Source organism: Pelmatolapia mariae, linkage group LG12 (genome assembly GCF_036321145.2).
Source record: "Pelmatolapia mariae isolate MD_Pm_ZW linkage group LG12, Pm_UMD_F_2, whole genome shotgun sequence".
In the NCBI taxonomy this organism is placed as follows: domain Eukaryota; kingdom Metazoa; phylum Chordata; class Actinopteri; order Cichliformes; family Cichlidae; genus Pelmatolapia; species Pelmatolapia mariae.
In genome coordinates this window covers 35,663,813-35,807,991 of record NC_086237.1, presented here as the reverse complement: position 1 = coordinate 35,807,991, position 144,179 = coordinate 35,663,813, and the positions used below count along the sequence as shown (strand labels likewise).

The following is a 144,179-nucleotide window of genomic DNA, read 5'->3' as shown; positions in this document are numbered from 1 at the left end:
ACATAAATGGTCAGGAAGTTGATTTTAACCACAAGTGCAAAACCATTTAATCTTGTTCTTAAACATAATAACAGCTGAGGTGGCTGCACAGCAACAGAGCACTGTAACTCCATATATTAACGCCTCCAAAAGGGGTGTTTTCAGGTTATCATGAGGTTCCTGCAAGATCGTCTTCTTCTGTATCTGAACATTACTGTGTTGTTACTGGCAAAAGTGTTGTTGTTGTCGTCTGTCTGGCAGTACAATGAGACCAGAGTAAATGTGGCCCATCAAACAAAAAGAGCGCTATGTCAGCCTCTGTACTAACAAAGCATGGCTTATCTGGGTGAACAAAGTGCTCCCAGAGACTCTAAGACAATTATAGGGCAACGAGGTTACATGCTGGATTTAGGAAAAATGATAGAAGATGCATTCAGTTTTACTGTTTCCTGTGATATCTCCTAATTCTTCAATGCAAAAAACCCCAACTTGTGATGCATCAAAGAGAAACATGGTTTCTTTGAACCAAAGGTGAGGCCATGTGTGCACTGCTCAAAACTGGTAGTGTCCCTCTAGTCTTAACTGTCACATATGCAAAGTCTTATAAGCCTTATCTGTGGACAGGCCAGCAAATAGGTACGTGAACTCAGATGCACAACCACCTGTTAGTAACTTTACTGTCTCAAAGGACTGAATGAGCTGCTGGATGATGTGTTAGCGCAGCATTAGTGTAGAAGCGGAATAACCCTGCAGTGAGTCAACAGTTCTGCATTAGCAGAGTTGCAAAAGCTTTCTCGCCAACACAGACCTAAGTGTTGTGAAAAGATGAAGTTAAAATAACACCTCGATGTAAAAAGATATGAAAAAAATGCATGCTAAATAAATATTTAGCATCCTGTTTATTTAAGAAGAGAAACAGACAGGAGAAAAAACACAGAGAAAGAGGAGATGAGAGCAAGAGGTGGAGGGTGTGGGAAACCTCCAGGCCAGACAAACACCCTGGTGGGTGTGGACAGGGAGCGAGATGTGCAGTGGGAAGGAGGTATTTGCAGACACATTGACCCACCTCCCTCTGCAGCTGGCTGTGGTCCCAGGGTGTAACCCCACTCACCCCTATTGTTCACCTCGGCTTTGCCCCATACCACCACCATTTACAAGAGCGGCCGCCCTGATGAGCACACATGGGTGTTGCTGTTTACTCTGCATGCTTAGCCTTCACTGTACAGACCAGGCCTTTCCTTCAAAAGAAAAACAACTGATGCTAAGTTGATAACGGCCTCTAATTAAACACGTATTAGTATTTTGTTCTTAATTGAATCATGAGTGCTGACACATGCTTTAATCTAGTAATATTGTTTTTAATTAAGATTGTAATGAAGAAAAAACGATGCGGAGTGCAGGGTAGGATAGAACTGGTGCAGCTGACAGCAAACGAAGCCACGAGCAGTAGTTATTTAAAGCTGGCATGCACATTTCTTCATCTTGCTTGTCTTCAGAGTCAACAATACAGATCGCCAGACTAGCCATCAAATCTAACTTATAAAGTTATTTCAATAGTGATCAATTCCGGTCATTTTGGAGAGCATAATGGCCCACCTTGGTGCTAAATTCACATTCATGGAAACACACAAAATATTTAACTGCACACGTAGATGAAATGTAGGCGGCATAAAATTTAATTACTTTAATTACCTCTTTACTAGCATAAGAGTTACATAACCAGTATCAAATCCATGGGTAGGTTATAAAAGGAAGAACATATTTGCTTCACTTTAAACTTATTATTTCAGTAGTAATTCAAATCAAGCTTATTCATTGTCATTTTCTTTCTTCTTTCTTGGAAGAGATTTGGCCAAGTGAAGAGCACAGAGGCAAACATGCAAGTTGTGGGTGGTTGACATACCACAGTGTACTCAAACAGAATAGTAAGTATGTCCTCCTTTGGCACAACAGTGTGGATACAGCAGGCTGCAGCTTTAATCTAAAAGGCCTGATTATATCTTGCGTCACAGTTACAGTATGTCTCCATCTGGAAGAAATAGATGTGATTCATACACCCTGAGAGGCTTTTTGATGATTTTGGGATTCTTTCATTTTAAACTGTGGTTTTGTGGATCCGCCCACCTTAATCACAGACTCCAACACTGAACTCCAGGGAGGATCCCCACTTCTGAGTTTGTGAGTCTATCACTGTTTGCATTTGTGTTTGTGTTTAAGTACTGGCTGAGCCGAGTCTAGCGACAAGGCGGACTATACATAGGTTTAACTCTGCACACGGTCCCTCTCCGGGCCTCCAAGGAAGATTATCTGAATCCTGGTTGTGTAACCAATGATTTAAAGCAGCCAATAATGTCAGTCAGTTAGAGTTGTGCTAACACTTAGAATATAGTTTCTCAACAGTTTAACAAATTATTGGAACCTAAAACAATGGAACGTTTCACTTAACAAACCTGACATTTCTTCACAAGCTTGCGCGCTCTGCAGCAGATTCAGACAATTCTTCTTCTTTCCAATGAAGATTAATTTCTCTCAGAAAACTAAAGTAGGTCAGGGCTATAATACAACTTTAATACTCAGTCCTACAATAAAACGTTTTTTATGAGTAAATAAACACAGTATATAAACTAACATTAAATATGTTGTTAACACTGTTTTAAAAAACCAGATGACATATTTCCACCATTGGTGAACAAGAATAAAAAAAAATCAGAAAATACTACCATTTCTAAGCATTGACAAGTTTGGCATCAGCACTTGAAGGGTTAATAGTAAATCACACCCAAAGCAACTGCAGCACACGTATAGTGGGGTCATTTGTGTCTAATAAAGCATTATTTATGCAAGGCTTATTTAGTGAGCAATACAACAGACATAAGACAGTTGCGGAACCAAAACTCGTGAATGAACTGCACTGAGGGAGGGTGTCTTTTATTGCTTAGGATATTTACTTCTTATTTTTAAGAGGAGGAATGTGTTTGTCAGATGTTATAGCCTTGCTGACAGCGGTGCTGCCTTCTTATGCTAATACAATGTAAATGCAGACTCCATGTGATGGTGTGCTGATGTATAGAGCCTACTATTGTTACTCTAACAGTGAATCTCAGGTGGCGACGCATTAAAGCCAGGTGCAAACAATCACGCATTCATATCAGAGAGGGCTTTTGTTTGGCTCATAACTCCTTCTTGAAACTTTACAGATCTCAGAAATACTTCCACAGGCTCTGTGATGTAACTTGAACCCTGAAATACTAACATCTTGGAAAAATGAGGATTTAGGAAATTATAATACTTTACAAATATGTCCAGACTTCAAAATTCTGAACTATATATTAAATCAATAGACAAACCCTGCCTAGTGTTCCCATTTTAAACAATGTACAGAGCTATTCCAGTGGCCTAATAAAAAAGAAAACAGGGAGATTTCACTGGGTTTTTGTGTGAGTGGTTTATCACTGATTTAAAGCAGTTGTTTTTTAATGACATAAGAATTCAGGACGCTCTTCAGGACCCCTTTTCCTGCATTCTCGAAGTACACTTTACATTCTTTTTATCCACTTGGTCAGCAGTGACCTTCACATTTTAAGACTCTTTAATCTCCTCGTCTCAAATTGTGTTTTTTGAGTCTTAATTGTTTGTGCTTGGATTATGTTGTTACACCCATGTAAGCAAATCATATATTAAGAGGATTTTCATGAGGTACTTACCACACTCTGTTGTCTAAATCTGTGGTGGGATTCACTGGGACATTCTACTGTGAAATGCAGGGAAATACTGCAGACTGAAGGTATCATTTGCATTTAAAATGCTCAGCAGAACAATTTCAAGTGGCATTTGAATGTTAACTGACACGCTGGACATTTTCTTACACTTACTGATGACAGATATCCAACGAGAACAGAATGTAGTGAGAGTAAAGTACGACACACAGTAAGGAAACTCCCTCAGCAGTTATTAAACCTCCCTTCCCCTCCAGCATTAACTTGACAGCTACATGCTACAAATATAGAAGGTCGTTTCACTGATGGCCAATGCGACACTTGTATATAAGTGTGATGGGACATCCCCAAGTCAGAAATAACAGTTTCATTCTAGAGCTAAAGGCTAGTGTATAATATGAACTGCTGTATTACTGCCTACTTTCTTGACACATAGAAACCTACATTTGGGGAATTTAGAGGAACGCTCTCACATTTTTTCCTGTTTGCTTTGACCTATTATGTTTATATCTGGAAATACAGCACATCCTGTTTTTAAATCCTGTTTCCTTTCTTCAATTAATCATAAACCGAGGCTCTCACTTTCTCACATGCTGATTCTGTAGCGCCTGCAAAGCTTTGCAAACAGGCCACTGTTTGCTCTAGCTGTTGCAGTTACTCCTGCTGAAGTGACAAACTGTAGGGGCAAAGGGCTACAAGCTGTAAACAATAATGGTGGCCAGTTACTGCAAAAATGTGAATTCCCGTTTGAGGACAAATAGAAGTTTGAGGAAGAGTGCGTACTTGTGAAGTCGATTGATGTCTTTTCTCTTTCTGACTGTGGCCTGTTTACTTTTGGGTGGCAGCTTCATTTGAAACCGTGCATGAGTATTTGTTAGCACTAAGCCATCTCAGACATTTTACTGTGGTTGAACGCACGTAGACAAAGTCTACCAGGTTATAAGCTACGCCTGGTCCTATAGATTATTATCTTTCACTGCTGCCTCACCCGTTAACACCTCTTGTTTTGTTTTGTTTTCAAAAAGCGTTGGCTTTTTGGCACTGGATCAAGATTTATGTTGCCTGACTAATTCAGTTTTAAATTCTGCAAGACATCACATGCAGGTAATAAAATATAGCTAAAAAAAATACTATTTAAATGAATTTCTAAAAGATATACAAATGTCTGTTGACAGGAACTATTTCACAGACAAAATAATAAGCTAATCAGTCCACCAGTACAGAAAAAAGGAAATGTATTTCAGGGAAGGCCTTGTAAAGCTTGTTGCTTCATTAGAATCCTTTAGAAAAGAAAAGAATGAGGAAACTTTTCTATCCAGCACAATTTACCCAGATAGCTGGAAGGTAAAATAAATGTTTAATTTTAAAAAAAAAAAGAAACGAATTGAGGTAAAAAAGAAAAAAAGGTGAAGTTAGCATAAAGGCCTTTTGCCTTTCAGACTAATATAGTAGCTGGTAACTTTTAGACTTTGCTGAACAGAAAGCTTGTAAATGCTGCACACACAATGGAAATAAGGCTGGGTCCATCTATGCCAAATTAAGCCTTGGAGATCCACGAGTTAAACTACTATATGTTTAAAATATATTAATGTGGACTTGATAAAAAAAAAAAAGTCCCATGCAAGCAGGCAAAAATAAGGGACTGAAAACTCAGACATTATGTGACAACAAGGCTTGACTGGAAATTACAGGGAACTCGATTTTACTTTGCAAACAGAGTGAAACACTTTATGTGCAAAATTACATCAGCATTGCGACCAATCACAAGCTTCAAGCTGATTGCGTCAGAGCAGCTGAAAGCCTATCAGGTTTCACCACGATGGTAGAAAAGATCGCAGACACAGCCCATTTTCTTTAGGCATTTGAGAATTGTCGGGGATCGGGTCAACAGGGAAACCCAAAGGTTTCTACTGACTTTAATACGGACACCCGGTAATTTCTGAGTTCAGACAGCAACACAACAGGATACATCAACATGGTGGTTGTAGCAGCTGGGGCTGGAGGAGCCCACAAAGTCCTTCTCATATCAGGGAAGCAATCCGGCTCACAGACGGCCCTCAGCCGGCCCATCTCTGTCGTTTTACCGTCAACGGCCAGCCAAGTGTCGTCGGATTCAGACTCCAACACTTCTGCAGGGCCGCCGGTGCGAAAAAGACAGAGACTCACACATTTGAGTCCTGAAGAGAAAGCGCTTCGCAGGTTTGTTCAAAAATAAGCTCTTCTCTATCATTATGTCTGTGTGTAATTACTTATTTCTAAAGCGTAAATGGGACCATTGTTCCAGGAATTAAGACAGAGACACACCCAAAGATATCGATCCCCTGGCAAGACAATAGGTGCTATGTTTACGGTTTAGTTCAAATGCCAAGAAAATATAAATACAAGCTCAAATGCTGTGTGACTAGCGGTGTAAATTGGTTATCTAAGCACTATAATAACCGTCATGTGAAGCTGTTAAATATCATAAACGTTATCGTATCTGCGCTGCACTTTAAGCTAGCTGGTCAAAAGTATGTGAGGGATTTAAATGTTGGTGGACCCGCCCGGCTCTGCTGTTACAGAGCAGGACATTGATATCCTGGTTTGCCTGCGTGGCAGGAACATGGCCGGTGATTGCGCAGTACTGTGAACTCAAAGTCATGTCAGAGGGCTTAGTCAGCATCGTGGAAACTAATTTTTCCTTTTTTTCCCCCAGGAAACTCAAGAACAGAGTGGCAGCTCAGACAGCCAGAGACAGAAAAAAGGCAAAAATGGGGGAACTGGAGCAACAAGTCCTAGAGCTGGAGCTGGAGGTATACACTGTTATACATTATAGCCATAGCATTAATTTGTAATTGCATCAAATGTATGTCTTAGTATGAAGAAATGCAAAGCAATTTTTTTTTTTTTTTTTTTTTTTTTTTACCGTTTGTGCCATTTCATGTGATACTTCACGCTTTAGTTCCTGAAACTGTTGCAAGTTTCATTGACAGACATCTGTTTCCTTCTGCAGAATCAGAAACTTCACATTGAAAACAGGCTACTTCGGGAAAAAACAAATGGCCTGCTCACAGAAAATGAGGAACTGAGACAAAGACTTGGATTGGACACTCTTGACTCAAAAGAGAAGGTAAAAATAATGGAGAGCTGAGAGGGGAAGTGGTGTGGGCTGGATTGCAGGGATTGGAAAATTGTATTAATTCTTTTTAAATCTTTTTTCTCAAAGGTTCAGGTTATGTTGTCCACCGGGAACGATGCAGATTTGGGGATCGGGTCTTCTGAGTCCGCAGCACTCAGGCTACGTGTGCCTCCGCAGCAGGTGCAGGCCCAGCAGTCCCTAAATCTGAAGACTTCCCAATGGATACAGATAGTCCTGACTCTTCAGACAATGAGGTGAGTCCCTGCTAAAGTGTGGGTCTTAAGATTTCCACCAAAGCTCCACAACAATTCAGAACGAATACTTATACCCCCTTTCTTTCTCTCCCTAGTCTGATTTGCTACTGGGCATTCTGGACATCCTTGACCCAGAGTTATTTCTCAAGTCTTGTGAACCAGACTGCCAGGAGCCGCAGGTCCTGTTGCTCGGAGGGGGTGAGCCAGTACCTACCACCCCATCTCCAACTATGGGGCCCACATCAGTTAAGCTGGAGACCCTTAATGAACTGATTCACTTTGACCACATCTATACAAAGCCCGTGGAGGAGGTGAGCAGTGGGCAGCACACCGACTTGGAGAGCGGCACAAATGAGAAGAATGACGAGGTAGCCTTCCCCGTTACTGAGGTCGTGGTGGAGGAGGAGACCATCTGCGTCAAAGATGAACCACAGGAAGTGGTCATCCCTGCATGTAATGGTCAGAGTCAGGCAGTTGAGCTTTTCTCTGGACCCTCCTCTCCTTCCCTCAACAGCCTGGAGAAAGAAGCCTGCCTGGTGGACACCTACAGCGACTCCGGATATGAAGGTTCCCCTTCCCCTTTCAGCGACATGTCGTCCCCCCTGTGTGCTGAGAGCACCTGGGATGACATGTTTGCTAATGAACTATTCCCCCAGCTTATCAGTGTCTGAATCAACCCCTCTACCCAATAATACAGATGTATTTCCATAATGTATATACACATGTAAGAGTTAATGTGTAGCCTAATAAATTACAGAAGCACCCTATTTCTCATTAACAGAACATCTGAACAGGCTAATATTCAGTCTCCTTTTATTACAGCCGGTCTGTATCCATCTGTGATAGATGGAGTTCTAAATAGTTTATATTAGCATGACCTAATTTTGCAGATGATTTAATAGTTCATAAAATCGTTCACTGGTAGGTGAATCCATTATTTCTGTAAAAAAAGTAAAATTTTTAAGGGGGAAATGGAACCGATCATTTAAATATAAATTATTTATCTGTTCTGCTTTGGAGTCGTATGTATGCTTGTTTAAAAAACGTCTTCTTATTTTTGACTGCTCTCCTTGTAGTATAATTGCCGCATTAAAAAAACTTTTTGCATCGCATCTTGTCTCTGTATTGTGCCATTTTATGAAATTTATATTTTTTGCAGGATGCTAATACTCACATTTTGTCTTATTTTCCACCCCCTGTGCTGGGGACCAAATTAAACTTTCAGCCTTTCATCACATTATCTATATACTAGTTTAATAGACATTTTGCAGATAAGGCATGAGTCACATTTGAAGAGCTGATGGCAGTCAACATGAGAAATCTAACTCATCCATACCTAGCTTTTATGGTTTCTACATGAAATTTTACACAGGTCTTCCTCCATTAGGTTTACACATAATCAAGAAGGGGAAAAAAAGGCAAGATGTAAGATTGCTGGTAAATACATAAAAAAAATAAATTATCAAGCATAAACTTGTGCTTTTAAAAAAATTTAATATGTATATATTGGCCTTTTCTAAGCTTTATTAGATAGATGCAGTGAAGACTGATGTGAAAGAGAGGGGTAGACATACAGCAGAGGGCCGCAGGTCGGACTCGAACCCGGGCCGGCCGCTCTCAGCAATGCAGCATATGGTTGCCTGCTGAAATTTAACAAATAGTTGAGGCAATTTATGGCAACTTCTTGGCTTTATATCATGTCTGTAATATCTTGGATTGTTTAAAACTTAAACTCAGACTACAAATCTGAACAAAATCAACGAAAAATGTTTACCTTTCACAGTGTAGTTTTTGTGACCGGTGTATTTTCTCGCTTTGGAAATTACTTTCTCATAATTTGGTTGTTGATGTTACTCTACCTGAAGATGAAAAAGAAAAGCCGAAATGGATCAGACTATAAGACCTGTAATCAGCACTGAAAATAACTGTTACAGACACACAAAGTTCAGAATTCTATAGATGATTACTAAGATCCAGATCATTTTTAGAAGACGTGTCATCTTTTGAATCACTTTATTATCTTACTTCAACTCATCAGCCTGTTTTTCCCTTCTGGTTTTTCTTTAGTCGAATGATGGTTTATTCAGTTGTAGAATGCTTACGGTTATCTTGGTGTAGTATGTATGAGCAAAGGTTAGGGTACTTTTTAAAGATATCTGGTCAACCTTCCTGTCCTTGTTTGTTAAATACCCTTACATGTGCAAACACAGTGTTTATAGGCCCTCTTTCTCCTGTGCAGCACAACGTTGCTGACCCAGGAGGAAGGCCCCGCATTACATAACACTTCTAATGTTACTGGGAGTTTCCTGGGCCTCTAACCTGAGAGAATTTTTGTCAAACCTTTCCATGAAAAAGAGGTCAGCAGGTATAATTAGTGTTTTGGCTTAGTGTGAAGAGGATAAGCAGAAGAAGGGGAAAACACCCTGGCCCTCAGTCATTTATTTAAATCACAATGAGGCTTCCTTGTATGCTAGAGGAGACAGTTTCCCTCTTTTTTGGTCCCTGAAGCTATGATTGGTATGACCCAATCATTAAGTAACAACCTTAGGAGTCTCTGTCCTTGTGAGCTGATTAGATCAGGTTTTTAGATGGAGAACTGATGTAATTGATCTTAAAACTACAGGATCAAAGTGCCCATCTCCATCAGCTTTAGCTCCTTTATATGATTACAAAGCGCTGTGAAAATATTTGCATGTCCTTTGTTTTATAGCATCTGTGCTGTATGGAGTAGGTGTCAGCAATAGCAAATTATCTGCAACAGCAAAGACAAACAATAAAATTATAAAATCAGCAATTTCATTGATCTCTACTGACATTTTATGTTCTTGCGGCAGGATTAAAAAAACCACAACATCCTTTGACGTAGCTATGTGTCAGCTACTTTGAAATAGTGAGGTGAAAAATTGAATTTCCTGTCTTGAAAGCCACAGCAAAGACTAAATCAGCCTTACAGCTGTTGAGCTGAAACTAAAACCTATCTGCTGCTCCAGCAGGTCTTTCGATTTCAGGTTGTAGATTCTGATTTATTTAGAGAAAACAGGCTAATTTCTGTTTCGACATGGTGTGTATCCGTGTGTGGAGTCTTTACCCTGCCAGATCCTCATTGCAAAATCAGTATGATGTCCATTTGCACCCTTGTAAAAACAGAGTAGGCAATTGTGCAATAATTAACAATGACTCAGTGTACATCATGCTTCCTGCCTCCTGTTTATTCTACACAGGCAGCATCCTCATGTAAACCAAACTAAAGACTTTCCATTATGAGAAAATGTTAAAGTGGGCACTCTACTGACGTCTAACATGTGGGAAACAACACTTTAAAAAATCTCAACCTTTCTGATTCTTTTCTTGAAAATATACTTCATGTTTAGAAAAACAACCTGGTACTTGATTGGTCTTCTGCTTCTGTAGCCCATCTGCTTCAGGGTTTGACTTGCTGTCTTTTCAGAGATGCTCTTCTGCATACCTTGGTGGTAAAGAGTGGTTATTTGATTTACTGTTGCATTTCTGTCATCTTGAAGAAGGCCAAACATTCTTATCTGATCTTAAGCATCAACAAGGAAATTATAACACAGAAAAAAAGGTGGACACTGAATATTTTCTCTATTTTTGGAGAAAAAAATAGCTCCAGATCAGCTCTTTCCCTGTAAACCAAAGATGCTGTGCAGGAAAATTACAGTAAATCACAAGTTCCTGAAATACTCAGACCACACACTATTTTGAGCTTCTCTGGCATCAACAACTCGCCCCAAAGTACAAAAGTTGCTTTAAAAGCAACACTTAAAAAATGATGTTTAAATAATTAATAAAAAATTAAAAAAACATTTAAAAACCTCATCGAGCACTGTAAAAATAAATTCTATTATATTTTTAATACACATACAGGGCTGATGCTGGTCAATACTGATGTTGGGCAGATATACTGGTGCATATTTAGGAGAAAACATCTTTAGGCAGTGAAATCCATTTAACAAACAGCAACAGTACATAAAGGATTCTAAAAGCAGGTCAATAAACTCCAGATTACTTATTTAGATTTGTCTATCTTACAAATTCATATAAATAACAATATAAATAATATAATAACAATATAAAGTGATGTAGATTTTTCAGGTGTACAATGAAATCTACATCACTTTATAAAATATTAATAACATCTTTCTGTAAAAATCATGTAAAGTGAAAAAAAAGGCACCACAACTCGGAGAGCAATATGAAGAAACGGGAACAATTCCTTCCTGAAATATGATCAAATAGCTGTACACCCTTCCCTTTTTTGTCACGTCAATCCTGGTAGTTACAGAAGTCTTTCTCTACAGAGGTTAACAGAATCATGTTATTCTTGTGTGAATAACACAAGTCAAATTATTGCTTAATCAGCAGATTACTGTTTGTAAATATAAACATTTGCTTTAGAAGAATACAAGACAGTCGGTAGTTTAAAAGGCGTCACTATTGATATTTATGACTGGGAGGTTATCTTTGTAAGCCACTTGTGATTCTGCTCTCCTCTGCACATTTATCACAACTTTTTTCTTTCTTAAGGTTCTTACAGTATTTTAAAACCCCAATTTATGATCATATCAACATGTCATAGTTCACCATAAGTGAAAAAATCATTAGGATGCAGTTTGATTGATGTTCATTATATGGCATTAAGTTATTACATAGGTTGGATTCTCGATCTGCCCTAACTTTTAAACCCTTTTAAAATATTTTTCTATGGTATTCTACAGGAAAAATAAGTCTAACCTGTTTGTTTACATGCTTTTATGAACTCTGTGAAGCCTGCATGGCCTGTTGGAAAAATCCACTGCAGTCACCTTGCCGTATCAGCAGGTGTATTATGTTAATGTTGATACTGAACATATATGCATAATGTTTTCCCTCAAAATACAATACTTTGGTGACTGCAAATTCTGATTACCTTCTTCATTTAGGCTTGTTTTCATTTTCCGAAAGGGTCCTAAATGTGCACTTCTACACCATCTTGGTTCATAGTGTCAAAGTTCATACTTAAATTAAAGCCAGATTTGTCATGCTAATATGACACTGTTGTCACCTGTGCATGGATTTGGATAAACCTTAGAGCATGTCTCGAGTTACTTCACTCAGCAGGATTATAAAGAGGATTGCTAAACCTACACTGGCAGCTGCCCTCTTCAATGTCAGTGCAGATCCACAGATAGAACTTTAAAGCTCTTTATAATGAACATTAAAAATATCTCTTAGATGATATCTTTATAGCCTGACATTTGACACAAGGACAGAAACCTGTTCCAGTACTTTTCTCTTTTTTTTTTCATTGTTATCTTTAAGAAAATTTACCAGCTGATCAAACAGAATTTAGAGACAAAGTGAATCGTGTGCAAAGCAAACAAGAAGTCAAGGCAGCTAGAAGGCCATAACATGCCTCATGTGACAGTTTTCTCATGTGAGGATAAGTAGAGTTGCTGGCTGGGGGTAAAAGGTCCACCAGACCCAAATGAAGAATAAAAATGGCTCAAACACTCACTCTGGTCTCATTGTTAGGATTACACCCTGAAGTGGTGAATGGGACACAGGATTGGTACTGAGAGAATTTTACGAATGACTTTATGAATGAGCTGGAGATAAGTGAGTCATTGTGTAGGTAACTGCCAACAAACGTCATGTGTCCATCTCTGTGTGTGAACAGGGAGAAACACAATGTACCCCCATCTTTAAAAATGACAGTGCTGTCACAGTACAATAACAGTCTTCCAGTTTCTAAAGGTGTGGTTCTATTCCCATAATAGAAACAAACCACGGTATTTAAGCCTGGCTTGTTTTACTGGATCTTAGTGAGGTCGAACATACCATACGATTATTAAGCATTCAGTAAATGATTACACAGTTTAAAAGCCATCAATCAATCTTTTCACACTGCTCGAGCTGCTCTTTTTGCTTGGAAGAAAAAAACACCAAAGGAAATGATAACACGACTATCCCAAACCTCATGTCAGCCGTTCTTAGTTGCTTCACAGCTTCAAGGTATCTGCAAACAAGAGACACGTGATCAGTGACGTGCACATACCATCATAAGCTCGCACACACAGACACATTCAAACCTTGTGCTCAGTGCTCAGTCGACTCTCAAGCTGTGACAGAGATCTTTATCCTCAGTTACCACTGGCAACAAAAGATGGTCAGTCGAGTGTGTTAATGAACGTCTGATCCACAGCACTGAGCCAGAACCCACCGAGGGAGCAGTAACGCTACTTATGGCAGTGCTCCAGAAAGTCAAGAATATGCAGTTCTACAGTTAATGTTATACAGTAGAGTTTTACAGCAATTTAGTTAATATCTGCTTCATCTTTCTCACTGAAAAACACCTTAAACAGTCGTATATTTTCTTCTCATTTTGAGACCAAGAACTCCAGACTTGTTGTGTGGAACAAAATCCTGCTTCTTCAGTTAAATCCAGAAATATTGGACCATTTTTAATACACAGTTATTTATTTTTATGGACCAAAATGTAGTTGAACGTCAATCAAAAAAGTTTCAATAGACAGCTGTTATTTCTTCTTTTATTAAGCAGGTAAACAGATTTAAAGTGTTTTTAAATGCTGAATATTATGCAATAACCAAGTCAGACATCTAATTTTTACCTGAATGAGCTTCCATCTCAACTGCTGAGGACACAATTAATGGCAGAAAACCCACCAACAATAGACAGAATTACAGCAAAAGACTGGCAAAGCATCACAAATGGAAATTTATTCATGTTAATGAATGTCCTTACAAATATAGCTAAACGAGCGTGCCTGTGTTTATAGCCCTTCCCTCACAGCGAGGCAGCAGTCACTCGAGTGGAAACACTGAGATAAGAGCGACTACAAAGAGAATGAGTTCTATCCGAAAAATTAAAACTGCTAAATCAAAAAACTTCAGTACTGCACTTATTCTGGTGAAAAATATCCAGCTAGACTGAAGATAATCAGATGTTTAACTGTATAGACAGGCAAACAGCAGATGGACAGGCAGGGATTTGTCTAATAATAAGTGCGATTACATCACTATTCACAATTTCCGTACCTAACCGTATGTACCCATTAAATCCAAATTTGTACATCATTCTGCACACTCAAGAGCAAATAAACATTAATAAAATATATAACAATAGTAACAAAAACATCACATAAACATTTACACAGAGAAAAACATGCTGTTTGGAACAAAATGTAATGAAAAAAAAAAGATGATGAGTCAATCTGTACCATAAATGACATCACGTAAGCAGAAAGCTTCCTGGAGTGATGCTTAATAGGCACAAGCTAATACATGCTATGGGAGAACTGGCGTCACACATTACACAAGCCGTCATTGCCATGGTTTCACTTCCTGTACATGTGGCAAGTGTGCAAGAAGCAGCCTGTTAACAAAAAGACAACATCAATCTGCTGGATTCCTCCTACACTGCGTGTCAGGTTCTCCCTTTGAAGCTCTCTCAGAGGCAGCAAACCCACGTAATGGAGATTCAGAGCAGATCAAGGGAATTTAAACTGCAAATCACGAATTCATCTAAATGACTCCAGCTCTCATTACCTTGACACAGTTTTGCCTTTTATTTGATCTTCAAATGTAATTTGAATTCTACACCCTGAACTGTCTGAGACTGTTTACAACTTTAAGTTAACCAGATCTTTTAGATGGCCTTTCACAGTCTTTTCAAACCAGGGCTCTGGGCCTAAAGGCTCATCTGTCAGCTCTTATTTGGCAATAACAGTCTACTTAAACATGATCACAGAGCTCAGACAGACTGGCATGCATACTCGTATGCAAGCTAAGTATGGTAATTCCTGTTTGGAATTTCAGCTTCCATGTGTTTTCACCAGGACCAACTGAGACAATAAACAAAGCTCAGCTGTCACAGGCTGTACTGTGTCTGTTGTAATATTAAATACTCCCACAGAGATGAGGTCTAAGAGATCAATAGAATTGATGTCAGGTGTAAACTTTGTACTGTATGTCAGCTTAACAAGGAAACAACTTCAGCTTTATTTAATGACTCACCTTATTATACAAGACTATGGACCCAGACATGGATTAAGGCTAGCACTAGACTAAAAACCTTACTCTAAGGCTGGAGCCTATCCCACCTGCCAAAGGACGAAAGACGAAGTTTATAAGTCTTTCCCTGGGCTAACAAAGAGTTATAGATAACCATTCGCATTCGTGGTTAACATAACATGGTGACACAGAGTCACCAGTTAACCTAACCCCACGCATGTCTTTGGACTGTGGGAGGAAGCCAGACTATCCATGCAAACACAGGGAATACATGTAACATGCAAACCCCACATAGAAAGGCCCCAGCTGGTAGATGGATTCTGACTCAGGAGCTTGTTGCTGTGAGGCAGCAGCCACTGCACCATCATACTGCTCCATATTAACCTTAGTATATTAGTATGCGATCTGGAGCACAGACAGCTTGGTGGACATTGAATTAAATTAAAAGCAATCCTTAATAAACTTCCCCAAAAAATTGAAGGAATTCTTTCTCTGTCAGTGCGCCCCAGGGCAGCTGTGGCTACAATGTAGCTTGCCATCACCAGTGTGTGAATGTGTGTGTGAATGGGTGAATGACTGAATGTAATGTAAAGCGCTTTGGGGTCCTTAGGGACTAAGTAAAGCGCTATACAAATGCAGGGCATTTACCATTTACCATTTTTAATCAGAGTATAGCATCAAGTCGGTTAAACTTCCGGGATATTGATGTAGTCACTTAAGTAGCAGAGGGGGTTGTTAATCATTTTCAGCTGCTTTGGTGTTAACGAAATTACCAACAGGTGCCCTAGAGGAGAAAGAATGAGATAAGCCCCAAATCAGGAATGGTTTTAAATGTGGAGGCCACAGACATTTTTCCGTCTTCATCTTTTCATGTTTTCACTCTTTTTGCATTTGGCTAAGACAAGTGCCACTATCAGTAGCATGAAAATGGCACTTCAATATGCGCCTTTGCTATAAGGTTTGCTGTGTCTCCCAGCACAGTCTCAAGAGCATAGAGAAAATTCCGGGAGATAAGCAGCTAGTCTAGGATAGCTGGACAGGGCCACAGAAGGTCCTTAACCCATCAGCAGGACTGGTATCTGCTCCTCTCAGCCTGTTTCTACGACCAAACAATTAGAAACAGACTTCGTGAGGGTGGCCCGACATCCTGTAGTGAGCACTTCGGTCAGTGATTGTGTAGATTGGCATTTGGTGTAGAATACCAGAATTGGCAGGTACAACACTGGCACCGTGTGACAAACATGAAGGGCCCCCACGTTGGGCCTCACACTGTGAATTGAATGGTAAGGTCCTGCAAATATTTAACCACAAATCATAGTGCACAAAAGAATAAAGTATCACCAAACAAATTTATTGTCTGGGAACAACTAAAGGATCAAAGTCAGAATCTAGACATAGAGCACAGTATATTTAAAATAATCAGCCATGACAGCAGGGCTGAATTCTTACCACTACAACAGGTGGTTTCCCTCTGTACTTTAGTCTAACGTGACACAGCTACTTTAGTAAAGACAGCCTTTAACCAGCTATACCAGACATGACTTTGATCTTGGGAAAAGTGTCATTTGTCACAATGACATAGAAGTCCAGTTAATCACTAGCTCTTGCCCTGATAGATCTCTGGAAAAACTATGGTGTAGAAAATTCCAGTGTGTTTGTGGCTTCGAGAACTATGCAGTTACCCTTAACTATCTGAGCTGAGATAAGAGTGACTACATGTGCAAAGAGCAGACTACAGGGAAGTTTATCAGTATATGATAAAGTGCTAACCAAGGATACATGCAGTAGCAGGAAGATAGAAAAGGGGAAATGATGAAAGTGTGTTATGTGCCCATTAATAGATTTTATAAATGATCTGAATATAACTTAAACACAAGATTACTTTGTTTTCAAGTAACAAGAATTACAAAGAGGATATAATACAAAAATTAATAGATTGAATCTGAAATTGCAAAACATGCTTAAGCTGCTTTATTTCACAATGCAAAATGTCGTTATTTAAAGTTGATTTCACTACAACTCAGTCTTTAAGCAGCTATTTCAAGACCCAACTTCAGGTTGCACAATTTTTCACCACTAATCAAACATTGCATGCAGACAAATTCACTTTCACAACTACAGGAGCACGGAGGGCCCGTCACTGGAGAAGAGCAAATATTGAATTTTCCTGTAGGTGGCTTTGGTCACTTTGCCTTTGATATCATGTAGCGGAAAGAATGCATTTTAAGATCAGGATGCCTACATGACTTCATCATTCACATTCTGCATGTTCTATCATATTTAGTTCAAAATTTCAGGTACATTTTCAAAGACATGATTATTGTTACTGTTCTCATTTCTGACCGCTTGTAGTGGTGATGATTAGACTTGTATTCCTAAGAAATGTTTTCATCAAAAGGCTTAAAATCCTCAAAAAATGCAAATGTAAATGTCTAAGTCTGTTGTCTTTTTTCCTCCTCTGTCACTACATTAAACTTCACTCTTTTTTAAATATGTTTTTTGTTGCTTGCACTTGAGCAATTTTATGATTAGCTGAACTTTATTGAAGACAGCTTTCGTCCTTGGTTCTTTGCTCTCTACTTTAAGAACACTGCTCATGTTTATAACACTAAATCCAAGACCATTACTTTCACTTTCAGTTGCTTGACTCCACAGAAAACAGACATCAGACTGTGTACACTAATTCCCACTTATGTCCACACTTTAAACCAGCAAGTCAGTCTTGCAGCTGTTGCAGCTGTTAAAAACAGTTTGAATCACAAAATCTGCATATATTCAAGATGAAGAAAACATGTATCCTGATCTTTAGTCCTTTTGTGAGTTATGTCGTAAAACCCTCGATCTTGCATTTGCCAAAATGCAAGATCCAGGCATTTTTTGGCATCTTTTACTGGACCTGCATTATAACTGCACAATGGTAACTTTGTTATATTTTGAAATTTCAAGTCAAAACTGAGAAAACCTTGAAGACACTACAATATCTTCAGGGTTCTCAGACAAGAAAGCTTCTTCCAGAGCCACAGAGGACAGGCTGATTGATCTTTGAAAAAATCTGCTAAATTGGAATAAGTATGAAATGTATGAAATGTAAATTGTAGATATACAAACATTTCAGCTGGCTAAATTGAGGATATTATTGTAACCAATAATTTATTTGCAATCAATTAAAATCAGTTCATACATTTAGCTCATGTGCACAATTATTTAGTGCCTTCATCTCCATTTAGTCTAGACTAAACGCCCCGAGACATGAATCCTAAAAGCCAAGTGAGACCTTCAAATGAAGAATTCTTGTCCCTCCTCCCTCATGTTTTGGTTTGCCACTCTGCACACCACCTTCCATCTCTCCAGGGCCCAGTGAAGGCAGTGGGGGTGGGTTCAGCTCAGCTCTGAGACTGTAACATTCTTGAAATATGTGCAGGCTTGCTGCTGTCTCTATTCCCAGTCCCACCCCTCCCCTTCCACTCAACTTTTAACAACATACATACACAGACTATCTTATCATAAATGATAAGAAGGATTAGAAGGTGCCAGAAGTTTTTTTTTTAATTGAAAACAGAATTTAAATAACACATAGTAATTTTTATTAATTAGACAAACATGATTTTCCTTACTTAAAAAGGAATATCAAAGAAAACTAAAACATCTCTAGGTAAAATGAGTCTCTTTCAGTTCCTCCAAAATCCTACCTGACACTATAAAAAGATGGACCAGAGTTTATTATTGTTATCTAACAGAAAGAAAGTCACAAACACACTGAAAGGCAGTGTGGGGTCAAAGGTCAATATGAGTTTAACTGGGTTCAGTGGTGTAACTAACTTTTAGTATATTCTGTTAGTTATCCATTAACTTTGTGTTTACATTAATGTGCCTTTTTAAATAATTTATTAAATATATATTTTGAATCTCTTTACAGCACTTTTTGTGATATCGATTCATCCTTGCCTGTTCTGACAGGTTTTGATAGTCAAAGCACAGGCGCAAGTAGGCCTGTAAAGGACAAGTTGTTCTTGCAAATAGGAAGTGGTTTTACAATGAGTTTCACATTTGGCAACAGCTACAGCGGTTTCCTTAGAATAAATAAAAGAAGAAGGAGTAAGTTAGCAAGAATAGCAAAACTAACCACAAAATACAAACAAAGAAAAAGAAAAAAGAAAGAAAGGTTCTGGGAAGTTTGGGCCAGATGTACCCACACAAAACTTCAGCACACAGCACTAAAGATCTGAACGTTTTTTACAATGTTTGAAGGTGTAATTCTGGGAGGCATTGCCAATGACGTACAGAAAGATGAGTATGGTCTTGTCTTAGTTACAGTATCTAAGCCTGAGTTTGGGTCACCGGTTGTTTGAGGGAGCATGATAGTATAATGGGGCAGAGTGACCCTTAAACACAGCCGGGCATGATGCCCTTCCCTGGGCATTTGGACCTGACGCTTAAGTGTAATTTGATAGATCAAAGGGAATCAGACTACAAACAGAAACAGATACATAAAGTAAGCACGTCATCTATATTCCAAAGCAAGATAGAACACTAATATACAACTTAAATAAACACTCATCAGGCGCTTTACTAGGTACACCAGTTCAAATAGCTAATCAGCCAATCATGTGGCAGTAACCCAATGCATCCAGGCATGTAGACATGGTCAAGATGACCTGCTGAAGTTCAAGCCGAGCATCAGAATAGAGAAGAAAGGTGATTTACGTGACTTTGAATGTGGCTTGGTTATTTATACCAGACAAACTGGTTTATTTCAGAAACTGCTACTTCTACTGGGATTTTCCCACACCACCATCTTTACACACTGTTTAGAGAGAAAGGTCCAAAAAAGAGAGAAAAGAGACCAGTCTAAAGATTGTTGCTGACCATGTCCATTTCTTTAGTGACACAGTGCACCAATCTTCTGATGGCTGCTTTCAGCAGGGTAACACACCATGTCACAAAACTCAAATCATTTGACTACTTGAACATGGAAAACAGTTTAGTGCAGTGTCCACAGTCACTAGACCTCAGTCCAATACAGGCCCTTCGGGATTTGGTGGAATGGCAGATTTGCATCATCTATGCACAATTGACAAAATCTGCACCAACTGTGTGATGCTATCATGTTAATATGAACCAAAATCTCTGAGGAATGTTTCCTGCACCTCGTGAAATCTATGCCATGAAAAATTAAGGCAGATCCGAAAGGAGGTCTAACCAGATATGTAAGAAAGTGACCAGTGAGTATATATGTTGGCTTTGTAACAATCAAAAATAGACTAATATAACTTTCTCCAAAACACATTCACACATAAGAAGTTCTACATTTCCCAGTCCCCCATGTTGTCCTCCTTCTGAGCCAGAAATGAGACCTGAAACTAAACTTTGATGATCTGTTCAGGTAGCTTCCTGTCATTAAACCATCAACTACTACAAGTCAGCGAAGAATGTATTGCTCCTCATTCCTAGCTAGCAGAGACGTGTTCAGGACACTGTTAGTGTTGGTCCAGTTAAAATGATGAATGCATTTGTGTTAGTCTGTTCTGTTAGTCTCGCAATTTTTTGAATTGACAGAAGTTAGAATTTTATTAGTCAGCTAAAGATTGGAGCAAGGTCAGGGAGCACTTTTGAAATGATGAGACTTTTTCAGAATTCATGATGAGAAGAAATAACTTCTTCTTTGCACTGTTTTAATACTGTACATATTTTGATGTCTTGAGCATTGGTAGCCATGCCATTTGCTGCGCCAATGTATTACCTTCACCTGTTCTGAAAATATAAGTCATTTGCAGATCCGTATGGACCGTTAAGAAGGGAAATTAGTGAGCTAGGTCTATATGATATTCTAATTAAATTAAATCAAATTAAATAAAAAAACTAAATATGTTCAGTCAGTGAGTGTCACATTTTTGGTAGACAAATTCACCTTTTTTTCTACCCCAACAACTACAGATGATAATGTTTATTAGTATTTAAAATTAGTGCATCATGCATTTGGTCAATTTCAGTGCATTCAGAGCTTAAATTTCTTAACTGTGCCCTTACTATTATTTCTATTAGCCAAATAATAATTGGAAAAAATAAATTCAACGTTCTTCCATCATCTTTGGGATGATTAAACTTTCATTTGACTAGTGTGAGGTGCAGACCAATACGTCAAACAAGGTCTTTATTATATTTTGAAAAAACTTTTAAAATAAGTTTACATTACAAATGCAAAATATGATGTCTCGTGCACATCGGGCAGGGTTCTAGCACCTTCACAAAAACTGTTTGGATTCCACCAATCTGTAAAACTTCTTCAGAACTCCTAGCATCCTGGAAACTTTCCCAGGTGGGCTGTACAGCAGAGAATGATACATATGATAAACGTGTCATCAGAGCTACATGGTGTTTATTATCCACACATATGTATACCACATGTACAGACTTGTGGATGTGCATTCATAAATCTGGCATGAGTCCAAGCCAACGAACCACATTCCACACTAATTCATGCATGCGACAGGCTGCATACCACATACATTGTTGCTGTGGGTTTATTGCTTCTTGTCAAAGCCTTTGGAGCTGACTGGTCACATGATGAGGGAGGGGGTAGTAGTCCGTCATGTGGCAAAAGGTTCAATAACCATATTTAACCTCACTCTGTGGGGGGAGAAGAAAAAAAGGTCCTGTGAGAACTGATAAGCGCTAACATTCATTAACATTCAGCACACAGCTTTTACCGTAATGGCACACTTCCTGCAAGTTATTTCCTAATGTGAAATAAGCACACCCACACAGCTAACTTGGAAAACAACTTTTACATAAGTTCCACTCTCTGGTTTACTTTAATAGTTAAAGTTAACCAAAGAGTGAGTGGGTCAAAGTTTATACATGATAAAATAGGAAATTAGGAACTAGAGAAATTTAGGCGCCATGAGCCGTGATAAGGCTCAAGAAGCGATGATAGTGAGAAGAACTACTTGTGTGAGCACAGAAATGCTGGTTCCTTGAAGCAATCATGAACTGACAAAAGCAAACATAAGCACTATACAAATCTCTTTCAGCTAGTTATGCCATTCGAGAAAATAATTTGTAACACATGATGCTATTTTAGGTATGTCAGCAAAAATACTGGGATTAGATGATTACCAAAAACGGCTTTAAGCTTTAGAAAGTCTCCATAGTTCGGAGGAATCTTCTGAGCTCACACAGATAGGTAGACTTTTATCTTATGCAGCATGGAGGCCTCCGTGTTGATTACAGGGCAATGATAATGGCGACTTGGCAATAAATGTTTGCTATTTCACTACACAATGTGGCTTTAACTTCCAAACACATAATAAGTCACTCCCACAAAAAGGCAAATTATATATATAAATATATATACATTTATTGTGTTTTGTTCTGCAGTGACAATAAGATCAAGGCATTGACATCCACACCAAACAGTGAACTATATTTAGCTTAAACCCCTCTGTAGTCAACTGCAGTCTTCAGTATATAAGCACTTATTTTCTACAATCCCTGTAAGAATGGACCTGCACCATGACTATCTTTACGTTTTTGTAATTTTGTGGAATTGTACTTTTAGCCTGCTCTTAAGCAAACATGCTGTATGATTTTTTGAATAGAGGTAACGTTGCACACTTGGTCACTTGTTTATTGCTTTATCTGTATGTTCAGAGTATTTAATATAAATAATATTTAAAACTTAATAGTTATTACTATTAACGCATTACTCGCTCCTTAAGTCCTGACCTTATATCTGACATTTCTTTAATTTCTATCCTCAACAAAGAAAAGAACAGATACTAAAGTAGTTCAGTTTAATATTAATGCCACAGTCTGCTCATCAGACCAGCTATTATCTCTGCATATTTGATGGCATATGTATAAACTGCATACATATATGCTATTAATTTGCCTTGTTTACGGTTAGAGTGCCTGGGTCGTCGACCCAGTGTTTTGTGTTTTTGGTTCTTTGATTTTGTTATTTCATTATATTCTAGCTTTGCTTTATGGGTTATAGGATTATTCTTAGTTTAGGTTCTCTGGGTGGGTTTTGTTAGAGTTTTAGTGTTCTGGTTTTCTGTCTGTGATCTCTAGTTGCTCTGTCTCCCCTGTCAGCCGTATCCCCTTGTCAAGTTCGCGTCTCTGTGTTATGTTTCCTGTTTTACTTTAAAAGTCCGTGTCTCATGTAAATGCGTCTGGTTTTGCTTCCTTTGTCTCGTTAGGCCTGATTTGCCCCAGCTGTGTTTCCCTCCTGTTACCCATTCCCTGATTGCTCCCTCTGTGTATTTAAACCCTGTGTTTCTCTGTGTCCGTGTCGTGATCTACCCTTATCTAGTTGTGTGTTCTGTCTGTATAAGTTTACCTTGAAGTCTCAGTTTTGTTACGTTTTGGAGTTCAGCATTAAAGCTGTATTTAAGTTCACCTTTTGTCTCCGACTGTCTGCACTTTGGGTCCTCCTACTACCACTCCTGCCTGCGCACAGCCTCCACATAACAGTTCACCATACACGTTCCATCACTGATAAACACGGTATAATACATGCATGTTACATTAATTTAATGAATTTAATGACATATATATTTGTAACATAGAATTACATTTTCATGCAAATCCATGTAAGCATTCTGACTAATCCTACTAACATGCAGACAAACCTAATCAGATATTTTCCTTGACAAAGGTAACAATAGATTGCATAATTTTTGCTACTGGTAATTATTGTTGCTATTGTTTTCACAAAAGCAGTTCATTATGGGCGAGCCGGTTTGACCTCCCACATTCTAAAGTGAAGAATGAGGTTTGGACTAAGGTGTTGAAAAACTGGAAAAAGTGACGGTTACAACAAGTAAGACCTGCTAAAATAGGGATTGGTCAAATGGGGTAAAGGTTTAATGGTGTGCAAAACTGAAACTAATAACTACATGATATCACATTCATTTCTTAGAAAATACTAAAATTTGGTAAGTTGGCTAAGTAGGGCTTAGTTCCATTGAAAGATTGGTCCTAATAGCATTTTCTTTATAGGATTTGTATTTTTAAATATAAATATGAACAGACAAAACCATCAAATAAGTACGTGTTCTGATTATTATGTTTTCTTAATTTATTTTTTATGTGAATTTGAAGCTATATTTGCTGTGTAATTCCGTGTCCATTTATGCACATGTTTTCTATGCTTTTTAATTTATATAGACTTAAAATCACATTTATATAATAACATTCACATACGTTTACGTTTTTATGTTAACATTTAGTTAACTTAAGTTACGATTTTAAACTCTTTGCTCTAAAATTATTTTCATTTTGGATATTCCTAAAACAATTGACAATGTTTAGCTACTGATGATCCACACACCCCCCAAGAGTTCGTTCTTACACCTTGATGGTCTTTCATTTCAGGAGTAATACAAAAAACCTTGACGTTTTTTGCACCCAAGGTTTTCCTCCAGGCACGTGAAAGGGTACTTTTCCTTTGTGATAATCAAAGGTTTTTCCATCCTCCTGAGGATAGTACTATAGGTTGATGATTACAGTATTATTTTGGCTTCACTTTCCCATTTGTCTTTAATATGTTGGGTGTTCATTTCTTAGGACTCTTGGAAGCCCTTTAAAGTGTGGATATTATTTTATATCTGCTTTCTTGTTTGTATGTTGATAGGAAGACATTCAATACTTTGACGGAGGTGTGGTCCCTGGCTCAAGGGGGTGGTGTCGGGGAGGCAGGTGAGAACACAGCTGGTGGTTTGGACTGATGATGGTCTTTTTCCCCTTTTAGTGAGGCGAGAGAGGAGAGAGGAGGAAAAGCTGAGACCAGCGCTGACCAGACTGTGGGTCGTTGTATAAACACCAAAATAAACCTGACATCTGTGAGCACAACCATTGTGTGTGTGGAGTGCATTCTACAAATACATAATTTCCCCCCCTTTGCCCAGCCTCGTTTACTCTTCAGCTGTTAATTGATGAGTCATAAAGATTAATGCATCATCTGCAAATAATGATAATTTATGTTGCCCTGTCAATATTCTTATACCCTTAATCTCACCATTTTCTATTATGAATTGGCGAAAGAGACCTGTAAACAGAATAAACAGAAATGGGAAACAAGGGAAGCCTTGCTTGCACTAAAAAAGATTTTGAGAGGCTACCATCAATTTTAATTCTTGCTGCTGGTTTCACTTGGGTAACTTTAATGAACATCTTATGAAATCCATTTTATGTGGTACTCTGTAACAGAAGGATCACTTAACTGAGTCAAAGACCCTCTCTTCTGTCCCATTAGCATAGGTTTTGTCTTATTTTGCTGTATGTGCCAGATAATGTGTAGTGCTTTTCCTGTGCATACTTAGGTCTGTCCTTGGTAAATCCTGTAGGTTACTGATTGATATTGTTTATCTTTATGTTCTTTTGGTATAATAGAGATTAAGGCCTCTCTCTATGGGGGGAAGAGGGTTATGCAATTGGGCACTCAAAGGACACTCAAAGTTTTATTTTGGGCTTATTGATACTAGGTAGGTTCAGATAGCTTAGGAACCACTCATTTTGACTTTATCTAATCACAGCTGTGAGTAAAGATCTTTGTAGTGCTTGTCAGAACTTTATTGGATCTCGTCTAGTTTAAATATTGGTGTATCCTGGTTCGAGACAATCACATTGTGACATTGTATGCTTGTTGTCGACTCAATTTATATGCTAGTAATTCCACAGCTTTATTTATCACCTTGCATTTTTCCTGTTTCAGAAATTATTTCTTCTGTGTATATCTTGTTGATCTCATTTTATAGTTTTTTTTAACTGCTGTTGTTTTGTGTTAATCAGTCCTTTTTTTGTTTTTTCTTCTTCTTTTTTTCTTCCCTATCATTAATTCAGCTGATTGGATAATAATTTTACACCATGGGAGGTGGTACTTCTCCAATTTTGTTCTTTGAAATAGGTTCCTATTTCAGTTGCCATTCACCTTTTCACCAGGGGTTATTCAGGATATTCAAGTTCAGTTTCCGTGAAGTAAAATCTGGAATTCTGTTAATGCAAATTGTCAACTATATCCCACATAGCAAAATTGGTATGGGCTGGATCTGGCCCACACAATGTGCTTACACATGGCCCACATACAGCAAAGAATGATGGCCCTTTGGTGGCCCAAATCTGGTTTGCCAAAGGTGGCCCACACATGAGCCGGCACAAGGCCAGTTGCAGACACAATGGTGGTCCTTTGCTGGCCCAGAACAGTTTCAGCTCTGGCCCCAGATGTCAGCCTAATGTATACCTTAATTAAGCCATGTAATAACAACATGTGCATAATAGTGCAAAAGTAACATGACAAAACTCTGTTCAGGCAGTGAACAGACTTCTTATATAGTGTTTTTCAACTTTGTTACTCAAAGCGCTTTATACAACATGCCACATTCACCCAGTCACACACTTTCTCTTAAATGAGTGCTTCCTAACTACATTCATACACATTTACACTCTTGACATGCAGACTGGAGGAGCCAGGGATCGAACCACTAACCTTCTGATGAATAAGTGACCTGCTCTACCGCCTGAGCTACAACCACCCACTGGCAAAGATGAGTAGACCCTCACTAGGTTTTGGATAAAGTGTACACTCACAAACCTGTCAAACCTGCATTTGAAGTGTTGGCTACCATAGCACTATAGTATTGCAACATGGCATTTGGGTCTTCATTGCCAGCTTGATGCCAGATCCGGGCCAGGCCTGTTTTCTATGAGCCTGGGCCACATGAACCAAACCACAATCGAGCCAGATGTGGCATGCCATCACATAGACAGTGCCATCTATGCCAGGCCTGGCCCATATCTGGATGACATACATCTTATCATGCCAGAAGTGAGCCAGCAGTGCCGGCTTGATACCAGATCCGGGCCAGACCTGCTTGCTATGTGGGATAGATAACGGATCTGAATGATCAATTGATCACATATCTGGATTTTAAGCCTCTCTCTCTTAAAGGCAAGAAAGTAATCAGCTCTAGAGTAGATGGACGGTGGTGCAGGGAACACAGTCTCAACCCAACGCTGCCATGATATTCACCATTATGGTGGTTTTGTTTTTTTTCTTTTTTGAAATTATAGGCTTATTATAGGCAGTGCTCTGTGTCTATATTGGAGTCCATCTTTGATAGCCTTATTTTCAGGTCCCCTCCACATCCCTGGGAACCATTTATCATCATATCAAACAGTCTTTTATATAAAGAGCATTCACTCCTCTGGGGAGTCAGAGCATAGCCTTTCAGATTAGTGCCTTTAAAACTGTAAAAAGGCATGAAGAAGGAGTGGAGATAAAGGGAATTACAAAGAAAATCACAAGCTGAAGGGATATCTCCTAGGAGCACATGAGAAGAGTACATACTGAGCTGCCACTGTAGCTTTGTTTTCTCAGCACTTCTTTACTTCACACATTCATTACAAAGTCATGGGAGTCTTGCCCAGGCCACTGTGCCTTGGACTTTTGTTCTCTTTACAACTTGCTGGTGTTGATGTACAAAATAAAGCCTTTGCTACTGTTAGAAACAAGAATCAACAGCAGTCAAGGGTGTAATTTAAGGATTTATGGCAATAGGCTGATAATAGAGGGTCATTACTTTTATGCCACGTTTATCAGTTTTGACAGTGTTGCTACTCAAGCTACTAACAGTGGAATAGACAGCCAGAGACAGAGGGCTCTGTGCAAGGGAATTTTTTCTGTTTTTATTTCTCATTTTCATGGGACACTGTACGAAGATATAAATAAAACAGTTCTTTCACCAGGTGCCTATTTGTGTCAATCTCTTGTCAGCTATTACATCAGTGTGTTTTGTTTTAGATCTGTAACTCTCCCTGGCTCTAACGTTGTACTTGTTTGTGTTTACAAGGGTTTGCACAAAAACAAGCAGGGTTGCATCAAGTCATTTCAGACCTGATTTATATGCCTATTCTGAAAAACAAAATCTGAAATATAATTGGTTGCAGACATTTAAGTAACATAAATGTACTTATGTCTGATTATGCTAAATCAGACTGTGCAATTCATGTCATCGCAATGGCGTTACTGTGGCTGTAGGTGGCTTTCATTCACAATCTCATAGCGCCCCTTGGTGTTCATATTTGGTTACTACACCGTCAAAATAAAACATTTTCTCTAATATGTAATCCCTTTGAATCAGCATCCAGCACTAGTTTATTCATAGATGTCATATGCAGTGATGCTACAATAAATCTCCCAGAGTATAAAGCACTCATTAAAATGTTAAATACTGGCCTGGATGATTCAACTTCTGTATGAGCTGTGACAAAATTAATCACAGTGTGGAAAATGTGGGATATTTGGCTCTTATTAAAATGTACAGCACAATTCCTCATGAGGAATAGCTATAAAAACCTGCAGCTAAAATTGTAATAGCCAGTAATTTTTGCAAACTGGTTGGCTTTAGATTGAACAAATAGAGTTCTTATTTTAATTACCCCAAATGAATGTGATGGATTAAGTCTGCACAGCTAAAAAAAAATTAAATAAATAAATGAAAAAAAGTTACTGGGGGAGGCATTGAAATGCAAAGATAAACCTCCTAATTATTCAAAGTTTTACAAATCCTTCTTTTTCATCAAAGAGCTTGAAAAACTACTTATTTTGTCACAAAGTATATGTAAAAAAAAAAGAAAAAAAAAAGGAAACAACTTCTCTTTCAACTTCATTCACCAGGCAAAACAATGTAGTGTGGGCAGAGCTGCACATCTCCAGTGGCCAATTTCTGGATTTGAGACATAACTCTGGGGATTAGCTGGAACAGCAGTTAATTGCTTTAAACCAATGACGCTGAATTAATCCTTTTGATTTTTGGACTCCTTTTATGATTAGAGTGAGAGCAGAGAGAGAGGGAAAGGGAGGAAAGAGGAAAAAATGTGTGAGAGTAATGGAGAGGAAAACAGAAGAAACAACAACCTGAGGATGACTCAGGGAGTGAAGGCTAGCTGAACAGTCTTTCATCAGGGGGTAATGATATGAAACCTGTAATCTGCAGTGGGCGGGGGTGGTGGTGATGAGGAGATCAGATGACTAATTATATTCTTCTCCGGAGGCTGAAAAAGTGCACTTTGGAAAGCAGTGCAGGGCAAAGCAGAGCTGAATCCTGACAGAAAGCCTGTGATCACCCAGCTAAAGAGTTTAGTAAACAGACCCAACTCTTATTTAAACTTCCATTTCTGACTCAGCAGGAGGTGCACAAGTGTGTGTGTGCGTGTACATGTGTTGGATGGGGAATATAAATGTGATTTGTTTTTTACTTTTTATTTAATTTACTGTCTTTATCCTTCCTTGAATTTTGTTCCTCTTATCCGGTTGTGCAAAGGATTAAGGGTTGGATCCTATCCCAGCCGACATAGGGCAAGAGGCAGGCTACACCCAGGGCAGGTCTTTATTTTCCGATTTTGCTCATCTAAGTTATTGTGATTGTTGCATAATTGCAACATTTTTAAAAATTAACTGGTTAAAAATTGGTTAAAAAAAATTAATGATGCATTTTTGCATTCATCGCCTTGCAGTGATAGCACACCTCTGGTCCTCTGCCACAATAGGTAGTTATAGTGAACTAAAACGAAATTAAACCATAAAATTAAGCAAAAAACACTAATGATGAGGGATTTGGTGTATTTTCCTGTCTAGAGTTTTTGGTGTGAGGTGTCCAAATTCAGAAGATATTAACTATAACATACACTTTTCTTGTATGGAACCAGATTTCCATGCTTTGTATTTCCCAAGGCACCAAAAAGATGAAAAAGTGAGCAGTCACCTCTTTCCAGAAATTGCGACCTGGTTGCTGACAAAAAGCCACAAATCTTGCTTCATGTAGGAAATGCTATGACCTCATCAAAGGTAGATACATGAAACTGTGTTGGTGCAGTTCAACAGAAAGAAATTACATAAAGGTTAGGTTCCAAATTAAGGCTAGTTTAGCCTGAGGAAAGTTACAGATGGCCTGTAGAGGTGGGGTTTACAAGTCTGGTGTAAAACTGCCAAATCAAACATTCAGAGATACCGTGGCAACCCTTGTGACAAGTAAGCAACTAAAAGTAGACACAGATGTCCTTCCTGACACAATCACAGGGAAATTTCTGTCTCCAGTTGGAAACAAACCAGTGACTTTTTACTTGTCAAGCAAGTGTATAACCTGCTACACTCTGGACCAGGGGGAAGACACGGATTTGAACCACAACCTCTGCCTTAGCCTTTCAGCATTTGAGCAAGGTCCCCTTCTCACATGTAGCACATGTAGTTTTAATGTACAAAACTCTTGATTTAGTGAAACAAGCAAACATGATGACAATAAAGGACTATTTTATTAAATTCTATTCTAATTTATTTTTCTCCATTCTAGTCTATGTTGATGTCTTGGGCTCTGGGGAGGCCAATCCATGACTGGTGGTGTTGTGTTGTGTGTTTTTCATTCCAGACATGTTTTTACTGCATTGGAAGTATATTTTGGTATTACTGTCATGCAAATAAAGCTGGTGCAAACCAGCTGCATTGCAGATGGTGGATCACACAGTAATTTTCTGCATTCCTAATTCCATCAGTTTTGACAAGATGCCAAACACCACTTGCTAAAATTTCAAATGTGACTTTAACACTGAATAAGACCTGTTGCTAAAGAGTTTCAGTCCAGTTCTTCTATAAATTGACATACCTCAGCATTTTCTCCGTGTTTCCTTTCCTTAATTAAGAATAGCTTTTTGAAAGCCACCCTTCCACTGAGACCATTTCTGGTGAGGCTTTGGTAAACAGTAGAAGCTAAAGAAATTGTGACAAATTGTGACGGGCTGCTAGCAACTAAATGCCCAAAGATAAAATTTCAAATGGGTTCTTTATGAATTTGTCTGTTATGTGCAGACAATGCTAGTTCAACACTTGAGTTAGGTACCTTCTTTTCTACTTGAATGATTAAAAATTCAGTGCTAAGCAGCTTAATAAACACATAAAAACAACAAATTCCTCTTAAAAGGGTCAGGCACAAAGGATGGTATATAAAAGAGGGAAAAAGCAGCCAATGCCCAAAGAAGAACTTCAAACCTTCAAAAAGCCTCAAGCACTAGTGTGCAAGACCACTTAAAAAAATTACACAACAGTCTGACTCCTTGTAAGCAAAATATAAAGAAATGAGGGGTGGCTCAAGATTTTTGCACAGTGCTGTATACTCATTATATTTATTTAAGTGAGGCTATAGAGGCCCACATAAACACATACACTCAGAAATGTAATGCACACACAGTCTAGCCTTTAAATGCCACCTTCCCGAGCACACAGGGCAGACCCTACAATGTGATCATGTAATCTAGTCTATATCTTCTTATGTCTTATCATTCATAATCCAACCTTACTCAGAAATTCACACACACAAACATGCAGCAACCAACAGAAAACAATAAAGCTTCTCCTCAATGAAAGATTTAACACTTCATTTATGTTACTTACTCCTAACCTGAACATGATTTCAATATCAAAATGGGGCTAAAACCTTTTTATTCAACACCTTTACATTCAAATGTATTTCCATGTATTATTCACATTATTCGTCTGTTTTATGATCAGTTTGTGATGTGAAATTGTGAAGTGCCTGACTATGCCTCAAAATTCAGAATCCTTTTTTATTTTATATTTTTATCCCATTTTTCCATATGAGAGTGGTCATGAAAAAGGTTTCAATCAATGGCAGTTAACTGTGTCAAAAAAAGTGTAGCTAGGCTCAATGGCAACTACAGCCATTACTCAAAACAACCCATCTCAGTGCCTGCATTAAATTTCTATAAATTGAAGCAACTCTCAGAATAGAAATTAGGCCATAACTGTCTGTTTTCTTCCCTTGTTGTTGTTGAATGTCAGCACACAATGGAGGCTCTTGGTTTTCGTTCTGAGGGACTGACCAAAACCTGGCATTAAGCAGCGATGACTAACTGCTTCAGAGTTCTGTTTTTGAATCAGACTTCACTGTTGTCATGCTAGAAAGATCCCAGTGTGATATCCAGCCATCTGTGTTTGGACAGTTATAAGAAAAAGTAAAGCAGACAAAACAAACAAAAAAGTCTAGAGATGGTGAGACATAAAATAAAAGCTGTCTCTTCAAACAATAATCTGTTTACCTTAAAGTCTGAAGCTTAAATCTTTAATGTGTACCTAGCTCCTGGAGAGATCCAATTCTCATGTGTGTAGAAATATGCAGACACACAACATGAATACAAAGAAAAGCTTCAGCTCGACCAATCTCACAATTAAAGATGACATATGAGCAACAGAAAGGAGCCAGACATATTTCTCCCTCCCCTCCAACCCCATGCCCTTCCCTCCCTTCTGCCTGCCTGTCAAAGAAGACCCGGGCCTTAAGTGTGTGTGACACTCCCATCAGCCTAATTATCAGAGTGGAAGGAGGAACAACACTTCAGCAACAGCAGCAACAGCTCTTCAAATGTCCTTTACTGCCATACACTGCCATCCCCTAAGGAGTAAATGGGAATATGTGTGTGTGTGAGAGATAGATAGAGAGGTGTTGTTTTGCTTTTATTCAGTAAATGGAAGAATTCATTTTAGTATTATAAGTACACCATGATTCAGTGTTTATGTATTTACTATTTACTGTGGGTTAAAGTGAAAGCACGAGTTAATGCATGAAAGTTTTCTTTTGCTGTGTGTGCGTGTGCTCGTGTGTGTTTGTGTGTGCACACTTGTCACAGCAGAGGATTTCTCTCTTTTTGCAGAGCTTGGCAGGTAGAGGACTTTCACAGATAAGTTGTGGGCCAACTCTGACCTCCTGCTGAGATCAGAGTTTCTCCAGATCTCAGAAGACTTTGGGGTGGCAGACAGAGAAAATTAAAACCTCTGTGGACGAGAGTATGTGAACACCTGAAGATTACACCCATATGGGATTGCAGGATGTCATAGGTCAGTATAAATATGTACCTGTGACAACTTACACTCTAAAGAGAAAGGTTTAGGGCTGCAGGGATTTGTTTTATTCAGCATTAGTATCCATCCATCCATTCATGGATCAGCAAACAATCACATTATCAGACAATCACACTTTAAAAGGTCAGCCTGAAAGTTTCTCACAGTTTTTTCTGTTAAATTATGCATAATGTCAATCACAACAGTTATCCCTATATGGTCATCCCAGGCACATGGGTCTGGCTGAGCTAACAAAAGCTCCGCCCACCTGTCTCTCCATCCTTCAGTTTACGCTGGACAACCAATTTAAAAAAAAAAGCTGGCTTAAAGGAAGGAGGAAGAGAGCTAAAATGGCTTATTTTAGAGAAAGAACTGAGAGGGAGAGAGGGAGAATAACAATGAAATAGGATTCCTTTTAAACACTGAGGATTTGTTTGTTTTTGTCTGACAATAAAATGCTATTTAAACAAGAGTCCAAAGTGTATTTGTTCTGGAATATTTTTAGTTGCGAGTTAATGCTCATGTGGTAAGTGAGTATTTAGAGCCAAAGGATGGTCTGACTAAAAATAGACTACAGCACCTGTGTTTGTGGTAACATAGAAACATGTTACCAAGTTCAACAGACTGCAGTTAAATAAGGTAAATCAGACTTTTCATTGTGTGTTTGGTATTGCTAAAAAAATAGAGTTTTGCTATAATTCTGTAATCACCAAACACAAAGTATAGAAAAATACATAGAAAAAGGATGTATTGATAAAATAAATGCAGTGCTAAGAGTTAGGGATACCTTCATTGAAAAACTTGTCTTGTTTGTCTTCAGTGTCGCTGCTTTTTTTTCTGCATCTTTATCGTAGTCTTGCCTCGGCCAGGGTCTCTGTGAATAGAAAATAATAGCGCTGCTGTGATACATTCATAACTCTGCCGACCTTCTGTGGTTCAACACTAGTCGAAACCGGCCTTCAAGGCAAAGACAGCTCGGGAGTCGCTCCGGCCATTATCAAAATCATAATTCACTTTATCGTAAAAACTGCACAGTATTTTAGATTGATGCCCAACATCACGGCTGCTCGCCTGTTAGAGGGCCCAGCAGTGTTGTAACCTTGTGATAATGTTTCATTTCATCCTCTCCTTGTCTTGCTGTACAGTAATACCTCAGCTGGATCATTTGGCCCATAAAGCTTAAGACTTTCTGGGAAATTGGATTTGAAGCTGAATGAAGGCCCTCAGGGATGTAACATGATGATGTTTGGGTGCCAAAAAATCCTTTTGTAGCATTTTTGCTCCCCTTTGATGCATTTTTCCCCTCTGTTTTCCCCCCACGTTACTATCAATTATTCAAGGCTCACCGTGATGTGCAATATTATTCCTATACTACGTTCTACAGGGAGCCATTGTCGCAGAGTGAGGTGCAGTCGCCTTTAAACTTTATGAATTCATCTATTCTCCCCGTTCAGGTCTCCTCTGGCATTTACAGAATCTGCAGCATTAAAGTCATTAGATTGCCTGTCTCTCTTATTGCTATCAGAGGCAATAGAGAAAGGAATACAGGGGAATATGTGTAAGAGAGAGATCATAAAGCTCATCATAGATCAACATCAAGGCAGAGAAAAAAATGATGGAGAGATTTAAAGAGGAGTCCTTGAATGGAAGTGCCTTTGAGGAATTACACTGGAATACAGATGCAAACCAATAGCAATCGTGAATCTTCGCTTTAAGAAGAACAAAGCCGCTGCTTTTGTGCTTCCCCTCCATTTCCTTACTTCCACTGCCTGTGGTGGGTCAATATCACAGATGCTGGGACCTGAGGGGAAGACAAAGATGGAAGAATGCAATCTCCTCACTAAGCCTCGACCCCCTCTGGAGCTTTGGACTTAATATTTCATCCAGTACTGTCAGCTTGCGCCTGTAGCTCCTGATCACCACCACCCTTCATTGCAGGCTCACTGTAGTACAGAAGCAATGTCTCTTCAGGTGGGTCGCTTAAGACCAGCATTGATTTGACAGGTGTTACTCATTGGTCAGCAAGTGGAGGTCAGCACTGTAACAAGCCAGGAGCTGATGGCCATGTCACTAAGTTCTATGATTTAGGCTTTGGACTGAAGCTCCAAATGTCCGAATCACTCTTCAGTAACAAAATGAGAGTTCATGTTTAATGCACTTTTTTTTTAAGAGTGAAGACAGCGGCTGTCATAATTCTAATGTTCTCTGTGCTTTTGTTGCCCATTGCTCACTGTGAATGAGCCATTATGCTGTCAAATGTAAACACCATCTAAAATAAATTATGAATGATTAATTCATGAATATGGTAGTTCCATAACTTGTGATTTAAATATCCAACACATATGAAACATATTAAGGAAATAAGATTTTTGGGTGTGCTGTTTTGGCTTTTTTGCTTCAGCATGAAAACACTTGACAACTATTAACTGTTATACATAACACAAGAAAACATGTATGGAAAAACTAAGTCAGGTAAGAAATAATTCATTTGGCAATAAAAAGAAAGAAAGAAACCAAAGCAAAAATATCAAAAAGTAAAAGTAAATCATAACCAGAGCAGCAGATGATGATGCAAGGAGCTGGGGAGGAGATGATGCAACTGACATGGATGATGTGACGAAGAAAGAATTTACACACAGCAGGGGGAGCAGGGTAATGAGGACCAGGTGAACATCATCAGGGCAGAGCATATGAGAACACAGACACAGAGTTAAAGGACTGGACATGCACAGGAAAAAGCAATTACTAACATAAAACAGGAGGTGGTTATAATGGAGACAAAGACAAGAAAACACAATGGTGAAAGTTTCATTTTATTTGGGCCATTTGTGGTTTTCAGACAGGGGGGGTGAGAGAGTCAGTGTGTTTTTAGATAGACATCTTGTTTCAGGGAAACTTTCAAATCCAACTTTCTTTCCATGTAGTCTCAAAGTTTATCTGTGGGTGGTAATAACCTTTGACCCCTGCATAACTTACTTATGCGAGGGAACCGAATCTGCCACAGTAATTCAGAGTCAGTGCTCCCAGTAGCCAATTCAGAAAGCACAGCTGGGGGCAGCACACACAGACATGATCAGTATATATCTGAGGTGTGTTTGTTCAGCCGAGAACACCAGTATCATATTTCTGATAAGAATGAGGATTAGTGTGGAAGTCCCAGTTTAATTTTCAAATGCTCATATTTGCAAAAACAAAAATGGCCCATGATAAAATACATTCTTAACATAATATAGATATTATTACATATTGTATATAATAACTACAGTAATTAATATTCAACCTTATTTTTTAAGAATCAGTACAAAGCAGGAAATAAAGACAAACATTGCGAAGCATTAAGTCAAGCAGGAAAACAAGCAGAATTTTAGATTAGCTGAAATGGAATATAAATTATTTACATGAACAACATAACTAATATTACAGGAGAACTATTATACCTTTCCTTTTTTCTGACATAAAAAGTGATGCCCAAGTAATCCCTCTCAGCCAAAAGCTCAGGCTTCAGACTGCTGTGAAGGCTCAGTTTCAGAGAATCTTTTCTTAAAGGCAGAGGAACCACTGTTGGTTCAGACTGTGGATACACAGTGTTGATGTACCATGGTTTACTAATCTGGATTATTTTGTGCTTTGAGTCATGCAATGCAGCTCTAGTAGAGTCCAAGAATAAAAATGTAGATTTTTCAGTTATTTATTTGTAAAAAATGTTTGGAATCATGTATGATTTTCGTTCCACTTCTCACGTGTACACCACTTTGTATTGGTCTTTCACGTGGAATTCCAATAAAATTGATTCATGTTTGTGGCTGTAATGTGACAACATGTGGGAAAGTTCAAGGGGGCCGAATACTTTTGCAACCCACTGTAAATACCTCGTTGATCAATCATGTATAGTGCCCCCTCCAATGGTCAAAAATAGCCAGTGCAAAACCAATTGCACCCTTGCAGCATGCTCCAGTCAAGTCTTCTACTGAGGGCAAAATAAGTGGCTGAAAACATCAGCACAAGAGGCACAGCTCTTTAGCACAAGAGCAGCTGTAGTGGGAACAAATTCAAAACATGCCATCTCTCAAACGCTTGGTTACATTGTCGTCTGCATTCAAGTGGCGCCGTCCGTCACCCTGGCATTTTCACGCTCCGAGCCTTTATGACCACATCCATTCCCATGATCTCTCCTAACACATCAAACACAATATGAATTCTGTCTCCTTTTCTGCCTCGCTCCCTCCATGCGCCAAATGTTGCTGCCCCCGGTCACTTCAAGCTCATTTCATTATCGACAAGGCCATTTGTCTGCCAGGCAGATAGTCTGCTAGATTTGGATCTGTCAGATGTCAGGTAACAGCCTTCGAACAGGATTGCTGGTTTTTTTTTTTCCACAGGTCTCTCACCAGAAAGCAAAGCTGTGTTTTGGCAGTAGCAATAAGGCAGTGTCAGAAGAAATGCTTGTTGAAGCTGTAGAGTAAGGCTCTTTCTCGGTGGGTGAGTGAACACACACAAACACAAAAAACAGAGCTAGAAAAGAAATGATTTAAAATTTATAATCAGGAAATAAATTATGAATATTGGCTTATTTACTGCAGTTTCTGAAAAGGAATTCAGCAGATTCATTAAATGCAGTCCTTGTTTACTTGTCTTTATAAGCAGATGTGTGGACTTGAATTTTGACTCACCTAAGGCTACGTCCACACTAGCCTGGATAGATTTGAAAACGGCGTTTTCGTCTGAAAACGCTCCGTGTCCACACTATCGTTTTCAGTCATTTTCACAGAGTTGTGCATCCACAGTGAAACGGCCAAAAACACTTACGTTCCAGTACTGTGCATGCGTGAAATGCAAGAAGATTCGATCTGCCTCATTTCTGTCTGCCGCTTATTTACTTTCCGGCTCTTTGAAACGTTGCGGCAGAATGTCGAGGAAAAGCACAGAGTTTTTTAAATGGACTAACAATGAGGTGGAGTTGTAGCTGCAAGTAACACAAAAGTACAAAGTTGCAAAATTCAATTCAATTCAATTTTATTTATATAGCGCCAAATCACAACAGCAGTCGCCTCAAGGTGCTTTATATTGTACAGTAGATCGTACAATAATAGATACAGAGAAAAACCCAACAATCATATGACCCCCTTTGAGCAAGCACTTTGGCGACAGTGGGAAGGAAAAACTCCCTTTTAACAGGAAGAAACCTCCAGCAGAACCAGGCTCAGGGAGGGGCGGGGCCATCTGCTGCGACCGGTTGGGGTGAGAGAAGGAAAACAGGATAAAGACATGCTGTGGAAGAGAGACAGAGATTAATAACAGATATGATTCAATGCAGAGAGGTCTATTAACACATAGTGAGTGAGAAAGGTGACTGGAAAGGAAAAACTCAATGCATCATGGGAATCCCCGGCAGCCTACGTCTATTGCAGCATAACTAAGGGAGGATTCAGGGTCACCTGGTCCAGCCCTAACTATATGCTTTAGCAAAAAGGAAAGTTTTAAGCCTAATCTTGAAAGTAGAGATAGTGTCTGTCTCCCGAATCCAAACTGGAAGCTGGTTCCACAGAAGAGGGGCCTGAAAACTGAAGGCTCTCCCTCCCATTCTACTTTTAAATACCCTGGGGACAACAAGTAAGCCTGCAGTGTGAGAGCAAAGTGCTCTAATAGGGGGATATGGTACTACAAGGTCATTAAGATAAGATGGGGCCTGATTATTTAAGACCTTGTATGTGAGGAGCAGGATTTTGAATTCAATTCTGGATTTAACAGGAAGCCAATGAAGGGAAGCCAAAACAGGAGAAATATGCTCTCTCTTCCTAGTCCCTGTCAGTACTCTTGCTGCAGCATTTTGGATTAGCTGAAGGCTTTTCAGGGAGTGGCCCATAAACCACTGCAGCGCAGTACCAGTACAGCGTGCTCCAATCGCGGTAATAGAATATTATGGTCAACGGTATTGAACGCTGCACTAAGGTCTAGCAGGACAAGCACAGAGATGAGTCCACTGTCAGAGGCCATAAGAAGATCATTTGTAACCTTCACTAAAGCTGTTTCTGTGCTGTGATGAGCTCTGAAACCTGACTGAAACTCTTCAAATAAGCCATTCCTCTGCAGATGATCTGTTAGCTGTTTGACAACTACTCTTTCAAGGATTTTTGATATGAAAGGAAGGTTGGAGATTGGCCTATAATTAGCTAAGACTGCTGGGTCTAGAGATGGCTTATAAAGTAAAGGTTTAACTACAGCCAGCTTGAAGGCCTGTGGTACATAGCCGATTATTAGAGATAAGTTCATCATATTTAAGATTGAAGCATTAATTAATGGCAGGACCTCTTTGAGCAGTTTTATAGGAATGGGGTCTAAAAGACACGTTGATGGTTTGGAGGAATTAATTATTGAAGTTAACTAAGAAAGATCAATTGGAGAAAAAGAGTCTAACTTAACATCAATGGTACTAAAAGTAGCTGTAGATAATATTACATCTGTGGGATGATTATTGGTAAAATTTTATTTGTGAAGAAGTTCATGAAGTCATTACTAGTTAACGTTAAAGGGATTGTTGGCTCAATAGAGCTCTGACTTTTTGTCAGCCTGGCTACAGTGCTGAAGAGAAACCTGGGGTTGTTCTTATTTTCTTCAATCAGTGATGAGTAGTAAGATGCTCTGGCTTTGCGGAGGGCTTTCTTATAAAGCAACAAACTATTTCTCCAGGCTAAATGATGATCTTCTAAATTTGTGACACGCCAAAAGCGAGTGAGAATTAAAGAATTTGAAGAAAAGCTATCTGGAGCATGTACAGACTGATATTAATCTTTAATAGGGCTGTCAAAATTGAGAGCAAACAAAACAGCTGCTGTATTGCCCTCCGCTATCTTAGTTTAATTGGTCACATGACTGCATCATATGACCAACATGCGTCATCCTTTTAGAAAGTCTCTGTTTTCGCTGTCCACACTGCGACACGAAAGCACCATTTTCAAATGTATGCGTTTTCGAGAGCGTTTTCAAACCACTGCGTTTTTCATCAGCAAAAACGCCGTCTCAGTGTGGACGGGAGGCCAAAACGGAGAGAAAACAATGCGTTTTCAAACGAAAACGCATTCTTGTGGACATAGCCTAAGGCAGGGGTGGGCAATCTCAGTCCACGAGGGCCGGTGTCCCTGCAGGTTTTAGATGTGTCCTCGAACCAACACAGCTGATTTAAATGGCTAAATTAGCTCCTCAACATGTCTTGAAGTTCTCCAGAGGCCTGGTAACGAACTAATCATGTGATTCAGGTGTGTTGACCCAAGGTGAGATCTAAAACCTGCAGGGACACCAGCCCTCGTGGACTGAGATTGCCCACCCCTGGCCTAAGGCCTTAATGTGAAGTGGGATTGATTACTGGTGTAAATACTTGTGACTTAGAGTTTGTGTCAAGCAGAGAACTACATGAAATTTTAAAATAATAAATATAAAAAGAAATGCCTTTGAAAGAGATTGTTTATATGGCTTTCCAACCTCTCTGTGAACAGTCAGTTGTGTATTAATTATTCTTCTTATATGTAGACTTTGACTTTGATATGCCACAAACAGCTCTGCTGTATTGTGCTTTGGAAATGATCTTAAGTGTTATTCTTTTTCCATACTGTCCTCCTGCAAGAATTACAAGAACACGTTCTTCTAATTCACTTGTAAACTACACTCAGTCCTCCAGGGTCTGTAGTTCTATAGGTCTGTAGGTCTCCACTACTGTTTCCACATTGTGAGTGAACCTTAAACCAACACATGCACAAGTCATTAACAGGGAGGTATAATGTGAGTTCTGCAAGACCGTCCACTCAATTCATCCTAATTCCAACCTCACCTTCAGTGTCTTTGCCCTCAGAAATATCTGAGCGCTACTCAGCAGCTCTTGAAAAGTTGCCAGGGCGCTGGCTGGACAAAATGTCCTCAGTAAGCAGAAATTTGGACTCATTTCCATGAACCTAGTAATGTTTTTATACATGGATTTGCTGGTGGGGTTAAGTAGAAACAGGAAGCTTACATTTATGCGAGAAGCCCGATCAGTCATTATAAATATCTTTAAAAAGCTTTTAAAGAAATATCTCTCAATTTGTGTAATTTAAACAGACGTCTGTGGAGCTTTATGCCAGAGGATACTTCATGAGACTGGTGATCTAAAAAACACACTTTCTAAGTGGATTATATTTAAAGGGGAACTCTGCTTTTTCTTATAGTACATATTTCAACAGTGGATGCTCATTATAAACGCAGCCAATATTTATAGTTTTACACTTGCATCTTTATTATGTTCAATGAGAAGCGGTATCCTTAATGATGTCATCTTAGGCACACAGCTCTGGTTGAGAACACAGGAGTCCAGCCAACTGCTGATCCGATCTTTGAAATGCAAGCAGCTACCAGTAAAGGAAGGGAGAAGGAAGCTTGAAAGGGCTTGTTTCAAACAGAAAATGAACTCACCGGCTGCAAGAAGGCCGAGTACAAGTTCAAAAGCATTATTTTGAACTGTAAATTATGGCACAAAAGGTCACCTTCAAAACTGTCTATAAAACTGTTTGAAACTATTTTATATTAATATTTCCAATATTCTGTGCCGTCCAACATTCATGAACTGTTTATATGTCAGTATGATGGTATATTAAAAGTGCGCATCCCATAATTCTTTCAGTGATTCTGTACAGTATGATGAAAATTGATCCACAAGTATGAAAACTTCCAGCCTGTTATCCCATTATTGGGCCCAAAACTTGAGAGCACTTTTTTGTGTTTTGCCATTTAGTGATTGTCAGCAGCATTGCATTTGTCTTGACAGAAATGCGATGCATACTGTACTTTTTTGTTCAAAATGTAGAACTTGTGAATTGCAGGTGGCACTGCCATGAAATCCTCTCTAAGATCAAAAGCAGCGCATAACGCTCGCAGAGCAGAAGCCGCTAAGTGTTACTTTTGTGCACCCAACTTTTGTATGTGTCTCCTGTCAACCGGCACCCGAATTTTTAACAAGGCAGATTTGTCAGAGAAAACTTTTTCTGACACGTTTTTCACAAAGGTTAGCTTTGGTTCATGCGGCATCAAAAGAGTCCGCCTTATGAAAGAAATACAAAATGAAAGCATCAGGACTACCTGTCATTGTCAGATGTTTTGCATTAAATATTCAACAATCTGCCTGTTTGTTTTTCTCCGTTTGATGTTTGCTGAAGTGTAGTAACACATCTGTTCGACAGGAATTGAATGAATGAACACTGACTGACAGAGGGTAGAATAAATGCAGTGATTCCTTAAAGTGTAATGCTTTTCAAACAGCCTCAACCTTTCCTTTACTGACAGACAGTATGTGGTGATTCTTATAAAACAAACAGACAGCAGACAATATTGAAGTTACACCCAAGTATAGAAAGCCATTAAGAATCTTAAACTGATCTTCTTAGCTCCAGCGAAATATGTATTTTTAGACAATTGTTACAAATTATTCATTTGTAAAAGTCAGAATTTAGTAAAAAGTTCCCATTGCTGTTTTCTTCACAACAATTCTTTTTATTTCAACCTCCATTCAGTGGGGTTAAAGGGACAGCCTTTGTTGTTTGCCTTCATTTTTACTACATGCTCAGGTAAGAAACACAGTGTCACAAACTGTAAATAAACAACAGCAGGTAGTAGCATACTAAATCTTAAATACTGACATATTTAGCTTTTATAGTTCACCCTAGACACTGCATGTCAGTGACAGAGAACCCTTCTCATATGGTTTTGACTATCACGCCTGTATTTTAAACCTTCACTACAAAGAACATAATCATGTGACCCTGTCTTCAGTATCTTTGATTAGCGGCTAATTTCCTGGCAGCTCAGGTATGAGTATAAAAGAACAACATGCAAAATAACCATCAAAATATTAAACCCTAAAAACTGGACAACTCCAAAATATGACAAAGTTTTAATTATTCAACCACGTCACTGACAATCAGAGATGCGCAGTAACGTGTTATTGTAATCCAATTACTTTTATTCAAGTAATGAGTAAAGTAAGGGATTACTATAGAAAACAAGTAATTAGATTACTTTCCCGTAAGCATGCTGCGTTACTGCGTTACTAAACCGTGATTTTGTTTGTGAGAGTGTCTCATGACAGTGACGTACAACCGTGCGATGTCCGTGGCAGCAACAGACGTGTGTAGATCAACAATGGATAATATGGAGTGGGGGAGAGAGTACAACGTGAAGTGTTTATAGCGTGAAAGTAATGACATTACTTTGAGTTTGATTCTGTAAAAAGTGACAAAAACATTAGCGTCCTCTGTGCACTCTGCATAGAAAGAAAACTTCTTTCGACAGCAAAAAATTCAACTTCAAATCTGAGCAAGCACTGAGCACGCTGCCACGGGAATGTGAAATTCAGAGAAATCCCCGGATCCTCCCACATGACCGCTGCAGCACCGGGCAAACCTCCACTGGCCCCGCTCCTGCTAAACAGGTGTAAACAGACTTAAGAGCAATGGGACTTACAGGATAAAATGTTAAACAAATCTTTTCAAGTCAAAGACTGTTACATATAATTTATTTTTTTCTTGATGCATAAAGTTAAAAGTTTAAAACTAATAAAACAAGTTTTAAAAAGAGACTTTTTCATTAGATTCAATTTTATATGATGGATTATGCAGCAAAAATAGAATTGGACTGAAAGGTCTATTGCTTTATTACATATTCAGGGTGTGTATCATATTTTTAAAAAGTAACTAATTACTTTTGAAAATAAGTAATCAGTAAGGTAACTGGATTACTTTCTTACAGAAGTAATCAGTAATTAGTAACTAATTACTATTCTCAAGAGGATGGAACAAAACCTTTCACAATGGCTATTTAATAACTGGGCTGGCCTTATGAAAGTCCCATTATTTAATAGCCACACCTCATATACTGAAAGTGACAAGCTGAAGGGCAAAGCAATCTGAGCTGCTGCTTTCCAGCTGCTAGTGTTGAGACTATAGAGTGGAATTTTTATTGCTTCAGTCCAAAGCCAAAGATCATTCAGCTTGGAGATAACTATGTTATGTTGTGGTATGTAAATATACCATACACTGTTGAATTGCAACCCTGAGTACCTTGACCACACAGGCTTCTTCAAAGGTAACAATTTTAATAATCTTAAATGAAATGCATAGACTATAAGCTGAACTGTAACCACCTCGGTGCTCGGGAGATAAGAGAGTGATGGACAGAGGTGATATGCCATCTGACTGGCTGTTATTCCTGAACAACTGCCGGCAGAGATAAACTCCATCTTAGCTTTTAATAACATTTAAGGATGATGGCACTGGAATTTTTATTGCTATTTTTTTATATTATTGTTATTAATCATGTTATAACACATTATTTCTGTTTTCCAAAAACAAACCAATAAACAGACATATTTTTGAATGTACCAGTCTTCACTGAAATGTATATTTGTACTAAAATATACATCAATTAGACTCGGAATATGAGTGCATCATTAGGTATCCAATCATTCCAGAGGGACAACCTGCTAAACGCTATTTTTTAGCTAACAAGTCACTAACATTTGCTGTCTTATAGTTGATGCTGAGCAGATAGTGTAATCTCTCTAAGTTTAGCTTTTCACTGAAAACGATACTCAGTGATGCTGGAAAGAGAGCTGTTTGCAGCAATGTCCTCTCTCTCACTTTGCTATCAAAGCCGGTTAATGTTCACCAGAAACTTAGCACCACCTCTTTGGCCAAATGTGGTCACTGCTGCAAAAAACAAGGTGATGATGTAGTAAATATGTGAGGTCACAATGGCTATGTGCATCTTTTATACACAGTCTATAAATGAGATCTGCAAGAGTGTGCTAAAATCAGTTAAACTGTGGGCTTATAAAATATGGAAGATCTGGTGGTTGTAACTTAATGTGGGTGGTTTATATCATTACACAGAGGCACACAGGCATTTGCATCAGTGTTAATGGACAACATGAATTAGAGCAGCTTTACACCGGTGTAGGTGTGGGAAGGTGTAAAAGCTAGTTTTCCTTTAGAGTAAAATAACAATTTACAGTTTTATGCTTAACCAAGAAAAGACAAAACAAAGGTAAAGTAAATCCAAGTTGTTACCTCACCTTCCTGAATTATTGTCTCTCTACTGAGAAGCATAGAGGTCACATCTCTGTGTTCTTTTTGTTGGCTGCTTCAGCTCTTCCTGATGTCTCTACCTTTTCTCTTTCTGCAGGATGTGGAATCTCTGGTCCTACTTAATTACAGATGCCAGTGCCTGCAAAGTAGAGGAACTCAGCCAAGAGTCATAAATACAGCGGGGCTCAGTCAGGGTGCTTTAATAATGATATATGTGGACAAACCACAAACATCAAGAATACACATTAATCTCCTGTCTTTTTCAGAGACGTAAAAATACCATCAAACCAAATGAGTTATGGTCAAAAGTCCTTGTATGCCATTAGAATAATTCTTCACAACTATACATGCACACCTACACACACACACAAAATCACACTGTAAATCATCCAAATCAGAGCGCTCCAAAACAGCAGGCAGGCACAAATGACAGCTAACTAGAGCATTATGAGGGAAACGTGTTATGTCTGGCCAGATTAATGACTTAATTATGGTGGTTTAGCTTCCAACCATAACCTTTCCTCAAATATTGTTTGCTTGTTTTTCCTCATACTGCACGCCTAATTACCTTTGTATTAATTCTGCGGTGGAAAATTAAAAGACGTAGCATTGAAGCAACTGTCGAGGTGACTTTGCCAGAAGACCAACCGAGGTAGCATAGCGCCATGTTTCTTAATAATTTCACAAGAGTAGCTGGCTGTCTTGTGAGTGAAAGAGCCTTAGAAAAACAGGTCAGAGTGCAGGATGTGATGAAGCTTGTTATACTGAGCAAGAGTGGAGTCAAAGTAATATGTACTGTGTTGGCTGTGTTCGCCTTTGTTGCTGGAATCAACTGGATTTCAAAAGGAATATTACAGGGCTGCATGTGCTTTAAAATGAAATGAAAGCTCTGGTTGACTCCATATGGATGTTGTTGAACCTCAGCAGTCAACAGAAGTTGAAATAAGACTGACTCTCAGATAGGCAGACATCAAAACAAAATGATAATATCCAGGAACATATAAGCAAGTCTAAAAAATACAATACCATTGATGCTTTCAGTGCAGCTGTTTCACGATGTATTGCATTTTGCACTAATTAGCAAACTGTATTACATTTAGCAAAGCAAATAAATAAATAAATTAAAACTATCTAACATTAGAAAAACTTCTGAATGTTATTCTTTCATTGCATTATATAAAGTGACAAGGCTCTTCAACATATGAAGATTATCCTTACATTCACTTCAACTTAGTTCAGTTCAGTTTGATTCATATGGCACTAAAATCACAGCAACAGTTGCCTCATGGCACTTGTTGTTAGGTAAAGATCCCACAATAATACAGAGAGAAGGCCAACAGTCAGATTACCCTCTATCAACAAGCACTTGGCAACAGCGAGAAGGAAAACCCCCCTTTTAACAGGAAGAACACTCGTGCATAACCAGCCTCAAGCAATCTGCCGAGACCAGTTGGACGTGGTGTTGTTGGGGAATTTGGCTAATAAGCAAAACTGCTCAATTAAAGCATTGGGTCTCAAACTTTTTGAAGCATAACTTCACAAGCTGCAAAACATTCATGTGTTAACCCCACACTATTTATATTGTTCATTAATAATATAAAAAAGGAATTATAGAATTATATAGACAGAAGATATGCATACATATATAATAACTAGACTTTGGACCATGAAGGCACCAAACTAGGGAATATCTTTATATAGAATGCCATTCCATCCCTCCGGCAGAGTTCCAGACACTTGGAGAAACAATTTCCCATGTGCACTTAAGCTGTTTTTAAAATCAAGTGATGCATTACAAAGACACTTTATGTTAGTTTTTCCATTCATTTTTCTGTTGTCTGTTGCTATTGAGTCTATGAGTCTACTGCTCACACCGGTCTAAAAAAATGCCAGAGCATGGTCAGTATATGCCCAGTGAACGGGAAAAAAATCTTATGTTTTTTATAAAAGCAAAGCATAACAATCTTTATAACATTCAAAGTAGTCCCCATCCTACTTCTGCAAAATGTTCAGGAATATAGATTTTGTTTTAATATTTAGCAACCAAACTTGTCCATAGAACCAGTTGTCAATAACTCAAATTAACAAGGCATGAAAACCAGAGCTTCAGAGCTATGACCTTATGGCTTTTCATTATTCTGGTGAACTTTTCTTTCCAGGTGAACTGTCATTTTTTCTTGTGAAACAGGTGAGGAGCGGCATAAACACCTACATATGTTCCAGCCCTCTGCTGTTCCACTTCTTATTTGTTATCTACTGAGCAGCTGGCTGGTAATATTTCACCCACAAGTGGAGCCAAGCACTTCAGCCTGGGAGGGGGCCACGGAGCACTTATGTTCCAGCATGCTAATTTGGCTCCGTTTGGTACACCAAGTGCACCAGTTTAGCTTCGAGGCATGTCTGCTCTATTTGCATACCACCACACCCCTGATATTACTTATTAATCTTCAGATGTGACATCTAAGTCCAAAATGCACCAGTCTTAATTAAAGTGTGTTTCTATCAGCATCGCTAATGACTCGTATCTTCAAATGTGCAAAAAGTTTTTCCCTGGAGTAGCTGCAGGCTGCTAAGAGTGTGGGAGGCGACTCAATGACCTTGCCTCAGACATGACTAATTTTGTTAGCTCTTTGTGCTTAAGTGACTCTTACTTTTGTTGAACTAATGCTTATTATTATTTATATTACTATTGGTTAATACTTTATAACTTTGAGGCAATTGGATCCCTTTATGCCTCTGTTTGATGCAAAACATACACAAATGCAACGACGCTGGGTGTGCTTGAGTCTACCACAAAAGCTGAACAACAATGTGATGAAAGGAATGGGTGGTTAGCGAGGGGGGTGGCTGTGGGACAGAATAAAGCTGCAGAGTCAATGATGGCCTGCAGCATTTGGAGTGACAAGAAAATAAAAGGCATTGAGGCCAAGCAATGTATCATCAATACGCAAACACACAATGAAACTTGCGTTTGAAAGCTAAGAGGCTCTGAAGTGAAACCCCATTATGCCTTTTCTCATCAGCACCGTCTATCTGTCCTACCAGTCAATAACAAGCCAGTCTTCTTTGTGAAAGTGAATCATGACCACTAATCGAAAGCTGGCTTGAAAAGCCTACTAAAGATGAGAATTTTTGCAAGAAGTACTTGATAGGTGGTTAAAAACTGACTGCAATGTAAAAAAATAGACATTTGTGTTTAATGGTAGGGTAGTGGTGGTGGTAGTGGTTTTGGTAATGGTGGAGGGTGATAGTTTTTAGCCGATCAGATCATGAAAGCCCATGGGTTGCAGCTTGTTGCCAGGCAACAAAAGAGAGGTTTTCCGGTAGGTGAGGAATCTTTACAGTGATTAAACCAACTAAGATGTTATGGCTGTATTTTGAATTTACACATTGCTTCTACTCTCAAACCACAAAGAATTCCCCAAGTGAATCCTTAATAAAATTAAAGGCGTCAACATGGTTAATTTTTGCAGGGTGTGATAGTAATTCCACTTTAAACAGGCGCAAACACATTTCCTAAATCTTAAATCCTAATAATAAATGTAGCAGAAGAGTGCAACTTTGGCAGTATTCTCCATCAGCGACAGCGTGATGAGAAACAGAACTCGCAGTTGTGTTGACAAGACAGCGTGGGATGTTTCGCGTCAACATCACCAGAGAAAAATGGCAGACCGCGACAACACAAGCTGGTGCAGTCATAAATGACAGAGTAGCACTGCCAAGGGTAAGAGCCAAAACAATCTCATTAGGCTTTGTAGTGACTACTGAGACAAAACAGGAGGGAAAGATGAAACAAAACTGGACATTCACTGAGGCTTCACAACAGATAATTTCATGGCACATTACCGTGAATCTGACAGAAGTGAGTGACTGCACATTCAGGGCATGGATGGGTTTGTGAAATGTCAGTAAATCTGTCTTAACATGCAAAAAAAGTTAAAGGAAAACTATTTTAAGTGCACACAAAGTAAAAAGCATTCGATCTGTGGTCAAGGAGCCAATCAATTGTCACATTTATGTCATAATTTCCACCTTGTCTTTTGAAATACGAACAAGCGATACTATTACAGCTGTGCCTGTTCTTTTGAGATTATATAAATAATGTGACAAATTCACGTCCTACAAATGAGGATTACTGCTACTTAAAATACACTGACATTATGTAATATTATTATTGCCTTTTCCTCACATTTGCTTCCTTTTTTCTGTCTTGTGCATTTTTTTTAATGTCTGACTGACAAAGCAAGCACACTGCATGCTTATAAAGTAGTGACTTGTCAATCCCAATGAAGGCCTGCCCTAAGGCGTGAAATGCTTTATCATCCTTTTTGACACTAATGGAGTCCGTGGATTTAAAACTAGCAAGAAAACTATTAAGAAAAATGTTTATTGAGTTTATATCTCAAGTGAATGGTAGAGTCATTTTTTCAATAGATTTCAATACAGTTTCACTTCTTTAATGCAACCAGAGAAGTGGCACCCCTCTGGCCTTTAGAAAGAATGAAGGTTTAAGGCACTTCAGTATAGGTTTCATTGTTCATCTTCCAGCCAAATCCATCTTTTATGTGGTTAAATGTGGAGCTGGACCCATAAGGTGGTTAGTATAGCTTTAGCATAAAGGAAACCTTTTAGTACTGTCAGCGTTAATCTTATTAAAATGACGCTAACGCCATAACCGCTTTAACGTGGCAAATCTCTGTTAGCGAGTTAGCGCGGATCGCCCCGTGCATGGGACTGGACAGCGCTAACGCGTTAAACGCGTTAAACGTGCTAACGCGTTGACGCCTTGCAGCCCCTCGCACAGGGTGTTAATGCAGTTAAGGCGTTAACGTCATTTTAATGAGATTAAGGCTGACAGCACTAATATTTTTACATTTTTTAGTTGCACAACTCACAGTATACAGCTTGAATAGCTTGGTCACTAGATCAAAAATAGGATGGCAACCTCCTTATGATTATGAAAAATTGGTGGTTCATGATTGCACTGACTTTTTCGCAGGGGTTGAGCATGCGACACCCTCAATGCTATGCATCTTATTGTAATAACTTTTGTTGCCATGATGCCAGGTCTCTCTTGGAAATGAGATTTTTAATCTCAATGAGATTTTTACCTGGATAAATAAAGGACTAACAATAATAATAAAAAAAAGGGAACAACATCTGGGATCTCTGTCCAGAAGATTCAGTCCTAGGAACAGCTAGGATACTGCACAGCACCCTCAAGCTCCCAGGCCTCTGATAGAGAATACAACCTTAAAGGATATATAGTCCATTCTTTTGCATTGGACTGTGAGCAGAAATGTTATTGTCAGAAACATCAGCATGGTTAGACACCACTGGATGCAAGTAAGAAAATGTTTTGTGAGATGAGTGAACTAAACCTTTTAGTGTGTCTGCTATCTGATGATGTATATAGATGGTTATATTTTCCCATTATGATATGCAAAATACTTGAAAGACAGGCAGCAAGGTGTCGAAGGTTTCCATGTAGCTGTCCGAGCAGAAAAACAAATCCAGGCTGATTGACTTTAGGAGCTTCATGCAGGCTTGAAAAGCAGTGAGATGTATGAGTCTTCAACGTGTGAACTGACAGAGAATGAGCTGCCATTTGGCCTAAAAGCCATCACAGTCCCAAATCATTACTACTGTATTCACTTACAGGGATAAACAGCCACAATTCATCTGGGGGGTTAGTTTCTCCTGTGAAAATGGCAACCTTTCCCCATAACACCTGTATGAATAATTCAGCACTCTGAGCTCTATCAGAGGCTGTCAGAAATGTCAGCCGGTTGGAAGTACCCTTAGCTGCCCCGAGAGGATGTTGTCTCTACACCCTGTGGTGGGGTTACGGGGTTGCACACTCGCTAACCACACATACAGATGACCAAATGCCATAGCTTTTTCAGTGCCAGGACTCCACTGCCTGCAGGACACAGAAGTGCTGAAAGCTCAAGATACCTGCAGTGAGCAAACTGTTGTAGTTTTAAGGTTTTTATGAGATATGATGCTGGTAGATGTGACTGTTTTCCATAGGTGATACTGCATTCCTCAATTGCTTTGCTGAAAATAGGAGCTAGTAATTGTTATCTGCACTGTTGTCTTCGAGAAATAAACAAACTGGATTTTTTTCTGTATTTGCTAAATACTTAAAGATGCTAATCTCACCTGACTTGGCCCAGATGCCTCCTCAGGGTAGCGATATCGACTTTGTTCCAGGCTGAGTACAACCAAATGACAAACTCTGAAAAAGAGGGTGTATAAAAAAGACACAAAAACAAAAGAAGTAACTATTATCAGTTTGCCTTCTGAGTCGAGAGCACTTCCTCAGTCATGAAAAACTCTGCAGCATCCTCATGTGACCTCTGTGGATGCAAACTGGGCAGCAAGCTAGGAGCAAAAATTGAGATGACATTGCTCATTAAAATGACAATGGCAATTTGTCTTTACATAATTAACTTCAGTGAATAAAACTGTAATGATTCTGCAAGATAAACCAATGTTTTCTACAGTATAAATTAAATAACAGGCTGTGAGAGGAGTATAAATGTGGTGTATTCATTCAACAGTCATACCTTACTTCCTCTTGTGGAATCTGGAGGGTTTCTGTTAATGGAATGACCGCCGGTCCTTGGTGGGTCATCTGTAGTCTCTTGTGAATACATCATTAGAGAGGAAGCAAAAAGGAAATACAGTTGTGTTCAGAAGTTTGCATATACTAATCATGGGCATATATGTACATATACCCCTATTAATATGTGGTTAAAGATTCTTTGGCAAGTTACACCTTGACCCTGATATTTGACCACTCTTCTCAGCAGAACTGGTAGAGTGAATTTAAATTACTTGGTTTCCTGGCACGTACCCAATATTTAACTCCTGAACACACTAACCAATTTCCCCTTCATCTGAGGGTGACGGATTCAGTCAACGTCCAGACAAAGAGGTGACACATCCAAATAACATACATGTATGTATAATTCTTTGAACTGATGATCCTGGAGTCACAAGCACTTGGAAATCAAATCTACAATTCTCATCCTTAGATCTTTCTCATTGTTCTGAGTATTGGTCAGTCCACTGAGTGCTGTCAAAAAAGTAGTCAGTCATGATCACAAATAAGAAGTTAATGGTTCTTGGCATTATTACTCAAATATTTAAATGAGTGTATATATATATATATATATATATATATATATATATATATATATATATATATATACATATATATACATACATACATACATACATACACACACACACACACACACACACACACACTTCCGACCCATTACAGATCACATAAAATCTAAAATAAATTCAAAATTTGTTGTTAAAGATGTATGTTGATTAATCATTCCACCCTGGAAAAAGAACAACTCAAAGAAATTAATAATCACCGAAAACTACTATGACATGCATTCCCATGAGTGTATGTAATCTTCTGACCACTACTGTATCTTGGAATATGCTTGTAATATGTCTACATTTAACTTATAACTTGTATGTAATAAAATTTGGTTTAGATCATGTGACTGTGGAGCAATGCTGGTTCAGTATGTTTTCAGTTTTTAAATAAATCCACAACAGTGTCACCAGCAAAGGACCCCCACCCCCACCATCATACTACCTCCTCCATGCTTCATTGATGATAACCATGCATGTAGAGATCATCCATTCACCTTTTCTGCGTTATACAAAGACACGGTGAGTGGAACCAAAGACATCAAGTTTAGACCAAAGTACAGATTTCCATTGGTCTAATGTCCATTCCTTGTGTTTCTTACCCAAACAGATCTCTTCTGCTTGTTGCTTTTCCTTAGTAGTGGTTTCTTAGCAGCTATCCATCCATCCATCCATCCTCTTCTGCTGTCTTAGGGTGAGAGGCAGGGTACACCCTGAACAGGTCGCCAGTCTGTCACAGGGCTAACACATAGACACAGACAACCATTCACACTCACATTCACACCTATGGGCAATTTATTGTTACCAATTTACCTATCCCCACTAACTGCATGTCCGTGCCACCATGGTGCTGTTATTAGCAGCTATTTGACTGTAAAGGCCTGATTCGCGCAGTCTCCTCTGAACAATTGGTGAAAAGATGTGTCTGCTACTTGTCCTGTGGAGGTGGCTCTTCTATGTTGTGCCATGCGCTTGTGAAGTGGCTGTTTGGTCTCTCCAATGTAGAGGTCTGGGCATTCCTCGCTGCACTGTACAGCATACACCACGTTGTTAAGTCTGTGTTTTGGAGTTTTGCCTTTCAGGTGAACCAGTTTCTGTCTGAGTGTGTTGCTGGGTCTGAAGTACACTGGGATGTCGTGCTTGGAGAAAACTCTCCTGAGTTTCTCTGATACACCGGCTACATAGGGGATGACAACGTTGTTGCGTCTGTCTTTCTTATCCTCCCTCGCTGGTGTCTGATCTTCTTTTCTGTGCCTCTTTGCTGACTTTATGAACGCCCTCGGCCATTTGACCTTAGAACTGAAGAAGCTTCTCGGATGAGAGGTGAAACGTCTTCAAGCAACTTAAAGAAGTCCAGTCGCTTTTCTTTGCAAACTCCTTTGACGACTATCACTTGTGTATCAACCTGACTTCTGTACAACACAACTGATGGTCCCAACCCCATTAAGAAAAATGAATGAACCCTGACAAGACACACCTGTGAAAACCATTTCAGGTGACTACATGAAGCTCAATGACGGAAGGGCAAGGGTTTGCAGCTCTGTCAACAAAGCAAAGGGTGGCTAAACCCCCCTAAAATCTAAGCCATATTTAGAGTTATTTATCATTTTTTTCTTTGCTACATAATTCCATATATCTTGCTTCATATAACTGATGTCTTCAATATGTATCTACATTGTAGAAAGTAGTGAAAATAAAGAAAAAAAATATATAGATACATACAATATATAAATATGTATTTATATAATAGCTGGGCTGCACTGCAATGCATGGGCAATGCTGGACATTGGACATTTAGCCTCACTTGTGTGGCAGTCTTTTAGTGCAGTATCATTATATGGGCATCAAGTTTATGTTCAGCACCCTTTTAGCAGAATTCTTCCTGGAAACATTAATGTCAGCTGGAGACCACTTTTTTCCAACAACTCAATGAGCTAATGTTTGCTTAATTATAGGGTTAGCTATCAAGAGCTGGGCACCAATTGTTAATTGTGAACCCTTCTATTGTCGGGGACACATTGTTTCAAAAATAACCAAGAATTTGAAGAGGTAAATCTGATTTTCGAAGCTTTTTTGTGGCAAGAATGACACACAATAGAGATAATTACTAGGGAACTGGGGATAGATGTCTAGAAATTAACTTTAAATGACCACAAACACAAAGCGTCCCTTAATTTCAATAAAAAGTTCTGCATGTCTGTGAGAGTTTCTAAAATATTGTTAGGTTAAATGGAAGCCTTCAGTCAGTTTATTGTCCCACACAATGCTAATTCAACTTTAAAATTGCATTATCTACCCATGGGATGGTTTTCCTCCCCTCACAATGAGAAATGGCACAATGTTTTAATGGACGCATGATTCAAGCTTTCACCACAGATCAATGACTAAAAACCAAGCCAAAGAACATCTTTTGTTCCAGATCAGTCATCAGTCTACTTCATTTGCTCCTTCAAGGAGTCACTTTTACAGCTAAGATTGCTGCTTCAAATTATTTGTTGCTATATGGAGTGCATAACTTGCACAAACCTTCTGTTTAATCACTTATGTTGCAGAGCAAAGCAAACCCACATCTTTTAAAAATGTTTTTAAAATGTTTCAGAAGTAAAGAATGAAAGAAACTTTTAAAACAACCTCTCAGATATTTTAGGTTTGAGTATTTAAGTCAGTGCAAATAGACATGAAATGCTGATTATAGAAGACTATAGTACCCAGAGAGTGAATATTGATTTTTTTTGTGATTAATAAAGAAAGAAATGCCAGTCCTTTAAAATGCATTCCTGCTTAAATGTATGTGAAATCTTGAGATGAACTGGACAAGAACCATGCTGAGCTCAAGACTTCAAACAGGACAAGAGAAGGTGCTGGAGGGTGTGGAAATGGCAAGTCCATCATATTTCACTTTGAGTCTTCACTACGAGCGGTCCTGTCTCTGTTCGGCCCCTGCCCAGCACCACCGTCTCTCTTCATCTTCCTCCTCACCCTCCTTCTCTTCATCATCCCCCTGTCCCCACACGCTTCTGCTGATGGATGAGCTCATTTGCTGCAAATCTCTATCGAGTCAAACCGGGACACTGTTGTTGCCTCTCTGCTACATCAGTGGGCACCGAGGATTGAGATCTCAGCATATAAATACTGTATGTGCGCATAGGAATGCACACAGAAAACGCATGTTCCAGACAGTAAATATGTGTTTGAAATACTTATTATATAAAAGGTCTGTGAAGCGGTTCTTAGTCTGTGTATTTCTGGCAAGAGCCGAGAGAAACACACACACACACACACACACACACACACACACACACACACACACACACACACACACAGAACAATGCTGTTAGTATTGCATTTGTCTTAACAGCACCGCTGAGAGCTGAATCAAAAGCATTGTAAATGCAATACCATAGAGAAGGAAAGTGCAGAAGATGAGATTGCCTGTTTTTCTTCCTTGGTGATTTACACTGTATATGGCCGCGCTCTTGTTTGGTGTAGTAATAGAGACAATGGATTGGCAGCAGGCATGGTTGAATCAATTCAAAGAACAAATTTCTTTGAGCAATAACATTTTTTCCATATTCAAGCATTGCTCGATATTATTTCTGACTCCCTACTAGCTGAAATAACTGGTAAAACAGCTTTCCCAAAATATATTTCGATAGATAAGTTACCCCATTGTAATGTGTCAGTTCTGATACAGACACGTCTCTCTATTCGCCGGCCAGACGGCCTGCTTCGCCGACTGAGCCAACCTCACAATAACTATGATGAATGCAGTGTCCACAGGAACAAACCAGCCATTTGACACTTCATCCCCCTTGATGCATTATCTCCTAATATCCTGCGGATCCATGGCAGGCTGTTTGAAGCCTTTTGATTTGGTGTGACTGGCCTCTGCTGAGCCCTCTCCTGTGCATAGGTGGCTCTAATCATCTTAAAATGGGCAATGTCTTACTTCAAATGTGTTTTGTTAGTGGGGGCAGTCTTTGGGGGATCAGACAGCATCTGTGTTCCTGATTAGGAAAACTGCCTTCAAAACTATCTCTCACAGATCCTCTCTCACTGGAGTCACACGGAGGTCGCCTTAAAGTAAACTGGGTCACGGTTGTGTTCCCCATTGTTTGACTGCAAGTCCAAGATGTGTTGTCGTCTGGGTCTAGAATTGTTTATTTTGTGACACAGTTGCGTAAAGAGAAAACTCGGCGTCCATTAAAAGTAACGAAGTGACAGGTCTGGATGAGTCTACTCTGTGTGGCCTGTGGGGAGGGGGAGGGGCTGATGAATGAGCGATAGAAGCCCTGCCGTGAAATGAAAGGGATCACATACACAGAGAGATATAAAAATATCACTTGCGAAGGGTATTAGCAGTTCAAGGGAGGAAAACAGGAGGGACCATGAAGATGTTCTGATTTTTAGCAGCTGCCAGATGGGATGGCATGAATCAGAAATCAGGAAAAAAAGATAGAAAAGATGGAGAAAGGGAGTCTAGTTCCTTCAAGAGACATTTATTATTTTGGGTGAGATGAATAAAGTTCCAGTGATCTTTGAAGTTAATCCTGATTCAAAGCATCAAAACGATTTGGCAATGATGTGTTTACAGTGGGGTGGGGAAACTCATCATCTGAGAGAATATATTCTGAAGTCTCTCATTCCCCCTTATTCTCACATTAGCACACACACAAACAAAACTGTACTGAACTGGGCTGGAGTCATGCTGTCTATGGAGGCTAACAACAACACATCTTTCCCATGTGTTGCTCCTATATTCAGGTTCACTCGGTTTCCCGAATGTGAAGGCCATTTAGGATTTTCACTTGATACCCGGGGAGCTTCTTTATCAGCTCTGCAATCTCAGCAGTTCTCAGCAGTATAGTTTATTTTTTTTAAATTTGTTTTTTTACTCCGTTTCTGACATCAAATGTAGAATTTCTGTTTACATGCATAAGTATCTAACTCCATCCACCCATCTTCTTATGATGAGTAATGTGAAAAAGAAAGATTTCAGGGACTCCAAGCAGTGCTGTGAATAACCCGCCCCACGATTTAGTTGCTTGTTAGAACCACTTTTAGCAGCAGTAACTTGAAGCAATCATTTTCTACATGGCTTTATCAGATCATTGTGGAACAACTGTGGTTTACTATTCTTTACACTGTTGCTTCATTTCATTGAGGTTTACAGGCATTTATTCATGCACAGATCCTGCCACAGCAGTTTATTGGGTTGAGGTTTGGACTTTGACTGCTCCACTGAAGCACCTTTGGTCTCCACTTTGTTCCACAAGCCCAGTGGTTTGTTCCAATGCAACTTTGCAAACCTAAGCTATCCCCACTATGTTCTTGTTGGAGAGAAGAAACTTACTCCTGGTAACACTCAGCCAAGATCTTGTCACAGTTTGCATTGGCAGACCAATGTGGAGGAAGGAAAAGGAACCAAATGCAGACACTTGGACCTAAACTATAATTTAACAAAAAGCAAGCCGTTTATTTGTGGCTGGGAAAAGGTACAAAACAAAAGGCAGATGCATACTGAAGCAAAACTAACTAGAACTAAACTGAGAAAAACTAAATGCTAAACACAACAGAAAAGAACAAAACCTTGACGATGATAAAAACCTGAACATGGAAAAACCTGGAAACATGACCAGAACTCAACAGGCAGCCTGAGAATCAATGAATGAAAACACACAGACTAAATGCACACAGAAGGCGATCAGGGGGAGTGGAAACACACAGGGAAACAGCTGATTAGAATGAACATAATGACGCCACAGGGGAAGTGAAACCAAACACAATGAACATGGGACACCAGACCCCTTCAAAATAAAACAGGAAACATAATGAGACGTGGACATGACAACACGAGCTTGACAACATAAGACATGCAGGCATGAAACACATGATAGGCGAGGGAGACTTAAACACAGGGGTGAAGACACAAGGGGAATCTAAGAAACAATGAACTATAACAGGGCAACACAGGCAAAATAGAAATGAACTCAGATAAGCTAATGCAGCGGTCCCCAACCTTTTTGGTGCCATGTACTGGTTCAATGTCAGACAATATTTCCACGGACCGGCCTTTAAGGTGTCGGGGACAAATACAACAAAATAAAATGATACGACAAAAACTGTGGTATTTTGTAAATATAATAATTAACGCGAATTCAGTGTGTAATTGTGTAACTTTATTAGCAGCGTCCTCCTGGAATGCAGCAACAACATTGAGAGTAACATCCTCCTCTCTGCCCCTTAATGCTCTCTGGTCGCTATGGTGAAGCGTAAATATTTCTTTCAAAATAAGGCACACAACTACAACACGGGAAAAGACCCAGAAAAACCGAGTTCACGATAAAAACCCTGAAAACCATAAATTTCACTCCTTAGCCTCCACTCTCATGGCCTGGTACCAAACGACTCACGGACCGGTACCAGTCTGTGGCCCGGGGGTTGGGAACCGCTGAGCTAATGAACTTAAACATAAACCATAAACATCAAAATATATTAAACTCAAAACGCTGGGTCAAATGACCCAGGATTGTGACAAATCTTTCTTCCGTTCCTCTGATTTTTGCTTCTTACCTTTTTTATTTTGTGGAAAAGTAGTGTAAACTAATATAATTTTTACCTTTTAAAATAAATTACCTTCCAGTTTCTGAATGTGCCTTTTCACCACCAGTATACAGTACCTGCCATGAAAAGGACATATTATTCACAGATTGCTGTCAATTTACCGACTGTAAATACTTCTTTGTTTTTATCAGAGTTCATTTTTTGGTTAAAGACCGCTTTAGGGAATCACCACTCAGTTTTGTGATTATACTGGCTGTAGTGATCAAGACGTTTGAGAATATTTTATTAAATCAGCCCTCTGAATGAGATCACTCAATATTAATTAACCAGAATGTGGTTGGGAAATCAAAAGTATTTTTTCATCTAAGAACAATCAGGTCACTAACCCAACTTTTTATACCTTATATCTTCCATATTGACAGCTCTTGAGTTTAACCTTGAATCTTAACATGCTGAATATAAAAGATTACACTCTTCCCCTGAGTCCAATTATTTATTTCAGACATATACAAACAAAAAAAAAAGGTTGGAAAACAGAGAAGACATGAACAGGAGCCACTTGAACCTCTGCCACTAATTAACAACCAGAGGAAGCGGAGAGGAGGAAGTAATCAGGAAAATTAGCTGCTGGTGTTTTGCTGAAACCTGCTTGGCTAGCAAGTGTTTATGTACAGCTGCAAGCCCACACATTGGCTGATAATATATTTGTCCAGGAAAGAAAAAAAACATACCCTACACATGCACAAAAAAGGCAGACACACTATCACAAACAAAAAACCTCACAACTGAGAATATAATTTGGTATTTTGCTGTTAAATGTTTTCTTTAAACTAACACAACGGAACCTCCATTAAATAATACCCACAAAAAAATAAATATATAAAAATAATTCTAACAAGTCCTAAAAATTGTAGTCACCCTGCTTTGTTCTTTCCACATAACTGTTAAATTTCTTATCACTCCCACCCCAGCTAGTTTAACGAATAGTACGAACACCCTATTGCACTATCAGTCTGTGTGTCCTTCTTTCAGCAGAGATGGAAATCTTTAATGATGTTTGAAACAAAGGAACCAATTTTTCAGGCAACTCCAGCAGCAGCAGGCAAGAATCCCAATTTAACCTCTCACAGCGTATCCCGCAGACAGAATCTGTGGGTGAGGCATCACACGAAGTGTCAGAAACATCTGTTCAATCTGCTTTGTGGTCCAGTGGACATTATGCCAAGATCTCAGGGCACACAGCTCTAAAAATGAAGCAGTGATGTGTCTGTCACACTTGATAAAAGCGGGAACAATGATAATCATGCTGAAAGTGGTGGGGAAAAGAAAAATGGAATGAAAAGGAGCTTTGTAAACTGGATACACACACATATGCCGCTGACATTTAAAATAACAGCAAAAAAAGAGCATTTTTGTCTTCTTCTGTCTTCTCACCGAGACAAACTGTTACCACTGCATGTCCTTCGAGGGTAGAAATACAGAAGTATGACTGGCTCATGACAAGACTGAGGAGTCCAGTCACTGCTGACAAAATAGAGTTCACAGGGATGTGAGAGGAACAGTCTTCAGGCGACACATGTAACATTTCAAACACAAACCAGCCATAGCCAACTTCTGCCTATTTGCCATCCTGCCTATAAAAGTTATAAATATAACTAATTAGTCTGCAGCCTTGTTCAGGCTAGCAAAAGGTAGCAGCCACGTCTTCACACGCATCACCCCATGCTGATGCAGCCTTCTCATGGGATCACATGAGTGCTTAATAAGTGCTAAAATGGACAGGAGCACTATATAAACCCCCTCTGAGTTTTCTCTGTCTCATCACACTTTGCTTTTATCCTTTCCTTGTCCTTTAAGTAGATTTTAATTGCTGGAATTTCACTGATTTAGCCTCAGGAGTTCATAATTTACTGGCTAAATATCATCAGAAGAAGTCTGCTGTGTCCTTTTTAAAATCTTCTTTCATTTCTCGAAATATGAGCGAACAGGCCAAAACAGACACATCGTGTGGGGAGTACAGCAGGGGTGCCCCTTGGTACCCCTTGAGAAAGTGGTGGCATTTGAGCCAGCTTTTCAATCAGGATGCTGGCCTGCCATCTTTCCTGGAGTCAGGGGATGCTCGCTGGATGGATGTGGACTGGTTGCAGAGGAGTTTGGCAGCCTGCTCCTGGCCAGGGTACATACCCGCTCCGCTGTTTGTGCCCTACATCTCTGGGTCGATGCATCATCCAAGCCAGACGATTAGTAAGTGGAGGGTCATCATGGATGTGGCTCACTTCACCCCCTCAGAGATTTCTCTCAGCATCAGAGATGGATTCCTGGAAGTCAGAGGTATAGAACATTGGCTTACATCTCTGTTAATTAAACAGCTTGAAGAGTTCACTTTATTAACATTGCTAATTACTTTTACACACAGGATAGTCTCGGGTCTTAATGAAGTATTAAAGATCTTATCTATCTATCAAATATTATCTCAAAGAGTTATTTAAAAAGACTTTTCTTATAGTTCACAGAGAAAAAAAATCCTTAAAATGAAACATGAAAAAGCTGAATGTAACAAAATTAGAAAGCTGCTTAAATAATGTGCTTGGGGAAATTAAAATCATTGCTCTGTGGCAGAAATTAATTTCCGTGTTGAGTGGTTTCTCTATGTTGCTTGATTCCTCTGTGTGTCCTCGCATTCTTCCCCATAAATGGTAATCCCTCCCCAGGGAAGCACGAGGAGAGGCCAGACGAGCATGGATTCATTGCCAGATGTTTTACAAGGAAGTACAGGTATGCAAAGTAAACACTGACAATAACCTGCAGATGATGAAATATGCACAGTTTAAGCCATTTTAAACATTAGTCAGCAGCCAAGCATGCAGCACTGATGGTATTTTTTCAGCAGTATTCAATCTCTCAAATGTTTACTGAACTGAACAATTAGATATTAGGTACATCTGTTTCAGTATTTACGCTTTGTATGTCATGCCACTGTAAACCTGGTTGTGTCATTATCAGGCTCCCAGTGGAGATGGATGCTACCAAAATCTCATCCACACTTTCTGTTGATGGTTTCCTGAACGTGGAAGCTCCAGTTCCCGAAACTTCCGTCCCTGCTACAATCCCCATTCCCATAAAGGTGCTAATAACTTTAAAGTTGGTTCACATTTAAGAAATACTATACATTTTGATAACTTGCCAAGGGGTGGAAGAAAAGATCAGTACTACTGACATATTTGTCTGGCACATGTAATTCACAATGCGAGAGCGAGTGGGTGGCTTACTCAGATTAGGATGCAGACAGATGTGTAGAAATTCAACATTTCAGGAATTATCTGATGAACTATTTTTTTGTAGATGAGCCACAAAACATGACTAAAATCAACAGTACAATATTTACACGCAGACATCAGAGAGGTATTGATCTTTTCGATTCGCTCCTAAGAAACGGTTCTGTTAAAGTACAGATTTTTATAGACAGTTTCCTAACAATCTTTTCATATTGTGTCCAGTTTAATATCCGTCTTGATTTTGCTGGTACTTAGTTTTAGGTTTTTTTTTGTTTGTTTTTTTTTAAAACATATTTATGCATAAATGCAGGTGACAGTAGAGGATAATGGAGAACCGGAGGTAAAAGATGAGAAAGAAGAAGAGAGCGGGAGAGCACCAGACCACCCAGAGTTTGCTTCCTCAGAGGATCACGGGGAAGGCTCTTCATTAGAAGTCCATAGAGATCATGCCCAACCTGAAGGTGCCACAGTTGGGCTTCAGCAGCATGATGAGAGCACGGAAACAGAGGAGGAGACCCATGGAAAGTCAGCTGGAGAGTCCCCCCCCTCAGTGCCTGCAGGTGGCGAAAGCACAGACGGCCTTCAAGATTCTTCTACAAAGCCAGAAACAGCGGAAAGCCAAGAAGGCCCAGACACAGACACATCCAGACAGACAGAACTCCAAAGGCCAGTCATGGATGAAGAACTCCAGGTGATGGCGAGCTCACGGGAGGCTGCTGAGGACATAACTCAGCCTGGGGAACAGGTCCAGAGCCAGGAATTGGAACCAGGAAATATACAACAAGAGATCACCGAATAAAAACAATATAATGGTGATAAAGTAATGAAACAGCCAGCACTGCTTGCCTTGCTTAGTCTCACAGATGCATTGTAGTCATTAGATATAAGAGCCTCGCTAGCGGTGGAGCTCCAATAAAGCACTAGCATGTGAAAACAATAAATAATATGCTGTGTGTCATGTTATTAATGTCTAAATGGTTTTATGTTCTCACAATTATAAAATGTGTTGTTATGTGTGATTTTGAAACTGTTTATCAGCAACAAGGAATCACATTTGTGAGAATTATATTCACAATTACCTCTGAAACTATGTTATCAAGCTGTTTCAGCAAAGTGGTTTTGACACTAATCAGGTGCTATATGTTTGCACAGCTGTGCATTAGTCAGTTCAACGTGAATTACTTGCCTAAGGAAAAAAAAAACTGGTGTGACTCCAGTATTGCTGCTGCCATGGCAACAGCATAATTGAAGTCCATGATTATAATACCAATAAATGCAACACTTCATGTGAGCTTACACATCGCACACAGCGTTCGTTTTGGAAAGCCGAAACAGTCCAAGCCTTTTGTTGTTTCCACCGCGTGACTCCAGATTGGAAACTTTTTCAATTCAAACCGATCATCCCTCTTGATTCCAATGCACAGGGAAGATTACATTATTTTGCATCACACAACGGGCAATGGAACGGCCCCAGTCTTTTTTTTTTTTACACTCTCATTCAAAAGCTCTGGCAGGGCTGCCTCAATGAGTTCAGCCCATTCTGCAGCACACAGCGATGCCAGTCTCACCCAGCACTAAGCCCTCCGCTAATCTGCTGCCCAATTCCTTCTTTTATCCAACAATAACACCACAGGCTCTCTGGAGCCCTGGAACGGGTCCCCCGAGTGGCACAGTTCTCAATGTAAGACACAGATGTTAAGACACACTGGGCGATTGGCTGGACATGTTTATTGCATCAGTCAATACAAAGACATCAACAGAAAAGAAGGCAGTCTGTCCTCTTCAACAATCATGCAGCCATCATCCTTAATGCTCATATAGAAAAGAAAATTTCAAACCATATTGCAAAATGTTTCAGATTAAGATTTATAATGAATTGGCACTATTATATTTACAATACACTGTGAAATAATATTATATATTGTGTGCATTAATGCAGAAAATTCACCCTCTGGATACACAGAAAAATCATATTACCTTTATTTCTTGTCAATTTTAATGACATCATGTTAAATAAAAAAACTTATAGAAACTGAAGGAAGGAAAGGCAAACGAAAGAACAAAAATATATGCTGGAAAGGCTGCTACACTTAAAACTTCACTTTTATATGATTTTCTTTGATTCTAAAGTTTTACAAATTGAATTGAGCCAAACAGAAAGGAAATCAAAAAGCAGTCATATTTGGCCTTCTACAATTTTTATTAAAAACTCTCTGCCATGGGAAAAAATTTTTACCTGAAAAGAAACAGCCAAATTATTTTATAATTACACCTGTTAATTAATTAAAAAAGGGACTACTGGACTATTCTGGAAAATTCATAAGTATCTGTTTGTTAATGGGAAAATGAAGCTTTTCATCATTGTCTGACCTTGTAAAAATAGATTTTCCAACAGAAAAAACAAATGCTTGGTTTAACTTTAATCTGGACATCAAATACCTCCAGGTGTCAAACAACATGAAGCTAGAGGCAACACATTTCACATCAAACTGGTAACTGATTGTGCAGAATGATGTGTTTAAACCATAGGAGCCTCCTGGGGCTTGGAGGCTTCCACCTCCTGCTTTTCACCACCTTGGGAGCCCTCGTCGCTGAAAAGGTAATATGGAGGTGTCTGCCGAGCTTCGATGATGAGGACGCCTTCAGGAGACAAAGAGGCGAAGACTGTCAGGGGGTCCACGTCTGTGGGGATCCTGATGAGACAGAAGAGAAGAGAAGAAAAAGTATAGTTTGATTGTTTTAATGTAATTCATTAGAAGAAGTTTACTTGGTCAGGATCATTTTTACGTTGTTGTGTGTGTTCAGTGTGTTTTTAAGTGTGCGTCGGAGAAAACTGAGGAGAGCAGTGATGAGAAACAGCCTAGAGAAAGAGTTCACTTCCTACTTGGAGGTCATGCAAAACTCTAATGTGAGATTTCCTTGTGTAAGAACGAGTAGTGTTGAATGCTGGAGGTTTTTATTGATAATTAATCAAAACTCCTAAACAACCCTCAATCGAATTATTTTGGCACTTTATATCTAGGTGAGACAAAAAAGGACTTGAAATGAGTCACCCTGTGCACCTTGGGTGCTTTTATTCTAACTCACAAAAAGAAACAGGAGAAATCTCCCTTCAAAAATCCCCCATCTCTGTCACAGAGAGGAAAACAAACACACACACACTCGATCCAGGTGTAGCGTTCCCACAAAACGAAGCTTCGATATCAGTTAATGAGACTGCCTTACTCGAGTCTGTCTGCAGAATTTTAACACCTGTAAATTTCTGACTGTGTATACTTTCCTAATCTGCAGCTCACATCCAGGTAACAGCTGATTTTGTGTCAAGCCTTTTTTTTCTCCTGGCTGTTTGCTTTATTTTTGACACCTCTCATACAGAAAATGTTAGATTTTCCAAAGTAGAGTGGGATAATTGGCTTCCAAAACCTGCAGGAGGATAGAAAGTGTTGAGGGGAAAATAAGCCAGAGTTACTATGTGCAAGGATGTCATTGTTTAAAACTTCAAATTCATGTAGAATAATAGTATTCTCAAATCAGCTTAAAACAACATATTCACATTTGGTAAGTAAGTTATTTAAATCCTATTGTAAAGAAAAAAGGAAAATAGGCAGCTCATTTTTGACTGAAGGTACTCTGAAAACTGGGGGTGGGGGTGATCTCTGTTCTTTGTCAGTGTGGCCAAATATGGTTATTGGAGGGTTTCTGTGTGAGCAGCCAAGTGTTTCAGGGAGTTAATATAAACACAAGACTGGTATGTTCAGAGGATGAGACTTGTGGTCCTCCCCTCCATTTAATTAGAGAGGACCCTCCACTGACTTACCACTCCACTGTGAAATACAAGTCAGAATACACTCAGGAACCTCACAGACGTGCACAGGCTGAGAGGTCAAGTCACATCTATTAATATACGCAGCTCAGTGTGTCACTAAGCTTTAAAATTACCTTTTAATAACAACTCTCAAGCTTGAGCTCACTAACCCATAAGTAGCAACACCAGAAAACCAAAAATGAGACCAGGCACAAAAACACAAAAATCCAGGGTTGCCAATAGAAAAATGGAAAGGATGAATATAAGCAGAAAATAACATGAATATCATAATACAGTATCCTATGGTGGAATTATACTAAATCCAATTTAGACAAACAATCGGTATAAAGAGATAAAAGTGCAAGGGGAAAGGGAATGTGGAGTCAGCGGGGACAGCAAACAGAGACTCAGAGGTTTAAAGACAAACAGAACTTATGTTGCATGCTGTGTGTATACTGGATGATATCAACACTCATGTCAAACATTTTCCTTCAGCATATTCTTAAAAAAAGTGGAACTTGGACCTGTCAGCTCCCTCTAATTCAGGTAATAATTCAAAAAGGATTTCAGAAAGGTTTGTGTAAGCCAGTATTAAGTGTGCAACCTTGAATCATTTTAATAATTTTAAATGTATCTGTGCCCCTTCTGACAAAGTCAAATAACTCAGCTGGTCCATTACGTGAGACTCCAGCAGAAACTTTATCTTTCCAGCTCGGGGAGTTTATTTAACTTTGGCAAGAGTACAGTTTATCTCAAGCATTGATTCTGTAAAGCTGCCAAAAAAACTAGGCAATACGCTTTCCCCCCTGCAGAGATTCTGAGACAGAGAGAGACGAGTGAGACCTGGCACAGTGAGCGTGGGTGTTCATGAGGTGTGTGTGTGTAGCACATATAACCCTTTCCTCCATCCCACACACTACACATTTCAGCTAAGTCAGCCTAGCAGTATTATTTGTCATTTGAGAATAGAAGCAAACAGAAAAAAAGAGATTACTGAATAACAAAACATTCACACTTTCACAGACAAACAGAGCAAGGTTGTTGTTTTGCAGCTGAGCTACATGACCCAAGGTTCAAACGTTATCTTTGTCCCCAGGGCTGATTTAACAACATTTTTAGTTAATAACTTACAATTTTCTCAGTTTGGAGAGCAGAAGAAGTCACCCTTGAGTTCTCAGTAAGCTTAAGCTAAGCTGTCTAGTCACTTATTTATCGAGAACATGTGCTATGCCCTATACTGTATTAACTTCTTGCATTTATTCACAGCTGTCTCATGTAACATTTACTAGTTTTTTTTTGTTTCCAGAGTTTTGTGTCACAAATGAGGACCAAGAAGCAAAACTCCTGTAATCTTTGTATCTTTTCTTATTGTTACATCTGAATGCCGTTCTGTGCTCCTTCCTTCTCATTTTTGTTTCACAAGCCCAAGCAACAAGCAACTGTTCCTCAGTGTCACCTGATAAGCATTAAAAAAAGCCAACCCTCCAACTATCTCAATTTCCCTCAGCCAGCAGACTCTGTGGGGGTTTCGTCTCACTACACTGAAGTATCTGTTCCTTCTAAATCCTTGCCTTAATAATTGTAAAACTTGGCTTAATTCATTTGTGTACATGTCGCTACATCCTGAGGGTTGAAACAATATGGATACTCTTCTTTTTCTCTTGCCATTGGACTCTAGCCCCTTGAATCAAACAGTAAAAACTTGTGTAATGTGATTGAGACCAATCCTCTGTTTTTTTTGTCTGCATCTCAAACACTCCAACGCCATCAAAGTTAAAAGTGCATTTTTACAATTTCAAAAGAAGATGGAATTTTTTTAAGCAAAAGAGTTCAAAGCACACTATGATGTAAATCTCTACCATACTTGACTTTTTGCCATTTTAATTTAATGGAAAATTCTTTTTTACAGGTCAAATTCTTTTCTCAATCTTTGTCAAAACTGGCACATGTGGTCTTCAGACTAAGTCTCAGATGGAATTAGATTTTTAGGGGGTATAGAAATTCAGGACAATAGAAATCAATGTCAAGTTTCTGCCAAACAGAAAGTGAGCCCATTGACATCTGGAATGTCTAGCCTTCCATGTATCCCATCCATGTAGTTCAAACTGCATGAATTCATGGCACAGTTTTAAGGTAGCCCCAAAATCTTTCTGTCAGCTGTATTATTATTATTTTGGGAAGAGCTAAACTGCTTCTTGGTGCAGTAGCCTTGGAGAAATTCTCAAAAATCTTTGAAGTTATTATTATTATTATTATTACAAAAGACTTCAGGTGTGAGATACCTTTTTCTCGTAACAAAGCAAGATTTAAAAACAAAAAAAACAACTGTTTCTTGCTCTGAATTTTTCAAATTGGAGTGCAAACAGAAGCAGTGGGCAGATAAATATCTGCATTTTGTACCTTTATCTTACATTTCACAGAAAGAAAGGTTTAGTTGCTACCTACTTTGCAGACGAGGATGTTAAATATAAAGAATAGTTACAATTGGCTTACCTGCTGTAAAATGCAGCATACAGGCTGCTGCAAATCATAATAATCCACACAAATCTTTAGTGCCACTAAACAGAGCATATGTACGAGCTAAAATAAGAAGGTTGTAGCTCTTCAAGTGACATCAACAACCAATCAAATGTCGAGACAGAAGAATGTGTCTACCATGCTAACTCTCTCTCTTCTTCCTTTTCATTCTCATATAGCCCGTGTATTTGTGTATCGAGGACAGTTATTTATATTTGACCCATTGACACCACCAGTCACTCCTGTTCTCTGTATAGTCAGTCTGTCCCGTATATTCAGCTGAGGAGCCCAGGTCTGATCTGAAGGCATTCCAATTAAAAATATTGTGATATGAACAGTGAGGGGCTTGAGCACCTGCTTATTAATTAGCCAGTATGAAATTAGTAGAACTGGAGTGACGTGCCAGTGAGATGGTGATTCGCACTGACGATTATCGCTTCTGTTTGAAGTCTTTCCACTGCCCAATTAAATGGGCAAAGGCTTAGAGGCAGGCAGCATGTGGAAACTATTGTGTTGCTCGTTTGGGTTGGATTAGTTACCATATGAATACTCTCTGTAAGAGACTCCTGCTTTGCACTGATGCTGCTTTGTCTATGTAAAACTTACTTTAGGATTCTAGTCATGTTTGGTGTTTTGACTGGAGAGTTCAACATAACAACTAAAACGAGGAATGCAGAATTCACCTTGACAGGTAAAACATTCACTTATACATGCAGGATGTTTTCATGTTGTTCAACAAGCGAATACTTCTGCATGTATCTACATACTCCTCCACTTATGAACTTTGTATAACATTGGTCGAGCATTTCTTCAGCTTATCTCCCTCCAATTAGTTCTCATTGATTAAAAGCTTTATTCTCCATGATTCTCAAACTACATGAAGATCTCTGCTGTAATGGACTGTTTAATATGAAAACCATGCAAGCAAGCAAGCTAACTGTCATGTTCTCAACCATTTGTCAAATTTAGCTGTTATAGGCAGAGGCGTGCTACACTTTGGACAGGTCGCCCATAACTTTACATACATACAGTGATTCATTTTCAAATCTGTAATTAGATAAAAGGTGAAATAAAAGTGCAGAAGAGGGACAAAAGTGGCAAAGAAAACTCTGGTATGAGCTAATATTTAATACTAAATTACCTTCTATCTTTTTTTTTTTCTATGAGCCAACTATGCGTTATCTTTCTGGCTGTAGTTTTGTGGTGTTTATAGAACAATGTTTCAATCCCAGTTGAAACCTGGCACAGTCAAGTAATACTGAGGCGCTTTCCACAGATTTCTGAAGGAAAGGAGGTTTTATCTTTTTTCAGATATCAGCATTAGGGAGCTTCAGGGTCAGAAATCTGATGCATAATGTAGCTTGTGGCTTTAAATAGCACCAGTTCTGCTTTTCTTTATTTTTATGTTCTCTACACTGTTACAATCTGAATGTTCTTATTAAACATATCCATAGATGAGATTACAGGTAATCCCTAAGAAGAAAAAGCTCCAGCTTCAGACTGCTGTAAAGTCCTGGTTCTATTTTATGCAACACAAAAGATATCTGTAATAAATATTTAACTGAGGAATGCAGCGCTGACTGTGAGCACAGAAGCCCCACTCACCTCCTGTTCAATCCTGCGGTAAATGAGGTGCAGCCAATCAGAAGAAAAATGGCTTAAAGGCAGGTGACTTTAAAGGGAAAGGAACTTGTTTTAAACAGTAAACTGGGGGAGCGGCACTTACCCCCAGTAAATGGTAAATATCAAATGTGGAGTTTCTGTTTAATTATTTCCTGTTTTATTTTGTAATCATTGATACTTGTCTCTTGCTGCCACTTTTGCTTTCTCTACGTACTATCCCTCCTTGTGTTAGTGTCACCTGTGCTGTATTAAATATTGTATTAAACTATATAAATAGTCTCATCAGTGTGCATAAATGCAGATGAAGTTGTCAGATTTTTCCAGCTAATAGGTCTTAATTTTTACTGTCTTAGTCTTATTGATATTTTTCTTGTTTCTTTGTGCCTGGACTTCTGGACTGTTTATTGGACTTTGAATTTTGACTGATCCCCTACAATACTGTTTGTCTTGCTGCCTGCTCCATTTTGCATGATGCCTGTTTTTGGATTAAAGATTTGATTTTGGACTGGATTCTATCCTGGGCTTGGTTCTCCCTCACGTGGAATTGGATTTTTTTTTGTACACAAAAAAAAATTATTTTGTGTACAAGAGTTTTGTCCTATTATTTTGCCCACTGTTTACTGACCACCCTATCTTTGCAATTGATTTGTTGTGTAAGTTTCATCTCAAGCTTGTTTACACAATGCCAATCCACAACGACAGCTATTTTTTACATTATAAAATAGAGAGCTTAATTTACACAGTAAATTGCAGAAAGGTACGAGTAACTTTTTGCCATTGCAAAAACATCACTATGCTAATAATTCTATTTGTCCAAAGTCATTAAAGAAAATTGTCCCATATTCATAACAGCTGACAACAAACAGCTCTGCTGTTAACATTGCACTGGGCTATATTAGTAAGTATAAGGTCTAAAATGCAATGCATTTCACTTTCACATATTCTATAGTCATTACTTGTTGTGAAATATTTCAAAAATGCTTTTTATTTTCATTTAGATGATTCCAGTTTATAGCTCCTGAAAATCAGAAATCCATGTCTCAAATTATTAGATTATTTTCTAAGGTAAAAGTCTGGGGTTCAGGTCAGGAGAGTTCTCTGTATCATTACAATATTTACATTTTATGACATGCACTAGTATGTGGCCATATATAATGAAAACTGGAGCCTTTTTCATCCATTATAAGAACCAGCACAGGAAAACAAAATGATAATGGTGCAACTCACAAATTATACTTACTGTATCTTCTTTGTGAAATTCTTTGTCACTATTCCACCTTCTTCCTGTTTCTCTTCATGCTTTCCTGTTTGGAGAAAGGAGTGAACACAACTTCAGAAATGATGTAGTTTGACGTTGCGCAACGATTAGGCAAGGTCATGCATTATAAATGTCTCTGTCACTAGTTCAAATGGACACAGCTCATAAAGAGTCCACCCATCACCTTTGACTTCTTAGATCTTTAGTATGGTGTAAATAAAAAAAGGTGTTGATATAACTGAGCTCAAAGCTTGGCACACATCGTGCAGTTTTCCATTGCTCATTCCTTCCAGAATGTTTGCTTTGTGATTGCAATGAACTTGTTAACATGATTTCTCTTTCTTCCTCTTTAGCTGTTTCCTAAAATGACTCCCCAGCAGAGAGACTAATGTTAGAGAGAACATATAACCCTAAAAAGCACCTCTTCCATCTTCTCCTTCACTGTTTATGGCCAGTCTGTTTGTCAGCCTTAGCAAGCAGCTGCTCCTGGACTGCTAAATGTCAATGCCGCTGCCAGCAGCATGGCCTGCCCCACCCCTCGACCCCTTTGTATACTCGACAGGCTCGACTACGTGCTACCCTATACCCCTGCAGTGACGTTTCTAGCTGCTCAAAGTGCTGGACTCCAGAGATCGAGGCTAGAACATGTGATGCTCTGGAGAGAAGTGAGCTACGATCAGCAGTGATGTCATGGAATTCTTATGAAAACTTCATCCTGACTTAAGAAGTACAATCGGTTCCCTGATTAAAGATTTAGTCAGGGGAGTAGTCCAACAAGGCCCTCATTTTTGTGTTTCTTACGACAGAGATTATAGATTCCAGATGTGTAATACATCATGTTCTTGGAGGAGAGTGGTGTTTTTATGTAACGGATACGATTTTCTGTCAATACAAATATCAAGAGCTTGGGTGTAGTTTTCTTATTTGCAGATAGAGGATACAGCTTTTTGTGCTACCTATGATGAAATTTCATGAAACAACTAATAGGGTAAGATAATGACATTATACTTTTCTAGCCACTGAGCTTTTACTCAGTGCCATAACGTAAGGTAAATTAAGGTAAACTTGGTAAACTTGGCAGACACACAAAACGCAGTAATTTAGACTTTTCTATGAGCTGGTTGCAGGAATTGACTGTGCTGAGGTAATTTTATTGTGTCAAGGTCAATGCATATTGTGTTTAGTTTAAGGTTGGCCAATCTAATCAAATGCAGATCAGACCACAGGTCACAGTACTAATTTACAGCTCTATTTAACAATGTTTCTCACATTAGTCATTTTAGTCTCGGTTCTTCAGTATGTTTAGTGTATTTCTTGTTTACTTTATTAAGTATTATTGAGTATAAACTCATATATTAATATTCCATTAGAGCAGACTTGATCAAAAAGACCTTTTCCGTGCCTTCCAAATCATGAAATATAAGCAAATGTCCTTTGCATGGGTGATTTAATTTACTGCTGTATAATCTGTAAAAGTTAGAGCTATTATTTCATAGCTCTTTGCAACATTAATTTTATTATACAGTAACTCACCCATTTAAATTGCAATAAGTCTTTTAGTTTGCAATATAAGAAGCACGGCCACTTTGACTGATAGGTGGATCCTAACAAAGGGAACTGTAGTTAGGCGCTGTCTACAAGGCTTCAGCCAAGCCAATTCAAGCCTTTTGTAGCATTTTTTATATAAGTATCTGAAAAATAATAAGCCTTGCTATGTGGCTACAGATGCTCTAAAAAGTCTGTTTTCCCATTTTAGTGTGTGACATTTTTTGTATGTTACTACTTGCACTAATGCAGCAAAGCATCCTGCTAACAAAAACAGGCAAATTAGCAGATAAAATAAGGCTAACATAAAAAAATATGTTTATTATCTCAAATTGGGCAAAGCCTTTTAATAAATATTAATATTAAGAATCTTTTACCAACTTAGTCGTCCAATCTATCATATAAGTACGGTCACTTACTTATACGGCCACCAACAATAATCGTAAAATGCTAAAAATCTGGATTAAATTATGGGACTTCACAAGCCAATGTTCATCTCTTTTCCGTTGAACTTCTCTTGAGCAACCAACAACAAGGAGATATAAATAGAAACTAATTTTAGGCATTTGAACAAAACACATGTGCTGACATTTTCTTGCTGGGGACACGCGATCTCTCCCTTATGTGTTGCATTTCAGGTTTCAGTGAATCTGATGGACTGCAAAGTTGCTTAGAGATACTTGACAGACCACCAGTGTGGGTCACTAAGACCAGATATTCTAATTTAACTCAAATATAACCCCCGCCCCCCCAAAAAATCTGCATTAAAATGCAGCTACACTGTACTTTTTCCAGACAATATTTGTGTTCAGCTTGGCCTTCTTTTAATCTTTGCCTCCTCTTTCAGTAAACTTTGAATATGCTTACATGTTAAAAAGACTAGTTCATTCATGTACTGAACACCTCTAACTTGCTTGTATTACATTCACAGTCACACTTCTTGATCACGATGAGTCACCATGACAGACAGCCCCAACATGGCGCTGAGTGAATGACCCAACTGGCATACCAACAATGTGTTTAAAAAAAGCCTCAGAGCTGTGGGGCCGCTGTCCTCTGTGGCCTCCTCAGTCCTGGGTATCCCTGGAATTCAGCTGTCTCTTGAAACATTGAGTTAAGGAAGCAATTTGTAGAACTCACTCCAGTAATCAGTGACTGAGGAGGAACGTGACAACAACAGAGACACAACCTAGCTGAGAACTGCGGGTAAAAGTGAGGCCCTATTTCCAGAACATTCTCTCTCTGGTGTTTAGTGACAGTGAGCAACTCTTCTTATTGTAAACAGAGACTGTTGTCACGGCCTTGCCTTAAATCTAAATTGAGCTCATGGGTGGCTGTGGGAGTGATTCTCCAAGAATCCAAAACAGGTGTCTGAGCTTGAGGATCTGCCTGCCTTGAAGTCCCAGTCCCCCAAATCTGTCCCACTCTTCCATATCGAGACTCATTAATTCTGAGGCCATATTATACCACTGAGGCTTTTTCACTGTACTGTGTCAGTCATGGTGCCGAAGTGAAAGATCAGATATTTCATGACCAGATTACAAAAAGGAATTTCAGATATACTGTCTTTAAGTTTTCTTTAAACTGAATACTGATTTTCTCTTTGATTTGGTTGCATTGCTATGACTTTACAATTTCAACTATTTTTGTTGCCCATGACTTTACATGATGCTTTGTCTTTACAACTAAAAAACTTTGCATAGTCTCATGAAACCCTGGAATGTTAAATTAGTAGATGAACACACTTGCATGCTTTTACTTCATTTTAAACATGCAAGAATGATTTGCTGTACTTCAACTGTAAGCATCTATACAACACAAGAAACGAAAGTTATAATGGAAAAAACAAAATATATTAATTTCTCTTAAAGAAGACAGAGGGTATTACTTCAGGCTGCTAGTGGCAGGTGTACTTATGAAGATATGTGCTTTTACAAGTACATGGCACTCTATTTGCGATATTTATATTTAATAATAGGCTTTAAACATAACGTTTTGACCTGCTAATTCAAGTCTAAAGGAATTTAGAAGCATGTTATTAAATGTGTCATATAAATAGAACTGACTACCACAGTGATGTACTGCATTTTGATATCAGTGTGTCATTGATGAGACATAACATTTCACCAGAAGCTTTTTTTTTTTTTTTTTTTTTTAAATGATTCATTTAAAGCTGTTATCCTCAGTGAACTTCTTCTTCCAGGAAAAGCGTCTAATTTTCATTTCTCCAATCATACTCCAACTCACCTGACACTTCTACAAATCCGTCTCTCGTTTTTACGTGCAACTCTTCTGGTTTGAAGCTGTGGACGTTCACGCAGACTTTCCAGGGTTCCCCACAAGTGGTGGTGGGTGAACTCCGGGAGGAGGGCTCGCCGTATCTGCTGGTATACAGCTGGGGGCCTCCCGTGGACTGACGCGGGGGAAAACCTGTGCGTAAACTGCTGCTAAAGGGCGAGGAGCTGAGACGCGTGCTTAGCCGGCCCGGACGAGCCCACCCAGGCCAGTCCATCGACAGATCATCGGGGAAAGGTGGCATCCCAAATTCATCTTCCATAAACCGAGACGCTAACTGATCCCTGAAAGGAGACTGGTCTCTGAATGGAGACTGATCAATGAATGGCGATTCTCCAAATGGATCTCTGGGAAACCTCTGTCGGTTTCCCATCGTGTAAAAGTCTCCCTCTGCCATATCCACTTGAGTTCAAATCCAGTAATGAAGTTCTGGTATTGGTGCAAAATAAAAAAATAAAAGAATAAAAATAAAAAGTGACTTTCTCTCTATGAGGAAAACTTTATATCGTTTGGGTTAGGCACATCACCATTACTCAATAAGTCATCTGTTGATCCAACGACAAACTTCGAAGTGGTCTCCGAGTTTCTTGAACTCCAAATTGAACTGATCTCATTTCTTCTGGCGCTTGATTTTATACCTCGTAGCCGATGCACTGAACAAGTGTCCGGAAAGTGCTGGGAGGATCTGGAGAAAGCGCGCTGTAAAAAATATCCATTAAAGTAGTAATACCAAATCTTAAAATCACAACACAAAAACACTGTAACAAAACACAATGATTTTCTATTCGCAATATTTATGCTTTTTAGAAATTTTTTTATCATTCACATACGCGTTCAGGCGTCAGTTAAGAAAATATGGCTTGTTGATGTGACGATTTTTTACAGTGGGCGCGTAACAGCTGATCAAGGCCAAGCCTACTCTTTACCAAACTAAGTTGCAGAGGCCGCATGTCACTCATGCAGTTTGAGCTCCCTGGTGACTCACATACTTTTTAATAGAAAGTAACGCAGAGCTTCGCGTCAAACGCACTGATGTCACGGTACGGATAAAACAAAACAGCTAAGAGCTCGACTTGTGATTATGAAATCTGTTTACTGATCCGAGCGTATTGATTTTTTTTTCTTTTTGAACGTAAAACAAGACTGCAATCATCATCATTCAGAACACGATTTTATATAGCTTTTTCTGAACACACAGTCAAAAGGAAATTTCATGGGGTCATAGAGGGGGCGATTCAATTTCAAGGTGACATTACAATGTAGAGTTCACACTGACGCAAGATAAAACGTGACAGTATGAAAAATATGCTTTTTCGGTATGCTCGTTCATGTGGAAAACGGGGAGAATATGCATAATTTTACAATAACATAGAATCACTATTGCTATATGAGCTTGTTATTGAAATTCTTAAAAAAGCAAAAGACATGATCAAAGGGACCTTAAGCACAAAGACAGCTAGAGTCTGTTGACTGATGCATATCGTCTTCTTTTTCCTCTTAAACTGGTTGATACATTTTATCTATAACATCCAAGGAGGCTCCAATCACATTCTCTAAACAAAATAGTCACACCCTTTGTATAATTTATACAATGCAGATGCATATTTACACCACATATACAAAATAATTTTGCACAAGAACTGATGTAAACTTTACATTGAGAAATGGGGGGGGGGGGGGGGGGGGGGGCATTGCCCTGGGTGCCCATCTAGAAAAATCTGTCAACTTGACTGCACAAATCTTCCCATGGCTCCTAGTCAACACTGCTTGTCACGAGTCATCATCAGTTTATAGTTTATGAATGAGTTCTGTGCCAAGTTCCTTCCTCTTCCTGCCTCATATTTCCCTCATTCCTCCAATTTAGATGACATTCAGGGAAATAAGCTGAGAGTATTGAGTGCATAGAGAGCAGTCTGTCAGGCCTGGAGCAGTTACGCAGACAGGATGATGGATTTGAAATGATCGAGAAATATAACTCTTAATTATAAGCCAAGGCAGCTTCAAACTTTTTTTTTGCAGAAAAATTATCAAAATTAACTTTGAAGAAATCTTTTGATATCTTAGGAGATGCACACGCGAAATGAGAACGTTACCACGCTCATGTCTGTGACATAGTGATCAGCTGCTGGTTAGCAGGAAATAGGTATGTGATTCTATCCAAAGGCAACACGTTCCACCTACTACAAGCTTTAATACCCACTAATTAACAGTTTTCTTTGTTTTGCAGTAACCTTGGAGTGCATAGCTTTACTTCAGTCAGGCCACAGACTCAAGCTCAGACACAATCCCAGCAAATGCACTGATCTCTTTGCCAGCCTTATCTGACACCTTTCAACACACCCAATTAGCTTACAGTATGTTTAACTTGTTTTAGTCTGTGCACACCTACAAGCTACTTTGCAACCCACCCTAGCTCCTCCTCTTGTGCTGTTTCTGACTAATCAGTGTCACCCCTAATGTCAACCCTGTTCTGTGCTTCTGTTCCCATCTTTTACTGTTTTGACACGAAAAGGCAGCGAGTTCCCAGAACAGAGTCGTGCCTAGAAATATAAATTACTGCAGATTGAAATTTCCTTCTGATCATTTGCTAGTTTTTAAAAATGTGACTTACTGTATAAAATGTAAGTTGGTAATTAGCAGGCTTCAACCATAGTGAAAAATTTGTTACCTTTGGTTAGTTTGGCTAGTTGCTGCCCCTTCTTTCCAGTGTTTTTAATAAGTTAGGCTCTATCTTCTAGCTGTGGTGTTATATTTAGGAAACAGACTTGAGCGTGGTATTGATCTTTAAACTCTTGACAAGAAAGCAGATGAGCATATTTTACAAGAATGTCATATTTGTGCTTTAAAAATACACAAAAGATAAAAAGCTTAGACAGTGAGGATAATATTCCACCATTTTCTGCAGTTTTTCATCCAGTCTGTGTTGAACAATATGTATGAGCCGGATTATAATTTACAACAAAATCAGTTACAGCAGTGTCATAAAAACTACAAAGTGACAGTGTTGCATAGAAAGACTGACTACTACTGAGAGTTACAATGAAACAATAAATATTAGACAAGTAATAAATATGTATAGTGCTGCACAACTCAAAACTAGACCTTCTGTTGAGTAACAACTCAAAAATATAATGGTTTATGGGTTTATTCCAGTGGTGCAGCAAGAACACAATTTTCCAAATAAACTGGGAATGTGTGCTGTTTGTAAATTTAGACTAATTTTCAGCAAAGTACAGCTTTTCTCTGTGCCTAATTAAAAAAAACAACCTAGCAAATAAAGTCAGAGACTGTTCCCTACATGAACATAGCTACGAATGTGATCTGCTTTGGAGCACAAAAAAAGTTCATCATCTTATCTTTAAAACACCCTTTTCTCAAAACAAATTCATCAGATGTTTTGTCAAAAGAATCTCCCCTTGTTTCGATCGCTCTCTGTTATACTACATGGACTGACATTTCAATTGTTTTCCACTTGATCAGAGGATGAATTAATTTGACATTTGAGCTGACAGCCAGTTTGCTTGCTGTCAGGAGGGGGAAACATGTTTGTCCTCCACCTTGTGAAGTGTTGAGATCAGAGCGACAAACCCTCTCTTTATTCCTGATAACGATCCCTGTGAAATCATTTGTAAGTGGATCAAACGGCTCAAATGTTACCTCTATGCTTCATCTATTAGTGCAAAAACTAGGACACAGGTATGCTAAATGCTTGATGTCATGTTAAACATTAGTTACATGTTAACCACTGTGCACTTGCATATGGCTAAAACATATATTGCAATTCAAAATCAAAATGGGAATGAGGTAATTTCAGTGCTTGTTGAACCCATTACTAAGCTGCATTATGTGCCATAAATTATGAAATAAATAACAGCCTGTTAAAGCATTTGCAAAAATAAATTAAAGTGAAATGTACAGACATCTGGAAAGAAATATATAGAACAGGGATGTTAGGTGACTAAATTCATTAATAATGTTTCTTATATGCAGCTTGCATTGTAAATATCTAGGAGATGAACAGTCTCAGGCCATTGTGAGTGCAGATGCAAAGGATGCAATACAAAAACAAAAGAGACAAAAAGACATTCAGTCTCCTAGCTGTCTGTGGGCAGAGTGAACAAGACTGCTTCAATGGTGGTTGGACCACTGCTAGGACATTTCCACTCAAGCATCAAAGCTGAGCACTGAGACACACACAGTTGATTGCACTGACAGCCTCTGTCCTCGTTCTCAACGGGAACCACAACTGCAGATTTGGTCTCCTAATGTTGAGAAACCTAGTGCCTGGTTTTGTTCCGTTTGTTCAACGAACCGCGGCTCCGGCTACGACTGCGGCTCCCAAAGACTGAGTTCCATGATGAACTGCGGCTGTAGCTCCGGTAGGAGGAGTAGCTGTGGCTCTGGCTCCTGCTCCTGCTGCGGCTGATGCTGTACAGAGGGCTGCGACTGCGAGTGAAGAGGCTGCTCCAGGATGACACGCTGGTGCACCGACTGCTAGAGGATGGGCTTGGTCGGAAGTAAGGAATGGGTCGCTTCCTGGCACTAATGAGAGGCAAAAAAATAAATGATGTAACAAGGTAAACAAAACATCGTGTCTCTTTAATCTCCCAACTTCACTAACCCCCCTCGGAGACATTCATACTGGCAGACTTCAGCGGAAAGCCAGTATCATCATCAAGGACCCCTCGCACCCTGGACACTCGCCCCAATGTGTTTCATTGTTCTGGTAACAGTGACAATGAAGATCTAAATTATCTTATGTCATCTTAATAACCCAGAAGATAATTTGTAAATGTTGTGTATACAGTTTGATGTGCTGCCCCTAGTGGCCAAAAGCTAACATGCTTAAGGTCAGCAGAATGACTGAAAACCAAGATAATAGGGTCTTCATTATTTATTGTCCCACTATGTTCACATGGTGCTCATGCATGGGCTAACCTAGACTTGATAAAGTGATGTAGAGATAAGACATGACTGAACCATAACTTTATTCATAATTTAAAAAACAAACAAACATTTATTTGTAGGGGCAGCCCACCATGTGCCTCCACCTAGACTCAGTCACCCTGTAGGCCAGGGGTCCCCAATCCCAGTCCACGAGGGCCGGTGTCCTGCAGGTTTTAGATCTCACCCTGGGTCAACACACCCGAATCACATGATTAGTTCATTACCAGGCCTCTGGAGAACTTCAAGACATGTTGAGAAGGTAATTTATCCATTTAAATCAGCTGTGATGGATCAAGGACACATCTAAAACCTGCAGGGACACCGGCCCTTGTGAACTGGGATTGGGGACCCCTGCTGTAGGCACTGTATCCACATCATTTTCCAGTGCTGACCAAACCCTTATAATCCTTTGGTTATAGCATTTGTTATGTATTCAGACCATAATATCAGTCTCTCAATGATTTCTACATGGGCACACTTTTAAAAATTTTAATTAAAATCTTCAAAAATATGGAAATCTTATATGATCATCACCAACTCATTCACTGCAGGGATAGGAGCGTCCAAAACATTCATAGCCTTGGGGTCTCAATTAAAGTTAATGCATCCCTGCAGCCACTTAGTAAATTAGTCAGTCCTGCTCTTTATACAATATATTAAACCGGACAGCCCAACTTTAAAACAATGAAACTATAACTAAACACTATTAACATTTAGTTATAATAATTACATCCTGGCAATTTGTGTTATTTCTGTGGCTGTTTCTGAGTGTCTTTTTTCTCCAAGTAAAAGTAGTGTCATATTAAAGTCATGGTCGACTTTCTTCTTTCTTTTAAATTTCAGATTTCCTTCTGTCACCATCTGTTTCTTTGGCCCCTGTGGTGGCTTCTGAGCCAACACTTGTCTCATCCTAAGGCTAAATGCCATTTCAAGGTACATAGCTCATCAACACGGGTGAAAGATTTCAGGTTGGGGACTTGTCCAACCGAGGGGGTGGAGGGTGGGACCAGCAACACATTTTTGCTGCCTTTAGGCATAAAACTGTACATTGTACTATAAATAACCAGGCCAGTAGAGCTGTACCTTGTGATTCGCCGTGCTTCCAGATGGCTTGGTGAGTCTCTCCTCCTTTTCTTCATAGGAGAGTAGGATTTGCGTCTTCGCCTCTTCCCACTAACTTTATGTGTATGCTTCGCATCTGTCTCTCTGGAGCTAGCTGTTTTTTTTCTGTCTCGCAGTCTGGGAAGCAGACATAACATAGTGAAAATTTAATTAACAACAATGTCAATATATGTTTATTCCCATGCATTGCAATGCATTAGTATTTGAAACATGTAGTGAAGTTCACCTGTCGGGACTGTATCTTGAGTAGCTTCCTCTGGAGCTCAGGCTCGCTACGCTTCCTCTTCGCCTCAGATCAGCTGAATTACTCATTGAGCGTGAGTATGAGCTACAGTGACAAAATGAGGAAAAATTCTGTTGGAGATTACTGACATTTCTGCAAAATAAAATAACAACTGACGTACTATGGAAACATAATACCTGCAAGATGAAAGCGAGGGGTTTCGAGAGTAGCGTCCAGAGTATCTGGAACTCCCTGAGGATCTGCTCCTGCTCCTGCTGCTAGATGACCGGGTTTTCCGTCGCCCTTGAGACAAGTCGCTCCTCCTCTCTGAGCAGCTGGATGTCTTTGGGGATCTCACAACCTCTAGCCGACACCCCAAGGTTATCTGCTCTCTTTAAAGGAAATACATTAAGATGTTTCACAACTTTGAGTGAAGAAACCAACTTTCTATCCAAGGTTGGTTTTAAATAAATGCTTCCCTTTATTCTCCACTCATCAGATTAAAGATTCAAAGGAGGAAACAGAGCACATAAACAGCAGCTAAACAAGCTTGAATTCATTCAGATGGATGATTTATTGTGAACAAAAAAAATTACCTCTTGCCGTTTCCACTGAAAAGGGTTCCAGACAAACCGTCTTCCCCGTAAGGTTTGCACAAGGAAGCATAGCTGGTCACAGAGTTTCCTGAATCAGAGACATTGTCTCTCTCAGTGAACTTTAGCTTCCCTGGCGAGGCCACACGTTGACAGCTGTTGCTCTTGTTGTCAAGAGTGACACTCCCCTGAGAAACACCAGTTTTGCTCGATGGCGGCGAAGATGTGTCATTCCCAGAATCGTAATCATGTGGACCTACAGTCTGGCTCGTTAAATGCTGAGACCCATTTCCATGTAAAATCTCACTTGCAGGTTTTGACGACAAAGTCTGCAAAGAGACAAACAGGCTGCAGCTTAAAGCCAGGTGTGAACTGATACATGAAACCTGCTACCTGCTTTGATGCACTGTGAATACTCTAGTACAAAGGCACATATTCCCTTGAAAACACAGTGAAGAGATTTCTTTCTTTTTTCTTGGGACAGAAAGCTTTGAAAGATAAAGACATGCAAATTTGAAGCATGCGATTAACCTCGAAAGAAAGTCTGAACTCAACTAAAGTCAAAGAAATCAACAAGAAAACAGTTTTTAAGGAAAGTCTAAACTAAAACAATTATATGAAAGGAACAACAAAAAAGCAGAAAAGAAAGAGAAAAACTATGTGTGAAAAGATCTACTGGCTCTAACTTGAGTAAAGAGAAGAAGAGTAAATAATAGACCCCATTGAAAAGCCTCATTTAAAGAACATTGAACAAACATCACAAAAATGGGTATTATGTAGAAATGAAAAGGATTGCAGACAAAGAGAGATCCCATCAGTCTAACTAAGAAAGCCCTCAGAATAGGACAGAAGACTGTGCTCTTTCTCCTGTAAGAAGTAAATAATTAGCCTGCACCGACCTACAAGTAAATCCCTAAATCTGCTGATAACATCGACTTACCAATCAAGATTTCCTCCTTAAGTAGGTAAGGTGTAAAAAAAAAGGGAAGAGCGGGCAACATAAGTGCATCATTAGAGTCGTAAATTGCAAGAAAAAGACAATAACCCTCTCTTCAAAACCCAGAGCTAGTTAGTCTTATATCGGCACTTTTTTTTGTTTCTTCAGTGTTGTTTTAAAGTTTTGGAGAGCGGAACTAGTTACCTTTTTGATTAACTGACCTCTGAAAACTCAATTTCGAATTTTAGTTTTTCCTTAATTGCAAAATGTCCAGAGATGGATAAAAGTAGTGACTTCTTAACAGTGATATTTAACTAAGCTTTGATTCTGACTCCAAAACACATGTAAGAGGTTAAGCCAGCCTCTTCTCCCAAAGGTTTCCCATTATCAAGTTTACAGTCAACACAGCAGACCAACCCTGAGGGAAATTTAAGCAAATCTTTGTCCATCTACCATCCTCTTTAACTTTTGCAGTGGCACATAATCTGTGCATACTCAGGGGTAAAAGATTTCACTTACAGAAGTACATATTCAAACAAACACATTCTTCAATGTCACCTCAAGATATTCTGACAAGGCTGACGTCAAGTAAACATTTAATCTCACATTCTGGCATAAAGTTCTTCTGTGCTTTTCTTTCAGGTTGGTGCCTCAAACACACTATACACTTTTGCTTTCAAAATATAAAACCAATTCACCACATGAACATATGGTGACATATTTTAAAATCAACCACACTTTTTTTTTTTTTTGTCCACTCATACCTACCTGTCCCTTTATGGATTGCTTTTTTGGGGGGGAAAGAAATAATAAGCAAAGATCATTCTGCATTACCTTTTGGATTATGTGCCTTTATTCACCAGATCAAACTCCATAAATAAACCTTATACAAACACTGTAAAACAAGGCTACCCCCTCAGCGACCAACTGTAAAGTCCTTCTGAGAGACTGTGGGAAATTGAATGCCAGGCATAATTCGATATATGGATTAATTTATTGAATTTCAATTAAAACCCTGTGGTGTTTAATTAAAAACATCCGTCTGTGCAATTAGCATAATTTAATGATTGCTGGAGAGAAATTAAATATATTTTATGCTCCAATAAACCAGAGACAATGGGGTTTTAGGACATAGCTGTATGTATGAGGCTGCTGGAAGAAACAAAAAAAACAACAAAAAAACAAAAGAGGAATCTCAAACGCCACAGCAGAATTTTAAAATTCAAAATCTGCCTTCTAAAAAATGCTTTAAGGATGTGTTTTGTGTTGGTTTGACACTAGAACCACTGAAATGATTTGCTCTAAATAAAAAAAAAATGTAGTTCTCCGCAGAGGGTTGATGGGAACAAAAGCTGTCATCTTAATCTAAACTCCCGAATAAATGTAATGTAACTTGTGAGAGGTCATAGACCAAATTGTAAACACACACCTGCAACTGAATCTTATTCAACCCTTAAAACATTTATGGTTTGCACACAATCCCTTTGTTGGATGTCAATGCAGGAAGCAGGTTGCCCCTAGCTAATGAGTAATATCCCCTCTTACACTGTCCCTAACCCTTAAGTGCTATGTGCTAACTCGAAAAAGCTGCACTCTCATGCATTTTTGATGCCATTAGACCAGAAACAAGTGCACGCTGCTTTCAGATAATGGTTTAAGGCAATGTCGGTATCGGTAACTTCTGTTCATTTGGAACAAAAAACACATCATTATTATCCTGTGCAGCACATCAGTGTTACCCCTCTTGTTTGTCAGTGAAAAAGTAAAAACACACAGCTTTAAGGTAGGAGACTGGTTATTTTTTTCCATCACTGAATTTTGCCTGTTATCAAAGTTCAGCCCATTCTCAATCCCAAGCCGATAAAAAACAACACTTTTATCAAAGCACCTCACAGATACACAAAAGGTGTCCTCTGGCACTGTGGTAATAGTGAGACAGATCTCTCACTCCCACCTTATATATGAATGCTTACAGACCTCTTAACATTACATTTAAATGCAGTAATTGGTATTTTTAAATGTGCCAGTAAGATTTAAAGCCAAACCATAGTGTTTTTTCCAGTCAGCTTTAAATAATCAGTGTTTACAACTAACCAGTGAGAGAAATAAACCTAATGAGCAAGTGAAAACGAGGAAAACAAACTCTATACCTAAACTTCCTGAACAGGACACAAACTGCAGTCCCCTGGCTGACCATCCTGTGACTTACTACTCGACTTGACTTTTAAAGAAGGCTCTTATCTCTGGGCATCTAATATTACCACAATTCACGCATTGAAAGACACCAAAAGCATTTAACACAACTGCAGTATTTGACACACCAGGATGAGAAAGCTTTTCAAGCGTCTGCTTAAGGATGCTGCAGGCCAGAGGGGAATAAGAATTTGCAGTTACGGTGTCAGTTTATTCTGATATTTATGGTAGTATATTGACTGTAGCATGATTTCTCAACAGAAGGAGAAATAAGCCTTAAAATACCCAAATCACACTGTTTATCCAACGTGTTTTGCCAACTGTAATGTAGCGGGGACTCTACCGCCGAGTAATCATATTAGTTTTTAAAGCAGAGAAACAAGACCTGACCAAATCCCTGAAAAATAAGGAACCCATAAAATGAACTAAGATTTAGGCCATGTAATGTTTTGTTCTATTTTGTAAATGTTGATCCCTTTGAGGATTGTGAAGTGGGTTTAGTTGAATAAAATATGCTGTGTTTCAACTGGATATAGATTGTAAGATTTTGTACTAAAACTACAGACGTGCTGTTTTTTAATGGCCTATATAAAAATACTTTCAGAATTGAAAGTAAATTGCCAAACGCCTCACTGTAGGCATTTCAGGTTGCCTGAGAATAAGCCATTTGACATGGCAATAACTGAGAAATGGAACTGAACCAGTGTTAGCACTGTGAGAGTCCTAAAGAGTACTTACGGTGCCAGCAGAGAGGATGGAGCGATATTTTGGAGCCATTTTACACACTGATTTGGTTGTAGGTCTCCACTTCATGTCTGTGTAGTTGAGCACTGCATTGGTTTCCTGTCCTACAGCTGCCAGGTCTCCAAATGCTTGATGAACCACAGATTTTTGCAGATGGTGTCTGTGAGAAAATGCTGCATTTAGTTTTCATCATGACAGAGATGGTTGTGTTATATTAGAGCCAATTTTGCACTTCAGAGAATGGGATAAAAAGTAGCCGGAAGTCGGAAAAATATCAGACTTTATTTCAGCTCCGTTTTGTACCATTTAGTAATCATAGAGCATCTGTTACAAAATTATGTCTTGAAGGTTATTCCACGTGAAAGATTAAATGATTCATTGGATGAAAATGTTGGAAGAATGTATAATAAAGCTACATAATTCTCTTTGTTTGAGTAACATAAACGGTTTGGACAGATCAGTCAGTTTGAATTCTGGACTTTGATTGGAGTTAAAACTTCTCAGCGATAAAGGTTCACTCATCGAACTGTATATATATATATATTCTCTGTTCTCAGTGATAAACGACTGAAATGATTAATTAATATCAGAAAGTATCCAGATATGCTTCTAGCTGTTAGAAATCTTTATGCTGTCAGCCCACTATAACCCATGAAAGACATCTTTCATAGTATCACACAACCAAAATTTTGCTATATGTCATTATAATTGAGTGTATTGATCTCTAGAATGCATTTGCAGCCATTTTCTGTGCAGCTGTGATAAGGCCCGGTTGTGCCTGAGTCTGAGGAAGTCACCTCCACCTTATCAGTCATCTCTGCGGTGTGACCAAGAACTCGGCAGACACCTCAGACTGATAAGATTAACCAAGGGAGCGGGCTGGGGGAGGGGTGGAAGTGGGGGCGCCGGGCCTACCTGTCCTCTGTTGAAGATTGGCAGGAAGAAGTCTCTGACTCTGACCTCCGATACCGCCGTCTCCGACGTGAGTGAGTCCGAGAACTGAAACAAAACAAAGGAAAATTTAAAAGAACAGTCAGAGCTGTGTGATACATTAACAATATTTTCTTTTTGTAACATCATACAAAGAGCAGGAAAAGAGAAGTAAAGCTTTTTAATCATAGGGATTACCAACACTGACTTAATTATTTGAAGCTTTGGCAGTTTTTGCAATTGTATTATTATTAGTATTGTAACTATTTACCTGCTTGCTGGCTACCTGATTCTGTGACATGGGTCATTGAACAGACAACAAAATTTTATTACATAATTACAACAACTAAACATTTATATTAATATTTTTTTCAACATTTGAACATTGTTGGTTATAATTCAATTATTGTTTTAATGTAATTTTAAGTGACAATAAAATCTATAACACCCGTCTACTCATTTTCTGATTGCTATTTTTGAAAATTTTGCTTTTAGCTATATCTGTTACAATATATGTATTGTGCATTGTTCCTGATAAATAAAGCAAATGGAAAAGTACTTAGAAATACTTAATAGTTTAATATTTAAGTTTAAGATTCGGGCAAAGCAATGCCACTTCAAAATCTGAAATTTGTGATTGAAATTTGTCACCACTGTTATTCAGAAAGATACTTTTAGTTTATCAGAACTTTTATCTATTTTTATGTGTTATTGTAACCAAGCACTAAAGTGTCAAATAAAACTCCTAAAGAAATAAATTTATAATTATTTATTCCATCAATTAAACATACATTGTACAGGATTTACAACAAATTCTACCAATATCCCAGCTACACATGAGACCTATCAAACCAAACATGCAAGCAAATAGCATAGCTGCACTTCTCCAAAGATCAGCAGTACAAGAAAACCATTATGCAAACCATTTAGTTTTGAGAGAAACTTGAATTTCTGTTATATGTGTGCCTCTACAGTAAGACCAAAAAAAAAGACAACAAGTTTATTGATACTTTTTTGGGCACCTTTCTTTTGTCTTCCAAAGTCTGGCTAACCTGGGGGGCCAGAGAGTTAAAAGATTGTCCAGAACTCACACTTTCCGAAGTTTATGTTCATACTACAGGACGGTTTGCCATGACCTGTGTATGTCATTCTCAAACAGAAGCCTCCTCTGTTATTACATGAAGCAACACAGAATTGCTAACTGGCAAACAAATCCACACTGACTCCCAACAACTTTACAAATTTACAGCCAAAATAAATATATTTAGAGCCTGGTCTACCCCCTCTTCATGATAAATATAAATGAATACATGTGATGAAGAATAAAAATCTAACTTTTAAAATTGTTGTTCTTTGTTTTTTTGCCTTCCTTCAGCTGCTCCCATAAGGGTCGCTACAGTGGATCATCTACCTCACCCTGGCACCTTCCTCTGTCACACCAACCCTCTGCATGTCCTCCTGGAAACTCCATCTTTAATGTCCTCTGTCCAATATATCCATGATCCCTTTGTGCAGTTCCAAACCACCTCAGCCCTTCTTATCTAACTTTGTCTGCAGTCCGCTCAACCCGAGCTGTCCCCCTGATATACTGATTTCTACTTCCGTTTATCCTGGTCACTCAAGAAAATATGAACATCTTCAGTTCTGCCACCTCCAACTCCACATCCTGTCTTTTGGAAGAGGCACTCAGTAGTGATGATCTCACTACCATCCTGTAAACCCTCCCTTTCACCCTTTTGTGCCTTCTTTCACAAATCACTCCTGACTCTTGTCTCTGCTTTAAATGTGCATAGCAATGTACATCGCCACTTGGAGTGACAGGTTGATGTTATGTTCTGTTCACTATTCATTTGCACTAAAATACATTAAAACGTTGGCTCTTTAGTTTTTCTGGTAAGTTCATTGTGGTGGCTATTTAACTTCTTTTACAAAGCAGAGGACTGCCATATATACATTTAATTGACATGTGCTATTTGTCCATTTATCTGCAATTCAGCAGAGGCAAAAATGGCCTCATTAGTAGTCCTTTAGTTCGAATAAATGCAAATTCAAATTCAAACCACAATACTCCACATCTGCATGCTTTCACATTGTTTATGATGGGGCGATCGTGGCTCAAGAGTTGAGAGTTCGCCTTGTAATCGGAAGGTTGCCGGTTCGAGCCCCGGCTTGGACAGTCTCGGTCGTTGTGTCCTTGGGCAAGACACTTCACCCGTTGCCTACTGTTGGTGGACAGAGGGCCCAGTGGCGCCAGTGTCCGGCAGCCTCGCCTCTGTCAGTGCGCCCCAGGGTGGCTGTGGCTACAATGTAGCTTGCCATCACCAGTGTGTGAATGTGTGGGTGGATGACTGGATATGTAAAGCGCTTTGGGGTCCTTAGGGACTAGAAAAGCGCTATATAAATACAGGCCCTTTACCATTTATGTTGGACAGCCAAAAATTTCTGTGCATCTCTAATTGGTAGCAGCTATATTTTTTCTCCTTTGTCCACATTTTTAAACAAGAGTAATGCTAATGCAAAAAAGTGTCTAAAAGCCTACTGGTGGCCAGAAGTTTAAAGATGAGCAGACCAAAAATGGTCCCTGCATACATTTAGTCTTGAGAAAGATGTTCACAAAAGAGAATTAGATTCTCATTTAATATCACACTGAATTATGGATGCTCCTTTTTAATTGAAAGCTGGTGACTAAACAGTCCTGATCTTGCCATCCAAAAAAACTGTCTTGGAAAAAGGTGAGGCTTTAAAATGGTAGTCAAGCCAGTCTGTTGTGTTATGGTGCCTACACCTATCTTTAATGTGCAGTCTGTGGCCTTTCTCCACCTTGAATTTTCAGCTATCAATGTCAGTGTTTACAGTTGAGTGACTACTTTTCGATTTACTATTCTGTTTATTGTTAAAACAACACTGAAGACATTAAGGCTGTCAAATTTTATTTATATACTGTATTGCCAAATCACAACAACAGTTGCCTCAAGGTAGTTCATATTGTAAGTTAAAGACTGTACAATAATACAGTGAACACCTGAACAATCAGATGATACTAGCAACCTCTGTGTGACAGTGGGAAGCTAAAACTCTGTTTTAACAGGAAGAAACCAAGAACCAAGGCTAGATGGATCCATGCTTCATGTGGTTTATGCCAAATCCTGTCCCTATCATCTGAACATCAGAGCAGAAATCAAGACTCATCAGACCAGGCAACATATTTTCAGTCTTCTGTGTTCCACTTTTGGTGGGCTTATTCAAAATGTAGCATCAGCTTTGTGTTATTAGCAGACAGGAGTCATTTGACACCAAGTGTGGTATCCTGTTGCTGCAGCTCGTCTGCTTGAAGGTTCGATGTCTCGTGTGTTCAGAGATGCTCTTCTGCATTCCTTGGTTGTAATACGTGGTTATTTGAGTTACTGTAGTGCTCATATCAGTCTGGCCGTACTCCTGTGAACCCTGACAACAACAAGGTCAACAAGCTGGATCTGTAAACCCTAGAGATTGTGGTGTTGAAAATCTCAGCAGTCTGACCGGCACCAACTACCAAAGTCTCTTAAGTCAGTGGCCCCCAACCCCCGGGCCGTTTATAGCTCCGTGAGCCATTTGGTACCGGGCTGTGAGAGTTGAGGCTTGAGTATGAAATTTATGGTTTTCAGGTTTTTTAATCGGTTTTTAGCGTTACTTTCTTTAATCGTTTTTACCATTAACTTGGTTCCCCTGGGTCTTTTCCTGTGTGTTATGAATAAATCTTTGTGTTTTTTTTGGTACTGGTACTGGTTTTATTTTGTAGTATTTATCCACGGCACCTTAAAGGTTGGTCCGTGAAAATATTGTCAGACATAAACCGGTCCGTGGCACAAAAAAGGTTGGGGACCGCTGCCTTAAGTCACCTTTCTCCCAAATTCTGAGGTTAGGATCAGAATCAGGAAGAAAGGTCAAATACAGGCATTAGTGAGGTGCTGCCATGTGATTGGCTTATTAAATATTTGTGTTAACGAGCGGTTGAATGGGAGTGCCTGATAAACAGGCCAGCTTTTATTTATTTAACGTCAAAATTGTATATGTCACATCATAACCTTATGTTTCTATATTGGCTACTCTGAGTGACAGGTCACATCAGCGAAGGGGAGAGTATAACAGAATGACAAAGTCATGAACGAGTGAAGTGATCTGAATAAAGAAAAGAGAATAAAGAGTTGTAGTCAGCTGGAAAGCAATGGTTTCCGTTCAAGTCAGCAGCTACCGAACATGGCTCTGTGCTTACAAACAACAATGCGCTCATCCAAAGTCAAATTATAAAATGTTGCAAGATCACAGCATGAAATTGGTTTCTCTTACCCTCTTTCACCCATTTTCCTCTCTTTGTGGCTCAAGTGTTCAATCAGTTTTTCTCTTTGCAAAGGTTCTTTCACGCTTAGCTCAAGAAATATAAAAGCGGTACGTTTCTGTATTCACCTATCTTGCCCTTACATGATAGCATTTTGCAGTATCCTCTCTTTTTCCTCCTCAACAGTGGGTATTCTAAAAATACTGGATGGACTACCATTGCAGTTAGAAGAGGAGGTTGTGAGGGGGAAAAAATGGTGTAGGACCTGGAGAGTACATTCTGATGCAACAGTCACACACTGACCTTTTCTTGTGCTTGCGTTCATCCTTCCTCTTATGTTTTAAACTTGAAGAGCTGTTAGGATGAAAGAGAATAATATCATGAGAGAGCGGTATTGATACTAACGAAGCCTGCACAGACAGCTTGCCTACTTGCTGATACTAAAAGAGAATTGCGTTTCAGGTGGAAATCCAGTAATCTTGCTGAAAGCAGGCACCAACTGTTACACAGGAACGCATCCTGTTATAAACTGTTTGCCTTTAAAGTCTTTCTTTTAGAAATGAGATGTGCACAGTGCAAGCAGACATGCAGAGGTTATACAAGAAATAATCATATATGTACCTGTGTTTTGACTTCTTGGAGGTATACCTGAAAAGGGAAACAAGATGATTTAAGTCATAAATATAAAACTTTTGCAACTTTTTTTGTATATTGTTTTAACATTTACTGTACCTACCTGTGCCGCTTGCTTTTCTTGGAGCTCTTCTTCTTCTTCTTTTTCTTCTTCCTCGGTGGTGACAGGCTGTAAGAAGGAGACCTAAATAAGGAAAAATTTTAAAATAAATATGAATTTAAAGCATTCCTCTGCACAAATCTTGGTTTATTTATTTCCACACCAACACACATCACACTGCAGTGTCATCTAATTTTGGAAACTGACCTTTTCCTCTTCCTCTTCCGCTCAGACTTCCTCTTCTTCTTCTTCCTCTTTGGCCGAGGGGAAGGTTCCTCATCAAAGGACGGACTGTGAGCAAACACAGAGCAGAGGGGACACTTTTGTAATCTTTTTGGGATCCGATGAATGATACACAGAATTCCACAGCAATTCTTGATCTACTGAATAGAAAATATCGACTTATGTTCTTTCAAGATTACTCAATGCAGAAGCCTTTACATCTATAAAGAAATTTAAATTAATTTCTAATAGCTCAATATCCCTAAGAATTATGCTGTACAGTTCTAAAGCTTGGACCAGCTGTTTGTTTAACCCTCCAGGGTCCAGGGTATAATTGGCTGTTGTTGACTACTTTTGATTATACCTCTATATTTCACCTTTCAAAACTGTTTACCTTGCCTTGTTTGGTATCATTCTTTTCAGCACAACCTCACATGTCTGAATTTACACTTATTTTTTTTTCATTTTGACATACTCTATTAACACATTTAATCTAAAATCAGATGTGAATGCAAATATAAATTGTAAATTTTGTATATTATATATATATATATATATATATATATATATATATATACACATATATGATGTTTTTTATGTTTTTTAGGTGTTTTTTATTTTTTAAATAACCATTTAAAACTATTTACATAACAATCAGGTGTTCATCAAATAAGATGCCACACAAATTATATATGCCACTCCAAAAAATAGTTTCTGTCCACTATGAGACAGAAGAGCACATCACAAGCCTGATACCTCCAGGCCTGACAGCAGGAGGTGTATCACTCCTCCTGTTTGCCACCTGGAGTCAAAATCTACATTGCAATCTGCCTTTGGTGGCTTTTTAGCAACTGTGACATTCAGCCATCGCCTTGTTGTTTTGACACACAAAACAAAACAAACGACTAAACTACACACTAAATAAACAAGACAAAATACTAAACGTCACAAATCTCAAAACTCACTTTCTTTTTCTCTCGCTCTCACTGCCATCACTCCTAAAACTTCCCCCTCTTCCTAAATAACCAAATGCCACATGTTGCCATATAATATTTGGATTGCTCAACATGGTACATTTGTCCACCAATAGGAAAGGAATGTTTTTTCGTGTTTTTTAAGTGCTTGCAGGACTTGATAAAATGCAGTTTTTACCCTTTCTTCCAGCAGACAATCGTATTCAGGAAAAAATATCATGGCCTATCAACACAATTTAAAAATTTGGTATATATAGTTGAAAACACTTTTAACACAAGCTGAAATGAATTCTCAGGGAGACTGCATCTTGTTGCTATGCCATCTTAAATTGATCATGTGATTTGGGTCCGTCGACCCCAGAGGGTTAATTATTGAGTGGTTTACGAGTTACCTTTTACTCTAAGCTTATGTGGTTAACTTAGCAGTTTCCTACTTTCACATCCAGTATTTACACCACAGTTCTTATTTGGAGCTGTATTTGTATCAAACTGATGAATCAAATTCCTGCAGCCACTGTTTTTTGTTGACCGCAGCACAACGAGTTTCCCCTTGTTGCATTAGAGCACAGGTGTCGAAGTCCAGGCCTCGAGGGCCGGTGTCCTGCAGGTTTTAGATGTGCCCTTGATCCAACACAGCTGATTCAAATGGCTAAATGACCTCCTCAACATGTCTTGAAGTTCTCCAGATGCCTGCTAATGAACTAATCATTTGATTCAGGTGTGTTGACCCAGGGTGAGATCTAAAACCTGCAGGACACCGGCCCTCGAGGCCTGGACTTCGACACCCCTGCATTAGAGCCTGTGATGTTTTTTTGTTCTGTTTTTTTTTTTTAAAACCACACCGTGAAGCAAAAACCCAGCTTTACTGCCCAAAATGCTTCACTATGTTCAAAAGCTAGTCTGTAGCCAAATATATAAAGTGTAACTGGTGCCAAGTATTGTTTACTGGAATATCAAAGCTTTTTTTTTTTGCTGAAAAGCAGCCTTCTACAGGCCAGAGGCAGAAGTTTGCCTTTTGCCAAGAAGCATTTTCAGGTTGGCAGAAAGCTTCAGAAAGTTAGGTAAAGTCAAACAATAGAAGTGGTATAGGGTTGGGGTGGATGAATAAATGTTGCGGATGAAAGCACTGGACTGTCATCCAGAAGAGTGTGGTTTGTCTTCCACTTGCCATCAATTCTACTAAGTTACTAAGTTATTCGTTGTATTATTTGTATGGATAAAATACACCTAGTGTAACATTTCCTAACTAATTAGGCAATTACTCACAATAAGAAAGTGCATCCTAGAGAAAAGTTCATCAATTCATGGAAGATTGTAGAAATAGTTTGACGGTGTAATACTATTTTTCAGCATACATAGACACATATAAACACACACACACACACACACACACACACACACACACACACACGGACACACACACACGCACACGAGTATGTGCAGATTATGCACAATCTACAGTTCACAAATCTGTGGTGGAAAATTTGTCTAAGGTGTCAGGAACATGAAAAACACTGCTAATTAAAAAAGTTTGTTTTTGTGCCATAAATGCAAATTAAAATGCCACTGATGATATAAATATATAGTATATAAAGATCCAGAAAAACAGCTGACTTCTCTAAGTCCAAGTTAAACTGCCTTGTGGTCTAGTGAATCAAAATCTTTAAAAAATAAATCATTGCACTAACATTGTGTGGGGTAAAGGGAAGCAGGACCAGCCTGGTTGTACTTCTTTGGTCCTTCACACAGACAGCTTTGCAAACCGCTGTCTAAAATTTGTAGCATTTACTGTGACAAGGGGGCAGTTTAGGCGAACGGCCACAGCCACTGTACTAGTACACACTGCCTGGTAACTTGTACATCTGTGAAGGCACCATAAATGCTGCATCATATACTGATTTTGGAGCAACATGGGCTGCCTTCCTTTTTCAGAGAAGTCCTTGTTTTTTTGAACAGCACAATACCAAAACAACATTCTGCATGTATTACAACAGCATGACTCAACAGCGAAACAGTCCGGGTGCTGTAACTAATCTGCCTGCAGGAAGCAGAGAACATTTGGCACACTATGAAACGGAAAATATGTCAAAGGAGGCACTGGACGGTTGAGCAGCTGAAATCCTATATCAAGCATGGGAAAACATTTGGCTTTCAAATCTACAGTAATTGCTCTCCACAGTCCCCAAACATTTATGCTGTTAAAAGAAGACTTGGAGCAAAAAAAAAAAAAAGTGTATGTATATATATATATATATATATATATATATATCTGACATCTGGTGAAGATGAGGTCATGTCTTTCAAAAAAGCAAAATTGCCAACAGTTCCCAGATTATATGTGTTGTCCTTTACAATTAAATACATGGTTGAAATCATTTGTAGATCATTGCATTGTGATTTTATTCACAGCGTCACAGTCTTTTTTTCTTCTTTTTTTGGAAACTGATTGATATGTTCTTTGGGAATTTGCTGTATTGCTTTCCTCCCTAAAAGTATTTACAGATAAATAACCATGACAGAATGGGTGGGGTAAAATAATCCACATGACTCATCACTGGCATCACATAACTGCACATAAATGCACCCTGATTCCCTCTCACAACAATCATACGCAAGATTATCTGTGATCCAAATGTCCCATACGAGATAATCTCGTGACAAAAGGATGAAAAATCCTTTCCAAACTGGTATAGACATAAAACAAATAACATGCCAGCGAACGTCACTATACTTTACTCAGAGGGAGGATCACAGATTTGATCTTGAACTTAAAATACAGACCTTCACTTTTTCAGCTGCAGGGCCTGCTGAGCAATTTTATGATTTCGATTGGGAGATGGTAATTTATTTCTGAATTTAACAGGGATAAAGCATAATACTTTAATGTACCATAGCCGAAAGGTAAATTTCATCTCTAGTCCCTGCACAGAGGCAGCTAGTGATATACATCTTGAAGAAGCAATGGGGTACACTCAGTTTTGGTTTCCAAATAATTTAAAGACAGATATTTTACCCTGGCCACCGCTCTGTAATGGTGCCAAAAATGCAGGTGACTGTGAGAATGTGTTTGAATTTCTTCATGTAGCTCATGGATCCTTTATTTCTGCACACATTGTTCTGTGTATAGCCACATTCTCATTATAGTGTGAGATATTCTTGTTATCCATCCTTTCTTCTCTTGAAGAGTGAATTCATCATTATACTGGAAAGAAAATGGTCGTATTCCATCTGCTGACCAGCTTGGTTGCTGTCCAGTGGTCCACTTCATTACTCTTTGAAAATGACTGATGTGGAAAAGAAGATGAAGGTCTTTTGAAGCACCACAGGCCCCCTGAATGGGCCTTTCAAGTGCAGAAGAGACTGAAATTCATAGCAAGGAAATACATGAGAGAGTGACTGACCATATCTGGGTGATACAGAACAACAAAAAAAAGTAGTTATCATAATGGGTATAAACTTGTGGATATTTTCTGGAAATTTACAGACTAAATGGTGTAGTGGTTAACACATTTGCTTGGCAAGCAAATGTGACCTTTTGTTTGCCAAGTCAGAGACACAAATTCCCTTTGGAGATGCATTAGGAAAGGAACAGAAGCCAAATCAAACATGTGGAAATACTTGCTGTGGCAAGGGAGCAAGTAGCTTACGGACTAAAAGATTAATTGTAAAAGTCACTGAATATTTGTGAAAACCGAAGCTGCATTTGCAGCATATATATGTGTGTTTTTCTTATTTGCTGATCTGGATAACATTTGCCCTGCATGTACAAATGCTCCAGTTGTTTCAATCTTTTCCCAAATAAAACAGCCATTAACAAAGGCTTTAATGGACACGCACAGTGCTATTTTTGAGTTAAGGCATTTAATGCATTGTTCACTTGTCCACAAACAACGGTGATGTAAAAAGACACTGATAATTGAGAATTAAACCTTGGAAAACATCTGGCATGTCTTAAGAGTTACTTAAAGACATGGGGGATTTGAAATAAAGATTAAGGATTATGCAAATTACCTGTACTGTACAAGAGCAACAATAAGTTGCACTTGATTCTCTAATGCAGCGGTCCCCAACCCCCGGGCCATGGACCGGTACCGGTCCGTGAGTCGTTTGGTACTGGGCCGCGAGTGTTGAGGTTCAGTTGTGAAATTTATGGTTTACAGGTTGTTTTTTTTTCGTTTTATCGTTAATATTTATTGTTTTTATCGTTACCTGAGTTTCCCTGTGTCTTTTCCCGTGTGTTATGAATACATTTTATTTATGTATTTTTGGTACCGGTACTCGTTTTATTTTGTTGTATTTATCCACGACACCTTAAAGTCCGGTCCGTAAAAATATTGTTGGACATAAACCGGTCCGTGGCGCAAAAAAGGCTGGGGACCGCGGCTCTAATGTAATAGAAGTACATAGCAGCTATGGAACAATATAAAAGAGTTTTCAATTCTCTACAGTATAACTTTAATTGCATAAGTGTCAGTGCAAAGTGTGAGCCTCCCACTTTGAATGTGAATGTGCCAACAGGGCACCAAATGACAGCAATCACCAAATACAGATATATATATATTAGGGGTGCAACGATACTGGTATCGATATTGAACCGTTCGATACAGTGCTTTCGGTTCGGTACGCATGTGTATCGAACAATACAAAATTTTTAATTTATTTTATCAACTTTTCTTCTGACGATGCTGTCTGTGTTGAGAGCTCAGTGGATCTGCGTTCGACTACTCCGCATAGGCTGCACTGTCGAGGGCAGATCCACTGAGCGCAGCGCAAGCTAGCAAGACAGAGGCTAAGCTCGCTGCAACATGGCAAATTGAACCTCCCCCACCCTCATTCAGATCTGGCCTTTGGAACTATTTTGGTCTTCATGTCAAGTATGACCCTGAAGGTAAGCGCGTCATGGACAAAAGTAAAACAGTATGTCGGATGTGCCACGCAATGCTCAATTACATGGGTGGGAACTATTGCGTTAGTGCAGTTTGCTCGTTAACGTGTTGACGCTGTCCAGCCCCACACACGGGGCGATCCGCGGTAGCTCGTTAACGGAGATTTGCCGTGTTGTGGCGTTAACGTCATTTCAGATTAACGCTGACAGCACTAGTGGGAACACAATGAATATGACTGCACATTTACTCCGACATCATCCTAGTGCAAAGACAAGTGGAAGCAGACAAAAACAACAAGCACGCATGCTACAAACTTTACCCAAGTCATTTAGACAGCCGTTAGCACATGATTCTCCTTATGGGGACCTGATATGTTTAATATGCTGCTGAGAGTGTACCCCAGAAGAAGCGTATAGTATAGCTTTTATTTTGGAAAGAGCCATTTCTCTGTAATAAACTCTCTTTTCCAAAGATGAGTGATTTCTCGATCAGATAGATTTATTTTTTTATCACTTTGTTCTTTCAGCAACATTAAATTTAAAAACTGCACTTTTGAGTTAAAATATATATTTATAATTTTAATAAATGACAAATTAAAAAAAGCATGAACATTTTTTTGTATCGAAAAAATATCGAACCGTGACACCAAAGTATCGAACCGAACCGTGAATTTTGTGTATCGTTGCACCCCTAATATATATATATATATATATATATATATATATATATATATATATATATATATATACACACATATATATATGTATATATGTAATGTTGAATTCTCCTCAAAGTAACCGGTAAATTAGAAGCCTTCTTTGAACAAAGTACTGAAAAAAGTTTCAAAGTGAATAAAACTTGTCATTAAAGAGAAACTTACTAATGTTACTAATATTCAGGTATTATTTTCATTGCTCAGCATTTGACTTAAGCTATCAAAATGCCTGCAAATACAACTATGTAAGATATATTCGGAATCATTTTTATGCTTACAGGAGGGTAATTGTTGCCATTTATGTGTCCAATTTAATGCACCTCCATGTTACACAAACAGAGGTCATGCACATAGGTGAGTGTGATCAGGACTGATCCAGACAGTGACAAACTGCACTCCCCCTTGATATATGCGACCACAGAGCTCTGGAGACTATGTGCCTGTTTCATCGGATGCAGAAGAGTGTCCTGCTATAATAAATGGCCCTGCTTGGAGTAGTCGGCAGTTTGGGAGCATTAGGAACTGAAATGCATTAGGGCTGATTAGACAGTCCAAGCCCAAGTACCCTCTCCTGGTAATGAGAACGCTTTGTCACTCATTAACACCTCTACCATTCTGGCCTTGTAGAAAGACAGCACAAGGCAAGCATTTGCATTTCTTCTTGCCAGCAGAAACACTTTCTTTTGATGAAGTTGAGAGAATGAAAAGGAGAATGAGAAAGCAGTCAATTGCCAGCTGCACTAGGAATGGTGATTTTGTCAAACAATTGTGTATGAAAGGGAGCTTTTTGGGAACTTTTGATGAAAATATATTCAGTTCAACTTTTTTTTTTTTTAAAGAATTGATGTTTTAATCTGAGCCATAATTATGCATGAAGACCATAAATGTATGTGACTACATCCCAGATGTCATTACCTATATTATTATAAAGAACAAAACACGTCTCTCTCCCATGAAGCACTGAAGTATGTTTATTTCAGCTGTAACCAGACACACTTCTATGTTTCTAGTGAAGTTCAGACTGTTTTCATTCGATACCCGATTCACTGGAAATAAATCTAAATAGTTTACTTTTGCATTTTGCTCTTTTTGTTATTTGACAACAACTACTCTCAAAAACTTACTCATTACATCAACTTACTATTTCTAGATGGAATCCAGTGTCAGCGGCTTATGGCCTCATGTTATAATTAACTTTTTTTTCTCTGCCAAATTGCTGCAGGCCAATTAGCAAGATAACAATCCACAGAACAAATGTCCTTCTCAACAAAAGAGATTTTTCCCAGGCAATGCTTTGTAAGTGAGACAAAGTATTTGGAAATGGATCTAGCTCGTTAGCCATTTTAATAAAAGGCAATGAAAAAACACATGCATCTAGCCTTGGTGGCTTGTGGAGGATATATCATGCAATCACATAGCTTTTTTTGTTTTTAAGGCTTTATAGTATGTTATGTTTCCTCTTTTTTTTGTTGACCTTGCGGTCAAAACAGTGTGCATGGGTTTCTCTTCCTTCTTTTTTTGTCTTTTAATATAAATATAATTTGATGGAATTCACCAGCTTGACCTTTATGAAGTACAATCTCTACATACACAGCAATGCTGCAGGTTTTTGATTTATTACAGTCAATTCATACATTTTCAGAGGCTCTGAAGTAACTGAATTCACTAACATAACACAAGGATTGTTCTTAATACTTAGCTGAAAAGAATTAAGTCATTGCACTCAATGATTGTGTAAAGTCTAGTAAAAATAGACATCACCAAACACTGTGTTTCCTCTGTTAAGATGCTCTGTTAGGCCTTTACTGCAGCCGCCCTCAGTTGCTGCTCATTTCTGGGTCTCCCTTCGTTCTGTTTTGTCTTCAGTAACTGAAAAGCAGCTCTGCTGGGTTGAGATCAGATGATTGTCTAGGTCACTGAAGAATATCCAATTCTTTGCCTTGGAAAACTCTTGGGTTGATTTTGCAGTATACTTTGGGTTATTTTCCATTTGCTATGTGAAGTGTCATCTGATCAGTTTTGTTGCATTTGGCTGAATCTGAGCAGTAAGCAGAACTCTCTACTCTTCAGAGATCACCCTGCTACTTCAGTAGCCACATTTTCAAAAAACACCAGTGACCCAGCTCCACTGGCAGCCATACATGCCCTATGCCACAGTGTTGCCTCCACCATGTTTAACTGCTTGTTTGCTTCTGATCATGAACTATTACCTCTCTATACTTTTTTTCTTCTGATCATTGTTTTAAGAATTTCATCTATTCAAACATATTTTTTCATAGCTGTCATGGTCTAATCTGACCTTCCTGTTCTTGAGTCTCAATTGTAGACTTTGATCATGATACAACTACCTCCTTGAGACTGTTCTCGACTTGGATAAACATTCTGAAGGGATTTTTCTTAACTTAGAGAGGAATGAATTCTTTGACCAGTCACTTTAGTTGAAGTCTGTCATCTTTCAAGCCTTTCTTTGGTGTTGCTGAGCTGGCCAGTGAATTTTCCTTTGCATCAGATTGTTGATTTTGCCACTCTTAAAGTTTTCCTTATCTCTCTTCTAGCATTATTTGGAATTTTCCAATAATGATATCCTTCATGTGCATCGACATCTCTCTGGACCTCATACTGAGAATTACAAAGACCAGATACCAAATGTAAACTCAAGACTTGGAATCAACTCTAGATGTTTTATACACTTGTCACATAATAAGAGGAGGAGGAATGAAGGAAGAGCCGTACACCCATATGAGGAAATATCCTGTAGAAGAACGGTGTCCCAGAGCTCACACAATGCCAAGGTGCACTGAACTTGCTCTGGTATCTGACAGTCTATCACCCTACTAAGACAAGTTATGTTGGTATTTCCTTTAATTTTTCAATGGTATGTATCTTTTAGTATATTTCTGTTAATGATTCTGTGAATGAATCTATAATTCCAATATTCCTAGTATTTGCAAAGGTGTTGTTCACAGTCCATGTCTATATACGTCTAATACAAATCATTACAAAATAGGTCTTGAGGAGAATTGAGACAAACATGATAATTTTTACTGTTTTGAATGAGAGAAACAGTTCATGAATTAACTGAATAGGATTTCAAATATTGGTGGCAGAGTTGGTGTTGGAAATACAAAACAATAGTCTTTGACCCCAGAGATCAGGGTTAGCCTCCAAGTATGATATGTGCTGCGATTTAGAAAGTAAAATTGTTTGATTAAGGTTAGGTGAAAGATTTCGGTGTTGCCAAACACTGTGTGTTAAAGTTATGATAGAACCAAATCCGCATTGATATATGCACTATGGATCTATGTATGTCTATGTATCTATGGCTCCACAAGATTTGCCAGGAGACATCAAATGTAAACAAAAGAGTGGATATTATAGGTAAACAAATCTAAGAATTTGTTGCTAAGTAACATTAAGCAAAAAAAATTTTTTTTCCTGCAGTTATGCATTTTAAAAAGCAGCAGCAATGCCATGTCATCTTACATATCACTGTATTACCAATCACATACATAGTCCAAATTAACAATGTTTGGACACATTGTTGCAGTCCTTACAAGGCAGATTTACTTCAAACCTTAAACAAGTACAAAGTCCTCACACTGGACACAAAATTCATTTATGCGAAATATAAGGGCGACATAACAAACAGCAAAAACACATAAGTAAGTATGAAAGAATAAAATCAAATCTAACACTGGGCAGCTTAAAGGACAGTAGTAGATATGCTATAAATACATTGTCTCCTTGATTACAAACAGAGCTCTGGTTTTCTTGGAGTTCGTTCCACACATGTGCTGCATAAAAACTGAGTGATGATTAATCCTGTTTATTTTTCAATACGGGAACAGAAACCAGGCTTGTGCCAAAACAGCTGAGAGGTCTGGCTTGTTCATTATGGCCTCTAACAAACGTGTTTTTAATCACCTTTAGCTGTAATCTTACAGTACTTTACTGGTGATACAATTTTTAAAATTCATTTGACATATAATTTCTTTATTTTTTTGATATAGCATGAGGTTTTGAGAGTTTGACTTAGTTTGGTATCTCATTAAAATTAATGGATGCTTTACTCAAAGTGGACTTCCTTTCATCGTCTCAGCTTGAACTTGTAGCAGTATTCTCTCTAACCTCCTGCAGCTTCTAGCATTGCTGTGCTTTTTGGTCTGAATGCAGCCGTGTTGTGCAAGATTTGACACTGAAAATGCATTCACTTTATTGGTCTAAACCTCATATAGTAAGACCTACAGTTTCACAATAAGATCCCTGCATGAAGTCAAGATCATCTCTGCCACTGTCTGATGAAATGGATACGCTGCAGAGCTGCTATGTAAGAAAGTGTAAAGTCATCATTTAAGAGATTCACCAAACCAAATGATGAAAAGACTGCGATTCAGCAATGGTAGAGCTTTGGTGTACTTTCTGTGTGCACTATGTACACTCAGTACACCGAGGACTACTCTGATTTCTTAGTATTTAAATTTTAAAACGCTGTAACTTGGAGCTGCTGGTGAGAAGGGTGTCTCACAGAAAAGCCTCAGTTCCAAAGATAACAATGCTATAAATCTTTCTCACCGTGCTTTCTTCTATCAGATGTCTTTTCTTGCACGCATAAACCAGAAAAATGATTATCAGAAGCCTGCATGCCAGCGTGTTCTCTGCGCTTGCTGTTAAATTCAAAAACAAAGAGAAGCAGCCGCCGGGTAAAGTTCATCCAAAGAGAAGAGATTCATGTTTATGATCTGCTCTTACACTTCAGATGCTGCTTGAGTCATGTTTTACATATCACTGCCTGCTTCCCTGCTGTGTAACTGCAACGGCTTTGAAGGTGTCAGATTAATTAAAAAGGTTTCTTTCCAAAAAAAGAAAAAAAAAAGAAAGAACCAACTCTGCCTGGATTGATTTCTCCAACTCTGAATAAAAAGCCTAAAAACTGTTCTTCTCGGCGTGTGAAGAAGACTCTTGCATCTGAATGACACAGCGTGGAATTCCTTACACCATTTGTATTTCCTACCCTGATAAGAGTGTTTGCATTTCCTGCACCGGAATATAGAGATTAGCTTGGGTTTCTTGTTGAGAATCAGGCCCCGAAGGTGTGTTGGTTTTGCTGTTAAAAAGGCTTTATCATCTACAGAAGCAACAAAAACAAACTTTAATCACAAAACTCAACTGATCAACAATCGTACATGTTTAAAGCCCATTCTTTTCGCAACCTTCTCATCTCTTCACAAGCACTTGTTTTCTTTTAGTTCAGAAAACCCTCCTGATGATTTTGAAGGATTGCTACTTGGGATGTGTTTTCACACAAAGGCTAACTCACCTCCTGGCCCTGCGATGGCTGCGATGTTTACGTCTGTTTCCTTTGATGCAGCCATATCTGTCCCTTGTGTCCACAGCTTTCCTCTCATCAGGCTTGAGCTGCTGGCAGGTTGTTGTTTCTGAGCTGTAGGGGAAGAGAAAAAAGGACAAATAAGATTTAGTTTTTGCTCTCGAGCCTTCAGTGAGAACTTCAAGTGATTTTTGTAGTTGTCCACACAGCTAATGCTTCCATCGCACAATAGTGAGGGGGCATTTAACATGCTTGGTTAGCCTTATTCCCTTTGGTCGACTGGGTATGTGTTTTATTCCCCTCCATTTCTTTCTTCCAGCCACTCTCTAGGAAAATTGGAGGTCAGCCATTTACCATTCAAATCAATGTGTCAATTGAAATACAGTTGTTTACATGCCTCAGCTGCCCTGCCATTTTGTGAAATGGTGCTTTCTGCCTTGTGCTGGAACAGTTCTTAAAGTTTTTTCCTTATCTATGACCTACATATATTTAATAAGACGTAAATGCAAAATCAAATCAGACACTCAGATTTTCTATTTTGTTTTGTTTTTTTTCAAAAGTGAGGAAAATTATTTCTGGCTCCCAAATAATTCTTCCATAAGTCAGGTGTTCGGGTAATTCAACCACTTTTCATCTACAGTGAAATACGGCATAGAATGAATGATTAAATAAACTGAATGATTTGATGTGAGCACACAGTTCTAGCCCTGCTTATTATTCTCTGTTTTAGTCATGGGAGATTTGAGCGTAATTACACATTCTCCTCTTCGTCGAGTGGCTCCCGTCTGATTGTAATGAGAAGATAATCAGAGCCAGAGATTAGGACGTCAACGCCGCCTCCTCCTCTTCCCCCAGCGACGAGCAGGCAGGGCCCGTCGCTTTCTATCTTCCTCACCTTCATTCTCCTTAGCCTCTCAGCATTAGAGGGAGTGCCCCTGACAGGGAACTAATAATGTAAAATGGCAGACTGGGTGCTGCAACATGACCAAGTGTGTGAAAGGTGATAGGGGAGATAAAGACAGCCACCGGAAGGATGATTAGTCTGATAAGGAAGGCTGATGGAAAGGAACCTTTAAATAACCTGGTGATTTGGCTAATTTTCTCCTTGCTGATGTAGAGCTGAATAAATGTCAGACCACACTGTTGCCTGGTATTAAGGATGCCTAATCAAATACACTGAATTTCACTGAAGAAAAAAATAGTAAAGTAAAGAATAACATACCATCTTAATCTCAGCATTTCTTAATGTGGGCCTGTATTATATTCTGATATGGATACTAAGACTCAAAACTTCTACGATTCTACACAAAACTCGTGTCAAACTCATACTCAAAGATGTATGATTTGTTGCTATAACACAGCAACTAATAGATTTTGTTGAGACATTGTTTTCTCAACTGATTTTTTTTTTTTAGTTTTGGTCTATTGATCAAACAAAAACAAGCACAAAAGATGCAGCGTTTTCTACATACCAAAAGCCGACATTATAAACATCATAAGCTGGTATTCACTCATGTAGTAAAGGGAAATGTCAGCGGTGAAACAACTTCAGTAACAGTTCATTAACTGATTTTCAGTATAAAATACAAAAGCAGAGTAGAAATTATTTATGAGTCATGTGTTTTCCATACAATTTGTATCCACTTGCAAAATATCACAACCAGTCCAGAATCAAAACACATAATATCAACTGAATGATGGCCGTTCATCTTAATCTGGTGATTATAATGAAGAAAAGAAAAAAAAACCATTATGAATCCTTATAAAATACAAAAGAGTCAAGTAGTGGATGCTAACTTTCTCAAAAGATAATTACAAAAATGTACAAAAACGCCACTGTTTTTGTGAGCAATGTATCCTGATAGTGCTGTATTATATGTAACTATGTTGCTATCTGTAAGTATTTTAACAATATACACAATTCGCTTTAGTCACAAGCACGAGCTGAAAACTGCTCTGCCCTGTTGAACTCTCCACTTTATGTCCCTGAACAAAGAGCAATTTTCTTTTACTGGCCCCATTTTGGCTTCTTTGTTATTTGCTGTCACTCTTTTAAATGAAATCAATTTTGCTATCACAAATGCACATTACTTGATCTGGCCCTGCAATTTATGGCTAGAATTTTACAATAAGCACCTGGATTTATTGCAAGCTGCTTGTAGCTGTCAAACCAAACCTCGTGCTTCTTCTCTCACATGTTCATGTGAAGTCCTTTATTCTAATTTATAACCAGACATCAGTTGAAAGTATTTAAAGGGAGAATTCCAAGCACCAAAACTGCAAAAAGCAAATAAAAAGAACTACTGTGCATCTTAAGTTAAGGTGCTTGATGACAAAGTATTACATTAACTCTGGATCTGTTTACCATAAAAATAGGTGAAAGAGTCACAGGAGAAGCTAAATTTTCACCCAGAAAACTTGAGTTTCAGACTTTTTTGGGGGGCTGTTTCTTGCCGTTTAGGTCATTTTATGTACTAAAACAACCTGATAATGGCTTAGTCACCATAACTACTCAGCTAAGCATAAAGAATACCCTTTAACAATGTAAAACACAGAGTTGGTCCCTAAAATTTGGATAACTTTCTGTTCATAACACATTATAGCCTGGTACAGTGGTACAGTAGGGTGCCAACGAGCCATATCTGCAGGAGGGATCACAACAGACTTAGCAGGCTGATAAAATTCAAAGTGAGTGTAGCATCCCACTTTTTGACTTTTTGAACTCTTTCTTTTATTATGTGTGTCAAACTGAACGTGTGTGCTGCAGAACATCTCCTTTGGCTGTGTTTCGGGAGGGAGCGAGGAGTGACCATGCTGTGATCAACTCTTGTTCCAGTCTTTGTCACAGAGGGAGAGTCTATCTCCTCTCAACATGAGGCTCCCTTGCTCCATCGTTCACCACTGATGCTGACACGGACAGATGGTACACAAAAACATGCTTCAAACAAGACGACAGTGCTTTTTTTTTTAAAGGCCCAGTAGCTGTGATTTCCCCCTGTGTACAATTCCAAATTTGAATGGCGGACTGTGTGTGGTCAACAGATGCAGAAGTAGCTATATCAATATATCAAGCAAGGGGTAATTGGCTGAAATAAATTATTATCAAATTTCTGTATTAATATTAAAATATCTAATGCCATGATGGTGCAGGGCAGGGAAAGATGGGCTCCTCCCTAAAGCAGGACCTGTATGGTTTTAACCGAGGACATCCTTCCATCCTTCCAAAGTCAGCCACAATTGTCCCACTGCCAAAGCGTACTAACATTAGCAGCCTCAACGACTACCGACCAGTTGCTCTAACACCTGTTATAATGAAGTGCTTCGAGAAACTGGTCCGACGTCACATCATGTCCTGCTTGCCACCCAACCTCGACCCGCTCCAGTTCGCATACAGAGCTAACAGATCAACTGAAGATGCCATTGCTACAACGCTCCACACCACCATCTCTCACCTGGAAGTGCAGGGCCGTTACGCCAGGCTGCTCTTTGTTGACTTTAGCACTGCTTTCAATACGATACTCCCGGACAGACTAATAGTTAAACTGCTGGAAATTGGACTTCCTTCTACCACCTGCCGCTGGATCAGAGACTTCCTCTCAGACCGTGTACAGAGAGTTAGAGTGGGGCCTCATCTTTCCTCAGCCCTCAGCCTTAACACCGGCTCTCCACAAGGCTGTGTACTGAGTCCCCTACTGTACACTCTGTACACACATGACTGTGTTAGTACCCACCCAGACAACGCAGTCATCAAGTTTGCAGATGATACCACCGTGGTGGGGCTCATCTCTGGGGGAGATGAGACGGCGTACAGAGCTGAAGTTCAGAGGCTGTCAGATTGGTGTGTAGATAACAACCTGGACCTCAATACCACCAAGACAAAAGAACTGGTAGTTGATTTCAGAAGGAGGAAGTCTGAGCTGCAGCCTGTCAGCATCAACGGGGAGTGTGTGGAAAGGGTCTCCAGTTTCAAGTTTCTGGGTGTGCACATAGACACAGACCTCCAATGGAGCTCTAACACCTCTGCGGTTTTAAAGAAGGCCCAACAGCATCTCCACTTTCTGAGAATCCTCAGAAAAATGGACCTGAAGAAGGAGCTGCTGACCGTCTTCTACCGCTGCTCCATTGAAAGTGTGCTGACATATTGCATCGGTGTGTGGTTCTCCAGCTGCACCACAGCACAGAGAAAGGCACTCCAGAGAGTCATCAATATGGCCCAAAAAAATCAAAAAGACATCCTCTTCCCTCCCCGAAGGACCTGTACAGCACTCGCTGTCTCAAGAGGGCACGCAGCATCCTACGGGACGGTACACACCCAGGACACCGGGTGTTTAAGCTGCTGCCGTCTGGCAGGAGGTTCAGGCTGCTGAGGTCCCGAACAAACAGACTCAAGGACAGCTTTTACAACAGGGCAATAGCTGACCTGACTGGCTACCTACCTGGACTTTTTTGGGGGGGGGGGGTTAACAACGGTAAAAACAGTAATAATAATAATATTTATATTTATAAGAAGGTGCAGTAATAATTAATGTGCAATAATAACAGTGTGCAATACAAATACACTTCTTCTTCTTTTTTATTACTAAGTTATTATACTGTGTTGTGTTGCGTTGTGTCGTATCGTGTCTTGTTGTGTTATATGTAGTGCCGATGTAGGACAGTTTTCCAATTTCATTGTACTATTGTACTATGTATGACTGTGCAATGACAATAAAGAGTTATCTTATCTTATCTGTTTAACTTTCAGTTAGAGATGGGTGGTCTGATATTATATTATATAATTATAATTCAAAATATAAGTACGCTGCTTTATTTTGGGATATCATCTGTTTTTTGATACTGATCAACTCATAAAAAGGTCCCAGGCGAAAGTATTTTATTTTGAGCCCCAGCCTTTTCTATCTCATATCTCCCTAACTGGATGGACTCCAAATCCATTATCTTGGACCACAGTTGGCAACAGTAGTTGTTGTAAGTGAGACTCACTGGAGAAGCAGCACTGTTCCGACTTTCCTATACTTCACATAAACACAGCAAATGCATCAGCGTGAATGTGACAAAATATGTTCACAGGAGGCAGCATGGTGAATGAAAAAACTGTGGTGAGAAGACCAACACTGTTAGACAAGTCCAACTAAATGTGTGAGGAGAATTGTTATTTGCGGCGTAGATTATGAGTTTCCCATAAAATAAATCTTTTGGCAAGTTCTCCTACTTCTACTTTCAGCTGTGTGCTGAGATAATCATAAAGCATCACAGACAGCTAGAGTCACAGAAGGATCGTCATAGTTTGTGTACAGTTTTATTGTCCACACCCCATTTACGATCTAAAATTGAGATAAACTGCTACAACGTCTGCCAGGAGCTAGTCAGTAATCTGCCAGCTGCTTTACACACCGCCAGCTCACAGTTGGGGGTCTCAAACTCATAACATCGGCTGACACTGTACAGGTGTGCGAGAAGCATGCAGCCAGCCATTAAACCCACCAGCAAAACACCGCTGCACAGCTCTGATGTTTGCATCTCAAATGTGTCGAACGTCTCTCTGACGATTAATACAGATCGCATTCTCGGCTGATGCAATTAGATTCTGCAAGATGTTTTCATGTTTTCATCTGAACTCTTCCTATTACAAATTAAGTTTTTACTCAACACGTGTGATTAAAACTGCTGCTTGACAATTCAGCAAAGCTTCTGTGGCAGCTTCAGAGCGTTCACAGCCGTGTCAGTTTAGAGCTTCTTTGGGGACACAACAAAACACACATCACTTGAATGCAACCTTTTCCTTCTAAACCTTACATGTATAGATACCCCACTGTGACAGAATGAGATCTTACAAGATAGCGCTAAGAGACACCCAAGGGGAATTTGTGCATTTTCTATTCCGTGATCTCCTGAAAGCACAAACAGATAAATGCACTCCCTCGCTGCTGTGTTATGCTCTCTCAGCATAAATGATTGTACCCTGACAGCCTCTGCTACTAGCGTATTTAGTTCAATTAACCTTTAATTACACATATTTGCAAGTATATTGTACAAGTAGTATCCATATGTACTTTTGAATTTACAAAACAAAAACAAACAAAAAAGGTGCGCTTCATTATGAGCTCTTGCTAACTGGGGAGATATTAACAGCTTTACAGGAATAGTTCAACTATTTGCCTTTACTCCTGCAAGTAGATAGTTTGCCTTTTTTAATAGCCCCATATGACAAAGTTTCATAACTATATTTTGTCTTTCTCATCAATCTTTTGATCGTGTTTATTCGTGTAAGGGAGGTTTCTGGCAGAAGGGGAACCACTAAAACAGGTCATCTATTGATAAGAAAGATTTTTATTAGTGCTGGTTACAGGGGCAAGACAATGCTTTGTTTTCACATCCTTAACATGGTAAGCAACAACAAACCAGTACCAGTATGGAACCTTAATACAAACTAGGATCCAGCATTCAAAAATCCATATTGGCTGACTTTCCTCTCATTTTGGTTGCCATGCCATCCTCACAGGTGCTCCGTCTTGCTGAGTGAGTGAGCCAAGAAGACTCATGTCTAATGGAGCAAGTGAATAACAAACTGCGCCAAGCAAGTTAAGGGATACGTGGAAAGATCAATACTGCTAATGCTAAAGCAACAACAGGAAAACAACATCTGGCGCTCGATGGATGATATGTCACTTTGTGACACAAAGGAAGAGGATTTAAGGCTGAAGAAGATTACTGTTAAGCATCTCCCCCCATCAAGTTAATTGTTAACACCAAGTAAAGTGCTCATAAAAAAATCTTTACTTCAGCAGCACATGTATTGGTATAAACAATCCCTCCCTATACAGTGAAGTAGCCCTTAGTCTAATAGCCCAAATACCCTGATTATTCAGAGTGGAGGGTTTCCCCTCTAACTCACTAGCTTATAGACATGTCAAGAAAAGTGTAAAAGATAACAAAGAATGAGGGAGGACTTGTGTGACCTTCACCCTGAGAAAAAGAATCAGAAAAAGACTGACAACAGTGCAGAAGTGATGCTTTTATTTTTTTCTGTTTCCGTAAATGATTTAAGAGTTTCCAACTACTCATGTGAGATTCAGGGTAGCTAATAAACTTTTCATTATCCCTGTCACAGTGACTGGGAGCAATTGATTATCATTATTACAGGAGTGATGATGGTTGAGATAATTACTAGAGAAAGAGGTGATCTACTACCACAATTAAAATCCCAACACTGTGGTCCCAAGTCACTTTGCTTTAATTTACACTGAGAGTGTTTATCTATGTTTTAGACTCAAGTGAAGAGCAACTTTATCACCATCCAAAGGACAGAAGCGAGCAATTAAATCCCCACAAAGTGAATGAAACACATCTCTCACATGGTTAAGTCTTAAGGCGCACACGACCTGCTAAAACTGTTCAATGAAAAGTTAAAGTGGATACTTTTAGGTCAAGTGTTATAGATTAAATGTCAAGAGATTTTTGAGGCAATCATTCAGCTGAAGAAACACACAAACAGGGCTGCAATTAACTAGTTCTAATCAATTAGCCACATGAGCCCCAACCACTTCATTAACACTGCAGAAAGTTGCTGGTTTGAGCACTAAAAGTTTCACAATCAGGAAATGGCATAAAATTATGAAGTACTGATTTAAATGAGCTTCTAAATATGAGCATATATTTTGCAAAGTGAAATATATCTGATTGTAAACCCCCATATGTTGCTGTGACAGTCCAGTTTCCATGGCCTCTATTGTGAAAGCATGCTCTCTAAAACATGTCAGCCCATGTTAAAATGTCGTTTCATTTCTTTCAGCTACCAAAATCACCTAATGTTTTCACTCCACAGGGGAGGCAATTTTTCTCCTAAATGTGCGCAGATGGGTAATAGATTTTTGGTGACATTTCTCCTACTAGCTAAATTGCAGCTTTGGATGCAAATCCTTTTGGGGGACTGAGATCAGCCCTAAATTGGCCGCCTCTTCTTCTATACTACGCATGAAGGGAAGGCAGAATGATAGAAGTGAATATCAAAGATGTAAGCCCCAGCTATGAGGTATCAGTGGCTCCAGGCAATTTTCCGTCTTTGCTAGTTTGCTCCAAGTCTAACATTAAATTTCAGCATAAAGCTTTGACAGCACATTAGGCTGCTATAATGTAATGATAAGAGTAAGTTTTCTGTTTTCCTTTTAATTTTAAGGACCATGATTTATCTACAAATACACGTTTTTTATTATTGAAAAGCTTCCTGCAGAGTGCATTAAAAAGTAATTCATTTAAGCAACTTGTGAACTGTTTTTATGCACTGGTATTTAGAATTATCATATTTTTTAGTCAAAAGCACCTGATGAGCATAAAAACCGCATCACAGACGATGAAACCACTGGTTTCAGACGATGAAACCACAGACAATGAAACCACTGGTTTCAGACGATGAAACCACAGACGATGAAACCACTGGTTTCAGACGATGAAACCACAGACGATGAAACCACTGGTTTCAGACGATGAAACCACAGACAATGAAACCACTGGTTTCATCGTCTGTGATGAATTCTCTTTCCCAAATTCTCTTTCCCATCGTCTAAGAATTCTCTTTCCCAAAGATACCTGGACTCCAACTGAACTCAGGCCATCACATTTAAATGGTAAGTGATATTTTTCACTCACCAGGCTGAAGAGGCATGTTTTAAACCAAACCACAGTCTTTTCCCAAACCCAACCAAGTAGTTTTTGGTGCCTAAAACTAACAAGTGAGTGAAAACAAAAGTCAAAAATTGTGTGCAAAAACAAAATTAATAGGCAAGTGAAGTCTTAAACAAAAGTCGACTAACTAGCAGACCTGTGACTTGATCCAATATTTGTCAGTGTCCTGTATTACTGAGGCTTGTATGTCAAGACACTGATGCCAAAGTACATAGGGTGCATTTACAACACCAGCAGTGCTGGGTACAAGACATCACAAAGTAAGTTACAAAGTAATGTGTTACTGTAATTAGATGACATTTTCCAGTAATGCAGTAATGTTACATTTCACTGTACTAAATTACTTCCAGGACAGAAACAATTGCTTTGTTCTGCTAACACAACTTTGGCTTTTTGCAACCATCTGCACAGACAGCATGCTAACACAATACTTGCACACAACCATTAGGTGTTGTTGTGTTGATGTGTGGGACAGTAGCGTATAGGTTTATATTGTTACCTGGTAATTACATGATAATAAGTGTAAGGTCATTTTCATCATAATTCATTGTAATGAATTATTTTATTCCAACAAGTAATTAAGTAACATACTGCAGTACTTTTAAGAAATGTAATGCATAATACACAGAAGTTTCTTGAGCTATGAATGCAACACTGAACACCAGCAGAGTCTGAACAGTAGTCATGGAATGAGAGGAGGACACAGAAAGTAAAAAGAGGGAATGTTACTTGTGCATCGGTATAACAAATACATTAAATGCCATTAAGTTATATGGCACTGAAACATGATCTTATTCTTAATGCATATTTACTTAATGTTACCTGCTGATATTTTCGGTACAAGTACTTTTTTTCTGCCATAGTCCATGCACGCCATGATTTTTGCTCAAAACAAATGGGATCATTTAGTTTTATGGACTATGCAAAGTTCACAACATGGCTTTGTAGTTAAATTAAAAGAACTGATTCTGATTAGTCCAATTAAAATGTCTACATCATTTGTGAATATGAAATACACTCATCATCTTTGCCTCACTATCAGCCAATCAAGAATAGCGAGGCCTTTACCCTTGCAGCGGGTGAGTACCATGCGTGCCAGAGTGACTTTGAAGACAAGTGAGGTTGTTTTATTCAATTATTGTGTCCTGATGATAAAATGGGAGCAACATAATGGCTTGATTAATTTCCTTATCACGGTGAGCACAAAGAGTAATTACAACCAAATCCACCGCTTGGTGAACCACACATCAATCAAATTAAAGCAGTCTCCACTCGGCAGCAATCACTTTCAAACAGAACAAATGAGTCGATTGGCTCAGACCCCCGCCTCCGGCCAGAGAAGTGTTTACCTAAGAACTGTAACTCCAAGCAAAGGTTACTCAGGTTGATTAGAAATCTCGGAATATGTCAGAAAGTTTAATAGAAATTGTGTATGCACAATTATAATGTCGGTATGAGCGAGGTTGTGTAGAACCTGAGTGGTGTTATGTGCCCAAAGCAATCACTATAGCTCATGACAATCTCGACAACTGGCAGCTACAACCTAGCAGGAAAGAGGTTTAGAAATGCAATCAAATGTCAGCTTATAATAACTTTGGGGCAACTCCATTACCATTGCCCATACAAAGTACTCATGGTCCTTATTGACTTAGCAATTCCTATAAAATTTAGCCTTTACAACATGTAAAGAGGCATGTTGGCATTTCTTATAATTAGTGGGGCCTGGTTTGAAGAGATCAGTTGAATCTCTCGGCATGTGAGGTCAGTGCAGAAGGAAAACTGAACTCTGACCTCGGTATTCTGTGATAACATGGCGTGGGGAGCTCAATCCACCAGTGTCATTTTTTCTCTTTTTTTAAAAGCCTTGTTGAATTGGAAAAAATTTCTTCCCAAATTAAATTTATAGTATGTTGAGTCTGAGCAGGAAGCCAAAGCTAGTCTTATACAGTAAATACTCCAAGGCACAGAGTTACTCTTCACTATCAATACCAGTCAAGTCAGTCATCAAACCACAACCAAATATTGGTGATAAAGCAAATAAGCCAATGTCTTTCCCTCAAACTTTGCTCATTTTGCATCTGACAGTGTATTTAATCTTTAAGAGAAAATTGAAAAACATATTTTCATAGATTACTTAATAAAGTAGACAGACAAATGAAAAAAGACCAAATGAAATTAAATGTAAACAAAAATGAAATAATGCTTAGTTTGAAAAGGTAACAATTTAGAACATAAGACAGAATATTTTACTTTCAAATATCAGAGTATCTGTAAAATCATACCATGCTGTCCCTGAAGCTAAAGCTACCAAAGACCAGCTCATTGAAATTAAAATATCTCTGGATGTTCCTCTCCAGAGATATGTAAATGAAAACTGGAACATCAACTGGAGGAGGAACCCTTTCGGAAAATAAATTCATGTTTTTAGCCAGTAAATTAAAGCCTAAGGGCTTCGCTTGACTTGGGTAAACCTACTGCATTTCATTCGCAGCTCTTTCTATTTGCCCTCTCTCAGTAGGGCTAAAAATCAAATCAAAGCACAGTATTAGCGCTCAGATTCACAAGAGCTGCTGGAGCTGTGGTTCATTATCAGAGCCACTACAGACTGAGAAGAGAGGAGAACTTGTAGGAAGGCACACTGGGGTATCTTAACAATTGGATAACATCTTAATATGACATGCTGCGACTGCTCAGAGTGTATGATTTCAGCATAAAATGTCTAATTGGAAAGTGACATGTGAAATATAGCTGCAGCACTTCTAAATTGGAAGCTACACCTCGAGGTTCCAAAAATGATGGCACCATTCCCTGCTGCTGCTACTGCTGCTGCTATACATTTAATTCTTGTTGAATGTCAGAGAATGAAAGGCTAAATTTATGCCAGTATGGTGCATGGAGACAAAGCCAATGGGTAATTGGCAGCAGTTGACTTCCAATAGCAAAACATTTTAACACAGGCAATAAAAACTGCTCAACAGCAAATAGATAAATGCAACTGATTAGCCCACAACTGTCCACAAATGCCAACATTTTGCTTCCAACATGGCCAAACGCAACAATGCTACTTTAGAGGCAGTAGAATTTTAGCAGTAGAATAGCTCCGGCGTCACATGGTCGGTCCTCACTGCAAATATTGTTAACATCTAAACTGGTAGTGTTTCTCATCTTTCACGCATCATAAATCTAACGTGTGCATCAATTACTTGCTTCTAAATTGAGTTAGAAGTGATTAGAGGGTTCGTTGTGTGAAGGCGGAGGGAGGGAAGTAGGCATAGTTTGGTTTAATTAGCAGCTTGTGAGCTCCACTTCCTCATGGCACTTCTTCCTGTGTGAAGGAGATTACTGAAGAGCCTTCTGCAGATGCTAATGTACGTGGAGAGCACTGAGGAAGAATCATTGTGAATCCCATGTTTAATTAGCACAACCATGTCACCAGAGATGGAGGAAGCTGCTGAATACTGAGCCTCTGGATGACTGACAGGCGGCGTTCCTGCAGAGTTCGACCAAAGAACAAGACAAAGAAGTTGAATCTTTTAGAAAAGTTGGATGATGGAAATTGTCCTGTTGTGAAAAGGAACTCATTTTGCCAACAAAGTCTAATTTCACCAGTCAAACAGGCAGCTGACAGATGTTTTGGGGATTGGACATCTCTGTTGCTCCATTTTTCAATGTAGGCCAGTGAGATGGAACTGTGTTTCTGTGAGAGCACATTTGTGAGAGCACATTTCTCCCAGTTAATTAAGAGAGTGGAGTAGAAAATAAAACTACCACCTGGCTCAAACTTTATCAGCCAATTACACAAGTAAAATTTACCAGCAACAGCAAAGAAAACCATAAATAACTATTTCCATGACACTGAAGCTAATTTAAAACCCGATTTGACAGACCAGCAGCCATAGCTGTCTGCGTTAAGGACCTTCTGAGCCGCCTTTCCCCACTTGAGTCTCCAATTATCCACCATCACATTTCCTTGTAGTTCCTCCATGGGAATAATTCTTAGCATTAACTTAATAGTTTCTCCACACACCTGTCTGCATGCACAGACCTCAATGAGCAAACAAATTATGACCCTAGAATTTGGTATTTCAGTCCCTCCCCTACTTCTGCCTTAATGAGCTGCTGGCTTTCCAAACTAATTTGAGTCAGTAGGCATATGAGGTATGCAGCCAGTCATGACAAGATGAAACTTAATGGGACAGTTGACACCTGGTTGTGGAAAGAAGAGTGGGAAAACCCCTGACAAGATCTCGATCTATGCTAGTAATTAGAAAATGGGTTGAGAGTAGACAAACATGTTCCATTGCTTTTGATTACCATCTCTCTGTATTTCTTCACCTTCAGCTCTGAATGCTTTTACAATGCAAAATAGCCATATAAATAATTCATGAAGCCCAGCTTATGACCACGTTTGAGAAGATCTGTTCCCTCATTAGGTAATCAATGTCAGTAGATGGGAAAGTGGCCCAGAATTTTCTCTGTTTCTTTTTGTAAATAGATTTTACCTCCTATTGTAGAAAGAGTGTGCAATCATTGGGAAGGGTGAAGCTTAAGAATGGATTCCTGTTTTCCTAGTTTCATTCTCTCATGTCAGTATCCCTACTTTGATATCCCGAAGAAAGACTGCTTGTAATACTTTACGAAGAAGAGGATTTAAATCATCTGCACCTGTCTCTTCCCCCTCACCTGTTCTCATTATAGTTTTCACATTATCCACTCAGTTCTATCATGCCGAGTCTGGCATTGAGACATGGACAGGTGAGCAATCCCCATGATCCTTCCTCATGTTCTCATCACTGCGCCATCCTGTGCCACCTACCAGGTGTGGCGCACAGGCAGATGGAGGCACAGCATCCAACAAATCCAGCAGATCTACCATCGTTTTGATGCTATAAATGTGCCTCATTGAATGGCATCACATGCAACCCGCAGCCAACAAACTCCCCACGCTTTTCATATGCTTGTATAAAACCTCCAGGCTTGTTCGACTTTGTTTCTGCGCTCCTTTAACCTTCTGTCTCTGCCTATTTGAGTCTCATCCAAAAAAGTGGCAAATTCCAGAGTGAGTCCCATAGCACCTGCTGTCTGTGGTGTATCAGAGTCAGGACCTTCTCCCACGATTGCTGCTGTACCCTGTGGGCCATGGATGTCACATCCTTAGTGTAATCTCTCTTTTGCCAACTCTCTTTGCTTTTTTACTCATTTTTTTCTTTTCTATTCCTCACATTGTCTGTCTCTCTCTCTCTAGTTTACCTTCAGTCATATTTCTCTCCAACTCTGTTAAAGAAGCAATTTTAGACATTGTCTGCAGCATGAACATTGCAGGCGCTATACATCATCTCAGTCTACCATGTTTACTACTCACACACAGGGAGTGATCCTTACTTCCCCGGATGACAGTGATTTGTGGAGCATGTATAAAAGAAACTCATTGTCTACCTACTCTACATGACTGTGCTTGTATATACAGTTCATGCATAAACAGAAGTGTGTACTGCTGCTGGTTAGAAGTGGTATGTATCAATTTTGGCCCTCAGAGAGACTTATATTAGCAACATGCAACCTACCATTCACATCTAAAATAATCAACAAAAAATTGGAGCCGGGCATTCAAAATGTGGAGACTACAGAGAGCAATCAAGACACCCGCTGAGTTTCCCTTCCTCCACCCACTTCTCCCCCTTGATGCTAATCAGCGAGGGAGCTGCTGGCTGTCTGGTAGAGCTGATCTGATTTGAGACAGAAATGCCTTTAGCTAGTGGGAAAAAAGGCAGAGTAGCCTACACAATATACCATAATCAGAGGAGGCACGCTGATCCAGTTATGGACTATGAATACCTATGTGCTTGCCATGATTTCTCCTTGAGATAGTTTGGTCAGTATTACACATTCTTTAAAAGTCAAATACAGGGATGCATTTTGTCAGTGTTTGAAGTGTATAAATATAGAAAGTGTCAAATTAAAAAGACGAAGATACTAAAAGTACATTAGTATGGTCTAATAGTCAGTTATATATTTTTTATGGTGGAAACCCCTATTTCAGAGGTCTCAAATTTGAGGCCCGTGTCACCCCTACTTGCTTGACCATATATTGACGTGAAGAAATATAATGCAATTTGGCCCTTAAAGGTACTTTTATTGTTGGGGAGGATTTGTTTGTTGTTGAGTGCAATGTTAAAGTAAGTTCTTTAAAAAGAAAAAAATAATTTAATATGAAGCTAATATCAGTAGAGAGCACAAAGATGTTGAGGAATTGGCTGTGTTAGTTCAGTGAGAGAGTCATTTATAAAGAAAACTATTTTCACTAGAAGTCAAAAACGAATGTCTGCATGTATTTTGTTAAAAATGAACCAAACTACAGCAGAAGTGCTCCACGTTTCTGGCCAGAAAGAGAGTACCAATTAGTTTATTTGGTTGTTCAATCAAAAGCTTCAGTTAGTTAAGAGTGAGAAAAAAAAATTGCATTCACATTTGCAGTTTTGTCTTGTTGTACAGTTTTTGAAATTAAAAAAAAAAACAAAAAAACAGTACTTTTTGAGTAATGAAAATGAGATGACGGTGCCAGCAGCGGTCCACAGCTCATTTAAGTTTGAGACTCCTGCCCTATATGAAATAATATTTAAGTAAAAGTTTTCTTTTGAAATCAACATAAAAAAAATAATCATTGACAATGACACATTAAGTTTTCTCACTATTTTTCAAGAAAAACTGTCAACAAATTGTCGTTTATGACCTTTTCATTGTAAAGATTTGCTGTTTTGTTTTCTGAGACATGACAAACCAAGTCACCATCTGGGCTCCTGCAGACAGGGACTAGTTTGTACTATTTCATGACAATTTATAGACCTGGTGATTCTCTGATTAACTGACAATTGAATGAAGTAATCAGCACAATCACAAATTTCTCATCTTTCACACATAAAACAGCAAAATAGATTTTTTTTTTCTCCCCACTTGAAGCTGGACGGGCCAGATGGAAACTTTATTACCTGTCTGGCCTCTCAATTAATTTGTCGATTTATGTTGCAGCTCAGTATCATGATTTAGGGTGGTAAGACTGACACTGAATAACAAACATATTCAGTGCAGGTTTCAGTTTAGTAGTCCACCACAAAAGAGACAAAAACGTACCTACTGCACACTAAACTGACCAGATCTGCATGAAGCATTTGTATCAAGAACTGGATTCTACTTTAATGATATAAAAAGATCACAATAGTTACACTGCTTGTTAGCTGCTTATTTTAATTAGCAAGATTTGTAATTTGTCCAACAAATATTTTATGCAACTAAATTTACAATGATTCTTTAAATTAAAGCCAACCTAAAAATTTATTTTTAAAAAGTGTAATTGTGACAATTTCAAAAACCTACACATTATTGTAAAATTAAACAAATTCAGTGAAAAATGCCACCTTCAGTTTATACTCCACAAGTCTACATCCCCACTGGAGGGTGTCTAACCTGCTCGTGGTGATGGTTGGAGGTGACCTTAGTCCATGTTGGTACACATAATTATCATTTCCCTAAGGGGGGACCTATGATCAATGAGAGAGTGACCTCACCCTCTGTACGCACCCCTTGAAAGTCGGATAATAAATTGGTTCATCTCACCTCCCCTACCATCCCTGTTATTTAGAGGGCTATCCAAAGGAGTCCATTACCTTTTTATGGAAAGGAGGTTCATTCAATTTGCTGGCGACCCAATAAGAACTTCTGTATGGATGCATGGCAAGGGGGCTCAAGGGCAAGTGAATTATTCCATTATGCTTAATGTGTAGGAAGACAAATGCAGTCAAGGCCATGAGGGGATTTATTTAGCCATGTAACCTCTGTTCCTCAGGAAGAAACAATAACTAACTGAACAGGTAAATTCCGCACAGCATCTGTCTGCATCCTTCTTGAATATTTATAATTGATAATATTTATTTAGATTAAAAAAGATTAAAACATGTTAAATATAAAGCGACAGAGAGGTGTACTTGGCATTGTTAAGCTGTCCAGCTGCAGATGGAAAAAAAAACATGCCATTATGGTTTGGTACTGCTGGACTGTATGAAGATGTAAAACTTCCAAATGTTCTGTCCAGACATTCAATTCTTATTTGGAGTTTAAAGTGACAAACAGAAAACTGCATTAAAATATAATTGAAAAGCATCACAGCCACACCGCCTGAAATTACTGGCTTAATGAAAGAGTTGTCTTATATTTGGCTTAAACCCCATTAAAGGATAATCCTCCTAAAAGTCAAAGGTTTTGTTTAAAGGATTCACCATGCAGCATTACCAGCCCATACGGTGCTAATGTCGAAATAATAAGCGGCATCAACTGTAAAGCGACATACACATATGGTCTTGGATTGATTAGAGGTAATCTTTATATAAACTCAATAAAGTGAATGTAATTCGCAGGGTTCACAGTTGTATGGCCATTAAAGCTGATAAACTAATTTCATGCATCGCGGGAAGATTCTATAAAAAAATATTGTTCAATATATTCAATAATAGCATACCTGTCCTTTAAAGAAACCCAATATTTAACTTTTGTGTGTGTGTGTGTGGCCCATGTATGTGTTTCTCAAGATATATTTAGACACCTACTAGTTCAGTTAGGTTATGCATTGGACAAGCTCTTGCTCATCAGTGCTTTTGTCAAGAACTAGTTTTCTATCTGAACTCTTTCTCAAAATATCTGAGTATTGTGTGAATAGCCAAGAATATGTGCACCAAAATACAAAACAGACAGACACATACACATAATTCACACAATTAGTTAGCTCTAGCTAGTTATTTTCTTTGAGTTTTGAGTCAGTGTGAAAACAGAAACCATCAGTAACCATATTTAATGTGTAGGCATACAGAGCACACAGATTTATGAACTATTTTAAGTGCATTATGAAAAGCATTGTTGCTTCATAACATAGCCACACAGGTAAATATATAATACAAATTACATCTTTCATATTGTTTTCCACTGTACACGACGTATTGGGAAATAAGATATGTTCCAAAATAACCCCGTAAGGAAAAGCCTGTCACATGCTTCAAACATTATTTTGACAGCATATTTTTTGTCACCTTGCTGGCAAACATAGTTGTACCCTGAGTGAACTGAAGTACCACCATCACTGAGAAGTGTGCATAGAAATAAACTTGAATCTCTCTTCCTTTTTTGTCACAGAAATCCTATAAGTACATTTTCCAGAGTGGAAATAACAGCGAGGGAAAGGCGAACTAAAAGTGACTCAGGAGTTGAGAGTCCACTCTGTGTTCTCAGGGGAACTAAAGGTTGTGGGGTTTAAAGGAAGGTGAGTCTGATCCTGCAGTATTTTGAGTGGAAGCAGATTATAAAAAACATCAGCAGGCGGATGAAAAGTGGCATAAGCTGTATTCATAAAGGGTCATTTTTGCACAGTATGGTCAGGAACCGCATACAAATAGTACATAACCTTGTCAACGTCAATATGCCTGACTACAGCGAAGAGAACTTATGTTATTAATATGAGCCATTGTAATGCATACCAGTAAGTAAATTATTATGAAAAGATTTATCACAGCAGGAAATGTCTGTGGTTACTGCAGTTGGTTAGCAATCAGAAGTGAATTTTGAATCAAAGCTGCCATTTGAAACCACTTTCAGATTTAGTTTGTTTTTGGATTATTAAAATTGGATTTGAACTGTATGGATGCAGGTACGTTTAAGGCACCAAAAATCTTTATGTTGAATTTTGGAAAACATTCTGCTTTTAGTTCAGTGTTCATATTTCATGCAACAAGGCTGAAAGAGATAACTTCCCATGTTATAGAGCTGGTTTACCCCAAAATCAAATGTACATATTTTTTTTCCAATGACAGGAGATGCCTAGTTTTATATATATATGTGGATTGCTTTCTCCTAAAATTAATGGAACGAGAGCGAAAATCTCAGCAGCAATGCAGCTTTTCAGAAAACATGCCCAGTTTATTTAAAAACCTTCAAAAGGTTTAGTAGACTTCAAAGTCCAGTTTTCAGTAGATTATTGTTATCAGGAGACCTCTAGCTTCATCTAAATACAATCAAAAAATTGCCCAGATGTGTTAACTTTACAATTAAAAAATAAATAAATTAGATGTCATTGCAAAACCTTCTCACGTTCCCAAGCAATATTGGACCCCAGGGCATGTGGAATGGGGCTTTAGGGCAGGATCAGAATTGATAGCATAGATGATGACCTGGAGGCGAAGATGGTATATTGCTAAACGGGTATTTAAAAACGACTCCTCCAATCTGACATACCCTCACCTTGGTGGCTGTCAGTCAAACAGTAAGCCAGTCTATCAGTCAAGCTGGAGGACTGTCCTCTCGCTTCAAAGTTTATGAGAAAAGATAGGGTGTCTGTGAGATTATTTGTCCTTTCCTATACAGTATTAGCCCCTAATCTCCTGCCTCTCTCGGCCCATTCTCAACAGGATGAGGTGCTGTTAAGGGCACTGACAGATGGAGAGAGGGATAGTGGAGGACTTTGGCAGAGAAGGAGTAAATATGTCAATCACCTGAAGCACTGAGGGGTTTTTCTTGGAGAAGAAGAGAGAAAAGTCAACAAGCCCAAGTTCATTTTCAACATCTATCCATTAAAGGCCTTCGGATTAATACACCAGAACACATGACCCCTGGATATTTATTATGCAGTGTGAGTTTAAATAGAATGTTTTCCTTATCAGCGCACATAGTGGTTTGAAATCACGCGCACCACCTGTATCTAAAAAACTCTGCATTTCAAAAGCATTTTTCATCAAACTGAATAGCAAGGCAAACGTGCAGGAAATCAAGGACTCAGATAAGTGGATTAAAAATAGAAACTATTCTGCTCTTTGACTTTGACGTTGATATCTACATGCATTAAGTTTGCCCTTTGGCCATCATGACAAGGATTATGCCACCAGTCAGGTTCTATTTATTTACTCAAATCATCTTTTGATAGGCCAACCCCCCCACCTTGTATGAATATATCAAACAGGATGAGGGCGTCCTGTTGTTAAATTGTAGCTGACAGCCTAAGGTTCATCACAACATCTAATGTACTGTGCTGTATTCCATTGCAGTAAGTTCTGAAACAATATTCAAATATAGACAATGTAGGTTAATGTGGAAGCTGATTGGATTAGGCAGATGTGCTTTAACTCCAGTCTTTTGGGACATCATGATTACTGCAAACATGGTTCAGATTTTTTTCTATTTTAAACCTTTGGATTCTTTGCCAAATGCTCCCTTGGTGCATTGCAAGAAAAGCAAAATAAAAGAGTCAAACTTCTAGAACAGTCTTAATAATTTAGCAGTCTTCCTCAGAACTAGGAACTCATTTAGCTGAGGACAAAAGGCACTGGTGCATCGCCCCTGGTCGGATCAAAGGCAAATCATTAATTCGTGGCTTCTCGTTGTAGTCAGATCTGGTGTTTTATTGCAACTAGATTTCTTTAAACTGTCTTCAGACTCAAAGAGAGTGCTGAGACAAAGCAATTCTATTTCTCCTGCAAGGGCACCGCTGAGCCCAAGTTTAAATTGAATGCCCCAAAATAACTGTTTAATTATGTGGCTATCTGAGAGGCTTTCATGTTTTCCAAATGAATCAGGGGGAGTGTGATAACCGATTCTTTCATCAATGTAAAACTGAAAAAAGAAAAAAGAAAAAATGTCTCAGCTTCTATCAAAAGTGATAGGAAGCTACTGAAATGAGCTCTTGTGCCAGAGACATTAATTATATTTCTTATAATTAGGTAGACTATCCTCACATCACCCCGATCTGTGCCAGATAAATTTAATTATTGGGCAAATTCTACTCTACTCGCTCTGTCCATATTTTTACAAGGCAGTTCTTCTGAGGATAATAGATGTCTTCGTTTATATTGGTTTACTTTCAAGGTGTTTTCAAAGGCAAATTTCCATCACAGCAGGCAATGAATCTGTTTGTGCTGGAGATTTCATCTGGATGTTGATAATGACCAGTTCTTTTTGAAGACCTGTTTAAAGCAAGGGAACCGAAAATGGATCAACAAGGGGCATATTTTAGCTTTTGTGACCATGATTACATATAAAAAAATTATTTTGTTAAATAATATTCAAATATTGACAGCTCTCCAAGATGCTTCTCAGTTACTTAACCTATACTTGAAATGTGTTTGTCATCAGACAACTGAGATTATGAGTGTATGGGAACTGTAGTTTTCCATGTATTTTGCACAAACTACTACAGGAAATGAATTTATATTTTTATTTGTATACACAAAGGAGTAGATATTTGATTCTTAGGGGTACAGCTAACAAATTTAACTTAAAACCATAATGGTGAGCCCTACGGTGGAACAGATGGGGATCACCAAAGTAATTAGGACTAACTATCTGACAATTACAAATGCACAACATTTTGCATGATTTTAGAGAGTCTTTATTCAGAGCAGTGTTTGTATGATTAAAATCTCTGTCATCACACCAGCATTGCCCAAACATATTTAATTAGATGCAATGTGAGTAACAAACATTGAACAGACAGTGAAAACAGCAAAAAGATAAAAACTGTGTTTTAGTCAGAAGGTTATTTCCTTCTGCAGAAATTGTTCTGGCCCCTCCCTGGCCTTGTATGTGCATAGATGGTAACCCTGAGGCATGGAGAGCAGCAGCAAACCCCCCTGTACAGAATGAAGCACGAGGCAACGGCAACACAAAGGACATTGATTAAGTTAGTGGAAAAAGAGCAGCTGAAGTGGAGGTGGTTTGCAAAGCAGCATGCAGAAATATAGCAAGAGCAGCTGCACCACTACAGCTTAAATAGCATGTCCTATACACAAGATTGGCCAAAAAGATATTGCAGACTGGTATCGGCTGAGCTTTCAGCTGACGTAGGCTGGCACTGCAATGAGCTGATCTACCAAGATCTCCCAAACTAATGTTAGGTTCACTTTTAAGATTTCCATTAATTATCCTGCAAAGTACCATCTCATCAAATCTTAAATCTACTCAAACAAACGGAGTCACTGACTGAATGAGTCAGCATTACATTTGCTAAATGGCATCTGCAAAGTAATTTCTGCACTCATGGTATCCAGAGCCACAGATTCCCTTACACTGACCACATTTAACAAATGTCCAATGACTGAGCAGTTAACAAGGCTATTACTAAACTTAATTAAGGAAATAAATGAGCCATTCCCAAGAACCTGAGTGACTCAAATACCAATCTCATGGTGTCTGGGTAGTTTGCTGATGTCATGTAAAAATAATAACTTTCCCGAGTTATCTTCTATAGTCTGAAAATAGAAAATTGCACGACTGACTCACCATTTGCTGAAATCATTTCAGATTGAAAGATCATTCAGTTGATGTGTGAAAGAGAAAGCCAGATAAGATCTCTCTTTGTTTATGCTTGTTTTTTTTGTATGTTTTTAACTTTGCATTGTCATTTGAAGAAATGATTAGAGGATGATGTTTTTATTCCAGAAAACAAAACTGAACTATTAAATAGTCTAAAAAAAGACGAAGGTATCCATCTATATTTTCATCTTCCCATTTCTTTGTGAAAGACGAAGATTTTGACTCCACTTTCTAGCATGTCTCTCTTACTTCGGGAACAGCGACAAACCTGTCAGCTCCATTTGTCCTAATCAGTTCTCAGTAAGATGAGCCGGCTACTGCAATGTCAGTCAGAATAACACTCTCAATAGGAAGTAGCACACTGGCAAGATAGGTTTTTGAACAAGTCCCCTTTGCACGACTTTCTACTCAGCTTCACTGTCACTCTTTGACCTTGTTACTGACCTTGACATAGTTTCTACTGCTCTGAATCAGCCTCTTGCTTTAGTATTCCTGATCTATACTTGTTCAATATGTCATTAGAGACTGTGTGCCTCTGAAATCTGCTTTGAATCTCTATAGAGCAGCTTCACACAGTGCAGTGTAAAACATGCCATGAGAGCTAAAAGCCAAATGTACACTGTAACTAGCCTATTTTTAATTTAAAACAAACAAACAAAAACAGCAGCAGTTTTGAATATTTGGTATATTTGATGGCTCCGGTTATTTCATTTGACGGCCTCGCCCCTTTTGAAGAGATAAACACATTTTAAAAATATAATAATTACAAGTAGAAAGCTAAAGGCTGACACTTATGTAAATTTGAAGCATAGTAGTATTTTTTTTATTAACTGTAGATGTCTTGATGCATGCTCAATCATCCAGGTAAGTAAATATCCAAAAGTTGATTCTGTTCATCTGGACGTAGCGTTTTCAGTGGGAGAAATGTTTCATCACTCATCCAAGTGACTTCTTCAGTCTCAACTGACTGCAGGTTTCCTCAACCTTATAAACAGTACGTTTGCATAATGACTGAAACTAGCACCACTGAAGGAACAATGGGCTGGGAGGTACTGTTTATAAGATTGGGGAAACAGTCAGCTGAAACTGAAGAAGTTACTTGGATGAGTGACGAACCGTTTCTCCCACTGAAAACGTTTCATCCAGATGAATAGAATCAACTTTTGGATATTAACTGTAGATGTTTCTGTAGCTATTCTATAGCTAATTTAACTTTGTAAAACCTTATTGTAGATGGGTGAATGGCACCCCTACCATGACCAGTTAACTTATTGATTGATTGAATCTTTATTTTGAACATGTTGAAAAAGTACAACAAAATAGAATTAAAAGAGACAAATGAACAAAGCAAAACAAAAGGAAAACGAGCAACCACAACTCCAAATAACTTTCATGTTCAAAAAGGAGCAGGAAGAAGCATAAGCTTATTTAATCCCACCCCTTTTCCACTATCTAGTATCAATAGACTACAGAAATACCTCCTTGCAATTACATTATGTCATGTGTATTTTTTATTTTTTATTTTTTTATTTTTTTTTATTTTTTTTTATATATACATATATGTTTCTATCTATCCATACATACGTATATACACATACGCACATATACACATTTTCACTAACCCCATTAACACCTGAAGGATACACAACCTACAAATATATATATATACCCATACCAATATACCCGTGCACCCGCACATACATGAAAATATTAGACAAGAACACCCTGTCAAATCTCTACCTCTTCCCTGTACCCTGTAAAAACCATATCCTTAAACCGCTTTTTAAACTGCGCCATGCTCGGACATTGCTTCATATCTTTACTTAGTCTGTTCCACAGCTTCACTCCACACACAGAGATGCAAAAACTTTTTGATGTTGTACGGATACGAGGATGTTTTAAATTTATTTCCCCCCTCAAATTGTATCCCCGTTTCCTTTTAGAAAACATTTTTAGAATATTGTCAGGAAGCAGGTTGTTTATTGCTTTATATATAATTTGTGCAGTGAGAAAATGAACCAGATCTGTGAATTTTAGAATTTTTGATTTTAAGAATAGTGGATTTGTATGATCTCTGTAACCAGTTTTATGGATTATCCTTATGGCCCTTTTTTGTAATATAAAGATTGATGATAGCGAACATTTGTAAGTATTGCCCCAAACCTCTGCACAGTAATTCAAATACGGTGCAATCAGGGAACAATAGAGAATGTCGAGTGATTTGTGGTCCAGAATGTGTTTTACTTTACTCAAGATTGAGATACTTCTTGAAATTTTGTTATGTATATGATTTATATGAGACTTCCAGTTTAATTTATCATCTACAATCACACCAAGAAACTTATGTTCAAGTACTCTTTCAATTTCCACACCATCTAACTGAATCTGCACTTGTGCATTTCTAAGGGAATTCCCAAATAAGATTATTTTAGTTTTACTTAGATTTAGCGATAGTTTGTTCCTGTTAAGCCATTTTTTAATTTTGCACATTTCTGAAGTAATTGTATCCTGCAGCTCCTTTAGATTCCCCCCAGAACAAAAAATATTTGTGTCATCTGCAAATAATACTAATTTTAATATATCAGATGCCTTACAAATATCATTTATATAAATAATAAATAATTTTGGACCCAGTACAGAGCCTTGTGGAACACCACAAGCAATGTCCAAGCATGATGAGGAATGGACACCCAGCTTCACAAATTGTTTCCTGTCACTTAAATAATTTTTCACCCACTGCAGTACAACCCCCCTGATCCCGTACCGTTCCAGTTTATTAACTAATATGTCATGATTGATTGTGTCGAATGCTTTCTTGAGATCCAGAAATACTCCAGCTGCATACTGTTTCTGATCTATAGCATTCGTAATCTCCTCAATTGATTCGATTAATGCCAGAGATGTTGATCTTTTTGATCTGAATCCATATTGACTGTCAGAGAGTAATTTATGTTTATCTAAGAATTTGTCTAATCGTTTATTAAACAGGTTTTCTAGTATTTTGGAGAATTGTGGTAGTAAAGAAACAGGCCTGTAACTTTATGATTGTTTGCTTACTGCTAAAAAGCTCTTAAGCTTGACCCATAGAGTCCTATGTAGAGGCAACTCTCCTTTGTTGGATACTCTGACAGTGGAGGAAGGTTAAGTTAAGAAAAGGTTAAGATAACGGATAATGCGGATAATTCTCAACCTGGAATCATGAGAGGTTTAGTTGTATCTTATCTTAAGGCAGACGTATTTGCTGTTTGAAAAGGTCATTTCTTTGACTGACATGTGCAAAAGCAGCTAAAAACAAACATTTCAGATGTGATGCAACTTCACAGGAACGTTTCTGAAAAGGATCTACATATAAAGCAACCCTGTCTTTCACCTGCTGAGAGGTTTCATAGTTTTTAAACCTCTTGTCATTTTTCGAGTCATGGGGCGACACCAAAGGTGAGAGCAAGGCCGTGTGAAGGAAATAATGTGGCGAGCCAATTAATTCCCGCGCTACCATCTCTGATTGCATTTGTGACATCAACACTGCTGCAGTTTGCACCCTTAACCCTGCATCAGTTATGCAAATGGTGGCAATTTCACATGACTGGCAGACCATCTTACTGAAATGAGGATGGGCAAGCAGCGAAAATGAAAAATGGAGGAGGAGGCTGAGACATGGGAGCCACTCAGCCTTGAAATGATTTAAGTGATGAGAAGTTGACTTTGATAAGTTTGCATTTTAATAATGAATACAATGACTGCTTCTGGGCTCCTGTTACAAAGAAGTAGCGCAGTCGGCACAAAAAGAAAAAGACCAACGACGCTGATGGTCAGTCCATGTGAGACAATCCTTGAGTTTGTTTCTGAATGTCTTTTGTGTGAATCTGTGTAGACCTACAGTAAATAAGAGGCTCCTGGGACGTTTTTTAACACCAGAGTTAAAATTGCTTCTAGAGTAAAAGGGAGCTGAGGCCTGTTATCCAGGATTTTTCAGATTTTCCAAAATGGCAACTCTGGCGTATGCATACATATTTAATGAGGCTTTTGCTTCAGTGCGACTTTAGAGAGAGAGCGATTTCTGCCTACTGTCATTATGAGTGATTGCACTACCTAATGGCATGTTCCAGTTGGATGTGGTAATAATCTGTCTACCCCTAAAGCACCACTGATGTTATTATGATCAGCTGTTGTATATTCAGAATCTGTCACATTATATCATTTAGACTGAGGCTCTAGGAGTTGTGCTAAAACTGACAATTTTTTCATAATTGATCACCCTGGCCTGTGTCAGCAAATAATGTTTAAAAAAGGGGATAGAGTTGCAGTAATATTCACAGACAAATGTATTTTATTCTATTTTGTCTTTTTTCTTTGACGTGATATATTTGAGAAACTGCAGAAAACAAATTATTCATTTTAAAATTGTTACCAGTTGATCAACTAATCAGTTGATTGACTAAATGCCTGAGCTGTGGTTTAGGGTTTGCTAATATCAGAGTATATTTAGAAAAAACACTCCATTTCCTTTCAGGTAAATTTTGGCAGTAGTGAGACTTCAACAAGAATTCTCTGGTATACTGGTATGCATCCAGGCACATCACTTATGAATTATTTGATTAATACTAAGACGGTTTCTGGTCACACGTTTTTTGCCAGTGGTACAACTTTCTAAAAGAAAGATGTAAATAAAATGCCAAAATCAGATTTAACCTCCTAGGACCTGGTGTCCACACATATGGACATCACATTTTGGGTTGTCTAGACCAAAATATTACATTTTGCTCTACAAGGGTCTGATATCCACTTACAAGGACGTTATACTGCCACTGTTCTATATTTAAATTTGAAGTGAATGTCCTCATATGTGGATCTCCTTTTTCTCAGAAACAAAAATTAGGTAAAAAAAAAATAAAAATCTGGTAATTCTTTGTTTTTACATTCATCAGGTCGCAATCAGCACAAATAGCAAAGAGAAATTAAAAATGCATGCCATGAAAGAGTTTGGGTCTTACGAGGTTTATGCACTTCCATCATAAAAGATCATACATTAAATGACTAACCACTTCAAAAATAATACACCATGTGCATGGATCTATAATATGTAGACCATGTGAGCAAGCAGTCTGTGACAAACAATAGAGAGAACACTAAATACCAAATTATCACAGGATATTACAGTCACCGGGAATTCATTGTTTTCCATTTCAACTCCACTGAGTAATTATGTATTTTAAAAAAACTGCACTTTCACATATATTGCATTAGTAAGCCTTTGCTCACTTACACTTTACATCTGTTTTTGTTTCTCTTTATTCTGTTTGCTGCGGGCAAAGTGATTAGCAGTTAAAGTTGAAAGTTGACTCATACCTTTTACATGTCCAGGGAAATCTCTGGTTTGTGAAGATCTAATAGGCTGTAATGAGCAAGCCGTCCCTCTCTCAGTACCACGCTCATTGGTAATGAATTGCTCAAAGGAATAGGTCATCTCTTACTGTCTGTAAGATTTACTACTGTCCATTTCAACTTGAGCCAGTAGAGGACAAAGGGAGCGTTTCACCCCCCTCTCTCATCGTCTATTATGAGTTTATTCAATGCTGTACATTATGTGCCTACATATAATTCAATTCCCTTTGGCCACAACTCAAGAAAGGATTTCTATTCATGGGCTGGAATATGATATTCAGTAAAATGTAATAACCTTTGCTGCTCCAGTGTCCTGAAATGGACAATCTCAAAATGTCACTCACAGAGTCTGCACTTTTATTTCCTTCCTTCTCGCAGTCTTTCTTTTGTCCTTCCCTTTCCTCCTTTTTTTCTGTTCCACCAGAAATTTATTACATCCTTGCTTCATGCTACTGTTATATTGATTTCTATCACCTTTATTATTACAAATAATAACCATTTCTCCTTTTCATTTCTCATTTTACCCCCTTGCCTCGCTCCATCTTTCTTTCTTTTACAAACAAATCAATTACACAAAGTGGCTGCATTCAGTGACTCTCCACGGCATGTGCTTTTCACATAATGCTGCATACGTTTCGGTAATGTAAGAAACTAGAAGTTAATTTTTGCCCTATACAGCATGATTTGCTTTGACGCTGTTGTGTACTTGCTCCTCAATGTCAACAGAGGATACAGCATCTTCTTTGAAAGCCTTTGAAACAAAGCTCAAAGTAAGTTGAGTCAAAACTTTTCTGTTTTTGTTACCACCTCAAATAGATTCAAGAGGCCAGAACATTACTGGGCCATAGATAAAGATAAGGAACATCTAATTAACTTATTGACTTTTTGTTCTTAAAAAAAAGAGCAAAAAGCAAAAATACAAACAAAATAAAAACATGTGATCAGACTCCGTATCAACCAATGCACTGAAAAATAATTTGTTTTTTTAAAGGAGAATTTACAGATTTTACATTTCAGACATTTTTGTGCATTGCTTATGATTTCCCGCCTTTATGTTTCCATCTGCTACATTTATTCTTGCAGAGCCTGCACTCGGCAAACTGACAAAATCACAAGCACATACTCCAACACACATCTTGTGAACAAGCGACACAATTTACTATGTTAATGGACTTAAATGCCATGAGTCTTTCTAAATGTCAGTGCACTCGATTTTAACATAAAGTAAGTGCGGCAGGTGCAGAATGGATCCATATTACTCCAGCTCAGTGTATTTTGTGCTCGCAAGCAGTCAAATTTCTAATGAGCAAGACAGAAACTTTCAGATTTGTTTTTTTGTCTGTTATCATTATGGAATTAAATCAATTCAAGCATAAAAACTTGGGCTCAAACAAAATCAGTTCCCCCTTCTGTGCTGTTGGAGCAGAAAATTTCCCTTTACAGCATGAGAGATTACAGTCTTGCCTTATGTTTTACCGATGCTTATTGAACTTCTACATCTTTGCATGTAGCCTTAATGAAATATCTATTGTCGTCATTTTGTCAGCCCTGAGAGTGGGAAAGTAGGCTCTTGCAATTACTTCAGAACAATTTAGAAGATGAGTACAAACATTTTGTGTGGCTTCTGTTGCATCTTATCATTCATTCATTCATTTGGATCCACAAAATTTTAACTTAACACTACCTTGTATTCAGTATTTAGCACCATTTACAAGTAAAAATGCACTGTGCAACAAAAAATGCACAAAAATGTTTTATTATTGGAATAAATATACAATTTTTTTCCTCAACAAGTATAAACACGTAGGCATAACTACCCCAAAAAATCAATTATAAGTATTCGTAATTAAAGAGTACTTCTGTGTCTTGTGTTGTTAAGTTTCTTTTGGCTGCCCCCCTATTCACAAGAGTTTGCCACAGTGGACAAATCTGCATATTTTATTTGACAGATTGTCATGACTCCCAGAGATTTGTGTCTCCTGTGACTCTTAAACCAGGGATCTTGTATGTTAGGTGATGAACAGATTTAAATTAAATCTGTAATTTAAAAAAAAAATGCTCTATGTCATTTACTGGTGAACCAGTCATTTTAGCACAAAAAAACCACTCGAACTTTGCCTTTCTAACTAAACATTTATTCACTGAAAAACTAGAAAAACAATTCTCAACTGCATCAAATCACAATCATAAAAATGCACAATTCAGGATATGACACAGTAGCCAGCAGCTACAGGAGGGAGGGGTGTGGGTGGCATTTTCCAAGCAGAGGAGTTGCCACAGTGGGTGAACTGTGATCCCTAAAGGGAAAATTTCACAGCATCTCTGAGATGATGTTTGATGGAAAGGGTTAACACTCAGCTCTTTGCTTTCATCTTAAAAATGATGCTGCTGCTGTTCAGCTTTGAAGGAATTATCATGTCACTCCCCCTCCTCCCCGTGTTATATGTCAACCTCAATATGTTCTCTCGTTATATACCTACACGTGTTTTCCATCGTGTGTGTGGGCAAATGGACGTCCGAGTATATTTTTTAAATGTTTTGTACTAATGAGGAAAGAATATAGAAACATAAGTGGAAGGCCGATCAGAAAAACATTTGTACTTTCTCAAGGTTTAAAGCAACTGTTAAGGTGCCGCCAATTCCTTGGCACGCATGAACAGACCAAAGGGCCAAATCTAAACTAAATAGTCCTTCCTTGTGTTCACGGTCTTTATAACCGCTAGTTCAAGATTTCATAATCAATTCTTTAAAATTGAACTTCCTTACTGAACAAACTTCCCGCATTCACACATTTATCTAAACTATCTGCATCACTCTGTCACTGCTGCTGTTGCTCTTCTCAGTTTTATGTTATTTCTGTTTATGTTACAGCCACCTCTTATTATTATCTTCATGTTGCCTGTCAGGCATGGGGAGCAAGACAAAGAACAAGATGAAACAGCAATAATAACACCATATACTGATTCTGTTTAGGTATGTTCCTTTTCACTGCTAGGTTCTTGATGCCTTTGGGGGTTTGATGAACTCACTCACTACATACAATAATAATAATAATAAGGCATGCGTTCATACAGTACATGTGTGTGTGTGTGTGTGTGTGTGTGTGTGTGTGTGTGTGTGTGCGTGCGTGTGCGTGCGTGTGTGTGCATGGACACAGTGCCCTGAAGGGTTCTCAGTAGCTTGATCCCCTGATTCATAAACTCGAATAAACACACAGTCTTACATCATTTCGTGGAGTGTGTCTATGAGGACAAAAAATGACACATTTCCTGGACTCAAATATCAAAGGGTCTTTTGAGCTCTCTATTCACAGTGCTGCTTTCAACCTTTATCTCCATCATGCTTACACGATATTAAACATCTATCACAAGTTAGCACACGAGTCCAGCTGTAGTCAGGCACAATCGATAGGTGTGTTATTATAGCTAAATTCATTTCTCACCGCTGCACTGTGCCTTTAAGATGCCAAGATGAGGATGAAATTTGGAAATGTCAAAGTGAGCTTTAAAAGCCAGAAATATCACCTTTGAAGTAATTGTTGAGTCATTGGCATTCATCAATAACACCTTCAGACTCCCCAGTGATATATTACAGCCATTTCTTGCTGTAGCCCAATGAATATATGTCTCATTCGACTTTTAAGGTGGCACTGTTCTGAATGCCAGTTTTTTAGGGGCCTGTTGATAAAGTGAGCAAATTCTTTCATTCCTTCAGCTTACACTCAATCCTTCAAATTTAGTATTAAAACAAAATATGATCTTGAAGCTTTACATTTTTTAACTCCAGACTGTACCCCGGGAGACACTCTGAAGCTTTCAGCCCAGGCTCCCTTCCTCCGATCAGGGGAGGGGTTTGGGGTGAGGAGCTCAGAGCAGAGTAACTATTCCTCGACACCAACTGAGGTGTTTTGGTGAGGTGAGGGGTGCATGACCGAAAACCTGACCTCAACTAGAATGTATCGAGCCTCAGGCCGTGTCATGCCTGGAGAAGACCCTGGACAAACTGGCTGGGGAGCAATTTTGGATGGATGAATGGATAGATAGTGCAGCAGTACATTTAAGGGATTTCACTATGGATTTCTTATGGCCACTTAATGTAAAATTATATCAGTAAATATTCTGTATAACTCACTACCTCCAGAAAATGCACGTGGAGGTGTATCCCTTTAAGAACAGGTGCATTTTTTTTTTAGATGCTTCTCACTTCAGAGCTACATATCTCATGATGCATCCAAGTCCAGAAGGAGAATTGCACAAAGTGGCAAGGAACTACAAAAAGAAGTTGGCGCTAATGCAGCTAGAAACTGTTTGCCAACCAACACTACACAAAAAAACAAGAACGCGGTGCTATTACTCAGTGTTGATGTGGTACCTGTGTGGTGCAATAGCATTAGATGCTGCAGTACAAACAGGAGAAACATGCAGAGCTCAGTCATCAAAAAATTCAGCTTGGAACTCGTTGATAAATAAATAAACAAATAAATAAATAAAAATGAGATGAAGTCCAAACTCCAAGCCAGGAAAGTCTAGAGTAAGAAATCTCAACTATACAGAACTTTGAGGACCTGTTGAATATTTCCTAGTGAATAACATTATGGTTAAATAGCAAACAGGCTCATCTATATATATCTTAGGGAGGGCAGTGAGTGACTTTTTTTTAACTTCTCTCCACCTTTAACAGTGTTTATCTTTTTTCTTTTGTTTTTTTTTTTATCATCTAGTTATTGTCACTCATGGCCATAGTGGCTGCTGTTAAGCTTCAATTTTAATGGGCCCCCAAAAAATCCTCCTTCCTGCGACTATTCTGTAATTCTCCCTCCCTAGCCCAACTCCTGCAGGCTATTATTTTCCCACAAAAGGTAACTGCATTGACACAAATTCTTTCTGCTACTTTCTGAAACATGTTCTGTATTCCTTGAGTGAAAATAGGATGCAATAAAAATTTCCTGACTCATTCCTCCTGCTCAAGTGTAACGATTTGCTGTATTACTCACCACCTCATAGAAGGCTTTCTACGTGCTTTTTTCTTTTTGGCGACCTCAACTAAACAGTGCATCAGTTTATGTGGTTCAAATGGTTATTTAATTTGCTTATTCACATGAGAGATTTTAAATTCCTCTGGAATTCTTTTGATGCTTTGTAAATAGTTCAGCACTACTTGGGAAAAAAGGGGAAGTACATTTTAGTATTTATGAAACCCTTTTTAAATTCCATTGGGCAAACTCAAAAAGGCTTGATCTTCGAGCTACAAACAGCTCTTGCTGAAGAGCTCATGTTTTCATGAGATTTCTTCACCCTATTTCATAGCGAACGCAAAGCAATTCATCTGCCAGTAACACGGCCAGCACCTCCTGTCTTAAATATGAAGGTGTTATTTCTTTCCAGTCTACGGTTTTGATTTTAGAGACAGATATTTAAAAATAGTTCATTACAGAACCTGAGAGACAATGAATCTATCATACATGCCTCTATTTATTTAAAGTTAAAACTTGCAGACTTGTAACAAATGTTCCAGCCATCTATTAAAAAGCTAAGAAAGGAGACTTTTTAGATTTGGTAACTTTTTACAGTTTTCTCACATATTTATATCTGTCATATTTTTTTTTCTTTTTGAATTGAATTTGAATTGAAAGATTAAAAATCCAATTTACCAATGAACCTTTCTGCTTTTTTTCTCATGACGTAAAAAGAGGCGAAAAACACACTGGGATAGTGCATCAAGTGTGAAGCTGCAGAAGGTAGATTGGTTCAAATGGATTTTGGAGTCAGTATCAAATGGGAATCCATTTTGGTGATAAGTCCGATTCCTGCCTGGGGAGCTGGCATCATCTCCCGCTCTCTTGTCAGCATGCTTCAGCAGCCGCATCCTGCGCTCTGAGTAATATGACACAGACACAGAGAGGCCGAGTTAACACACACTGAAAAGATACTAGGAGAGGCAAGGACAGAGATACTGATGCGAGGAGAGGGAGACAAGTCGGGTAAAGATACTCTGCAATGAGGAGAGCGGAAGAACAGACAGCGATGTACAACGGCAGACAAACCCCTCGTCCGTCACTAAATCATGTTTGTCATTCTCACAGAGAGAAGAAGAAAGAGAGTGATGCCTCGTCCCAAGGGGAGCTGTGACTGCTACTCCTTGATGTTTTCCAGACTCTACAGTATATCCTGTATTTATTTATGCCCACTCTCTGAGCATTATTATTCCTGTATTTGCTTAAATGGGCATGGATGCTGCAAGTATTCTATTTCTGAGGTCCCTGCCACATCAATTTAAATCTAAGACATTTTGTTTAGCAAATTGTGCAATTCCAACAGCCAGGAGGTGGACACGCAAACATCAAAAACTCTGAGAGGCTACAAGCCATCAGACAATCACATGCTATGAACAAACCACCACTTAATCAAAACAATTTTGAAGAGAAGACAATGACAAACAGTATAATTATAACCCAAACTGTCCCTTTATTACAGACAACAGAACGAGCCCACATACTTTAACTCTGCATGTGAACTAGACCGGTGAATCTGCTGAACGAATATCAATTATTATCTTATAAATATGCCTGTATCAATCAGGTGTGCAAGAAATTACAGTGCTGGAATTACAAGCATATAAGTTTGTAAACTGCAGTCAGTTTGGTCTAATGATCATATCCAGCCACAGACCAACTTTTCGTTTTGCAGTTAAATTGCAGTCCACACAATGGCAGAGGTAGACTTATCATATTTCACCAAATCTGGAAATGCAACCTATTCACAATGAGAAAATGTGCATTTTGTTTAAGGATTTGTATTACATTTAAGTCTGTATGTGTTTTCCAGCTTCTTAAATTCGTGGTATGGTTGTGTCATGACCAATCTGAGAGGTCAAAACCCAAGAATATGTAAATGCTACTGTTTTTCTGTCACTCAGAAACTACTGTTTCAGCCTTAGATGTAGATTTCAGACTGCACCCGACCCCAGTATTAATGGCATGATAAAAGCAAAACAAAACAAAAACACATTAAAGAAGCAGAAGAATTACTGAGTTATTTTAAAATCCAATATTTTGAGTTGTATTCAAACTTAAACTAAAGTTTTGAGGCTGCAGTTAGCTTGCATTGCATTCTGTTTAAAGGTGTTCCTGTTATTTTGTCCGTCCTGCTGCACGTTCCCACCGGTGCTGTCAGAGTACAAGCCCCTCCAAACACCCTTTCGCTCTCTTTCTCGTTAAACCAGCATCTGCTGAGGTAAGAGGCCTGAAACCCCCTACCACACACGCATACACAGACACCCACACTTACTCACACTTCACCCCCTCCCTTTCTTTGCAGTCTCTCAAGCTTGCCATCTGCCACAGAGTTGGACAAGACCCCACTAATATGGCAGCCACGCACACGCACATACACACGCATTACAAGCTTACACCCTTATTTCAAATCCTCACAACCGCTGAAAAAAACTGCACGGACACACATGAACGCACACGTATACACACACTCATGGTCACACGCTATACAACATTAAGTTAGGCATGCTGCATTTTTAATGAGAAGCCCCCACAAGCAACACAGCTTGCAGGGTCATAATGGTTTTGAGACAAACCCTACCCCACTGCATAGAGCTGGTGAACTACTCCCCTCTTCTGTGTGACTGGCCTGGAGAAGAGGATAGAGGGAGGACAGAGGGACAACAGCGGACTCTAATTACTCCTCTGTGGCTATCTGGCTCCTCCAGCATTTTATTTCAGGAGTTACGGGAGAGAGTAAGAGAGAAAGAGGCGAACAGAGAGGAAAGGCTAGGATGCCACAAACAGACAGAGACTCGTGCCGATTGAACATGAGGCATCACCCTGTGGCTCTCCCTCAGTCTCTTCTCTTCTTTCCATCTCTTCTTGTTGTACATAATGCCCTCTCGTACTGACTGCAATTGTTTATCACCCCTGAGTTATCCACAGTGAATAATAATGTCTCCTCTTGGAGAGAAAGAGGCAGAGGAGCAAGCCTAAGGCAATGCATTTTGATGGTCTAAGCGTTCCCCAGTCACCCTATGCCTGGGCAAAATCAACAGTGCGGTAGGAAGGGAGCTAGGATGTCCTGCATCCATATTCTCTGGGTGTTGCACTTGTTTGTTTTGTTTTTCTCATTATTTACAATCTGTATCACCCAAGCCAAACTGTAAATATACACAGAGACAGGGCGAGAGACAAACTCTGGACAACGGGGACGCTGCCATTGTCTTTCACAAATAGACCCAGGCGAATTAGCAACATTATGTCTTCTCTGTGGGGACATTTGCTCTCGCCTGCCCCTGCCATGCCGCCATCATCATCACTGTCACCCGGACGGAGCCCGTGGAGGGGCAGAGCCACTTGAGGAAAGCTTCTTTCCTAGTGAAGCTAAAGTTGAATAGACAGCTGGGCCCCGCTCCAGAGTCTCCAGCTATTTCAAAAAGGCTGCTCAGTTCACGGCAGCCAGCCACAATACATTTCTTTCTTTCTTTTTTTATGAGAGCCCATTCAGTTTGCTTCTAATTTATTTTGCCAGGTTCCCCAAATAGACTTGAATCTGTCATCTGCACCAGGCTATGGTTGACTGACAGAAAAATTGTGGTTACAATTATTTGGTTAGATTGCGGAGCTGGGGCACAGTGGAACAAATGCATATTTGATCACTTTCTTATAATAAAAAGTCTTTTTTATCCATATCCTACAAGCCAATAAAATCTTTAATAACCAAGCCATATGCAGTATTACGGTCCTGCTGTAATAGAAGCCATTAAGGACACATTATTTGGTTCACTGTGTCTTTCGCTTGCCTGTGCCAATGTAGGATGAAATGGGCCATTCTAATCCTCATTAACATAGCTAATTTCACATAAGAGAAAGTTGATAGTGGGTGTCAAAACCATTCAAAGGTCACCCAAGCAAGCTACACCATTTGACAGATAAGTATATACATGTGCCCGTGGCTCTGTGTGTGTGTGACTGTGTAAAAAGTATGTATGTTTCAACATTTATTCCATTTGTACGTGCCGTTTCAGTTGCAGCAGGGTAACCTCCTCTGATACATTTGAGAAATAGGCAAAGCAGACAGAACAGTGCCTGATAACATGGATAAAACTGTCAAAGCTAGCAGATGATGGTCGATCATGCAGACAGGAGCAAGGATGGGACAAAAACAAGAGAGCAGAGATATGCAGGAAAAGGGCATCAGACATTCATCCTCCCCTAAAGGCTTTAAGTGCTACAGCTAACCTTTGGTCGAAGGGATGAAAAGGGGGAAGAAAATGTCTAACATGTTGCTCCTTTAACGGAGGCTCTGGCACAGCGCCATGTCACAGGGGGACGAAAGGACAAGTCTGACATTAAAAGCACAAAAAGTGCAGTCATGTGACCTTTAAAGGGGTCAGATAATTGAACATCAAACTCTTCAGGCCAGCTGTGTTTGGCTGCGTGTCACATGTGGCTGCATACATTAGTGGAGAAAGATCATCCAGATGGCTGCTGGGTGATAAATCAATAACAAAGGCATGTTTGAGCTAGGCTCTTACACGACCCCGTATTCGCTGATTTGCTGATGTACAGATCAAAAAAATGTCTTGGCAAGTGTAATTTTGCACACATGTTGATTACACAGCTTTTTCAGCTTTCTATATTACACATTTATCTGTATCCTTACAACACAAATTAATCCAGGTGCCAGGTGATTAATTAAATGTCTTTGACTTTTATATTTTTAAGGTATGCTCTTCTAGAGGAAACTGTATGAACTGGCACTTGTTGTATTTTAAAAAAAATATGTATATAAAATTAACAGAAAGTGTGTATCAACTATATCAGCAATAGCTCCACTACCATGTGCTTACAAAGTTTAGGGTTAAAGAAAAATGAGAAGTCTGAGCAAGCGTCTACATAAGCTGCTGAAGTAATATAGAAGTAAATACTGTAAACTGTAGATACTCACTCAGTCACTCTCCTACTGGCAGTGATGCTAGCCACAATGACACTCTCTGGTCTTGGGGTGGCCACAGCCTTGAAAGTCCCTTTCCAAAACTTCTCAAAAAGCTGCTTCTCTTCCAGCTGGAAGGTAGTAGTGCTTCCCTGAGATCCCAGGGACAGAGAGGCGCCACAGGGACCAAGCTGGAGTGAACGTGGGGGCTGCATTTCTGCTTCTTCGCTCCAAACTGAATCACCTTCAGTTACTCACCCGACAGTCTCCCTTCACTCTCATACAAACGTGCGCACACACGATACTGGTTGTTGCTCAGGAACTGTCCAAGTACTGAATCAAACCGAGTAGAGTGCAGCAGATGCTTTGCTCCGTCTTCTCTTCTCACAGCAGCAGGTCAATGTGTCAGCGCGTCTGTCTGCTCTTCACTCTTGAGCGGGAGCGTGCGGAGAAGGACAAAAGCTGACCCTCTCCAACTAGAGACCGGGTATTGTTCTCCCAGATGAGGAGGGGTAAGGGAGATTGTGTTTCTCTCTCCGCCTCTCCTCTTCTGTCACATCTGCTGCTCTTTGGGATGGGGTCTGGGTCGGGTTTGGAAGCCAGAGCGCTCCTTTTTTCCCTTTCGGCAGCTTCACACAAAATTAGGCATTCCTTGATAATAGATAGAGCATGCTTCAGTCGTGAGAAGTGAGAGACCTTGTGCTTTTCTTGCTGCTAGAGTGCAGCGTTTTAGTGTAGAGATAATTGTGCGCCCACGCAGCGGGTGTCGAGGCAAGTGTTGCGGCGTGTCTGAGGGCAGGCGTATCTGTAAGTTGGAGAGTGGGTATGCCAGAGTGTGTGAGTGAAAATCGAGTGAGAAGCTCAGCTGAGAGTGGGTTGTTTTGTGTCTCTCAGCATGTGACGTCAAAATTGGGGGCTGGACACTGAGTAAAGGGGACATCCTCCGTCATCCTCTCTCACTCCCTCGCTGTGGTACTCTCACTCTTCTAAACCCTTGATTAGATTCACTTTTCATCCTCAAATATACTGGGAACATTTTTTTCTCTCTCGCTCTGTTTCTTTTAATCTTTCTGTCTCTCTGCTTGTATTTCTTCTTTCCTCTCTGCCTTCCCTCCATATTTTCTCCCTTTTCCCTGTGCTTTCTATTAAATACATTTTGGGGGGTTTTAAACCTACAAGAACTAATCAGTTAGATCATAAACAGAAAATAAATCCAAAATTGTTCCTAAATAATTAAAGATGACTTATTAGGCTCATTTAGTATAGTTTTAGTCTTGGACTCCACCAGAGTAATTATACAAATAATCCTAACATATTTTATACTGAGCCTTGCTGTAGCCCCTGAGTTTACCCACTGTCAGCATTTGGTAAATGGCAAATGGACTAATATAAATATATATAGAACACTTTTCTGTTCTAACTGAGCACTCAAAGCACTTTTTACCAAAAGCCACTACACTTTTGTTCTATGCATTTAAGTACTTTTTGTCCCACTCTCTCACAATCCCCATGTGCAATTAGGGATTATCTTGGCCAAAAAGACTTCAAGGATCAAGCCATCAAACGTTTTTCTGATGGAAGATCCACTATACCTCCAAAGCCACAGCCATCTTGAGCTCTCTTCTTTCTTTTTTTAAGCTAAAGTTGTTTTGTTTGGCTTCTCTTTGTAAAAACTGAACCGCAAGTGGTGGTTTTTGATATGCTTAAAGCAAGGGCTCTGTCCCAGAGATAACTATATAATGGATATTCACTATCAGTGACATCATACTGACCGAAGAGTAAAAAAAAATGTCTGAAACAAAGTATTTTTAAATCTTTATCAACCCGCTCATAGGCTTCTCAACAGCTGAACCAACAGCTTCTATCGAGCTTTGTAGAATGCGTTTCTATAATCTTTTGTATTTTGAATATGTAATTACTGATATGTCTACTAGTTTTTATTATGTTGCAAACAGTGTACGTCTGTCTTTCTTATCCTCTTCCTTCGTGGGACACACAAACACAAACACAGACACACAGACACACACACACACAGACGATTGTCTCGTCAGTTTCTTGGACAAAAGGCAGAGTAAATCAACATAATAAAAGGCCTGGCTCAGTGAGGACCAGCCGGAGCATGTGGCTGACACAAACTTCCCCTCGGGGGTTTAAGCTTTTTCCCTACCGTCACTTACCTCCTCCTCTCCTCTTTAGTCTACTTCTACACGACACAGAGCACAGAGGCACAACTCAATAACCCCCTCCCCAGCTCTCCCTTCTTTCTTCTCGCTTCTCTTCTCCACTCTGTCTCTAATGCTGCATATCATCTGCTGGTTGCCATTGCTGAGGACTCTGGAAATCTTCGAGGGGATTACAGACTACTACAGGGATGTCACCCTGTTTATGCTACAACAGAAAACTCAGTGTAATACTTTAAAGGATATATCCTATTTATAGACTTTTGGAATTGCTTGCAGACTTTAATGTGATAGAGCAAAGCTCACTCATGCACCAACAGCTTTTATGTACACAAATTTAACTTTTATTACTATGCTTTTTTCCTCAATATTTTGAAACATTTTGTAGCAGTATATATATTTCCGAGGAATTTAAGATGGTGTTTACAACATTACTAAAATGTTTCATTTGAGCACATTAGACAAGGACTGATGGGGTTGTATAGTGGTAAGCAAGAGGGTCCTGGTTTGAACCTGCTGGCAATCTGGGGCTTTTTTGTGTGTTCCCTCTGCGTCTGTGTGGGGTCACTTTGGGTTTCCTCTTCCAGTCCAAAGACATGCATGTTAGGTTAACTGGTGATTCTAAATT

General features: G+C 38.9%; 3 protein-coding genes across 3 annotated transcripts; 1 reads left to right on the top strand and 2 right to left on the bottom strand.

Annotated features, from left to right (window-relative positions):
* The first annotated feature begins 5,528 nt into the window (after positions 1 to 5,528).
* On the top strand, positions 5,529 to 8,179 carry xbp1 (X-box binding protein 1). Its single transcript, XM_063489292.1, is given in 6 exon segments — positions 5,529 to 5,894; positions 6,391 to 6,487; positions 6,688 to 6,804; positions 6,901 to 6,981; positions 6,984 to 7,067; positions 7,163 to 8,179. Coding segments are annotated over 6 exon segments (1,179 nt in total). The 5' UTR covers positions 5,529 to 5,670; the 3' UTR covers positions 7,739 to 8,179.
* A 55,672-nt stretch (positions 8,180 to 63,851) lies between these two features.
* Positions 63,852 to 75,762, bottom strand: hspb8 (heat shock protein b8). The gene is made up of 3 exons (XM_063490227.1): positions 75,127 to 75,762; positions 71,317 to 71,380; positions 63,852 to 64,824 (listed from the first exon to the last, which is right to left on the bottom strand). Exons 1-3 carry the CDS (start codon positions 75,569 to 75,571, stop codon positions 64,650 to 64,652), a joined length of 684 nt encoding a protein of 227 aa, XP_063346297.1. The 5' UTR covers positions 75,572 to 75,762; the 3' UTR covers positions 63,852 to 64,649.
* Positions 75,763 to 76,305: 543 nt separating this feature from the next.
* srrm4 (serine/arginine repetitive matrix 4) lies at positions 76,306 to 142,210 on the bottom strand. The gene is made up of 13 exons (XM_063489838.1): positions 141,387 to 142,210; positions 104,026 to 104,148; positions 92,119 to 92,202; positions 91,915 to 91,995; positions 91,800 to 91,826; positions 91,482 to 91,532; positions 86,849 to 86,932; positions 85,928 to 86,093; positions 82,063 to 82,388; positions 81,664 to 81,858; positions 81,470 to 81,571; positions 81,205 to 81,360; positions 76,306 to 79,716 (listed from the first exon to the last, which is right to left on the bottom strand). Exons 1-13 carry the CDS (start codon positions 141,584 to 141,586, stop codon positions 79,452 to 79,454), a joined length of 1,860 nt encoding a protein of 619 aa, XP_063345908.1. The 5' UTR covers positions 141,587 to 142,210; the 3' UTR covers positions 76,306 to 79,451.
* Positions 142,211 to 144,179: the final 1,969 nt, after the last annotated feature.

Bases quoted from the DNA above. Each gene is read 5' to 3' on its own strand.
- hspb8 (XM_063490227.1), bottom strand. From the start codon at position 75,571: ATGGCAGAGGGAGACTTTTACACGATGGGAAACCGACAGAGGTTTCCC. The intron at 71,381-75,126 runs GTGAGTTGGAGT...TTCTCCAAACAG, and splicing joins CGGATTTGTAGAAGTGTCAG to GAAAGCATGAAGAGAAACAG. The intron at 64,825-71,316 runs GTAAGTATAATT...CTGTCTCATCAG, and splicing joins AATTTCACAAAGAAGATACA to GATCCCCACAGACGTGGACC.
- srrm4 (XM_063489838.1), bottom strand. From the start codon at position 141,586: ATGCAGCCCCCACGTTCACTCCAGCTTGGTCCCTGTGGCGCCTCTCTG. The intron at 92,203-104,025 runs GTGAGTTAGCCT...GTTTGCTCACAG, and splicing joins AGCCATCGCAGGGCCAGGAG to TCCGTCCTTTGATGAGGAAC. The intron at 81,572-81,663 runs GTATTATGTTTC...TTGTCACTGTAG, and splicing joins CCCTCGCTTTCATCTTGCAG to CTCATACTCACGCTCAATGA.